At 41.2% G+C, this 114,784-nt stretch overlaps 2 protein-coding genes and 1 non-coding gene across 3 annotated transcripts; 1 reads left to right on the top strand and 2 right to left on the bottom strand.

The window, feature by feature from the left end:
• Positions 1–37,801: 37,801 nt before the first annotated feature.
• On the bottom strand, positions 37,802–39,316 carry BEX1 (brain expressed X-linked 1). The gene is made up of 3 exons (XM_040999862.1): positions 39,225–39,316; positions 38,799–38,868; positions 37,802–38,423 (listed from the first exon to the last, which is right to left on the bottom strand). Exon 3 carries the CDS (start codon positions 38,416–38,418, stop codon positions 38,041–38,043), a length of 378 nt encoding a protein of 125 aa, XP_040855796.1. The 5' UTR covers positions 38,419–38,423; positions 38,799–38,868; positions 39,225–39,316; the 3' UTR covers positions 37,802–38,040.
• LOC121169073 (nuclear RNA export factor 1-like) lies at positions 39,288–113,384 on the bottom strand. Its single transcript, XM_040999541.1, has 35 exons — positions 113,348–113,384; positions 112,316–112,499; positions 111,941–112,094; positions 111,587–111,670; positions 111,379–111,483; positions 111,193–111,273; positions 110,990–111,059; positions 110,745–110,833; positions 110,518–110,625; positions 110,237–110,346; positions 108,637–108,673; positions 108,329–108,394; positions 108,174–108,229; positions 107,950–108,057; positions 107,773–107,831; positions 107,555–107,670; positions 107,413–107,455; positions 86,809–87,004; positions 69,876–69,885; positions 57,332–57,415; positions 57,123–57,227; positions 56,902–56,982; positions 56,688–56,772; positions 56,460–56,548; positions 55,993–56,102; positions 54,217–54,253; positions 53,861–53,929; positions 53,722–53,777; positions 53,477–53,584; positions 53,300–53,358; positions 53,077–53,192; positions 52,938–52,980; positions 52,346–52,412; positions 50,451–50,633; positions 39,288–39,501 (listed from the first exon to the last, which is right to left on the bottom strand). The coding sequence occupies exons 1-35, from the start codon at positions 113,382–113,384 to the stop codon at positions 39,288–39,290; spliced, it is 3,219 nt and encodes a 1,072-aa protein (XP_040855475.1).
• Positions 47,365–47,542, top strand: LOC121169596. Its single transcript, XR_005885892.1, has one exon. It is a non-coding gene; the product is annotated as a small nucleolar RNA SNORA81 (small nucleolar RNA).
• Positions 113,385–114,784: the final 1,400 nt, after the last annotated feature.

Raw genomic sequence — 114,784 nt, 5'->3', positions numbered from 1 at the left:
ATACGAGTCGGCATTCATATGGGATCCTGGCACATGCAAGACGATGGTTTAGCCATTAGGCTATTGTTCTGGGCTCCCCCTACAAGTGGTTCTATAGCCATATGTTTTCATTCCTCTTGGATAACTATGAGCGGAATGGCTCGGTCATATGGTAGGTATACGCTTGATTTTTACATTCTCCAATATTTTAAAGATTTATTTATTTTTATCAGAAAGGCAGATATACAGAGAGAAGGAGAGACAGAGGGGAAAATCTTCCATTTGATGATTCAATCCCCAAGTGACCACAACGGTGAGAGCTGAGCTGATCTGAAGGCAGGAGCCAGGAGCTAGTCTGGGTCTCCCACGTGGGTGCAGGATCCCAAGGCTTTGGGCTGTCCTCGACTGCTTTCCCAGGTCACAAGCAGGGAGCTGGATGGGAAGCAGGGCAACCGGGATTAGAACCAGCGCCCATATGGGATCCCGGCACATTTAAGGCGAGGACTTTAGCCACTAGGCTATCATGCCGGGCCCGATACTTTAAGACCTTTGAGTTCATGCCAGTCTGGAAGAAATTTCCAAGCCTCTCTCATCCCTTTGTTATTAGACACCTTCCCCTTTCTACCAGGCACAAGCAGCCAGTCATTTCTGTAAATTTATATTTTCATAACGGATGAAAGGAACACTAGCTTCAGACATCTGCTTCCAAACTGTAAACCTCACCTGAGGCAAGGGGAAGGGACAGTAAGGCATACTATTATGAATTTCAGATGTTCTTATGCCTGTCACACATTTCGAATGTAAGTGAAAGTACGTTTTCTCTACATTCCACTAGAAGCAAGGATTGACACATTTTGTCTCTATTGCCATTCTGATGGCTGATTTTCCCCAATTGGGAAATTTTCCTCGTTGTCTAATTGGGAGAATCTTTTCAGGTGGTTATGTATCAATTAAGGTTGTCTAGAGACACAGAGCTTGTGGGACATGCATATACGTATATAAGAGAGAATTTACTAAGGGGTTTGACTCATAGTATCATGACAGCTGAGATGTCCCATGATGAGTCATTTGCAGGCTACAGAACTTGGGCTGCCAGTAGTATGACATAGTTCAATCCTGAGGACTTCAATATTAGACAACTTGACAATGAGAATCTCAGTTCAGGGCTGTAAAGGAGAGTGCTAACAATAGGACTGCACGTGTACTCCTGGAATCCAAAGGGCAGCAGCTGATATCTGAAATGAGAATTAAAAATATCCCATCTTTCCAGGAGAACCCTAAACCTTCCCATTTCGTTTCTCCAGAACCCAAGCTCATTGATGATATCTGTCCAAAATGAGTCCAGGTTTTTCCATCTAGTTTGCGGAGACTCACATGCTAATCATATTTGGAAATGTGCTCACAAGACACATCCAAAATATTGATTCTCCAGGTTTTTAGGTACTTACTAATTGAGTCAAGCTTATGCCATAATCAATCATCAAACTTGTTACTTTTAAAAGACACACAGTTCTTGTTTATACATAGCGTCTTGCATTTTAAGAGCTAAGAAGGAAAACATGCTTCTGTGATATAAACTTGTAGGAAAAGTGAGAGGACAAGAATAGCTAATAAAATGGAAATGGATGGATGATTTTGTTCCCAACTGTAGGACGTGGCAAAATGATAGTATGCCCTGTTATTAAAAAGAAAAGAGAGAAAATAATTATGAACTGGAGATGACAGCCCCAATGTAGGCTCCTGATTTTGCCTTTATTTCTCCTACTGCATAAAATATATATTTTTAAAGATTTATTTATTTCTATTGCAAAGTCAGATATACAGAGAGGAGGAGAGGCAGAGAGGAAGATCTGTCTTCCAACCATTCACTCCCCAAGTGACCGCAACGGCCAGTGCTGCACTGATCCAAAGCTAGGAGCCAGGAACTTCCTCCAGGTCTCCCACATGGGTGCAGGGTCCCAAGACTTTGGGCTGTCCTCGACTGCTTTCCCAGGCCACAAGCAGGGAGCTGGATGGGGAGTGAAGCTGTCGGGATTAGAACTGGCTCCCATATGGGATGCCGGCATGTTCAAGGCGAGGACTTTAGTCACTAGGCCACGGCACCAGGCCCTCCATAAAATATTTATCTTGCATTTATGCAACTGGTGATGTGTGATTTCTAGGAAGTAGAGTGAGGGCATTCTGGGGAGCTATCAGCTCTTACAAAAGCTCTAGGAGGAAGAGAATTTGATGTAAATAGTTAGTGAAAATCATTGTCCCAAATGGGGATAATCAGTGATAAATATGCTGCTTAGCAATTGCCATGGCTGTGTCCTGTTTGTTTATCTTGGAAACTGGTTCTTGACTTTGTAAGCAGTGTGAATTAATGAGGTTGGATTTGGAGGTGATTTTGGGGAAGAAATGACCCCATTGAAAAAGACAGGTAATCAAACCTACCCAATTCCTTACTAACAGGTGACGGAGCAGCTAATTCCAGCTAAAATCAGGGCTTCAGAGACAGCTTAGTGCATATTAGTGTCTCTTATAGCAAGAACCACACACACTGGCAACCGAGACCCTGGGGCATCAACTCTGATCAGTTGATATGCTGGCTTGAGAGACATACATATTTTACTTTAAAGATATTTATTTGTTTTCAATTCTTTTATTTGGAGGGAGGGGTATAGGAAAGGAAGGCAAGAGAGAAAGAGAGAGAGAGAAAGATAGAAAGAGAAGGAGAGAGGGAGAGAGGGAGAGAATATCTTCCATCTGCTGATATACTCCCCAAATGTCTACAACAGTCTGGACCAGGATGAAGCCACCCTCCAAGAATTCCACCCAGCTCTCCCATATAGATGACAGAGACTCATGCATTGATCCATGACCTGTTGCCTCCCAGGGCACACATTAGCAGAAAGTTGGACCCAGGCACGATGATGGGGGATGTGGGCCTCGCAACCATTGGCATAAGCACATGCCACAGTGCATGCCCCAACCTGGGGAGTTTAGAACATTTTCAAGCTTTCATAAACTGGCACTAGAACCCAGGCCTGATGAACACCAGCTCTGTGTGCTCCTCATGAGTTACTCAAGCTGCCTTTTCAAAAAGAAGGAAGGAAGGCAGGCAGGCCTGATGCCTAGGGAGGAGCTGACACCATCTTATCACAGGGGTCCTGAGGGTGGAATGCTACCTATGTGAGTGGATCACACATTCCTTGTCCAGAACCCCTTCCTGTTCCTGAGGCCCTGGGAGGATTGCAAACTGGAGATGTGAGGCAAAGGTGTAGCTTGTGCAGACCACAGAGTGCTTGGCTATTGGAGCCGAAACTGGATAAGCTGGGTAGGCTGGGCCCACATGGTGGGGGTTCACTGAGGGAAGATGAGGTGGGCTGCGTTGGAGGGTGTTTTTCAGATAGGATTTCTATTAGCTTTGCCAATAACACTGTCATTACCTGGGACTCAATGTTCCATCCAGGGGCTATCTTTGGCTCTGGGCCTTGGTTGCCAAGCAACAGCCTGCCTCTGAGCTCAGAGCGTGATTCAGGGGAAAGTGGTCTGGGCAGCTGTGTCCATAGCAACCTGGAGAGGGGATGGCAGAGTGTGTGGGAGGAAGTCTGGGAAGCCTTGCTAGAGTGTGGACCTAGGATCCTGCATGCCCTACTCACTGTGAGGGGCATTCTGCTTTGTGGACATGTTAACAAGCTCTGATGAGGAAAAAAGGAAATGAAGATCAATGAGCAAAATGTAGATTGCAATCAGCATTATATGAAGGTCATGTATAGTCTTTTAATGTAAATAAGGGTTTCCCAACATAGTTGATTGCTTAATGAATTATTCTGAAGAAAAAAAATCTGTTTTATTATGTTGCTCAATTTTGGGATGGCAATGACCCAACTACTTGAGAGCTTACCTGTTACCTCTTAGAGTTTATATTGGTAAAAAGTTGGAATTGGGAACAGAGCCAGTACTTGAATCCAAAGACTCTTGGAATGTGGCAATCTTAACTCCTAGACCAAACTCTTGTACCTGCTCTGAGCTATAACAGAAACAATGCTTCTTCTCTTTACAACATCATTGTAATTTCCTTGAAAATATCACTCTAAATTAATGAGTGTCACTTCTGGGCTATACAATGTAATGTGCTTTGCACTCACATATATCTACAAACAAAGGCTGTTGTTGCCTCACTAGCAAAACTGCCGGTAGATTAATTCCACCCGCTAATGTGAAAAACCTGAAGCTGAGCCCCTCTAAAAACCCTGTCCCCTAAATAGTAGCTATCTTTTTCCCTGGAACAGGCAACTCAAGTGGCAACTTGGCCTGCCCTCTCAACCAGAGTCCTTCATCCAGGATGCACTTCAAAATCACCTTGATGACCCTTTTCTAAACCCTAATCACAAACTGTCTTGTTGATGGAAATAGGTTTTCTTCACAAAGTTCAAGTTATTAGTAAGTTGTAATAATACAGACCTCTGAAACAGATATATCCATCTGATTCTTAGGAGTGTCTATTTTCTTTTCCTTCTACCAACCAATATTTGACTTTGTTTACATCTTTTTGTCATATTGTTAAACTTTATTTTATTCCTCTTCTGGTCTTTTCCTTTTCTACAGATCTGTGCCATGAAATGATTCCTCCAAGACAGTTATTTATCTTAGTTACTCAGCAACACTCCTATAAGATTAATAGGTGTAGCAAGTATGGGGCCAGCATGGTGGAACTGCAAGCTAATCCTCCTCCTTCAGAAGCAGCATCTCTATGGGTGCTGGTTCATCCAGCCCTGGCTGCTCCACTCCCACCCAGTTCAGCTCCCTGCATATGAACTTGCAAGGTAATGGAGGATGACTCAAGCTCTTAGGCCCCTGCACCCATGTTGGAGACCCAGAAAAAAAATCCTGGTTCCTGACCCCAGATCAGCTTAGCCCAATTTGGTGAGTGAACCAGCAGATGAAAGGTTTTCTCTCTCTCTTTCTCTCTCTCTCTCTTTTTCTGTAGATCTGCCCTTATAATAAATATATAAATACATACACTTTCAGGTATAGTGAGTAGCAATACAGGATTCTCAGTTACAATTGAAATTCAAATAAAATTATATTGCAACACATATATTAAGATGTTATTTATCTGGAATTCAAATGTAACTGCTGTTTTATATTTCATTTGGCAACTCTATACATGGTAGGCTATATGTAGGAGTACCAAGGTGCTCCTGTAAGACAACTTGAGCTCGAAATGGAGGGAAGATCAAATTGTTATTCATGTTCAAGAGCTCTTTAGGATGTCTCAGCCAAGTAGAGCCTTCATATGACTTAAGGTGACACCATATGGCAAGGCCTTCATATGTGATAGTCAGACTGGGGTGACAGACACAACATGAAGCAGAAAAGCACACAGCTGAACCTAGTCAATATGCACACACATCTCCAGGCCTGCAGAGCATGCCGCTGGGTGGCCTGAGGGCTTCACCCTGCGCCACTGCAGGCAGGGCCTCCCGAGAGCTGCCTGACCCTGGCAGGGGATCTCCCCCACCTGGCATGGTGACCGGAGACTGCCCAAGTAGTTGCCTGACCAGGGCAGGGTATCTTCCTCCGACTGGCATGGCAGCCAGACTCCCCTGTGTTATTCCTTTTGTAAAGTGTTTTTCAAATGAGGTGTCTCACCTAAGGATCTAAGACACTCTAATATCGCCTTTTAAAGGAATATAGTCAATATATAGTTCTCCTTATTCTCCTGTCATGTTTCCCGATTTGTTGTGATTTAAAATAGTTTATGCTTGGGTATCTTCCCATTAACCAACCATCTTGAATCAATACAATAGGAATTGGTATTGATGTTGATATTGAGGATATTGATAATAGGATAATATGGTATTGAGGATATTGACAATAGGATATTGAAATTTTATAAAAATAAATGAAAGACCTGTTGGCCTGTTGTAAGATCCACACCTGAGAGGCAGAACAAAACAGATACTCCATAAGTACAGGTTACTGTCAAGAATTTAGAAAATAGAGAGTCTGGGTTATTTATTCCATTTAGCTCTTTCTAAACTCACCAGTGACATAAATTAATTCTGAAATATAGAAGTGAGTATACTTAGCATGGAATTGATTTGATCATGAGTGAAAATAATTCCACATGGAAGGAAACATCAAGAATGAGGGATAATGAATCTCCAAAATATCACAATATATAGTTTATGGCCAAAATTTCTGCCTATTTTCTGAGCCTATTTCCTTGAATCAATATTGAAATTTCACAGAAGACATTTTTGTGTTCCTAGATAGTTCAGTTACATGATTATAGTTGATGCCTTGGTTTTATGCCAGATAACTAACTGCTTAATATTTAGTGTCTGATTTTACATTCTCCATTCTTTCCATGCCAAAGGACCTAGAGAAACTAGTACACTCTTTGGGTCTCTGTATTGTAATCTTCCCCTACATCATTTTTAAAGCAAAACAGATTCCTGACAGCAATGGCATTCTTTATTCTCACAACCTGTATAGAGTTCTGTAAGACCTGTAACCCAGCCTAATGCCCAGAATTATTAGCAAGCATCCTCAGGTGGTAATCTAAGCAGTGAGAAGCAACACAGTGGAGGATCATACACAAAGCACATTGTATGTGGGAGAACAGTGGGTCCATTGCAGTTGCCACAGTAACCTGATGTGATCATGGGGACTATGCTGACCATGATGACTTTTCAGAGAGTGATTTGGTGTAGTAAGAAGAGCAGGTTCTTACCTTTAGGTGTTTGAGATTCCATTAAGAGCGTGTCTACCTATAGTGGGGACTGAACTTCCCTGGAGTTCATGAGGACATTAAGGGATTCTCGTTCCAAGTGGGCTCATATCCAGTTTGGAACTCAGTCTCTGCCTGTTTTATGAGGGAAAGGGGACTGGGATCCTCCTGGTCTGCAAGACTGGGATGTCCTGTTCCCTGGTATCCCGGAGCTGCTTTACAGGTAAAGACAAGGCATAAAAGGATCAGACAGGAAATTACTTTCTTTGAGCTGAGTTCACTCTGTAAAATAAGGCAAGTATGTTTACCACAGGATTGCTAGAGCAATCATGGATAACACCTTGCAAGTTCACAGACATGAAGTTATTACGGACTTATGAATGTCTATTTGAATTCAGGCACCTTCATATTCCTCTTAAAGCTCGTTTACAGGGTATTGATGAAGGAAGAAGAAGTCCTGGTGATAAACCCATTGTAGCCTCAAGTTTTTACAAAAACTATCCAGTTATATCAGTATCCTTGGTCATTGACCCTGTGTCCTGCATGGTCCTGAGTACATAGTTACGACGTAAAGCACTTATCTTTGGGCAATTTTTTGTGCTGATGACGCAGCTCCTTTCAGGTATCTGAAGGAGATGGAATCTGAGAATCTGCGTCATGATGGCTGCTGGTGTTTTTACTCCAAATTCAAAGGAAACTTGTCCTCTAGAGACCCTTCTGGCACTTCTGCTCCTCCTGGATATGATATCTTTCTCAAGTGAGGCCATACATATGAATAAAAGTGTATTGATCATTCTTATCTGTGACATTCACAAAATGTTCTGGTGGTAAAGTTACTTTTATATCACTGGAATAGGGGTTTAGCAGATAGAATTTCATTCTGTAAGTAGCTGCATGCTCTATAGTGGCCTTTGAGGTTCATTTTGGAAACATTTTCTTTGTTGGAAAGCAATAAATTGTCAAGCTTGAGGAACACACTTAATGGTCAATACGTATTTTCAATAAGTTTGCCTCTGTTTTGACTATAAAGATCAGTGTCTCCCTTCAACATTGTCAACTCTGTGCTTAAATATGTAGTTGATACTAAGTTATTGTGATATTATATAAAACATGCCTTCTTCTCTGCAAGCAACAGTATTATACATTCTATAGTGAAATTTGGTTGAAGCTATGAAATTGTAAGTGTTATTTCTAAATGTCAGCTAAAAATTAACCTTTTGCAAAGTATTGATTACCCTACAATTTGACTTATTATAATATACAGATGTATTATTTAAAGCAAGCTGATGCTCTTAAATATCACCATAATAACTTTATCAGGTCGTAACATTTTCAATTCTGTATCTCAGAAGGAAATGTGTATCACTTTTTCTTAAGGTTTGGTAGAAATCTGTCAGTGATACCATCTGATCCTGGGCTTTTTATTGTTAAGAGGGTTTTCAGTACTGATTGAATCTTCATCTTGGCTATTGGTCTATTTAGATTTTTTATTTCTTTATGACTCAGTTGTAGCACATTGTATGTGTCCAGAAATCTATCCATTTCTCCCAAATTTTCCAATTTATTGGTATTTGGCTATTTATAGTAATTCCTTGTGATTTTGTCTCAGTTGTTGGTGGCACTGATCTTTTCTGAACCTGTTGAACGTTAGGTCTGGGTGCCACATGGACCTATTTTGACCTGTACGATGCCATATGGGTACTGGTTGTAGTGCCAGGTGCTCCACGTCTTCCTGGAAAATCAGCACAAGATGACCTGAATGCTTGAGCACCCACGTGGGAGGACCTGGAAGAAGCCCCTGGCTCCTGTTGGCTTTGGATTGGCACAGCTCTAGCTGTTGTGGCCATTTGGGGAATGAACCAGCAGATGGAAGTCCTCTCTCTGTCTCTCCTTATCTGTCTGTAATTCTGCTTTTCCAATAAAAGTAAATTATTCTTCAGAAATTAATGTCCTTGTGATGTATGATACCGTTTGATCTAGCAGCAGAGGAAAAGATGGCGTGATTACAGCCTGTGATTGGGACGCTCAGGAGTTAGGCATTGAATAAAGATTTATTTGTTTGAAAAGTAGAACTATAGAGAAATCAGGAGAGACAGTAAGAGAAAATGGTCGTCCGTTTATTGGTTCAATCACAAATGGCATCAATGACTGAGACTGAAGCAAGCTAAAAATAGGAACCTGAAACTCCATCTCGGTCTGCCACGAGTGACAGTAGTACATAGGCCATCTTCAGCTGCTTAACTAGGTGCATTAGCATAGAGCTGGATCAGAAGTAAAACAGCTGGATTAGAATCTAAATTCACATGGGATGCTGACATCAGAGGTGGCAGCTTAATCTGTCTGCAGCAGTGATGCCTGCCCCCAGGAATGTGACTTTGATTCTTAGAGAGTTACATTGGAGTGACATGATCTGATTCTTGTCAGAAGGTAACTCTGGCACTGTGTGTGGGATGGATGGGAGACCACATGGAAATTCATGGGGTTGTTTTTTTGAAACAATGTCAGTGTTGTTGGCTATGCCAATCCATAGAGGTCACAGTCAAAATTGTCAAAATTGCTGATTTAAAAAGGCACCAATTGATTGGTAGGATGAATTACAAGATTGCTGAAGACAAATGCAAGCTATGAACCTGTAAAAACTGAAAGTTACAGGGCCCAGTGTGATAGCCTAGTGGCTAAAGTCCTTGCTTTGTAAGCTCAGGATCACATATGGGCACCAGTTCGCATCCCAGTTGCTCCAATTCCCATCCAGCTCCCTGCTTGTGGCCTGAGGAAGCCTTGAGACCCTGCACCTACATGGGAGACCCAGAAGAAGCTCCTGGCTCCTGCGTTTGGATCGTTTCAGCTCAGGCTGTTGCGGTCACTTTGGGAGCGAGTCAGCAGATGTAAGATCCTCCTCTTTGTCTCTCCTCCTTTCTGTATATCTGACTTTCCAATAAATCTTAAAAAAAAAAAATGTTGGCCCGGCACAATAGTGTAGTGGTTAAAGTCCTCTCCTTGAACGTGCCAGGATCCCAGATGGGTATCAGTTCTAAACCCAGTGGACCCACTTCCCATCCAGCTCCCTGCCTGTGGCCTGGAAAAGCAGTTGAGGACAGCCCAAAGCTTTGGGACCCTGCACCCATGTGGGAGACCTGGAGGAAATTCCTGGCTCCTGGCTTCGGATTGGCTCAGTTCCAGCCATTGTAGCAGCTTAGGGAATGAACTATCAGATAGAAGATCTTCCTGTCTTGCCTCCTCTCTGTATATCTGCCTTTCCAATAAAAATAAAATAAATCTTTAAGAAAAAAAAAAATGTGACTCCTGATGGTTTATAAATCTACGAGACTGAAACAGAAGAATTTTTGTTTCAAAAATGTTTTGTCTTCAAAATATTTAGAAAAGAATATAAAAAAGCATAATGCACATGTTATGGCTTAGTCATTGCTTGAGTGTAACGTAAAGGAAAAGTTGAAAGTCATATAGTTTGTGAGAAGCAAGAATTTTCTTCCATCTTCCTGCAGAGCCTGAACTCCTAAGAAATACATTTAATAGAAAGAGAAAGACATTTGGTGAGCCATTGCAGCTCATGTCTTAGGCTACATAATCGTACTTCTTTAGATGGAAACCATGCTTCAAGATTAATTGTACCAGAGCCAGCGAGTGGCTCATAGCCTAATCATCTGCCTCTGGTGCAGGAATTGAATATGGGTGCCAGTTTGAGTCCCAGCTGCTCCAGCTTCCAATCCAGCTCCATATCAATTGCCTGGGAAAGCAGCAGAGGATGGCCCAAGCTGTTAGGCCTCTGCTCTCACATGGGAGACCTGGAAGAAGCTCCTGGCTCCTGGCTTCAGAGTGTTTTATTTCTGCAAAATGTGGTCATTTGGGGAGTGACTCAGTGTAATAACAGTAATAATGATTTATTGGGCTTTCATGGTGAAGTTCATTCCCTTTAGGAACTCAAGAGTGCTTTTCCAAATGGAATTTATTGTTGCAAGGCAGGGCTGGTCTGGAGTGAGTGGGTTAGTCTGGCACTGTGGCTCAGGTATGGCTGCTATATCTCACCCTGTGGCCTCTCCATCAGACAGCCTTCTTCCTTCATGTATTGAATCACTTCTCAAGGGCCCAAGTGATACATGCTTATCTGAAGTTAACTTGCAGGTAATGTAAGAAGACACTAAGTAACTTCAAATAAAGGAAATACATTGATTTTCCTTCTCTTTCTCAAGCTCTTTTGTGAGGTTAGAAGAAAAATTCTTGGAATTGAGGCAGGAATCCCGTAGTAGTGTGCTGATTTAAGTCCCGCGTACTCTGTATCTGATTCAGTTTCTTGCTAATGCACCTGCAAAGGCAATGGAAGGTTGCCCATGTACCTGGGTTGCTGCCATCCGTGTGGAAGATCAGGATGGAACTCAGGGACCCTGGCTTTTGCCTGGCCTATCCCTGGCTATTAGTCATGCAATGAGTCAACTAGCAGGTGAATACTCTCTCTCTCTCTCTCTCTCTGTCACTCTGCATTTCAAATAACTACATAAATAAATATTAAAAAGACAAGCTCCTGGAATCACACAATATGTGACCTTTCATGTATGGTTTCTTTCAGACAGAATAATAATGCGTGTGATTTATACTTTTCCTGTCCATCACTATAGAGTGTATATTCCTGTTCATGTTTGGTATTGCATTGTGTGGCTGTTTTGCAATTCATGTGTTTGCTATATTTATGTATTTTCTAGTTTCTGGCTTACTGTGGATTTTGTTGTAAATGTTCTTGTACATATCTTTGGAATAGATAATTCATTCTCTTTTCCCTTTTGTGTGTAGCAGGGAGTAGCATGTCTGAGTTGTAGATTATGTATGCATTCGGCTCAGTTGATGCTGGCAGTTTTTCAGATTTGGAGTTCAAATCTGATTTCCCATGAGCAGTGTGCAAGAGTTAAACTTGCTACACTTCTTTGTCAGTACTTGAAAGTTCCCATCTTTCATATGGTAATAATTCATTGTGGTTTATTTATTGACTTAATTTTGGGGGAAGGTTCTTTAAACGAAACAGAAACCCTGTTACCTTAGAAGATTAAACAGATAGGACCACCCTCCTAAGGGTAAGGCAGACTCAAAACAAATGCTGAAATTTACTGCTCTGACACGGCGAAAGGCATATAGAGTAAATCTTCTCTAGTCCATGAGGAGAATAAAAACTAAAATCACACAAAGCTTGTGTTGTCCTTCCCTCTCAGTGGGTGTGATACGATCAAGAGTTGTGAAGTAAGTACCCTATGTGCACTATACAAGAGGAGATAGGTACAAGGCACAAGATGTCTAAGTTTACAAAGTAACAGTCTTTTTTCTACTCAGTCCTATGATCCTATGTGGAGATGTTTGGTTTTCAGGTCTCGCAAAGTGTGAGCTGAATATATTTGTAATGGAGGCTGTTTAAACTATGAATTTTGAGTGAACAGTAACACCCTTGTGTTTCCTCCTATGTGTTTCTGGAGGTCAAAAGAACCGTGTGGAATGCAGGTATGGAGTTGGATAGACATAAAGCAAAATCCCAATACACATGAGCGACATGTCGTTTCAGAAATAAGTGGGGAGTTAAACTATGTGTATACTTTTTCAGGATTCTTGGAAAAATGTATGAGTGTTTTCTAAGTGTTGAATTACTCAGTGAACATCGTTTCATAATCTGCTTTAAGGAAAACAAAATCTCACAAAAATTACTGCTTTTCATTGCTAATAACCTGTGATGTTGAAAAATGGAGCTATCTGCCACCTGGTGATTGGAGTTAGAATTGCACCAGGGAAAGCCAGCTAAGAGATAGGCGGAGACGGCTGGAAGGAAATGACAGAAGTATGCAGATTCCACTATGTAGATCAAAGCTTTCTGGAAATTTCCATACCCTAGTGGAAATTCTGCTATTTTGATGCTGTTTTCTATTCCTAGGGTTGGAAGTCTCACTTCCAGTCATAAACACACACACTCAATTGAATTATTTTGGTATGTTTTTCTTTAATCCATGAAACAGTATGTTATAAAAATACTTAGGAAACAATGATTATTTTATTACAGTCAGTTTGAAAATTTTTATTTTATTTTTAATACTGTTTATATAGTTGAAAGGGATGCACACTCATATAGGTCTTCAATTAGGGTGGGGAGGGTCTAGGTATGAAGGTAGGTGGATGAGACACATGTTTTCTTTCTTTCTTCCTTTTTTTTTTTTTTTTTTTTTGCTTGTGTCCTCTTGTTGGAATGGGGAGTAGAAGGGTGCTTCTTGCTGTCAAACTACATCAACACACAGGGATGAGGGATGTTCATTTGATGATGCCTTAAAGACCCCAATGTGGGGAAGAATTTCAGAACATTGAACCTCAAAATTCTGGTGAGTATTTTTTACCAGAGGAAAAGACCCTTCTGTCTCTAGTGGAAGTGGCTTCTCCACTCCCAAGGAAGTTGCAATCTTCAAGCTCTGTGAAGCAAACTAACAATGTATTGCTCAAGGCAATCATTTCTTCTGAGGAAGTTGCCCTGCAAGACAATAGTGAGTCTTCTCAGGAAGTGGCATCCTTCTAAGCAAATAATCCTTGTGGCTTCCTGTAAATTAGATGCCACACCTGGGGGTAGTAGGCCCCTGTGAGCTCCTGGCACTGCCTCTACTTCTCTGCTCTGTAAATTATTTTCTGGGGGCTAAGATTTACTCATTCCTGGCTTTGAGGGCTCACTTTCTGGGAAGTAGAGAGCATGGGAAATGCTGAGGAGGCAACAACTAATAGGGAAGCCCTAGGAGGAAGGTAATCTCTGTGTAAGCAGTGAGTAAAATTCTTTGCCTGAACCAGGTATGTCAGTGACAAAAACAATTTCCTCTGATGAAGGTGGCACATTTCCTTGTCTCAGAGACAACAGAAAGCTTGTAAAGCTATGACACTACTATGGTTTTCACGCCTTGGAAACTGCTTCCTAACAAATCTAGCATCAGTGTTGCCCTGGGATGGGACAGGAGTGGGGTTGGGGTTAATAAAACAGAAAAGATACAGATAATCAGATTTACTTTCAACACCATGCTGATGGACAGAACAGCATCCTCCAACTGAGAGAAAGCCTGGAAAAACAGCTCAGTGAACAGCAGCTAATTCCTAAAGGAAGATTCACACATTGGCAAATAAAGCCCTGGAAGATCAACTCTGGCCAGCTCAGGTGCTAAGCATGGGGATTTATTTTTTAAATATGCATTCTTATTTCACAAAGAGGGTGAAGAGATGAAGAGAGGGAGATGAAGAGAAGGAGGGAGTAGAAAGGAAGAGAGAAAAAGATAGATAGAGAGAGAGAGTATCTTCCATCTGCTGATATACTCCCCAAATGTCCACAACAGTCTGGAACAGGATGAAGCCACCCTCCAAGAATTCCACCCAGCTCTCCCATATAGATGTCAGAGACTCATGCATTGATCCATGACCTGTTGCCTCCCAGGGCACACATTAGCAGAAAGTTGGACCCAGGCACGATGATGGGGGATGTGGGCCTCGCAACCATTGGCATAAGCACATGCCACAGTGCATGCCCCAACCTGGGGAGTTTAGAACATTTTCAAGCTTTCATAAACTGGCACTAGAACCCAGGCCTGATGAACACCAGCTCTGTATGCTCCTCATGAGTTACTCAAGCTGCCTTTTCATAAAGAAGGAAGGAAGGCAGGCAGGCCTGATGCCTAGGGAGGAGCTGACACCATCTTATCACAGAGGTCTTGAGGGTGGAATGCTACCTATGTGAGTGGATCACACATTCCTTGTCCAGAACCCCTTCCTGTTCCTGAGGCCCTGGGAGGATTGCAAACTGGAGATGTGAGGCAAAGGTGTAGCTTGTGCAGACCACAGAGTGCTTGGCTGTTGGAGCCGAAGCTGGATAAGCTAGGTAGGCTGGGTCCACATGGTGGGGGTTCACTGAGGGAAGATGAGGTGGGCTGCGTTGGAGGGTGTTTTTCAGATAGGATTTCTATTAGCTTTGCCAATAACACTGTCATTACCTGGGACTCAATGTTCCATCCAGGGGCTATCTTTGGCTCTGGGCCTTGGTTGCCAAGCAACAGCCTGCCTCTGAGCTCAGAGCGTGATTCAGGGGAAAGTGGTCTGGGCAGCTGTGTCCATAGCAACCTGGAGAGGGGATGACAGAGCAGGTTGGGAGGCAGTTTGGAAGCCCTGCAGGTCTGAGAATACAGGGTTTGAACGGGCTGCTCTTCAGTGTGGACGTGTCAGCCCACACTGCAGGGACATTTCAGCCCACACTGAAGGAACGTGTCAGCCCACACTGAAGAGAAAAGAGGGGATGAGGGGGAGGATCAGTCAACAAAATGTGGATGATCAAGATACGCATGCTAGGCATTTAGTGTAAATGGGAATTTTCCAGAGTTGAAAAACACTCCCCAAACTGTTTCATGAACTACTCTGAATAAAAACAGCTCTTTTCACATTTGAAAATTAGTTTTCTAGTTTTAGTAAAAAAAGAACCAGATACAAATTGGAGAAAGATGTTCCATTTCTGGCTGCATCAGGGTTACAGTTCAAGAATCCCCGATGAGGACCCTGCAAGAGTGGTAGGGAGGACACTGGGTCCTGGGCTTAATTATTTCGACACAGCCATCTGGAGTTTCCCACTCATTGTATCCCTCTAGTCAGCACTTCAGGCATCTCTAAGCCCCATACAGGAAGCCCAAGCCTGCTCTGAAATGGAGAGAAGGCTGCCCTTGTGGCATTTGTGTGTGTGTGTGTGTGTGTGTGTGTGTGTACAAATAAGTTTGTTGTGTTTCAGTCATAGAAATACAGACATATAAGACAATAACACACACATGCCTATGCCTGAGCAAGTATAGAAGCCCTCCACCTCAAACTGTCTATTTTCTACATACTTAAAAATCCAAGTGTTTGTGTGTATGACAAAGACTGCTTACCAGTTTTAGGCAAATCCTAATAACCCTTTTTATGATCAGTGTTTCCTTTTTCGACCCTGTCTTGGCCTCCTGAAGCCATTCTTAACATACACTCTTGCTGAAGAAACTTCCCCCACATTGGTATCTGATCATCCTTACTAACCGATCCAGTTCCTCAGCCCTAGCCTTTCATACTGATAACGGTTGCCTGCCTTGAGCAAAAATCCTGTTAAATCAACTTAGCAAGAATCCCTTTGCCTTTGTTTTTTCCTCTTAGTAGTTTTCTACCTACTGACACCCTCCGTCTAATCTGGCTAATTACAACAGCTATTGAACTCAGCTCAATTCTACATTTTCCTCTTATCGGCATAGTACTGAATGCAGTTAGTTTTTCTTGCATTTACTTATTAAAAACAAATGATTTTTATTTCAAAGGCCATACAGAGAGCCCCAGAGGCAACAAAACAGAGAATTCCTGCAGCTCTTTCGATCCCCAAATCCCCACAGTAGCCACTGCTACTGGCAGCATGCTATCCCTTAACATAAATTATTAATAAAATAATTAATTAGTAAAAAGATGGACAATGTCAGAATTGCTTGAAAGCTAATATGCTGCTGGAACCTCCAGCAATGCATGTCAAGTCCAGTTTTCAATTCCTAGCTGCATTGGCTCGGATCCAGCTCTCCATTCATGTGTCTGGGAAATCAGCAAAACATGGCTCAAATCCTAGGGGTCTCCACCCATCCACAAGACAGACACCTGTAAAGTTTTAGATTGTACATTGCGATTTGCAGTGACCTAACCTTTGAAGCCATTTAGAGTGTGAACCAGAGGATGAAAGATGTCTCTATTTCTCCTTGTGCTACTATGCTACCGAACAAGTGAAATATCTTTAACAAACAATGCGTAAAGGGCAGAGAGACAGTGGGAGATAGAGAGAAGAAAGATAAGCAGACCCACAGAAATCTTCTATCCTGATTTCTTTGCCAAATTGCTTAGAACTGCAGAATGAAGGCAGGAACCAGATAGTTAGTCCAGGTCTTCTCCATGTGGGACAAGGACAGGATTGATCTTGCCATTACCTATTGCCTTCTATAGAGTATATTGAAAAGAAATTGGAATCAGAGCAGTGCCATGGCTTGACAGGAGCCCCATCACTCTAATGAGGGATGTGATCATCACAAGAATTATCTGATCTGCTACATAAGTGCCCAGCCCCAGCTTTAAGCTTTTGAATTCTCATTTTGGGGTCTGTTTTTGGGACAGTAATTGTTAAACTTTATTCTGCAATGCCAACATATTAGATGGGTGTGTGTTTCAGTCTTGATTAGGCCATTTCTGATGCAGCACACTGCTAATCCACCCGGGGAGGCAGCAGAAAATGATTTCCCAAAGAGGTGGATCCTGCCACACTCAGAGGAGGCCAGCATGGGAATCTGGCCCCCAGGTTTTGACCTGGTCCAGCCCTATTCGCTGTGACCATGTGGATAGTGAGAACCCATGAAACAGCTTATTTCTCTATCTCTCCCTTACTCTGTATCATGCTACTTTCAAAGAAAGAAGCTAAATCTTGACGAAACAACACATAGAAGGCAGATATAGAGGTAGAGACAGACAGACAGAAATTTCCCATCTGATGTTTCCCTCTGAAATTTTCTCGAACCATTACTGCTGGACATGGTTGAAGCCAGGACTCACGAGCTTAATCCAGTCCTCCCAGACCTGAGGGAATATTGCAAGTGCTTCAGCTATCGCCTACTGACATACTTAGGATGTATTGGTAGGAAGCTGCAATTGCCAGAGAAGCCTGTTTATGTCTGTGTTGTGCATCCAAACAAATGTAATTGCTGCAACAAATGCTTGTCGCACAGCTTTACTTTCTAAAATATTTGTTTATTTTTATTGGAAAGGCAGATTTTTTTTTACAGAAAGGAGAGACAAAAAGATCTCTCTGCTTGTTCACTTTCTAAATGGTTGCAGTGGCTGGAACTGAGCCCACCTGAAGCTGGGAGCCAGGACCTTCTTCTGAGTCTCCTGCACATGGGTGCAGGATCCCAAGGACTTGAGCCATCCTCTGCTGCTTTCCCAGGCAATAAGCAGAGAGCTGGATCAGAAATGGAGCAACCAGAATACCAAATGGTGCCTATATGGGATGCTGGTGCCACAGGGCAAAGGGGTAGCCTGCTGCACCACCATGCCAGCCACAACTTTACATTTTAAAAACAAGTTTTTTTATTTCAAAGATTACATAGAGAGCTACACAGGGAGAACACAAGCAAGCATGAGAGCAATAGAGCCCTACTATGAGGTAGAGGGGACCCCAAAATCTTGTAGAAACCAATGCTGCAAATAACATGTTAATGCATAATGTAAATCATAATTTGTAAAATGTTAACTAAACTTAATTAACCAATAAAAAGTAGAGAAAACTAACCTGCTACTTGCAATCCATTGATGTATGTATGTCAGAGTCAAGTTTTGATCCCCAGGTGCTCTGGTTCAGATCCAGCTTTCTCCTAATGTGCCTGAGAAGGAAACACAACATGGCCCAATTCAGACATATGATACTATCCACAGGGCAGATGCACAGGGAGTTCTGTGATCTTGGCTTGGGAGTAGTCTTGACGAACCTTTAAGGCTATCTTGGGTATGAACTAGTGGGTGAAATATTTCTTTCTCTCCTTTATTCTCCTTTATTCTCTGCTACTGTGATATTACATGAATAAAATATATTGCCAAAAAAAACCACTCCCAAATGAAACAAAACAAGATAGTCAAAGTCAAAGGGACAGAGGGAGAAAGACTGAAAAACATGCAGAGTTACAAAAAATCTTCCATCTCCTGAGTCCCTCCCAAATTTCGGAAAATACTACTGCTGGTCCAAGCTGGTCTAAGCTGGTCCACAACTGCTGCGGGCTTAGTCCAGGTTTTTCACATGTGGGGTAGAAACAGGATTGGTATTGTAATTACCTCCTGCCTCCCACAGGGTATACAGACAGGAAATAGGATTGGGAACAAAGCCTAGACAGGAGCCAAGTCACTCCAGTGTGGGATGCGGGCATCACAGCAATGACCGGATTTGCACCAAGTACTCATCCCTAGCTTTTAATGTTCAGTTTTCGATTGGGGAAGTTTGTGCACTAGGTCACAAGTAAGTTGTAGCCTGAAATACCAGCATCACAGATATGCATGTGTTCCAGTACTGGATATGAATTCTGCTACAGCACCCTGCTAATGCATTGGAAATGTAGGCGAAGATGATGGCACAAACACTTTGTTCCCTGCCGCTCAAAGAGCAGACCAGGATGGAGATAATGGGAATCCAGGCTTTGGCCTGGTACAACTGTAACTGTTGGGACCATTTTGGGGGTGACCCAGCAGATGAATCATCTATGTCTCTTCACTATTCCCTGTCACCTTGCTGTCAGAGAAAGAGGCAAATCTTGAGAAAAAAATAACAAGCAGACAAAGAGGAACACACACACACAGACAAACTGCAGTTGATGGAAATTGCTTATCTGCTATTTCTCCCCAAAACTTGAGTCACTAGTGCTTGACCCAGCCAGAAGCCAAGGCTCATGAGCTTAATGCAGATCTCTCTGGTCTGTGAGAGGATCATGGGTGGTAGACCCATCACCTGTTGCCACCCTCAGAGAGCTGGAATTACCAACAATGCCTGAATTTAATCTAGGCTCTGGATTGTGGCATATGAGCATCCTAAAAACACCATAGCTGCTGCAGCAAATGCTCATCCCACAGCTTTACATTTTAAAAACAAATGTTATTTATTTCAAAGGCATCACAGTGAGCTACAGAGAGAGTGAGTGAAAGAGAGACTGATATCCTATTAACTGGATCGGTCTAAAACTCCCTGAAATAGCCAATGCTGCCAAGAGTATGTTAAAGCTTAAGGTAAATCATAATACATAAAATAGTCAATTAATTAGTGAAAGAAAAACCTGGGGAATAACAAAATTGTATTCCAGAAAGCTTAGCTGTTGCTTCCAACTCTAACTATGCATGGTAGAACCAGGTTTTGATTTTCAGCTGTTCTGGTTCAGATCCAGCTCCCTACTAATGTTCCTGGGAAGGCATCAGAAGGTGGCCCAAGTCGTAGGGCTCTTCCCAACCATACAGCTGATCTGGATGGAATTCAGGATTCACCCTTTTGAAATTGTTGTATTCCTGTATTGTATGTCATTTTAGAGTGTGAACCAGAGCAAGAAAAATGTCTTTCTTACTCTCTCTCCTTTCCATGATACTGTGCTGTCATACAAATAAAACACATTTGACAAACAGTACATAAAAAGCAGAGACCCTGAGGGGGAGAGACAGAAGGACAAACAGACTGTCAGAAATCTCTGATCTATTGATGCCATTGCCAAATTTCTGAGAACGTTATTGCTGGGCAGTTCAAGGAGTTTTATCTGGTCTCTCAGATAAACCAGAGATAAACTTGGTCTTGGTGCCACCTGCTGCCTCCCACAGTTATTCAGAGAAGTGGAAGGGGAACAGAGCTTGCGCTTGAACTCAGAAACTCCATTGTGGAATGTGGGCATGACAGGAAATATCCAAACTGTTGTACCAAAAGCTGTTCTTGTAGCTTCAGGTTTATTCATTTTGGGGGGCTGTTGTTGCATCATTCCTCCTGGTTGAGCCATAGCCCACAATGCCATATGAGCATGTGTTTCAGTCCTGGCTGCCTTAATTGTGTTTCAGCACCCCCTTGATCTTCTCAGAAGGGCAGCTGAAGATGACCCAAACACTTGAGTTCATTCTACCAACAGCAGAGACGAGGAAGGAGATTTAGGTTCCAGGATTTGGTCTGGTCCAGCCCTGTCTTTTGAAATAATGCGTGGAGTGACCCAATAGACAGAACATCTTTCTCTCCCCTCTCCCCTTTCTTGCTCTCTCGTTTCTCTCTTCCCTCCTTCCTGTTCCCTTATTCGGTCACTATGCTTTCAAATGGGGAAAATAAATCTCGGAAAAAAAAAAAAACACGTAACAGGCAGAAACACAGAGGAAGACACAGATAGAAAGGCAGGCAAATAGAGATGTCACACATGTTGTTTCCCTTCGAAATTTTATTGAACTACTAGTTCTGGGTCCAGCTGAAACCAGACGCCATGGGCTTCATCCAGTTTTCCCAGGTCTGTGAGAGGATTGCAAGTGGTTGAACCATCATTTGCGATCATTCTCAAATTATATTGCCCAGAAGCTGGAATCACTAGAGCCTGGACTCAAAGCCAGGATCCAGTCTGGCATATGGGCATCCCAAGAAATCTACCTGCTTTAGCAGATGCTCATTTTTTAAAATTTCAAAGGTCTCTCTATTTCTCTCTCTCTCACACACACACACGGTGAGAGAGAGGGAGATACAGAGACAGCCTATCATGTATTTGGATCCCCAAACCACCACAGGAACCACTACTGTTAATAGCATGTTAAAGCTGGATATAAACCATAATTCAAAATAGTTAATTAGTTAAGCAAAAAATATAAAAGCATGACAGACTTGCATCCCAGAAAACTAAATTGCTTGCTGGCATCTCTAGCAATGCATGTTAGAACCATGTTTTGATTCCCAGTTTCTCTGATTTGGGAATCATCACTTAGCTAATGTGTCTGGGAAGGCAGCACCAAGATAACTCAAGATCTTCCTCTCTGTCTCTTCTCTCTGTATATCTGATTTTCCAATAAAAATAAATAAATCTTTAAGAAAAAGAAAAAAATATTCGTAGTTTCTCGGCTTCTCCCACCTAGGCAGTAGTCCTGAATGGAGTACTGGGATCTTCATTTTAGAGTGGCCCTCATTTAGCCCTTGAGGCCTCTTGAACTGTTAACTTTCTCTCTGTCTCACCTTCTTTCTGTGTTACTATGTTTTCAAGAAAATAAAATATCTTAAAAATGCAGGAAAGGCAGAGAGAGAGTGTGTGTGTGTGGCGGGGGAGGGGGCATGGTAGCACACAGAAAGGCAAGATAGAAGTTTCCCAGGTGCTGCTTGCTTCCCAAAATTGATGAAAGTGCTAGTACTTGATCAGGCTGAATTCTTGCTAGGAGCTTAATCCAGGTGTCTCACATGGGGGTCATAGACAGTGTTTGAGTTGCCATTATCTGCTGCCTCCCACTTTGTGTATGGACTAGAAACTGGGATGAGATTAGAGCCTGGACTCAGACCCAGGAACTTGTCTTTGAGATGTTGACCTGTGGCATCAAATATGCATTTTTTAAAACCCAATTTTGCGAGCATGTTGTGGCACAAGGGATTATTGGTCTGCCTGCATTGTTGGCATCTTAAATAAGCATAGTTTGCTGTCCTGATTGTTCCACTTCTTATAATAGAGTTCGGTGCTAATGTTTCTGGGTAGGCAAAGGTACTTGGACCCCTGCCACCCAGGTGGGAAACCTAGATGGTGTTCCAAGCTCCTGGCTTGGGCTGTGCCCAACCAAGGCTGTTGGTACCATTTGGAGAGTGAACCAGTACATGGAAAGTGTCTCTCTTTTTCTTTCCCTTTTTAGCTGTAACTCTGCCTTTCAAATAAATAAATTTTTTAAAAATTAAATTAAGGTACAGAGAAGCCCCATTCAACATGTGATTGCATTTGTATGCATTTCACTCCATGTACAGGGACCCTACTCTTAAATCTGCACCATTCTGCTGACAACAGATGCCAGTGAGCAGAAAACTGAATTGAAAACAAGTCCTGAGAGTAGAAAATGGGCAAGTGGCAGAGTCAGATTAATTTTAATTTATGTGTGTATATATGTCTTTGTCTTCAGGAACAAGTTATATTGATTAAAATGTGAACAATGAGATACTCTAAAACATATTATAGTGGTATACATGAATATTGATTAATTTGAGAAAGTATTTATTAAATTTAATAATGAAATGAAAGGTAACAGTTGAATTCCCTCTTTCTCTGTGTTTCCTCAAGTGCTAGTACGCCAAATCTACATTCTCAGATGCAGTTTTATGTTCAATTCAGTTCACTTGGCATCAGTCTCAGTTTTAGATAGCCCAGAAAGCGATAGATTCAAAGATTGCTACTGCTTGGTGAATAACGCCAGGACATTGGCTGACATGTTTGGAATATATCAGCACTAACTCTGTCTCGCTTCTGTTTCTGTAGAATTTTTAGAGAATGTCAGAGCTATAATCATCTATATAATAGCATTCATCTCCATTTTTCCCCCTTCTGTAATAATCTATCTTACACAGAGTCCCACATGTCTTGAAGTGGTTTGTCTACTCTGATGACAGGTCTGTTTGGCACATGGACATGAAATGAGTTCTACTTGCTCTTGATCCCAAATCAATATCATATTCACTGATTTGCCCCTTCCCTTGTCTGTGAGTTGAGGTCTCCATACCACTCAGGTCTCTCCCAGAGGGCAGGATGTTCGCTCTCCAGTGTTCCGATCCCATACAGGCTTCCTAGATCTTTCTCCACTGCCTCTCAGTCACCCTTTAACATGGCAGTATGGATATAGGTTCCCAAGTCCCACCCAAGAGCTCATGTGCTCCCTGTCACTTTCTGCCCTGTGTGGTCCTATGCCAGTGCCACAGTGACAGTCGAGGCAGGGCAGTTTCTTGGTGTTTCATCTTATCAGTGCTTAGGAGGATAGAGACTTATTTTACATCTGTAAGGTTTTTTTTTTCGCATAGAATAATTTTTGTACTTAGGTTCACAGACTGGGTTTTTTAAGAGAGAGTGTTGCATCATTTTGCCCCTTGCATATTTTTTGTAGAGCTGTTTCATAATGGAGCTATGCTGCTGGTGACACCGTGTGACAGAAGCATGAACTGCAGCTAGAATTTCATAAAGTGGAAGGTGGGTGGGAGAGGCAGGGCTCAAGAAGAGACTTTAGGAAGTCCGAGTGGAAAGGGGGAAATTTCTAATGTTCAGGGAGTACTGATGGCCTCTAGATAGAAAGTTCAGTCTTTTACTGTGCTGAAGACAAAACTGTATATAACAGGAACAAAGAGATCATCTTTTATTTTTATGCTTGAAACCTCTGACTATAAATACCTAGAGACCCATATAAGCCAAAAATGTATGCAGATCACTTGTGACTTTCTAAACTACTTTTGCCTTTACCATAACTATATTTCCATGTAAAATTTTTTCCCATTATAACATTTTAAATTATTTTACAGCAATTTTCTCACAACACATTACTGGGTATTACATCCTATGAATGAATACCCTCAAGTTTATTTTGGCTGTATCTAAGTGATGAAATATCATTTCTTTTACAAAATGTAGCACTAAAGTTCTTGCTGATACATATGAAAATAACACTCTAAGCATTTTACTAATAACTATTATTAAATATAATATGTTGTTTTAAATAAGCTTTTATTATTCGCATAGTGATGTTATTTCAAAATTGTAAACTGTAAAATTTTGTTGGCATGACACACTCAATAAATTTGCATTTGTGTTTCTAATTTTGTAAATATTGGGCAGCAATTTCCACGTATCTCTCACATAAGCATTGAAATATGCAATTGGCTAAAATATCTTCATATCTTGTTGACAAAGTTGCTATGCACATGTGTGAATATATAACTTTTTATGGCAATATGTTTTCTTTCTCTAGGGCAAATAATAAAGACTGCAATAGGAAAAGCAAGGGTAGATTTAAGATTTACCATTGTAGAAAATTGCCAAACTGCTTCAAAAGTTGTTGCACTAGTGTATGAGATATTCATCCTCCACAACCTTGCCAGTGTTTGGTGTGGTCAGTGTCTAATTTTTATCATTCTCCTGATATGTAATAGCATCTTATTATTACATTCCATTAGCCAGGGAGATGCTAAGCTCTTTTCCATGTGCTTATTACATATATATGTATATACATGTAATTTTATGTATGTATCATATATATATTGAGCTCATTGGCTCATTAATTTACTGAAGTATGTGGGGATTTTTTTCTGATTTTTTCTGAGTGTTTCATTATTTTAGATATAAATCCCTTACTGAATATGTGATTTTTCAATATTTTCTTCCAGTCAGTTCTTGTCTTTTAATTTTCTCAATAATATCTTTGAAGAAGTGGAAGTTTTTAACTTTGAAGAACTCCAATTTGTTGATGTATTTACTTATGGATTGTAGTTTTGATATTTCATTTACGAAATCTTGTTTTAATGAAGATCACAAGAATTTTCTCCAGTATTTTACACTAAAATCATAAAACTTTTGGTCTTATGCTTGCATATGTATATATACGATCCATTTCAGTTCACTACTTAAAGATTTTTATTTATGAAAAAGGAACAAATTTTGTGTACTTCATGTATACAGTTTTAAGGGTGTGATGATACTTCTCACCTATGATCCCCACTCGTTCACTCCCACGCTCCCACCTTTCCTCTGCCTTTTCTGATTTTCCTTTTAATTTTGGCAATGAAATACTTCACTGTTCTTCAGAATTGAAAGTTTTACTCTCCACTAATGAGTACTGGCTTCTCTGCTTAAGTTCACTTTTATATATGATTTAAAACACAGTTAATATTTGCTGATATTGATAGTTATATTTTCCAGCATAATTTGTTGAAAAAATGAAAGCCCTTCTTCACTGAATTGCCTTTTCATCCTAGTGTGGTAACAGAGCAGCTTAGGTCCTCATCTTGCACATGCCGGGATCCCTTATGGGCGCCAGTTCTAATCCCAGCAACCCCGCTTTCCATTCAGTTCCCTGCTTGTGGAAAGCAGTCAAGGACGGGCCAAAGCCATGGGACCCTGCACCTGCGTGGGAGACCTTGAAGAGGTTCCTGGCTGCTGGCTTCAGATCAGCTCAGCTCTGGCCATTGCGGTCGCTTGGGGAATGAATCACTGGATGGAAGATCTTCCTCTCTGTATATCTGTCTTTCTAATAGAAATAAATATTTAAATTTTTTTAAAGAAATGAGTTTTACATTGATGCATGAGTTTACTTCTGTAATAATTGTTAAGTTTTTTTATCTTGTATTTTTGTGCCTTCATTCTAATGCTGCACTGTCTTGATCACTCTAGATTTATCAAGAATCTTGAAATTAGGGTGTGTTTGTCTTCTGTTGTTTGCAAAGTTCATTTTCACATGAACTTTAGACAACTTTAAAAAAAAATGCCTGTTGGGATTCATGTTGGGATCACAGTGCGTGGATCATATCATGAAGAATTGATATGGTATGCAATCTTTGCATTTCTATGAATTATTTCTGAATAGTTTTTTCTTCTTGCTATTATAAATGGCATTTAGAAAATCTAATTGCTAGTTGGGGCTGGCTTCATGCTCAACAGGCAAATCCTCCACCTTCAACCTCCGATTCCCACATGGGTACTGTGTCCCAGCTGTTGTTTTGCCAATACAGTTCCCTGGTTATGGTCTGAGAAAGCAGCATAGGATGGCTCAAAGCCTTGGGTCCCTGTACCCACATGGGAGACCCAAAAGAATCTAATGGCTTCTGTCTTCAAAATAGCTCAGTTCTGGCCATAAGAGGCTATTTGGGGACTGAACTAGCAGATGGAAGATCTTTCCATTTCTTTCTCTCTTTATATCTGTAAATCTGTCTTTTCAATAAAAATAAATAAATCTTTATATATGTATAATTGCTAATTAAGGTATTTTCTGAACTGTCATTGATAAAATATTTTGTAATAATAAGGCATATTTTTTGTTGGAATCACAGGATATTCTAGGATAGAAGAGTATTTGATGCATCATATGTCTGTGTTAGCTTTCAGAGAATATTGATGGTATTTTGAAACTGTATATGGAATTATTCCAGAAAAATTCCACAGATCACTGCCAGAACAAAAATCTATCGTCAAAAGAACATAGTTCAGTGGCTTCTAATTCTATATGTGTGGTCAGAGTTGAATCAGCTGCGTTTAGGGATTTTTTTCTTTTTATTCCCCAACAATATATGCAATGACAGTGACAGAGCATTTATGTAGGTGGGGATGCATCTACAGGTTTATGTACATAGGTATATGTTTCTGCAATTTCAGGAATATTTATGGTCAAGGATCTCTAACCTGATTGGAGGTAGTTGTTTCATCTACTTTCCCCCATTCTCAACCCTCCCCACCCTAAATTGGTTATCTGCATAGGCATGCACCGCTCTCAACTATATAAACATCATCAAAAATAAAATGAATTTATTGTTCAACAAAAGAATCGCTGAGCTTAATTGCTGTAATAGTGCCGGTCTTATTCAGTTCTTGGCATATATTAAGATAGAATTTATCAGTTGTTTGTTCCATGCTTTCCTTGGCTAGCCAGTTACCATGGTGACTCAGCAATTACTGTGGCGTTCAGCACACAGTGAACATCCATTTATGATTTTGCCTGAATTGTTTATTATCATGGCATCGTTGTGTACTGTTTTTTCAATTTAAGTGTTCCATCTGAAATCTTAAATTGGCATTTGATAGTAGTTTTATCTCTTCATTTATCATAGATTTTTAAAATATGTATCAGTATGATACAGGGATTTCTGTTTATTCCTCTGTTAATATCATTATACATTTTGGTGCTCTCACAGTCTCAGAACTGGCCAGTGGAAGGCCTTTCAAGTTGATGCTAGTGTCCATTTGACACCTACTTAGGGTACCTTGAATGTGCATATAGTTCTCTGAGCCTGAATATCTTATCATGTATATAAAGTAAATAAAGATTGTGTTATTTACAAGAGGACCTCAAAACATTTGTGGAAATTAGTCAACTACCCCAGAGAAGCATTCCACAAAATTTCTGGAGAAATGGAGACTCTGGGGTGGACTGTGTCAGCCAATGGACCTTGGAAGGATTTCCTCATCTTTGGATCTGTAAGATTGACAGCATGTCAGAACTACCGAAACCACTCGAACAGAACCATCAGAACATGCTCCACATCAGGTAACCTGTGTTAACATTGGGTGGCCATTCCCCATTCCTGAGTACTGAGGCTTTTGGGAGGCTGGGTGTGGCTTCCTCCTGTCACCCTCCCCCTAGATAAAGAAGATAAGGGAGATGTGGAAATAGTGATCTCACTTGCTTTTCCCTAGTCCTTAACCTGTTCCACCTTACCAACTGTGTAAACATTATCAAAAATAAACTAAAAAAAAGTGTTTGTGGAATTTAAAGATGCTGACTTTGATGCAAAAATGTTGAAATTTATGCAGTTTCTTCATAATATGTGTTTCCCATGAATTCTTTGAAGTCTTTTACTTGAGTTCTTTTTAGGGAAGGTTGAAAAACTTAAATTGTTTTGTTTTGTTTCCTTTTTCTGCTTACTCAAGTGAGACATTCCAAGGGTTCTTTTGGATGGCATATGTTTTACTGGAATAGCTCATGGTATTTCTGAGAAGTGCAGGAGAGAGACTGGTTACCTCTTTCCACCTTGCCCCTTCTTCCCCTTCACCTCTTGCGTCCTGTTTGTTGGTGCTGTTGGTCCAAACCTGCTCTGAATCTGGTTTCCACCTTCAACAGGGCATACACCAACTGATTTCCTTTCTTTCTCCTTTTCCTTCCTTGCTATGTAGTAATTCCCTTCCTTACTTGAAGAAATGAACTTGCCATGTAGCGACTTCTGGGAATTGTCATCTTGCACCAAGACTTTTTAAACAAATATGTAGATTAGAATCACACATAGACAACTTGCAAATCATTGTTAGAATGCCATTCTTCTGTTAATAATATCCCTCATTGTTAATTAACTTGATTTGACATATAAAAATTAGTGAAATTTATTTTCCCATTTGATTATTACTTTATAAAGTTACTTAGTACCTATTTGCAGTAGCATTGAATAGAACATGTCGAGAGCAGCTTTCAAGGGCAGGTACACAAATTGCTTCTCTGGGCCTGAAGTAATGGCTCAATTGGCTAATCCTCCCTTTGCAAGCACAAGGATCCCATATGCGTGCTGGTTTGTGTCCCAGCTATTCTCCACTTTCCACCTGTTCCCTGCTTGAAGCCTGGGAAAGTAGTGGAGTATGCCCAAAGACTTGGGACTTTGCTCTTACATGGGAGACCAGAAAAAGTTCCCAGCTCCTGGCTTTGGATCAACTCAGCTCTGGCGTTGCAGTCATTTGTGATATGAACCAGCAGGTGGAAGATCTTTCCCTTTTTCTCTACTTTTCTCTGTCTATCTGCCTTTCCAATAAAAATAAAATTGAACAGCAACAGCAACAACAACAAATTGCTCCTCTGGATACCTCAAGCAATATTTCAATAAAAGTTTCATTTGTTTATACTTGGAAGGATAGATCTAGGGTGAGAAGGAATGATAGAAAGATCTTCCATCCACTGGTTCATTCTCAAAATAGCCACAACTGGCCAACCTCAGCCAATCTAAAGCCAAGAGCCGGGAGCCTCCTCTGGATCTACCATGTGAGTGCAGAGTCCCAAGGACATGAACCATTGTCCACTGCCTTCCCAGGCCACAAGCAAAGAGCTTGAATGGAAAAGGCATAGTAGGGATACTAACTGACACCCATATGAGATGCTGGCACTAGAAGTTGGAGGATTAGTTTGCCTGCCGAGCTGTGGCGTCAGCCCCAACCTCAGGCAATTCTTACAATCATACAAGTTAGGGAAACCCTAACCTGGGACAGATATAAAAACGATTACTTGTTGGTCTGCCTAATAAACATTTTAAATACTTCATCATACACAGCATTTGTCTTAATATTATTTTATTGCTATTACCTTTATTAGTTGCTTTTAAATTTTCACTTATTTCTATGCTTTTGTTTGAAAGGGAGAGAGAGCTGAGACAATCTTATATCCATCTACTAGTTCTTTTCTCAAATGCCTGCAACAGCTAAGGCAGGGGCCAACCAAACCCAGGAGTTTGAAACCCATACTATCTCCAATGTCAGTTCCAGGGACTCAAATACTTCATCTGTCAACTATTGCTTACCAAGATGTGTGTTATCAGAAAGTTATATAAGGCAATGGAGCTGGGATTCAAACCTTGGCACTGTGACAACAGGATGCAGGTGTTTCCAGCAGTGAATTTTTAAAATATTTTATTTTTATTGGAAAGTCAAATATATAAAGAGGAGGAGAGACAGAGAAGCTCTTCCATCCATTGATTCACTCCCCAAGTGATGCAATGGCTGGTGCTGCACCAATCCAAAACCAGGATCCAGGAACCTCTTCCGGGTCTCCCATGCGGGTGCAGGGTCCCAAGGCTTTGGGCCGTCCTTGACTGCTTTCCCAGGTCACAAGCAGGGAGCTGGAAGGGAACTGGGGCTGCTGGGATTAGAACTGGCGCTCATATGGGATCTCAGCATGTGTGAGATGAGGACTTTAGCTCCTAGGCTACCATGCTGGGTCCTCAAGCAGTGCTTTAAACCTCTGCACCAAACATCCATCCCTCAGTTGATTAAATCCTCCATACCAATATCATAATGTAGGAAGTAGGACAGTTTATTGTGTGACTTTATTTTTCTATATGTATTTCAAAGCACACATATATTTTATATTTTAGTTAAATAACACAATTTGTGTTTTTCTTCACTTTTGTGATTTATATGTGTATATATACACATATGTTAATGCATATATATTTACATAAAATTCTTAGCTCAAGTAACAATTATTATTTCCTAACTTAATCACTTTTTGGGCTAGATCAATATTTCAGGGTCATAAAATAATTTTTATTTCAAATGAAAATAGTTTGAAGTAAAACAAAAGCATGTGAGAGATTTTTCTTAAGTCTTAAATACAGTGTTAGAGAATATTTCCCTTATTAACATCCCATCACTCATATTGCCACCCAAATTACATATGTATGTATATATACATACGTAAATAGAAGAATCTCATTCCTTTTAATGGCTTCATAGTCTTGGGGAAAGTCCTGCCAGAAGGCCCCCCGAGGCCACGGAGGGATGAGGTGACGGCATTCTTCAGTCACAGGAATCTCTCGGAATAGTCTGGTGGGCGATGTCCGTTTATTGTAAAGCAAGTACAAACTTATATAGGTTAGGCAAAAACGCAGTACCTGACAGTCCTCCCACCCAACAATGTCACTCAAATTTGCTAGAAGGTGCGTCTATCCATTTAGACCCTCCAGTCATGTCACATGTCATGTTCAGCATGCAAGGCTGGAAGCTGTGCCTCAGCTCATGGGCAGGCAAACCATGAGCCATGTCCACGAGGTAGCAGGCAGAGATCCAGGGGCAGTCTCCCACATCATCTTTTTTGCCATTTTCATCTTTTTCATAGAAGCAGCCTACACTCCTGCAACACTTGGTTATCCTAACTGTGAAGTTTACCCGTGCATACTGTCCTATACCGTACAATCACATTGCTATGCCTCCTGGAGAATTTTCCTTATCTATTAAGCCTCTACTTATCTTTTCTCAGCTTACATTCACCCACATGGGCGACCTGGAGGAGGTTTTTGGTTCCTGGCTTCGGATTGGCACCTGCCTTTGTGGTCACTTGGGGAGTGAATCATTCCTCTCTGTCTCTTCTCCTCTCAGTATATCTGACTTAGCAATAAAAATAAATAAATCTTAAAAAAATAAATAGAGTCTGTTTCTCCTCTTAAGTCCATTAATACTTGTTAGCTAGGTGCTCTGGCATTTGGTACATATACATGTATGCTTCTTGATGAATGTATACTTTGATAATTATGTGGTGTCCTTCATGTATTTTAATATTTTCACAGCAATGTCTATATTATTTGATATAACAATGGCTACACCAGCTCATTTCCTCTCCATTACCTTGGAAAATATTTTTCCATCCTTTCACTTTTAGTTTCTGCCTTTCTTTGTTGGGGAGATATTCCTCCAGTCTACTAATCTCTGCCCTTTGTTTGATGAGTTTACATTCAAGGTTAATATGAATAGGTGGTAATATGATCCTGTCATTTTAGCAATGGGTTGTTCATTGCCTGATTTAATCTTTTGTTTTGTTTTTCTGGAATGTTCGCCACATTTGCCTTTGGTTTTGATTGGTGTAATTCCTTTTCTCTGTCAAGAGAACATCTTTAAGTATCATTTGTAGAGCTGGTCTGGAAGAGGCAAATTCTTTGAGCTCTTCTTTACTGTGGAAGCATTTATTTCATTTTCAAAGTCAAGGAAAGCTTTGCTGGGTAAATTATTCTGGGCTGACGATTTTTTTTTTTCCTTCTAGAATCTGGAATATGTCACTCCATTCTCTTCTGACCTATAGAGTTTCCACTGAGAGGCCATCTGTGTGTCTGATTGGGGTTTCTCTATATGTCAATTGATTTTTTTTTTCACGTGAACATTTAAGGATCCTTTCCTTATGTTTAACTGAAGAGAGCTTGATTACAATCTGTTGTGGTGAAGATCACTTTTCATTAGCTTTATTGGGAGCTTACTTCTTAAACCATGTTTAGGGCTACAAAACAGATGCTTGCTTTTAGACTTAGTATCCAGATATGAATGAATTTACAAGTCTTAACTAATGTGCTCATGAAACTATGCCGAAGATGTAAGCCATTAACACCTAGAAACTTTTACTCCATTCATAATGTAAAAACCCTTCGTTAAACCCCGTATCTCTCAGATATTTGGTGTACTAGGGCTAAATACATCTTGAATGCATCAGCATTAGTTTTTATGAATGCAACTGCTGTGGTTTTTATATGATTTGGCATATGCCCCCAAAGATTTGTATGCAGTGTGGTGATGTTGAGAAGTAATAGAACCTTCAAGAGACTCGGGCTAGTAGAACGTGGTTAAATTATTGGATGAATTATTCTCCGAAGAGATCAGTGTATATCTCAGTGATCCCCAGTTTCTGCACCAGAGAGTCATTTTAAAAAATAAAAAAAGACTAAATTTGATCCCTGGATCTCTCTTGCTTCCCACCTTGGCGTGTGGTGACCCCTCTCCCTCTCACAGGTTTTCCCAATATGATGTCATCTCTCATTTCAGGATGTAGCCAGGGAGCTCCACCAGAAGCTGGACAGATGGATGGGTCCACACAGTGTTAGACATATAGACAAAAATGAGTTAAATAAAGGTGTTTACCCAGCTTCACCTTTTTTGTTATAGCCTAGGAATATCCATGTCTATGGAATCAGCATGTGTTGCTTTCTCCTTCGCTTTTGCTTTCCCACTGTCCCTCCCCCCTCTTCCTCTTTCTTCTCTCCCCTCTAGTCCCATTTACTTACAAAAGTACAGTATACAACTATACACTAAGATTGCCTGTTTTGGGGCTCTTTTTTCTTTCATCTTTCCTCCTTTATATCTCCTTTAGAACTTTTTTTCTTTATTTGATTTTATTTTATATTTTCCTTGCATGGTATTGTCCCTATTTCAATCATCATCTTGGGAGAAGTATCTAGTACAATGATGGAATCTCAACAGATGATTACACATGTCTCAGCTACAAATTGTGATATCATCTTGGAAACTGGAAATCAAGCTTAGTAACAACAGCTACACTGTGAAATAGGCTAACACAACAAGTAATTCACAGGGTACTAAATGATTAGACATTTACCAGGAAACAGCCATTTGGTGTACTGGTTAGGATGCCACTTGAAAATTATTCAAGAATGAAGTGCCTCATTTTGAATCCATGCTCCAATTCTGATCCAGCTTTCTACTAATTCAGATTCCTGGAAGCAACAGATAATCCCTCACAGAGACCTAGATTGAGTCCTTGACTCCTTGGCTTCACTTTGGATGTTTGTGGGACTTTGAAGTGTGAAACAAGCGTTCTTATCTATCTCTGTGTCATTCTCCTCTTCCCTCCCTCTCTTCCATTCAGATAAATACTATAAAACTTTTATTGGTGTACCACTTCTTTGTGACAGCTAAGGTATCAGGATTTTCTGTTAGAGGATAGTTGTAAATTGTTTAAAAGCTTGTCTTTATATTTGTTCTTCTGCATTTTCTTTTGGTGCTGTAAATATTTTATTTAAGAATGTAAGCTTTTATACTAACTCCTTCAGTAGATTACAGTGATCTATAATGTGTGTGATGAATACTACATTGACTTTCAGGAGATAATTTTATTTTCCATTTCTGTTAGAACACCTTACTACAAATTCCTTGCCCTAACTGAAAATTAGTTTTTATCTTTCTTTTTAAAACCTGTTATAGGGCCCGGTGTGGTGGCCTAATGGCTAGTGTCCTTGCCTTGCATGCGCTAGGATTCCATATGGGTGCTGGTTCTAATCCTGGCAGCCCCACTTCCCATCCAGCTCCCTGCTTGTGGCCTGGGAAATCAAAGATGGCGCAAAGCCTTGGGACCCTGCACCCACGGGGAGTGGGGGGAGACCTGGAAGAGGCTTCAGGTTCCTGGCTTCGGATCAGCTCAGCTCTGGCCGTTGTGGCCACTTGGGGAGTGAGTCAATGAGCAAAAGATCTTCCTCTTTGTTTCTCCTCCTGTCTGTATATCTGACTTTGCAATAAAAATAAACAAGTCTTTAATAAAAAAATAAAACCTGTTACAAAAGATTCAGTATTTGTGCATTAACACTGTTCTGAATATAGCTGAATGTGATGATCAGAACCCCTTCAGCTCATTCTGTACTGTTCTATGCTCTGTTTTTGCATTTTTCTGCTTATACCACTTTTTATCCCCAACCTGCTCTTCCCTGATACATTTTTAAATTTTGTTCCTGGTTTTCTATATCTGTTTTAACACCACGCCACTTAAGGGGTCTCTAAGACCCTTCTTCTGTGGGTGTATTATTAATATTTTTTTCTTCCTGGGGCAGTTTTATGACCCTGTCTTATTGAAATATCAAATGTTTTCAAACCTTTCAGTATTATATTCAGAGAATTTCTTGTCTTATTCACAGAGATAGAAAATTATGCCCATTGGCTTTTAGATTTACCAATTTATACTTGTGGAATATTCCTATTTCTGGTATTTGAGGAATTGAAGACCTGCATGTGTACTTATATTAACCCCCTAAATCTTGTGCTTCTGAAAAAAAATGGCTCCTTTTGTGACATATTCCGTGCCTTAGTGAATGAAACTGAATAATGCAATGGTTGCTTATGTCTGATGGTTCACCATGTTGTGTCAATCCCACATGTCCTCTAGTAGAATTGAAATGTGATTTCTCATTTCAGATATTTACTCAAACACAAGGATGATTGGTAATCTTACGATTTATGCCTGCATTTTCAAATTTGTTAGTATAGAAGCCACTTTTTCCAGTGGCTTTTTTTTTCTTATAAACAGGCTATTTTGACACACCTGATGAAGTGTAATTGTTTTTCTCAGAGTTCTGCAAAACAAATGTGTAAGAACACCAAATGACTGGTTTAGCGTACCCGGTTGTATATGTGATTTTTCTCCTTGAACTCAGCTTTAGACTTCATTTCATAGAACCACTTTTTCTGTGAGAGTTTGCTAGATTTTCAGAGTCTGTAGACATAGGCCTATGTAGCATCTGATGCTGTTTTTCAAATATGTACACTTCTGTCAGTTTCTCAGTCCAAAGTTTTGCACTAACCTGTTCCTGTCATTTGCAATTTTCAGGCAACTAATTTATGTTGTGTTAGCATATATAGTTTTTTTTCTTATTATTATTATCATTTTATGATATAGTTTAATAGGCCCTGCGATTTCCCTTACCTCCTCCCCAACACCCCCCTCACTGAGTTCCCCTATATTATTACAATAGTATAGTTCTTCATAAACAGTCACATGTCCATCATGGTGAGCATGGAAAATGGCAGAGAGTCCAGCATCCTATTGTCAAGATATAGTAAACAGTTTCATTGGGAGTCCATTTTTGGTCTGGAAGTAGAGATGCATACTGCATTGTATCTTCACATCTGGATATGATAGTCTCCATTACACAGTTACTATACACCCCCTTAAATGAAAAGCCACAAAACAAAATCAATAACAGGAAGGAAAAAAAGAAATAAACAATGCCATGATGTTAAATAACATGCTACTGAATGACTAATGTGTCACTTAAGAAATGAAAAAGAAAATTAAGAGCCTTCTTGAAGAAAATGATGCTACTGTATGATCTATGAGTCATTGAAAAATTTAATGAGAAAGGGTTTTGAAGAGATGAAACTTTTAAAAAGTCAAAATCCATGAGATACAGTTTCTATTGATCTATGTTGGTGAGATATGTCTATAGTTTAGGGTTGACATTATGACACAAAGGGGAATTTGAACACTGGACCTATCCATTTTTGATATAACAGTGCTGGGATTATGTTTTTAAAATGGCATTATCTTTTAGGGATACATATTGTGTTAGTTATCTATTGCTGTGTTACAAATTACTGCAAAACTCAGCAGCTTAAAACAATGCACATTTATTTTCCCAATGACTCAGAGGTGTAAGTGTGGGTTATCTGTACCTCAAGGTCTTTCACAAAGCTACATTTAAGATCCTTTTTAGGGCCAGGGTCTTTTTTGAAGACACTAACAGAGAAGGGTTTTTTTACAAATTCATTTTTGTGATTTGGCAGGATTCAGTTCCCCTGAAAGCAATTGGACTGAAGATTTAATTCCCACCAGCTGTTGTCTGGAAGACTCTCTCAGTTCCTTGCTGTATGGACCTCTTTAACAAGGTAGCTACTTTCATAACAGCTAGAAGAAATCAGTGACAGGATGAGGAGAAGGGGAGAGTGGGTGCTAAAGAGTTAAAAGTAGGAATTGCCTGCAACATCCCCTAACTTTCGCTGCCTTATGATGAGTAGCAGCAAGATTCAGTGGTTTTGCTTGCACTCTAGCAAGGTAATTACATCAGAGTCTGCACAACATATCCTAGGGTAACATGAAATAAATTAAACAAGGTTGAAATGTCTACATTGTGTTTAGAATCTGAGGGATTCCTTGGCTGGGGATCTGTTGCTAGCTTGCATTTCTCTTCTGCACAAACAATTAATTTTTAAAAGAAAGATGTGATTGAATACAAATGAGAAAATCACTCAATATCCCCAAAACCGTATCCACTTTTAACCCCTTAAGGTACACACTTTAAAATTTTGTGCATCAAACCTTAAGGTCTTTTTAGTGTTCTCATCCTGTAAACGTCAATGTCCTCACAACTGAAATCAGACATTCACCTTTATGGTCTTCTAGTTATTATGGCTCCTATTTAAGTACTGAGATAATTGTAAATACACGCTAGTAGCCCTTTAACATTAACGATTTCAGGATCACTATAAAGCTTGATAAAAATGAAAATTTGACAACCATATTAAGATTTAGCTTGAGATTCTGCCTGCATATGAATCCACATCTGCAAGGAAAGCCTCCGTGAATAGTGGCAGATTAGTATGCTTTAAAAAACACTGGGACATTAAAAATGAATCCAGTGTTCCTTTAAGAATTGAAAGCAATATTTTTAGGGAAATGAAGTGATACATACAAGTTTATTTAGTTGTTCAAGAACTGAGCTGAGACAAACACTCAAGGGTTTTCTGACTCAGTCATCCTCTTTACTTTTATTAAGGACCTGTCTCTGGTCAGGTAGAAAGCACAGCAGGATCACAGCAGTCTTAAGAGGAATGGTGAGGTTTGTGGGACTGGGGAAACCAAATTTGAGTATTTTTGAAAATATTTGAAGGAATAATCTGAAAATGGGTTCTAGAACTATAGGTGAGAATGGGAGAAAATATATACACATTACACACTTGTGTGAAACAGATGTCATCTGCAACTTATATTTTAAAAATCCCATTAATTCATCAGCCAAAATACTGAAATTCAGTAAACAAATATTGGTTTGTTTCTACTGCCTTCATGATGTAATTAAAAACTTTTTCTCAAGGCTAGTGCAGAGGCTTAACAGACTAATCTTGGGCTTTACAGTGCTGCCATTCTATATGGGTATCTTCGTGTCCCAAATGTTTCACTTCTGAACTGGCTCCCTGCTTATGGCCTGGGAAAGCAGTGGAGGACAACCCAAGACCTTGGCACCCTACGTCCACGTGGGAGACCTGGAAAAGCTTCTGGATTCAGAATGGTGCAGCTCTAGCTATTGTGGCCATTTGGGGAGTGAACCAGTGGATGAAAGATATTCTTTCAGTGTTAATCTGCTTTAAATAAAAAATCTTAAAAAAGTTTTTCTCAAACTACATAAAACCCATCAACTCATACACAGAAATGAGTCCCTGTACTGATATTTTGGTATATTTTATTTAATTTACAGTTCCTTTGTATTAATTTTAGCATTTTTAATCTATTAAATAGTAAGATTTTCAAAAAAGAAACAAACACAGTGGCTGCTTTTTTAAACTGCTTTATTAACTTCACAATATATAATGAACATCTTTCCATGCAATAGGCAAAATTCTTCTGCAAACAAAGTCTTACAGACTGGGTCAAAAATACACCATTCAATTTGAAGCTAAGAAGAGGGAATTAAAGGGAATGGGTAACTTCAAAACGTTTACATCAACAGTACATCACAAATGCGTAAAATTGGGAATCAGAGGTCTCCCTATGTACTTGAGGGAAAGCATCAGGTTTCAGGGCATAAGGCAGAATTCATCATGATGGTCATGGTGAGGGGGGTCAGTGCTAACAGCGCGCAGACTATGACTCAACTGCTTTTCCCTCAGTTTCTGCATTAGCTGCCTCATCTCCTCCCCAAACCTTTCGACATTTTCTTCTCTCACCCTTGCCTGTGGCTCTCCAAGCCTATGCATCATATCCCATCTATAGTGCACAATGGGCTGCCTTGCACGGAACCGTCTACGGTTTCCTCTAGGTGCCAGGTACTCTCCAGCTTCAAAAGGGAGGGCCACCGGCTCCTCTCTATTAGCAACTGGCGCCTTTTCTGCCTTTTCCTTCGGGACAAGCTCCATGTTGGTATTTTTGAATGTCTGTTCTTCTTTGGACTCCATAGCTCCTAGGAGACAAAAGACAAGAGAAAGGAATTGATTTTGGGATGATGGTTCAGCACCGAGGACAGAGGCACCAATTCTTCACCAACCAGCGTTCTGGGCATCGGCTTATTCTTCTTTTCCTAATTTCCGTTTTTTTTTTTTTCCAGTTGAAAAACCATGCGCCCTCTAGGGGGCCTGGATTCCGAGTCCCCCCCTCACCCCCGTAGGTCCTCTCTTCCGCCCCCTCAGGCCTACCATTTCCCCCACAGATTGCATTTCCAGATTTCTGCAGAAATAAAAATGGAAAATAGGGAATGGGGTGGGGAAGCTGGGAGGCGTCTCAGACTGGATGGGCACTCCCAACACCGCCGCCACCACCGACCGTGTGCCGCACCGACCTGGGCCTATCCTTGTCGTCTCCTCCTCCTCCGGATTCTCGCCGCCGCCGCAACACTCAGCACCTGGGACCTGCGGATGGCGAGACATGGGAGAGGGGGTTGCTCAACACCGCCACGCCGCCCCCTTCCCCGCCGGCCCCTTCCCCGCGACCTCTTCCCCGCGACCCCTTCCCCTCGGCCTCCCGGATGCTCCAGTCGCTCCCCCTCCCCCGTTTTCTCCCGCCGGCTTCACCGTTTTCCCGCAGCGACTAGGGGGAGTTTCCTTTAGGTCGTACTTGCTCTGCCCGCCAGCACCCCAGCCGCCCTGGGACCCCCACCCCAGGGGCCACTGCGCAAACCCGGGGCTGCGGTGTGGAGAGAGCCGCGGGTGCAGCTGCGCCGCTGTGCGCCCGCGAGCTGCTACCGCCCTGGCCGCCAGGCCCTCACCTGCTCTGCTTTCCCCGGGCCCGATGCCAGCCCGCCGTGCGCAGGACAGCGGGGAGCTGCTAGTCAGACGCGAGTGACGACTGCACCCGAGGCTGCGTCCCTCTGCAGCTCGGGGTCACGTGACGGCCGCGCGTCACCGCCGCGCTCGCCCCCCTCCCCGGCCCCGCTGGCCAGCAGACGGTCAACAGGATCCCCCTCCCCGCGCACCGCCGCCCCCGCTTCCGTCCGTGCCCCGGCGCCACGCACCGCCCTGTCACTCATCTGCAGCCTCTCCAATCTGAGGGCCCACAAGTGGCATCACCGCCTTGCGGTTGGAGTATGCCTTGCCCTGGTTACTAGGGAAGGTCTGTACCAGCTCCCCTCCCCTCTTCCTTTTCATCCAACATCTGCCTCCCCTGGTCTTAGCTTTGGTCTTTTCTGCTGCCCAATAAATCATCCTTTAGTTTTAAAAGCCAGCATGATTCAAGAAATTGAAAATTTTTGAAAGAGCAGATTCAATCTGGAGATGTAGATAAACAAGGCCAAAATCATTGTTTCTGTTCATCTGTACTAGAGAGAAAATGATTTCTTTGAACTCCTTACGCTATAATTTTTAGAGCTCTTGTTTTTCAGCCAGCCCAGGTAGAAGCTCCTCTGGAACCCTTTGGCTATCACCCACCTGGATTTGAACATGCAGATTGCTGGGATCTTTATTCCTAGATGGATGATCTCTCCTCCTGATCCCCTGTAGTTTTGCTACAGGATCATTATCTGCCAGTTCATTCCTACTCCAATTATCGTTAATTCCAGAACCTGAGAAACACTTCCCACTGATTCTCCAGGGTAAACATGGACTCCTTGGCTTGGATATCTGTGAATTCCCTTAAATGTAACTACAAATTAATTATATGTGTTTGGGATGGTAGCATATTTACATTTGTGTGGGGAGAGGGACCACACTTCTTAGTAGATTCTCCAAAGAGGCTGTAATTCCTTTCCCACTAAAGAAGTTTAAAAGTTTAAAATTTCCTGAGCATTGTATCGCCCCTGCCCCCGTTATTTATGCCTAGCTTAGACCCATTTCTTTTGGTTTGCTTACTACTTTAATATTTACACATTGGACATAGCAGAAATAGGGCTATCATTCCTAAGCCCATCTATTTTTTCTGTATATTCAATTAATAATCAATTCTGGTTAGATAGCTTTTTATATATACTTAGTTAAAAGCTTTGTAGTGATATACATGAGGTAAAATATTTGTCCATTTGAAGTGTACAATTTCGGGGCAAGTGTGTGGAACAGAAGTTAGGCCAATTAATGTCCTGTGATTTTCACAGTGCCTAACTAATCTAGGGGAAAAAATCTTACCCAATTCTAGTCACCTCTAGTTTTTCATGAAAAAAGAAGAGAAATACCCAACTTCAGCTTACTCTACATATAGCCCACCTATCGAGAAGAAAATAGAGAAAATTTATGAAGTTTACAGACTGTATAGACATGAACTCACAGCCTAAGCATACTGAAAGCAGCCACAGGTGATACTAGATGGTATGCATCTCCCAAAGCTGAAGTCCAAGATTCCACTTGATACTGGGGCAGGCCAAGAGGCTTGGTTCACAGCTACAGGACCAGGACTAGGGATGGGGACTATCAGACTCTGCCCAATGGAAGATCCTTTTCTTTCTTTCTTTCTTTCTTTCTTTCTTTCTTTCTTTCTTTCTTTCTTTCTTTCTTTCTTTCTTTCTTTCTTTCTTTCTTTCTTTCTTTCTTTCCTTCTTTCAGATTTATTTACTGTTATTGGAATGGCAGATCAGATTTACAGAGACAAGGAGACACAGAGGAAGATCTTCCATCCACTGCTTCATTCCTCAAGTGGCTGCAATGGCCAGAGCTGAGCCAATCCAAAGCTTCTTCTGGGGCTCTCACGTGGGTGCAGGGTCCCAAGGCTTTGGGTCATCCTCGACTACTTTCCCCAGGCCAGAAGCAGGGAGCTGGATGGAAAGTGCAGTAGCCCAGACACAAACCGGTGCTCAAATAGAATGCTGGCACTTGCAAAGGTGAAGATTTAGCCACTGAGCCATCACAAAGGGGCCCCCAACATAGGGGTTTCAAAAGATTGTTATTGCATCATGTTCACTAACAATTATTATTTTTTCCCAATTGGTGATGGGAACTTTATTTTTACTTTTTTACTATTTTATTTTGATAATCTTTACATAGTTGACTAGGGTACAAAGAGTCTATGGCTACAGGAATGTGGGTAAGACCGTTGATTCCACATTGTAATTTTTATTTCTACATCTGGAGTAATGGGAGAGATAAAAGGAGAAGCCCCACCCAGTCTACCACAAGTGGTTTTGATTGTTCAACAGTTCTGAGTTGCCGCCAGTCTTTCTATGCCAAGCACGATGAAATCTCTTCAGAATCCACTGGCTGACATAATTTACCTTAGAGTCTCCATTAGCCCATAGTTTCACTGCCAACACATGGCTGGAGTAGTTGATCCATTTGTTTTGTCCTGCGTCCACTGTTGTGGTACCAGGTGTCCTCTGCATGTTCCATGGACTGTCATATCTTCCATGTGCTGTCTACTGTTCCATCTGAGCCTCTGAGGAGGTTCAGCTTTGACACATGCACTCTGTGGTCAGACCACGGGACCTGCAATTCTCTTCATGGTAGGGGTTCTGAGATCAGCAGTTCAGTTGGAGGGATCCCCAAAGAACCTTCGTCTGAGGTGATCCTAGACCTGATTCTTGTGTGTGCATGCTAGTACAGGGTCTGGCACAGCCTGTCATCCCAATCAGCTTATGCATATGTTGTTGGTTGCAACTGCCTGGTCAGTTCTGTTTCAAGCCCTATCTTCCACATGAACTGATGGGTGTTGCAGTCCAGCCTGATTCTGCCCACCTCACACTAGGCCCTCACGCAAACCAGTTGGAGCTGCAACCTAGTCAGAACAACCCACAATGACCTCCCCAACCAGACCTGCCCTCCTGCCCTGGTTCCCATGATTGTTAGTATGTAAAGCTTACTAGTCCGGTCTGTTCCATATCCCATTCAGCTCTCTTACATGTCAATGGGTATTGAAGCCTATTTCAACCCAACCAACCCCACTATCCAGCCCATATACATGCTGGTGGGTGCCATTCTGTCCAGCCAGGTCTGCCCCAGAGCATGATTTTCATGCTCTCCAATGGGAGTGGTAACCCAAGAGGGAGGAGCCCACTATTTCCCTCCCAGGTCTCTCTCACTCCTGGATTATGGACTCTCCAGGTGGTTCTGTGGTTTGACTTGACAGAATTAGCCCCCAATGCCAGCCTCTGCCAGCTGATGCTACAGCAAAGCCCAACCAATCCTCACCCACTCTGATTTATGGTTGCACCAGTTGGAACAATCAGCCCAGCCTGACTTTTCCCTAATCTAGCTTACATGAGGCCCACTAACAATTATTTTTAACTGTAGGCACAGTAAGCATATATGTTAGCTTATTTGCCACTCCAGATCAATTTTAGAGGTTCAGTTCCAAGATCAGGTGTCCTCATTAATTTGGTGTCTAATGAGAGCAAAAGATAGCAATGGTGGAGAGCATTTACAGAAAGGATCACACAGTAAACCAGGATGCAGTTTTATAGGTATTTTTAGTTAGTTAAGGCAGTTCCCTTTCCAGTTTACTGATTTTTTTGTTATTAACGGATGTTAGATTTCATCAAATGCTTTTTATTCATTTAAAATTAATACATCTGAAGATAGGTCTAACAGAGTAAAGATCCGGTCAGTTAAAAGCCCCAACAAGGCCTCAGTATCAATATACAACATTATGGAATTAATTGACATAGTAATGGGTAGACAATATGTTAAAAATAATGCAAGTTCCATTCTTCGAAACATCTGGGTTGAGACAGTATCAATGACAGGTTCAAAAAAATAACCAACAATCAAACAAAAAATTACAGGTTAAATCAAGGCAAACATGTGGTATCTAATCTTTTGGGATTCACTCATTTCCCTTAGCATTATAGTTACTCTGTTAGACCTATCTTCAGACCATAGAAGGTCTCCCCAAGAGGCCACTGAACTTATCTGGACAATAAGACGCTGAACTTTATGCTAGGCATGTGTTTGCAAGCAATGAATCTCAACTGAACTTGAACTATGGTTATGCAACAAGGTGGAGGAATCCACCATGGGGGGAGGGGTATGGGAGGGGTGGGGGGGATCCCCAGCGCCTATAAAACTGTACTACATAATACAATGTAAGGAACAATAAAAAAAAAAATAAAAAAAAATAAAATTAATACATCTGGATATAGCTCGGAGTGGTGGGGCACATTTATACTGCTTGCTATTTGCTGAAATTCCTGGATCTGCAATATGGTGTGTAATGTTATCTCAAGGAAATTCTCAATGGTTAGCATTTCAGCTTCTTTATCTGTTCCTTTATGTCTTTTAATCATCCTGTTATTCCTATTATATGTATTTTTATCTTTAACTGTTGCTCTATACTTCGTGGATCTCTACGTTTTGTGGATATTCTGTTCTGTTTTTTTCTGTTTTCATTCTCCTGTTTTTCAGTTGGGAGGCCTGTATTATTGCATTCTCAAGATAAGAAATACATTTCCATGGCTCTTGAAACTTAATATGCCCATAAAATATTCTTTATTTCTGTGACAACATTAGCTTTTCTTTTACGACCTTTTTGAGAATGTTCATATTTATGCCTATGTTGCTCCCTCTGTCTTGAATGCTATTTGTCAATCAGAGCTCTTATGTAAGTCATTATGTTTTTTTATGTTAGTCATTATGTTATAAAAAATACCGTTCTATGTGCATCTACAACCAACTTATCTTTGACAAATGAGTTAAAATCATTCTCTGGAGAAAAGACAATTATTTCACAAATGGTGTTGGGAGAACTGGATTTCTACACCAGAAGTATGAAACAAGATTTTCTTATCTTTCATACTACACAAAAATCAAATCACAATGAATCAAGAATTTAAATCTGTGATCTGATATCATATTACTACAGGAAAGCATGGGAGAAACACTGGAAGACACTGGCATAGGCACCGGCTCCTTAAATAATATCCCACAAGCACATGCAGTAAAAGCAGAAATAGACAAAACGGATTATATCAAGTTAAGAAGCATCTGCACAACCAAGGAAACAGTCAGCAAACTGAAAAGGCAGTGGACAAAATGGGAGAGAATATTTGCAAAATGAATATCTGGTAAAGAGCTAATAATAACAATATTTTAGGAGCTCAAGAAACTCAACAACACCAAAAATCTAACTAATTTGTCACAAGATAAGGACAAGCATTTTCTCAAGGGATTAAGGGAAAATGGCTAAAAGGCACAAGAAAAATGCTCAGGATTACTAGATATCATGTACATTATGCGAACAAAAACCACAGTGAGGTTTAACACCGTTTAGAACAGTTACTGTCCAAAAATAATTTTAAAAATAACAAATGTTCATGAAGATATGTGGAATAAGGTCTCCAAACAAACTGTTGGTGGGAGCATAAACTAGTATAGCAATTATAGAGGACAGTATGGAAATTCGTCAGAAATCTGAAAACAGATCAACTGTATGATCTAGGCCTCCCACTCATAGGCATACATTCAAAGAAAATAAAATCAGATTATGAAAATGTTATCTGTATCTTCATGTTTACTGAACCCCAGCTCATAATAACTAAGGTATGGAATCAATCCAAATGCCTGTCAACAGATAATTTGGTAAAAAAAAAAAAAAAAAAAAAAGTGATATGTATACCCTGTGGAATACTACTCAGTCACAAAAAAGAAAGAAGTCCTATTTTTTCCAATAAAATGGTTGCAACTAGAGACCATTATGTTTAATGAAATAAGCCAGACATAAAAGATAAACATAGTATACTCTGTCTCTGATATTGTAACAAATATATAGAATACAAAAATGTGATGGAAATTAGATTATTTTTATTTGATTGTTTATATATTACTTATATATATTCCTGTGGAACAGTTTTCTTTCTACTTTTTAGTGTAGGATTCTTTATTTATGGTAGTATCAAGCCTGTCTTTATAAAGTAAACTGCAACTATGCTGTCACAAAGAATTCAAATAAAATAAAGGAAATAGGAGGTAGGGATAAAGTACCAATTCGATTCTTAGTTTTTTTTTTTCTATGAAGTGCATGAAATATTTTATCTTGTTATTGTCAAAAAGGTTTTTAAAATAAATGTGATAAAAGCAGCTCAAAAAGAAGTTTGCAATTCTTACATATGAATATATGTATGTAAAACTTCAAAAATATACCTTTAGTGACATGGTAACAAAGTGAGATAGGGAGAGTTGAGGCATCACCTCAATCATTGTGATTAAGTCAAAATTTTAAAAAAATTTCTTTTGGTTGACAGACCATAGAAGCATGGGTTTTAGTTGGAACCCCATATCCTATGATATAACCATGATCCGGCATTGTGGCTTTGGTGGTCACAGAACTAGGCATCAGAACCTATCCTGGTCTGAAGGAATACACCACCCTTTTGAATGCTTCCCAAGTTAATTCCTAACAGCACACCAACTGCAAACTTGGAACTATTCTGATTTTGGTCATCTCCTAGGGCCAAAACAGCATCAAGATGCCAATAGGGAACATGAGACAAAACTCAACTTATGACATTATGTAGTGTTAAATTAGCATAACAGTTCACAGAATTGTAATAGATAAGCAGACTTCTTAGAATTTTGGAATGAGTACTCACAAGTAAAGGCAGATGATGACAATAAGCTCAAGTTGACTATTTTCTCACAAATAAAAAACTGGAACTCACTGGAGTTATGTTGCTTGATTTTCTTAGAACAGAGAAATAAAAAGTATTGTCAAAGATTATTATGAACAGTTGTATGGCAAGAAAATTCACACACTATAAGAAATGAACAAATTCCTATAAATGTATACCTTACTCCTCTGAATCATGAAAAAATAAATCTCCTTCATAGACCAATGAGGAATAGTGAAATGGAATCAATAATGAAAGTCTCTCCTAAAAGCCTGGTATCAGGTAGTTTAAATACTAAGTTCAATCACACATTTAAATATAATTCATGACAATTATTCTTAAATTCTTCCAGGAAGTAAGAGATAATTCTTCCACACTGATTCTGCAAAGCCAGCAGTATCTTGATGCATAACCTAGACAAATATACAAGCAAAAGGAACATAGATTCCAAAACCTTCAACAAAATATTAGAAAATTGAATCCAGCAGCACATTGGAAAGATCATTCATCATAATCAAGTGGGATTCATCTAAGAGATATAAGAATGGTTAAATGTATGCAAATGAATAATTGTGATACACTACATTAACAGAATGATGCTCATCTTTACGAGTGCTTAAAAGGTATGTGATAACAGCCAACATTTCTTAATCAATAAGAGGCTGAATAAATTAAGCATAAAAGAAGAAAAGTCATATGTAATAAGTCAAGAGTTAATTAATTTCATACTGAATGGGAATAAGTTGAAGGCCTTCTAAGTTTTGGGACAAGAAACAATATCCAATTTCACCACTTTTATTCAATACAAAACTGAAAAATCTAAGTTATAACAACTAAGCAAGAGAAGAAATAAAGGTCATTGAAAAAAGCAAAAGGAGTGGAGGGTCAAATTGTCACTCTCTGTAGACGACATGAATTTATATATATGAATCCTCAAAGAGTCCATCAAAATTAAATAGAATAAGCAAGTTCAGCAAGGTTTTAGGTTGTAAAGTTAATATAAAAAATTGTTATATATTGAGCCTTCTGTATTGACTCAGTGGCTAAATCCTCACCTTACAAGCTCCCATATCAGCGCCAGTTCATATTCTGGTTGTTCCACTTCCCACCCAGCTCTCTGCTTGTGGCCTGGGAAAGCAGTAGAGGATGGCCCAAAGCCTTGGGACCCTGCACCTGGTACGTGTGATATAGAGAGGTTACTGGTTCCTGGTTCCTGGCTTTTGATCAGCTTAGCTCTGACCTTTACGACTATTTGGGGGAATGAACCAACAGATAGATTTTTCTCTCTGTCTCTCTTCTCTGTAAATCTGATCTGTGCTTTGAAGAAAAATAAATTAATATTTAAAAATCCAAAATTGTCATATACAACACAGAATTGTTATACATAGCCTTCTGGTTAGTACTGTGCTAAAACTGCAGAACCAGCACTGTTCTGGATTTTATGATAATGTTGTTTGGTAGAGTATACACAAGAAGTAGAGTAACTGCTGAAGACTGTGAATATTTGGGCAGACTTTTAAAAAATAAATCCAATGTATTTTGTCTTAAAATTTTGTGCAATATGTAAAAAAAAATGTTGTTATGCACTGGTAGTGAATTATATGAAAAAGAAAATGAAGTAAGCCTATTTTTATATGTACAAAGATATATAAAATATCTAAGAAGTTTTAATCTAAAATGTGAAAGATTTTTGAGAATGTAAAGTACAAAACATTGATGAAAGAAATTGAAGAAAACAAAAAAATTTAAAAACATGTTTTCATGCATCCGTATCATTACAGTGTGTATTCTCCAAGAAATCATATCAGTAAAACTTTTATCAAAACACCAATAATGTTTTTCACAAAACTAGAAATTTTTGTGGAAATACAAAAGATGCCCAAATAGCCAAAATAAAGGAGTAACATGGTTTTTAACATGTGTCATCCTTCAAGAGAAAGGAAGAAGGACAAGAACTTAGCTAGAGATACAAAGGCAGAGGCCAGAGAGAGCAGTTCTAAACTTACCTGGGACCAGTGACCCTTTTAATATTTTCATGTACTCCCTTTCATAATTGGATATCTTATGCCTATCCCATCAATGGTTTTTGATAAATGACACATTGTGCAATTAGAAATCCTAAGAGAAGTGTTGGGCCCATATGGATCATAATTAGAGTCTCACCTAATTATAGTGCAAGTAATTTAAATGATGAAATTTGAGCCTTTTCTCATTGTTAATATTAGATGGGATATTTGGTTTAGAGTAGATACTGGAAATCATTAGCTTTCAAAGTTGATGGAATGGGGAGAGTGTATTTTTTACATGCAATGAATGGGTAAACATTTTCTGGGACACAGAATAAAGAGCTGAAAAGACTATGATGTTATTTGAAATAAGACATTTGCACATTATAATGTAGGGATCTTGAGATGACATTTAGGTTAGGATGAACACTGCATTTGGTAATGGATTATATTGAAAAAGAAAAAGGAAAGACAAATGGCATGGGTAAAATTCTGTTAGGATGTAGACAGAAATTTAGTTATGCAGCCATGAGTCAAGAAAATCAGCAGCATCCTGAAGTTGGAAAATACTAGGAAGACTCATCCTCAGAGATTTTGGAAGGAACCTGGCCCTGTTGTGTTCCTTGGTTTCTATTTCAGACTTCTATACCTTTGAGAAAATGAACGTACGCAGACTTAAACCATCTAGCTTGAGGTGTTTTATTACGACAGCTTTAAGTAACTAATACATCAAAATAGAGGTACATATCTGCACACACACGTGCAGGCACATACAAATTAATTTTATCTTTTCTTAAAATAGTGATATTTAGTTTTCTAAATTAATAGCTTATCTCAACATTTGCAGTTAGGTTAGTAGCTTTTATAGCTAAATAAGTTTTCATAGACTTATGCATTACTCTTGCTTTTAAAAATAATTCAAGGCTAATATGAATTTCCATTCTCTACTGATTTTATCTATTGCTGATTTAATTATATGCAATTTTATGTATTAAGCATATTAATTATATGTCAGTCACATATGTGGACAGATTCTCTTCCCAGGTTTCCATACGTTCTTTAGTATTGTTTGTACCCCCCCCCCAACCACCAATGGGTTGTTTCCACGTTTAATTTTTTGTACTGTTCCCAGTACTAGATTTGAGTCTTGGTTGCACTCTTTCCTAGGAATCTTTTTTCTTCTGTGGAATAGAGATAAAATCTGTCTCCGGTGGATTTTTGCAGAAACTTATCAGGCAATCACTCTTTACTATGAAAAGAAACAAACAGCCTGGGAATGGAAGAGCAAATATGGAGGCAGTTTAAAAAGCTTGTGGAAATATAGAATTAAAATATGTTTGGAAGCAGAGCAGGCATCGTTACTCTGTGGCTTGTGATACTGGTTTTTCATATCAGAGCATTGGTTTAAGTTCCAGCTACTCTATTTGCAATCCATCTTCCCACAATATAAAATGACTGAAGTACTTCAATCCTTGCCCCTCATGTGGATGGAGTTTTGGCCTCTAGCTCTGGGCAGTAGTACATGGCCCAGTCAAAGTACTTAGGGCATTTCAAGAATGAACTAGCAGATGGAAGAGTCTCACTCTCTAGCTCTGTCACGCTTCCTTTCAAATAAGTAAACAACAAATTATTTTTTAAAAAATCTTGGCATTATATATATACGTTATGAGGTTTTCCACAAACTTTTTGAAGCACCCACATGCACAAGACAACTGGCCCTTTGAATGGATGAGGATCAGTTCTACAAGATAGTCTTTGGCTTCTTGGCCTCAACCAGACCTCTTGGTTCTATGACAGGCAAATATCTATGAGCACAGAAAAAACAAAGACAGAAGATGATGATGATGACACCCAGGTACTTCTTTGGGCTTTAATCTCAGGATCTTGGGTTGGTCTATTTGAAAGTCTTCGCTGGGATCTTGCCTCTTCCCTGGAAGAAATAAATATGAGAGATGGAAAATTATCAGGGCCAAGACCTTCAGGCCACTCTGACTTTGTTTCCTTCAATTACTGTACCTCACCTTGTGCAGGCTGAGAAACTGAACAGCTCTGTTATAGTCCCAGTTGTTATCCTGGAGACATCTGGAGTGAGGAAAAGACAAATGGCATCTGTTAGAACCCAGTGGAGACACTCCGCAAAAGCATTCCCATTTCTTAACCTATGTGATGGCAACATGCCTCCTGATTCATCTCAATGTACACAGTAGACTGAACCCTTGTAGCACAATGTGTTGTGACAAAAAATCCTAACAGACAGGTGATTCCCAATAAACAAATAGGTTTCAAGAAATTCATGAGGTCCCATATCCTTGTTCAAAATAACCAAGTAGTTCAATATGTACTGAGAAATGTTCAGTGAGATAATGAGTGAGATAAAGAAGCAAAACCATTTAGCTATGAAATCCCATTATTTATTCTCTCCACTCCTCTCAGCTTATATCCATTGTAGTGTGCACCCAGCACTCACTTCTGAGACCACTCGGAGTTCATCCCAAATTGAATGGACAAAGCGCGCACCATTTCTTGCTGTGCCGGAGAGAGGATAGGCATGGAGCTAGAGCAGGGAATGGGCACTGAGGTGGAAAAGGCGCTCTGAGTTCCCTGGATGCTGGTGTTCTGCACAAACAGCTTGTCATTCACGACGCACAGGCTGGAAGGCAGATGAGCTGTCAGACATTGAACAAATGGACAATCCCACACCTCCCAACATTGCTGACACCATTGTTCAATTGCCAGTCCCTTTCCATACCATTAATCTAATTCCCTGTCATATTTCTAACCCTAACCCTAATACTTCCTAACTAATCCCTAATAGGGTATATCTTTGGAAAGATTGTCTGTATGCTTCACTAGAATAACCTAGGGGTGTGTGTATACATTTAAATTCACCATTTACAACAATCCAAGGGCAAGAACAGAGTAATAATCATTTTCAGAGGAAAACACTGAGGTATAGAGGCCACATGACTTGGCCAGTCAAACACTGAGTACTGCATTATGAAAGAATTCATATTTATTCCAAAGCTCATGCTCCTAACCATTAATACAAGTTTCTTGTAAAAGAATTTGGCAAAGCAATCCAGAAAAACATCTGCTGAGACTTCTTATCTTGTTGACTAGGTCAATATGATTTCAGTAATGTGCACCATTGTACTTCATGTTAGCCACCTGCAACAATACTGAAAGATCCTTGATCCTTTATATGTACAGTTACTTTCATATCTATTCCCAGAAATATCCTTATTGAAATTTATTAGCAGCCTTCTTTCTAAGATACACGGTCCCTGAAAATGTTTGTAAAAAAGCATGCCCCAAAAGTATTGCCTATCCCTGACCTAAAAGAAATTTTCTCCCATTTAACTAAAGTCTTTCGCAAACCAAGTCAATTTATGCTTAAAATTAAACGACAAATGAAAAATCTACTGTTCTAAAGTGTATAGGCTTTGGGACCAGCACTGTGGCTCAATAGGCTAAATACCCAACTCCAAGCCCTGGGGTCCCATGTGGGTGCCGGTTCATGTCTCAACTGCTCTACTTCTTATTCAGACTCCTGCTTGTGGCCTGCAAAAGCAGAGGATGGACCCAGTCCTTGGGATCCTGCACACCTATGGAGGAGATCTGGAAGAGTCTCCTGGTTCCTGGCTTCGGACTGGCTCAGCTGCAGCCATTGCAGTTATTTAAGGGGTGAAACAGCCATTTGGATCAATCTTGCATTATTTATTCATTCCTTATCTATACATTCCTTTTAATATTAAAATTTTAATTAATTAATAATTCATTTAAAAATTTTAATGATTTTTTATTATTGTTTTGTGTTACAGCTTATTTGGTACTGGAGTCTCTCTTCCCCCTCCCCTCCAGTCTTACAATGGGTGTCTGACATGAATATTAATTCCCAGAAATGTCTTTCTTAAAAATAATGAGTAGTTTTCTTACTACATATCCTATCTCTAAAGAAGTTTGTAACCAATTATATGCCAAAAAAATAATAAAAACTATAAGGTATTTATCCCTCTTACCTAAAGCTTACTATATGTTACTTGCATAACAATAAAGGAAATGTTACTGTCACGGAATATATGAATTTCAAGTAAATTTTGACACATCTGGAAAATTTCCAGGATTCTTTCAAAGTTGTTGGATTTGCATCTCCTAGGCCAAAGTCACTCATATTCTTCCTTGAATAAACCTTACATTAGCCTTCTTGTAGAGCCTAATTATTTCTGTCAACAGCTACTAGCCTACACAGTTTGTTTTTGACTATACTAAGAATGCTGTTAGGGCTTGACTGCCATATGTCCACACTGATATGCTCAGACAAGAAAAGCTGTTCTGGTGTAGTACCCACAACACAGCACTTACCCAAAATTACTGGTAGGGATAGTGATGAAGGTCCTAGTGAAAGCACAAACCGATCCCTGAGGCTCTCCTATTCAAAAACAACAGATAATACCCGCTTACAGCTGTGCATGCTCTATCCACTCATACAGCATTCCTACTAAGGGTCTTACACTGAAGGGGTTCAGATTGAGGTGATTGTTTATTTGGCATCAGGACATCATGGCAGGAAAGGGGAGTGCAGCAATATGAATTCACTACTGGGGATAGAGCTCCCATGTGACAAACATCTGATAACTTCACTTGATCCCAAGAGATGGCTGGTGAAGGCCCATTTTGCATATGAAGAAAATGAAGGGAGAAACAACCCAGGAACACAGAGTAAACACCTGGGTTGTCCCATCAAACTCCACAACCTGTATCCTTGATGCACGAATTGTGCAGGAAAGTCAGGTATGAATTTAGGGTTGATAGGGATGTTCTATGAGTAGAAAAGTATGAGATGAAGACTGGAAAGAAGGGGAGCAGACTATAGAAGTCCGGGTGGGTTCTAAGGGGGAGCCCAGTCCAAGGAAGGGTGCAGTCAGGATTCTGAGATGACTCGGCAGACACTCACCTCCCTTGAACACCCCTTTGACAGAAAAGCCGAGCATCATTTCCTAAAAGGGAAGAACTCAGGTGCTCAAGAGCTTCCTTCACCTCCCACCCAGCCCCAGCTTCCTAAGGACTGCCTGTGGGAGGAAGCACGTGCTCACCGTGTGGACCCACACATCTACTGAGAAGGAGGTAAAGTCATGTTCAGTTTTAGGCAACCTGTTGAGGGTGTCCACAATGACACGGTTGGTGTGCTTCAGCAGTTGCCTCCTCAGGTCTGCTTGGGAGAGGGAGAGACAATCTGTGCTTCCACACCCAGGCCCTTGGACATTACAACCATCCCCGTTCTACACCCTCACCCAAACCTCCCCATCACATGCTTACGGAGATTCTTGATATGTTTCATATTCCTGTTGTTCTTGAAGTACTCACACAGGCCTTTCCTATGGGAAAATAAAGAACACTAAGCAGTGTTCTTGCAGTAGGGATGTTTGCAAGAGTTGATGTATACCTGCCTTGGAGGTACATGGCCCCAGACAAAGTCTGAATTGCAGTACTCACAGGACTGGGCTCACGGAGTTAACGGGGATGGTCAAGGAAAAACAGGCCTTATCATGGTAAGCACCAAGGAGATTCCGGCGATCCCCATAGTCATAGATCAGGTAATACCTGTAAGCGGAGCAATGAGATAGGCTACCTTTGTGGCAGGGTTCCAAATGAAAGATGAAAAACACCATCAGTATCTGTCCTTGAGTTGCCCAGCCTGTCCCAGGTCTCCTCTTCCTCATGATCCCAGAGGTACTTACTGCTGAAGAAAGTGCAGGATCACATTCTTCAACATCTCAGATCCAAAGAAGCTTCCCTGGAATAAAAAGAGTGTTCAGGACCAACCGTTGCTACCCCTCTCCCTGGCACCAGCTAAAGTCCTACCTGATCTTTCCTCACCTTGCAGGGTGGTAACATCTTGTGGGTTTCAGTACCACAGACAGTTGATATAGGAGGCTTTGGGTCGTGCTGGGGAATGTAAGAGGGAATCACAGTCCAGTATGAGTTCACAGGGCAGTGGTGGACATACTCTGGAACACTTCTGCTAGGGATGTCATGTAGATTCTTTGCGTGAAGAAACTATAGCTTTTGTCAAGTTGGCACAAGAGTCTGTTCTTGGCCTATGATCACTCACCTGTGTTTTAATAATCAAATCTAGAAACTTAATCCAGAAAATTAGCCCAAAACGTATTCTGGAAAATCGGAGGCAGCATTGTTGCCAATCAGAAGTATCAATATTCAAGTAACACACTCACCAGGCTCAGAATCTTGGGGAACAATTCTAGGATAGAGCTGCCAGAAATCAAAACAAGACAAAAGTAAGTAAAACTAGAGAATAACCCTGCCTCATTGGAGCAAGCACATCTATACCAGGGATGTAGCCAAGTGTGTTCCACCTAGATTCCACTGCCTCACTCAGGCAATGTCCTAAACTGCTCCCTGTGCACTGACCCAAAGGCAAATCTTTCTCTCTCTCTCTCTCTCTCTCTCTCTCTCTCTCTCTCTCTCTCTGGTTTTCCCTATTCATCTGTGCCCCCCCCCCCCCGCTTTCCTACCCCTTGTGTATCTCTCACCTATACTTCCCTGAATCCCTTCTCCAGGGCCACAGGAAGTACGACTGGGAACCCAGGTTTCCTGTCCCTCCCCACCTCCATTACTTTTCTCCAAGTACCTTCAGAAGGCACCACAAGAAGTAGGGAATGGGATGGGAACCCCGGATTTGCTACTTTTCTGAATGTTCAGCATTCTGCCTGGCCTGAACACGACCAGCTCCTCCCCCAGGGAAGGCCCAGGAGAATGGGTCAGGGAGTGGAGTGAGGCAGGGCTCTGGTGGCAGGGAGAGAGAGGCATGGTGATGATGAGAGACAGGGTGTAAAGACAGACCAGGGAGAAGCAGGGGAGTCAAGGAGAGTAGAGCAAAGAAGGAGAGGAAATAAAAGGAAGGGGAAGAGACTGGGCCATGGTGGTGAGAGTCATGGTGGGAGAGCAAGAAGTGATTCCCCTGCTGCAGCCCTTTCCTTCAGGAGTCCTTGGCTGGGTCTGAGGCCCAAGGTAGGCAGGAAACAGCTACTATTGCGCTGGAGCACCTGGAGACAGAATGAGCCTTTGTCACCTGTTTGAGCTGTCTTGTTGAGCATGGCCACTGGAGCAGCCTCAGGGGCAGGAGACTTTCCTCACGATAAGGGAGGGGTCAGGCATCAGCTCAACATGAGGTTGAGGGTTTGGGACCCCTTTTAGGATCACCACATTCTCTCTTCAGAATCTCCCTGCAGCTGTGTCTATGAGTCATTAGTGTCTTACCTGAGGAATCAGACACATCACAGGCTCCCAGGGATCCTCTAAGAGATGTGGTGAGGAGGAAAGAACATGTGCTTCCCTTTACAGGACTGCCCCTCAATATCTTCACGCTCTTCCACCATTGCCCTTCCACTCTGCGTGGACAAGCCCTCTCTCACTGCAGGTAGCCAGCCTCTGACCCCTTGCCTCAGGGAACCTGGGTTTCTCCTGAAGGATGGCCTTCTTCCCAGCATTGTGGCTGAACAGACAGCATCATGGCAGCCACCCAGGACCTCAGCCCTCAGTGTCAGGGAGGAAAGCTCCCATGTTGTCCCGGGACTTAGGGGGCTCTTTCGGGTGCAATGGAAAGGGGCCCCTCTCAGAACAGGGACACGAAGAGGTGAATCAGCTGGAAACCCTGGGCTGGAAGACCCACTTCAGTCCTATCACCAGGAGCTGGGTCAAGACTGAACATTCTATCCCGGGTCAGAGCAGGGAGCGCTGCTTCCTGAAACACACCTATGGGAGGGTGTGCTGGAGGAGGCCAGTATAGGGAGGGAAGAAGCATATTTTCAAGCAGGTGGAAAAGGGAGAAGGTCAGAAGAAGGAAAAGAGACTTCTAAGTAGAGTTGAGGGGCAGAGAGAGGAGGGGGTGGAGTCATGGTCTTCCCAGAGGGCCTGGGCTGCTTCTTCCTGCAGGTGGCAGTGTCAGGGGCAGCTCAAGCAATCGGGTGAAGACAAGGGATGCAACTGACTTCATGCTGCTGGACTTATCCGGACAGGTGGCACCCTGAAGATTTCTGTTGGCACACATCTCTTCAAGTTCCAGCCCTTTCTCCTTGTCTGTCTCCCCCACAGATTTCACCTGTAGTTATGGAGAGAGATCACATGTGTGAGAAGATAAACAGGCAGTGGGCCCTGCACCCTCAGTACCCACTTCTCTGTCTCTTGTCACCATTCTGATGAGCCCCTCCTTTTCCCTCATAGGGTAATCTGAAAAAATCTCACCTTATTCTTTGAGAAATTTGGGTTTTCCATGTTTGTGGGCTTTTGTACAGTGCCAGGCGGGCCAACCAGCAGATAGGTTTGGCTGTCCAAATTCAACATCTATGATGAAAAATTAGAATGAAGTCCTCAAGATAGTTTTCTCAAGTCAAATCCAACTTTCCAACTAATTTTATGCATCATCACCCTCAATCTCGCTACCACATCAAAGCCTCACCTTGGGCATGTTCCCTTCGCAGGATCTCAGGCAGGGAGCCATACACTTTCTAGCATTTGGTGCCATTTTGATTTTATGGTCCATCACATCTCCAGAAAGAATAGAAAAGGGAGTCAAAAGACTAAGAAAGTCCCACGTGGTACACTGGCAGCGTTAAACACTCTCCAAGCTATCATCCTTAAGTTTCCCTCCCAAACAGACCACTCTGCTCATTTGCCCTGAACTCACTGCATTCAGCCATGCCTGTTTCAGTGTTGGGTCTTTTGACATCAGCCAATTGCTCAGAAGCATCACCTTGTTTGCTCACTTCTAGCTGCAGAGTCAGAATGCAGAGTTAGAGATTCAGTAGCTCTGAAGGTGAAGTGGCAAGGTGGGGGTAATGAGGTGGGGGGAAGAGGTTGGTCTGGCTGTGGGTGCACAGCTTGGCTTGAGTCTTCATTACCTTTATCTGTTCCGCTTTTCCCACCTTCAGCTCCTCCTGCACAGAGCGGGGTACATCAGAAGGAACGGCAAAGATTGATATCTGCAGGAAATACAAAGGGAACAGAGTATGAACCAGAAACCCTGCACCTCAAGATAAAGCAACGCCTTAATCAATCAACACCTTTCCATTGTCTTGCCCTCTTTTCCTTAACCAGTCCTATTCATACCCTTGGTGCATACCCTTTCATTATCCACATCACAGATCTTCCCACTGATACTCTTCAATGCAGAAGCAACACTAGCATTCTGGACAAAGAAGTGGGCTTGCATTTTATCATAGTGAAACTACAAAGAAAAGGGTAAAACAAATGGAACATGAGGCTGGAGTCACCGCTATATGGTCCTTTTGCATCCTATTTCATCTCATCTACCTCTCTGTTTTCTGTTACCTCAACTGGTGTGAATGGGATACCACACTGGCTCTGAAACAAATCCAACAGCCACTTTTCATCATATTTTATTCCAAATGGAATCTAGAAGCAAAAGAATGGGGAAAGACACAGATATAATGGAATTAAAGTTCAAAATGAGACTCAAACATTTATTTTAAGACTTCATACTAAATTCCAAACGTGACAACATTACAACATCATTATTTCTAATTTTCATGATATTACACATTGGTAGTTCCTAAATACCTTTTTAAAAATTCAATTTCCTTCAACTAATCAACTTCATATTTTTAGCATGAACTCACTATCATAAGAGATCTTACCCAAGGCAAATCTAGTGTGTTCTTTTTAGAGGGATCACAGATAATCTCCACTCCCCTTCCCCCACATACATACTCACAGTTTGAGCCAAAGTGAAGTATCAGCATTTTATTGCTTTTACTTTATCCCTTTCCATGATCCCTTCAGTCAGTCTGTTCTCTTTAAATCATCCTTCAAAATATGTCTAAGATATTAATTTGTGATAATAGCAATAAAAGATTACCAACTCATCTGCACCCAGGAAAGTTCCTTGTACCCAAGTCCAACACAACTCCTCCTACTTTCCCTTTTCTGAACATTTGATCCATTTTGCCAGCACACTCACTGTGATCTTGAACCAGTTGCTTGAAATCCTAGTCTGTGTATTCTCCACTCTTCTCTCTGGAGGATTTTGTTCTCTCTCCATCCTAATACGAGTTTGGAATTGTTGGTAAGTACCACCTCTCAGATGAGAATGATAATGATGATATGGAATGGCATAGGGAGAACTATGGGTAAGTGGAGAAAAGAAAGTATTCATATATGTTCAGAAAGTCTTCTACATACATATGTCCCACAGATTCCAGGGCTAAAATAAAATGTGCCCCATCATTAATGTGATTCTATTAGGCTCTTTCCAAGTTGGAGAGAAGAATGATGCATTTAACTACAGGCTTGTACATTTTACTCATGACCGCATTCCAATCACGCTGAGTAGTCACTTACTATCGTATTTGTGGGTCCACCTGGGCCTCACTTATTGCTGGATCTTCCTCTTGTTGCCGTTGGGGCGAAAGATACATGCCAGAGGGCTCAGACCAATTAGGTGATCTGCTGTGGTACATGTTCTCCCATCTTGGTCTTCTTTGGTGGGAATTGGCTTGGTTACTGTATCCTTAAATGAAGAATAATATATACCAAGTACCAGATGGTACATGGGTGCAATTAGACAACAGGGTAACATAATGTTCTATGGCACATTAAGGCAACTATAGTTGACAAAGATTTATATATTTCAAAGCAGCTGGTAGACGGTAGCACAATATTTTCAACACAAAGAGATGGCAGATACACTAATCAGCAGAATCTGATCATTACACGCTGTATACGTGTACTGAAACATCACAAAAGAATCTCGCAAACATTTATAATGATTATGTTTCATTTCAAATTGTTTTTAAAGATTTTTTTGTAGGGCCCAGCGGCATGGCCTAGCAGCTAAAATCCTCGCCTTGAACCCACCGGGGATCCCATATGGGCGCTGGTTCTAATCCCAGTGGCCCTGATTCCCATCCAGCTCCCTGCTTGTGGCCTGGGAAAGCAGTCGAGGGTGGCCCAAAGCTTTGGGACCCTGCACCCATGTGGGAGACCTGGAAGAAGTTCCTGGATCCTGGCTTCGGATCAGCATAGCATTGGCCGTTGCGCTCACTTGGGGAGTGAATCATTGGACGGAAGATCTTCCTCTCTGTCTCTCCTCTTCGCTGTATATCTGCCTTTCCAATAAATAAATAAATCTTTTAAAAAAATATTTTTTTTGTAAAGGCAGATTTACAGAGAGTAGGGGAAACAGAGAGAGAAAGATTGTCCATTTTCTGATTCACTTCCCAAATGGCCACAGTGCTTGGAGCTGTACTGTTCTGAAGCCAGGAGCCAAGAACTTCCTCCAGGTCTTCCACATGAGTGCGGGGTCTCAGTGCTTTAGGCCAGCCCCCACTACTTTTCCAGGCCATAATCAGGGAGCTGGATCAAGAGTGGAGCAGTCAGGACATGAACTGCAGGACACCAGCACTGCATGGTGAAGGATTAGCCAGTTGAGCCATCATATAGGCCCTTCTGTTCAAAATGTTTTAAAATGTGGAGTTGGCACTGTGGCGTAACAGTTTAAGCCATCACCTGTGAAGTTCACATCACCTGGTTGGTGTTACAGTGACTAAACTTCCAATTCAGCTCCTTTGATAGCCTTGAAAAGTAGCAGAAGATGACTTAAGACCCCTGCCATTTAGATGGGAGATCACGCTCCTTGCTCATGTCTTCACCCTGGTCATTGTAGCCATCTGAGTTGTGAACTAGTGGATGGAAATCTGCCTCCAAAGCCCTCTCTTTCTCACCCTGTTTTCAAATAAATAAGTAGATCTTAAAAAAAAATTTAAAATAGGCCTGGCGCAGTAGCCTAGTGGTTAAAGTCCTTGCCTTGGATGTGCCAGGATCCAATATGGGCCCTAGTTCTAATCCTAGCAGCCCCACTTCCCATCCAGCTCCATGCTTGTGGCCTGGGAAAGCAGTCAAGGACAGCCCAAGGCCTTGGGACCCTGCAGCTGCAGAGGGGGAGAGGGAGATCCGGAAGAGGCTCCTGGCTCCTGGCTTCAGATCAGCCCAGCTCCAGCCATTGTGACCACTGGGGGAGTGAACCATTGGATGTAAGATCTTCCTTTCTGTAACTCCTCCCCTCTGTATATCTGCCTTTCCAATAAAAATAAATAAATCTTTAAGAAAAAAAATTTAAATGAAATGTCAAAATACATACTATATACTATTAAGAGAAAAACACATTTTAAAGAAGAAATTGACTAATGAAGTCATAAAGATAAAATGTTCAACAAGAGACTAGAATAACAATTCTAAATTTGTGTATGTATTTTTAATATACATTCAAATATACAAAACCAAAATTTGTTTAAGTAAATGGAGAATTAGACAAATTCATAGTCACTGTGGAAAACATTAGTACAAATTCTGAGTAACAGGTAAAACTGACAGACACAACTCAGCTACATAGAGAAGATTTAAATATGCTAGTAACAAATTTACTTATAGAAGACTACAATTGGAAGATTCCAGAATAGGTCATTTGCTGAATCATAAAGCATGCCTGAAGTAATTTCTGTAGGAGTCATCAATCTATCCTCGATGGTTGGCATGAAGATTCAAGAATATTAGTGGCTTTGCACTCCCTGTCACATCTCAATTATGAATAAAACCCATTAATTTCTAACAACTCTTGCCCCAGGTAACCTCCCTGTACCTCAAACCCTGGATCTGAGAATTGCACATCATCCAGTTTTCTCTCCTCAACCAGGGGAAAAATTCCACCTGAATCACACCATAAGAGAAGATGTTTTCCATAAGCAATCATTACAGTCTAGAATCCCATTTGGCCTTTATCATGTAAGGAATGGAAAACAATCAGAATGGGATCTTACCATTCCCCACTGCCATCTCAAGAGAGCTAAGCTGTGTGTCCTGTGGCATTGGGTCTCCTGAATCTCTGCTGTATATCTTAGACCTGAGGCTAAAGTCTCATGTTAACCAACTTACCCATTGCGTGTCCTGAAGTCAGCGATCTGTCACCAACGTCCGCACAGGTTCTGTTGAGGAGACTGCGTGCTCTGGAGCTGAAGGTTTGGAGAAGCTTAAGAAACACTGCTGAGGAACCCGAGTGCAGGTTCCTAATCACTTTGTCAGCACCAGGCAAGCAAAATGGAGTTGTTACAGGAAATTCCGTCCCCAAGGACACAAGAGGAGAGTCTTTGGGAGGGCAAAGGAAATGTAACTTTTTGCTCTTACTCCTCCAAGTTTGCTACCATTCTAACACTGACAGCCCTTTGTAACTGAGCCACACCTGCAAAAGAAGTGAACTAGAAGGCTAGAAACCCAAATATTTGTTGCTACAAATATAGAAGGAACTTTGTGTCCCAGCATCTCTGTTGGTTATATTACATTGTATTTCTTCATTCTGTCAGCAAGAAGAACTCAGAATGCCTGCTGTGGTCCAGGTTCAATCCCTTTTACATTACATATTTTCTTCAATATTCCTCAGGGGGACTCACATTCCATGATTAACAGATACCTGAAGTCTCTGAGGTCTGAAGAGGTGTAGGGACTTGTCTGGAGTCAATGAGATGCTACCTGAAGAATTATGGGCACTGGAGTAATTACTTCATGCACAGCTTTACTAAAATATTGCAGCATGTGGTGTTTTCTCAGTTTAGGGCAAGGTGAAAGAATGTTCAAAAAATGGAATTTAACTCCAGCCCTCCCAGAGACAGAACAGAAAACCCAGACCTAGAAAATGTAAAAGAAATAGACAAAATGTTTTGGATCACTGATTTATGGGAGTAGGGAAAAACTCGCACATCCCTTTCATAAAAAAAGAACATTGCAAATACATGTCTCTACAGGTTAGAGTAAAAAATGTTGTGGCCAAAGTATCAGCACAGAGAGATCTACAAAACACAGAAAAATGAAATGTGCTTACTTTTTGCTTTTAAATTTCCTATACCCCAAATGCTTACATATTCTCATGTGCAAATTTCTTTTTGCTCACTCAGAAGGTAGATATCATTTACCAGGACATACAGACACTAGAATGGGTTCACAAGAACGATTAATTGGATTTTATATTATTTAACTGTGTTTCTGAAATTAACAAGTAATTCTTATGTGGTATTTATTATTTTTAAGGAAATCCATATCAATTTTAGAAAATTAGAAACCTTCCATATAAAGCAACCCCAAATTGGTCTCACTCACATGGATTAAGCCAATCATGGACACTGGCCTAGTGGAAATGTAAGTTACTGATAAGGGCAGAGAAGGGAATCTGACAACTATTGCTCAGTTTCTGAACTACCCCAGGAAGTAAAGGTAGTGAATCTTTTAGTTCAAAGTTGGAGATAAGCAGAGTGGATCAGCTCATGTGTGGGTTTCTGGTTGGTCCATAGTGTGCATATCCTTCCTTAGATTGATAAGTAATACAGGCTATCTTGTTTCCTTTAGAATGGCAAAAGGTAGGAAACCATCTGTCTGGGTCTATGGGTAGACTGAATATAACTTACTTTCATCAAGATATGAAGTTCCTAGAGTTTTTTTTTTCAGTTTAAATCTAATATTAAGATGTCCTGACATATAATGCTCTCTAGGATATTACACAATTTCCATCATAACATAATATTCTGGAAGCTTTGTAGCACTTTCCAGGGGTGGATGTATGACACAATTTGATGCCTTTTAGGATGCCCATATCCAATATCTATCTGAATGCCAGTGGTTAAGTGTTGGCTCTTCTGATTTCAGCTTTTACTGATGCACACAGGGACGCAGCAGCAGATGGCAAAGTAATTGACTGCCTTCATATGTATCAGAGACTTACACCGAGTTCTAAGCTCCTGTTTACAGCATGGCATACCCTGGCTATTGTGGACATTTTTTTTAAAGATTTATTTTTATTATTATTATTATTTTATTGGAAAGGTGAATATACAGAGAGGAGAGACAGAGAGGAAGATCTTCCGTCCGATGATTCACTGCCCAGGTGAGCGCAATGGCCGATGCTATGCCAATCCGAAGCCAGGAGCCTCTTCCGGGTCTCCCACACGGGTGCAGTGTCCCAAAGCTTTGGGTTGTACTTGACTGCCTTCCCGGGCCACAGGCAGGGAGCTGGAAGGGAAGCGGGGCTGCCAGGATAGAACCGGCGCCCATATGGGATCCTGGGCGTGCAAGGCGAGGACCTTAACCACTTGCCCCAACGCGCCGGGCCCTATTGTGGACATTTGATTATATTTTACTCCCTTCGTTTTTCTTACCCTCTTCTCTCTTCCTTCTTTCCTTCCTCTGTTTTTCTGTCTCTCTATATTTCAAAAACAGAGAAATACTTGAAACTATCAAATTCACTTGAATAAACCTTGGATAACAATTTAAATGAATAATATGAAAACAAAAAAAACAGGTTAAGATAAGTATGTGATTACAATTTAGATGAATGTGTGAATTTGTGAATGTGTATATGCAATTCAGTATTCTATCTGTGAATAAACACACTCAGAAAATATGCACCTATCTGCTGATAGAGGCACTCTCTGCTTCAGCAAGTGAAAATCACGATAACCAGGAATTACTTTCAATTGATAAGTACATGCCCATTATTGTTTAAATTGTTTTAAGTCAGAAAATTTTTCAAAATAATACTAAGGCTGGCAGGATGGTGGTATAGGGTGAGGAAAGGTTTAAAATGATGGAGAATAGTTATGGTAAAGCAAGGAGGAGAGGTTCAGGAAACAGGAGATGACAGGCTGATGGCAGAGAGGCACCTGGAGACCCGTGGACACAGAGAAGCAGCAAAGAGAATGGAATGGTGTTGCAGTGAGCAGATATCCCAGCAGTAGTCAGATGTCTGTGATCCATAATCAGAGCTCTACTGATGACCATGTGGGAAGGGGTGTTCACCAGAGGATGAGGAGGTGAACCAAAACAGAGAACTACCCATCCTGCTGATTTAGTTGATCTGACCACAAGCAGACACAAGACAGACTCCAAGCGGCAGGTGCAGTAACAGGGTGGATTTCACACCCCAGACACGCATTAGTGCCACATTGGGTGCCATTTCATGCACTGTGGCAATGGCTGTAGGGCCAGAGGTACAAAAATGAGCTCCACATCAGCTAAAGCCAAGAAGGAAACCAATTCTGGCTCAGCATACTGCATTGGTCCCACAGGGAAATTGGTACTGACTTGGCATCCTATTGATTCCAACAAAAATAGGTCTGGGTGGACCCAGAGCTTATGGCCAGCAGATCCAGCACCTGACCAGTATCACATCAAGCACCACCTTGTGCACTGTGGCAAAGGCTGAAGGACTGGAGGGAAAACAGTGAGCTGCGCATGTGGTAAACCAGGAATGCAATCAATTCTGGATTAGCACACTGCATTGGTCCCACAGAGTAATCATTGATTATTTGGCATCCTGTGAGTTCCAACCACAATAGGTCTGGGTGGCCCTCATACTTAAAGGCCAGCAGGTCCTGGCAAGACTAGGACCCAGTGATTTAGGATAGCTGGCATCTCCCTAAAATAGGGCATTGCTGGACCCAGGAGTGGGAAAAGGCTGTTCAGACAAGAGTGTGGCCACAGCACAGGATCACAGGGGCTGAAGAGTGCTGAGCTAGGAGCTGGGACCATGGAGACGGTGGTAGAAGCCTAGCACAATAGTCCAGACCTGAAATTCGCTGGGGGGGAGGTGGAGGGGAGTGGCACAAGTGACTAAAAATGAAGAACTGTGTACCAAACACAATCAATAAAAGTGCCCTGTAGACCAGTAGGCAACACAGCCTAGACACCTGACCTAAGGAGAAGAATCTGCTAACTGAATGCAATGACCAAGAGCAAAAGAAGAGACAGAGGCACAGTGAATATTACTGAGGAGTCTCCTGCAAAGGGGCAAAAACCTTTGTCAATCTCAGAGTTAACTGAGGAATACATCCAGGAAATGGGGAATGTGGAATTCAGAAAACTCATTATAACGGTTTTTTTCCAATCAACAAAGACAAGCACATACGAGACTTCAAGGAATTTAAGGAATATGTTGTAGGAAATAGCAACATTTAATCAAGGGAAAGCTGATTGTTAGAATTTAAGAATGTGGGCCTGGCACAGTAGTCTAGCAGCGAAAGTCCTCATCTTGGACGCGTCAGGATAATCAAGCTCTCTTTAATCAAGCATAAGGAAAAGATCCTTAACTATTCACATAAAAATCAATTAATATATAGAAGAACCTAATCAGACTCACAGCTGACCTCTCAAAGGAAGTCTACAGACAGGAAGAGAATGGAGTAACATTTCTAGACTCTAAAAGAAAAAGAAAATTGTCATCCCAGAATAACTTATCTAGCTAAGCTTTCCCTTGTCTTTGAAAACGAAATTCTTCCATAGTAAAGAAAAGCTCAAAGAATTTGCCTCTTGCAGACTTGCCCTACAAATGGGGTTTAAAATATATTCTTGACAGAGAAAAGAAACAACACCTACCAAGATCAAATGAAACGTGGAGAACTTTCCAGTAAATGGACAACACAATACCAAATCAAACGATGAACAACCCATTGCTAAAATGACAGGACCAAATAATTATCTATCCATATTAATCCTGAATGTAAATGGCTTAAACTCATCAATCAAGCATCATAGATTAGCAGATTGGATCAAAACACAAAACCCACCTATCTGTTGCCTACAAGAGATACATCTCACCAACAGAAATAGGTTAAAATAGAAAGTGAAGGGATGGAAACCGATATTCCAGCCTAATAGGAAAAATGAGCTGGTGTAGGCATCCTTATATAAGATTATAATATAGAGTTTGAAGTGAAAAACATTAAAATCAATGAGCAAAGACACCGCATAATAATCAGAAGGATCTATTTAGCCGGAAGGCATCACTGTAATAAAAGGATACACACTAAATGCCAGGGTACATAGCTACGTGAAACAAATATTAATGGATGTAAGAGGAGAAATATACTTCAATATAATAATGGTTGGGAACTCTAATATCCCATTAACATCAATGGACAGGTCAATTGCACAGAAATTTAGCAAGGAAAAAACAGAACTCAACCTGAACGCTAGAGCAAATGGACTTCATTGAAATCTACAGAATCTTTCATTGTACAGATCGAGAATGTATTTTTTTTCATCAGTACATGGAGCTTTCTCCAGGATTGACCACGTCATAGGTCACAAAATAAGCTTCAGCAAATTTTAAAATATATATATCAAAATTATACCATGTATTTTCTCAGATCATTATGAAGTGAAATTGAGGACCAACATATCAAAATATCCTAGAAGACATGTTAATACCTGGAGACTGAATAATGTGCTGCTAAATGGACTACATCAAACTGAGAGGCTGCTGTAGAGCAAAGAAGATGATCAGCAAAGTGAAGAAGCAACCAACGAAATGGGAGAAAAATTTTGCACACTACACAGCAGATGGTTTATATATCCTGGTAATAGTCAGGTTTTACAAAGAATTTCAGAATCTCAGCAAAAACAAAACAAAAAAACCCTGTAAAGAAATGGATGAAGGACATGAATGGATATTTTTCAAAAGAACAAATTCAACTGGCTAATAGACATATGAAAAAAAAATTCTCAGGCTCCATAGATGTCAGGGAAATACAGTGAAAACCACCTTGTGGTTCTACCTAACTCCAGTGGAATTGGCCTACATTCATAACTCTACCAACAGCATCTGCTGATGTGGATGTGGGGAGAAAGGTACCCTCTTTCATTATTGGTGGGGGTGTAGGCTATTGCCATATGACCAGCTGTCTCACATCTGGGTTTATATCCAAAGGAATTGTTTTTTGTCTACTCAATCGACAGTAATAGTACTGAACCTTCTACCATTTGCAACAAAATGATCTTGAAACAAGACCAGTGAATGTTCAGTGAAACAAGTCAAACTTAAAAGAAAAATATCATATTTTCTGTCTGGTATAAGGCAACCTTCATGCAATATATGAGATCATTAGCCTTTCAAATACTGTTTTTGCCACATCTCAGGTGGTTTAATATTTTTGTTTTTATTTTCATTCATTTAAAAAATTTTTGTTTTTTTCTTATTAATTTTCACATTGACTCATGAGTCATACAACAGCATCATTTGCTTTTGGAAGATCTTTCATTTTCTCAGCAGCACATTGGTCAATCAGTAGCATGTTATTTAACTTCATATTGTTTTAAATTTTCTATTTTCTCCCTGTTGGTTTTGCTTTATGACTTTTTTCTGGATCTATGGCAACTTGTAGAGATTGTAACATACAAATATGAAGATACAATGCAGTGTGCATCTCTAATTTCAAATCAAAGATGGGCTCCCAATGAAACTGTTGAATAAATCTTGACAATAGGATGCTGGGCTCTTTGCCAACGTCCATGCCTACAAAGTCAGGATACACTTAAATAGAGGAGTAATGGACTTATGACTGATTGTGAGGGAGTATACTATTGTAAAAATAGGGCAGAATTTGTGAGGGATGAGGATTCAGGGAGAAAGGAAGGGAAATCTGAGAGTCCATAGAATTATATCAAGGAATAGGAAAATAAAAAAATATTTTTAAAAAGAGAGAAAAAGTAATAATAAGGATAAAATAAATTTGCTAATGAATTGACAGAGAAATAAGCATGTGTCAGAGAGAAACAGAGCTAGGCACTAGTTAAAGGAAGGGAAAAATGGATTTCATTCAATGCTACTTTGCTGGTAGTGAAAAGACACTTCAGTATAGAAGTTCTGAATAAAACAAAGACAACTGTAGAAATTCAGTAAGGACAAAACAGAGGGTGTCAGTGGGTGGAAAACTTCTAAGAGAAAAAAAAAACAAAGGCAAAGGGATTCTTACTAAGTTGATTTAACAGGAGTTTTGCTCAAGGCAGGCAATGGTTCGCAGTATGAAGGATGAGGGCTGAGGAACTGAATCTGTTAGTATGGATAATCAGATATCAACGTGGGGGGAGTTTCCTCAGCAAGGGTGTGCGTTAAGAATGGCTTAAGGTGGGCCTTGCCCGATTGCCTAGTGCTATAGTCCTCACCTTGCATGTGCTGGGATCCTACCTCTGTCTCTTCTCTATGTATAAATGATTTTTCATATAAATGAAACACATCTTAAAAAAAGAGAACGGCTTAAGGATGCCAAAAAAGGGTCCAAAAAGGAAACACTGGTCATAAAGAGGGTTATTAGGATTTGCCTAAAACTGATCACCAACAATTTTTGTCACACACACAAACACACACAAACACTTGGAATTTTAAGTATTTAGAAAATACACAGTTTGGGGTGGAGGGCTTCTATACTTGCTCAGGCATAGGCATGTGTGTGTTATTGTCTTATATGTCTGTATTTCTATGACTGAAACACAACAAACTTATTTGTACACACACACACACACACACACACACACACACACACAAATGCCACAAGGGCAGCCTTCTCTCCATTTCAGGGCAGGCTTGGGCTTCCTGTATGGGGCTTAGAGATGCCTGAAGTGCTGACTAGAGGGATACAATGAGTGGGAAACTCCAGATGGCTGTGTCGAAATAATTAAGCCCAGGACCCAGTGTCCTCCCTACCACTCTTGCAGGGTCCTCATCGGGGATTCTTGAACTGTAACCCTGATGCAGCCAGAAATGGAACATCTTTCTCCAATTTGCTTCTGGTTCTTTTTTACTAAAACTAGAGAACTAATTTTCAAATGTGAAAAGAGCTGTTTTTATTCAGAGTAGTTCATGAAACAGTTTGGGGAGTGTTTTTCAACTCTGGAAAATTCCCATTTACACTAAATGCCTAGCATGCGTATCTTGATCATCCACATTTTGTTGACTGATCCTCCCCCTCATCCCCTCTTTTCTCTTCAGTGTGGGCTGACACGTTCCTTCAGTGTGGGCTGAAATGTCCCTGCAGTGTGGGCTGACACGTCCACACTGAAGAGCAGCCCGTTCAAACCCTGTATTCTCAGACCTGCAGGGCTTCCAAACTGCCTCCCAACCTGCTCTGTCATCCCCTCTCCAGGTTGCTATGGACACAGCTGCCCAGACCACTTTCCCCTGAATCACGCTCTGAGCTCAGAGGCAGGCTGTTGCTTGGCAACCAAGGCCCAGAGCCAAAGATAGCCCCTGGATGGAACATTGAGTCCCAGGTAATGGCAGTGTTATTGGCAAAGCTAATAGAAATCCTATCTGAAAAACACCCTCCAACGCGGCCCACCTCATCTTCCCTCAGTGAACCCCCACCATGTGGGCCCAGCCTACCCAGCTTATCCAGCTTCGGCTCCAACAGCCAAGCACTCTGTGGTCTGCACAAGCTACACCTTTGCCTCACATCTCCAGTTTGCAATCCTCCCAGGGCCTCAGGAACAGGAAGGGGTTCTAGACAAGGAATGTGTGATCCATTCACATAGGTAGCATTCCACCCTCAGGACCCCTGTGATAAGATGGTGTCAGCTCCTCCCTAGGCATCAGGCCTGCCTGCCTGCCTTCCTTCCTTCCTTCCTTCCTTCCTTCCTTCCTTCTTTCCTTCCTTTCTTCCTTTTGAAATGGCAGCTTGAGTAATTCATGAGGAGCACACAGAGCTGGTGTTCATCAGGCCTGGGTTCTAGTGCCAGTTTATGAAAGCTTGAAAATGTTCTAAACTCCCCAGGTTGGGGCATGCACTGTGGCATGTGCTTATGCCAGTGGTTGGGAGGCCCACATCCCCCATCACTGTGCCTAGGTTTGAATCCCTGTTCCACTTGCCATCCAAATTTTTGCTAATGTGTGCCCTGGGTGGCAACAGGTGATGATGGATCAATGCATGAGGCAACAAGTCAGTACGGATCCATACATGAGTCTCTGACATCTCTATGGGAGAGCTAGGTGGGATTCTGGGAAGGTGGCTTCATCCTGGTCCAACCTAGACTATATTTCACATACTTCTTGTGACCTAAAAAGAGAAAAAACAGAAAATGTATGAGCCATAATATATGAACCATAATGTTAAAATTACTATGGTTAACTTCCTGTATATTCTAACTCCATCATTTGCCGAAATGACCTGAACATTTATTTCTTGGATAACTTGGATCTGAAGAATCAGGAAATTACATATATATATATATATATATATATATATATAATATAACATATATATATATATAAAACACGTGTGTGTTCATGTGTTCATGCCTGATAAACTTTGGGCTTATTTTTGTCACCAATCTATAGATGATGAAAATGAGGAATCAAAGTACACTATTCATTCATTATTTTTTGTTTTATTTGAAATATTCTACCTACCACAAACATAATATTCAAAGTTCAGAATGTTTTTATCTGTAATACATCTTCCAGGTGTTTTCAGATACAAGTATTAATATACTCAGTATGTGTGTATTTATATATTGATACACAAGAACTGAGATTCCATAATTACACGTAGCATTGCCAGCTCCATATATCACTGTAGCAATTTGGATGGAATTATGCTACCCGAAAGGTATTTCTGAATCCTAACCTACCACCACTTAATTGTGAATGTGAACTTATTCAGAAATAAATTCTCTGAGAATTGTCTGATGACCACAATGAGTTACTCTATTGGTGCCAACTATCCCAGGGGCACACTGAGTGAGTTAACTGGCAAAGATGCTACTATAGTATTGTGATTAAAAAAAAATCATTAGAAGGTTCATTCATTCATTCATTCATTCATTCCTTTAAAAGGCAGAGTTAACGAGAAAAGAGAGAGGAGTGGGAGGGAAAGAGAAAGATTCTCCTCCGTTTGCTGGTTAACTCCCCAAATGGAACTTGGAGCTAGGTCAGGCTAAAAGCAGGAGCCTAGAATTCCATTCTGTTCTCCCAAGTGAGTGGCAGGGGACCATGTACTTGGGCCATCTTCCATTGCTTTCTTAGATGCATTAGTAGGGACCCTTTTAATATTAGACCAGCCAGAATTCAAACTGAATGCTCATTTGGGATGCTGATGTTACAGGTGTTAGATGAATTTATTGCACCAGTATTAATGCCCATTGATACTCATTGTGGGGAATTGAATTTGGTCTGCTTTGGTCGTATGAGCTATCAAGAAATTCAAAAGATAGAGAAGCTGTTGTGCAACATTTAACAGTAAAGGGCTATTTTTAAACTCATTTTTAAAATTTTTGTTTTTGTTTTTTCTACAATACATTTTTGTAAGTATAAGGATTCATCCCTCTCCTTATCCTTCCTTCCTCTCCATTTTCTCCTCCCACCATTTACTCTTATATTATCACAACAGAAACTGATCATGGGTAATTATCATGGGCTGATCATGCTCCATCAAATTTCACATGTTGAATCCCTAATACTTAAGTATTACATTTGGGTGTGGGGTCTTTCCTAGGTGATCAAGGTTAGATGTGACAATGATGTGCCAATGAATATAGAATACACAAAAAATGTATAGGCATGAAATGATCACTTTGGAATACGACTGTTGTTTTTAGCTCATGTTTATACTCCATTAGAGTGTGGTATACCTACCTTTTGCTTGTTGAATATTATGATTACTGATGAATTAACTCTTTGAATATAAAGCAGATTAAGAGGTTATTAGGGGAGTGGGTAAGTGAGAAGTGTAGGAATTGTGGTTGTCTTTTTGGGACTGTACCTATGGAATGTATAAAATCTTTTTCTGTTAGTAAAAAATTTAAAAGGAGTGATCATGAAGCTGAGAGTCTTAAGATGGGATTAATGCACTTCTAAGAAATTATACTAGAGAAGTTGACATGACTGCAAGAAAAGAAACCACATGTGTGCACAATGAGATGGTGGTTGCCTACATGCCAGGAGGAAAGCCCCCACCACAAAGTGCATATGCTGATACCCTAATAGAGACCTTCCATTCTCTGGAGCTGTGAGAAAGTTGATTTATGTTTTGCAAGCAACATGGTAGATGGTATTTAGTTATGGCTGTACTATATGATTAACATTTTATACTTAGCATTCCTATTTTTTGGTATTATATTTCTTTGAAAACTAAGCACCTTAAATCAACCATTGTTGCAACTCCCACTTCTAATTTTTCTCTCTAAAAGTCTAAAGGTTATCATTGTTACTGCACAGTAAAGGGCAAGTACTTCACTGTTTAGTAATATGCTTGTCTAAAACTGTGCATGCTCTTTAGTCATATATAGAAGATGATGTATATTTCACTTGTGTATAGTTGTGTGTGTATGTTTGCTCAGTTTTGTTCTTGCTTCTATTTATATGGATGTGTTGTCAAGGATATCTCTTGATTCTATGTTGTTTGATGGTCAATTTGGAATTGGTCGGACTTTTTACTTTGGTAACTCCAGACAGTAAGATACGTAGTATCTGTGTGTTTGGGGGCAATTCAAATTTTGGGGCTTTATACATGTTCATGCAACTTTAGTTCATGTTCATATTTCAATAAGAAATATGCTTACTAAGAAAAGTATTACACCTCCTTATTAACCTACTTTAGGGATAGTTTCACATACAATTCCCCAAATGAAGACCCTTTTGAGTGTCTGTAAAAAACCTCTTGTTTCTAACAGTATGCTCTTTCTAGTAGAATTTTGTATCCATAAAACTGGGGAATGGAGTACTACAGCATGGAGAACAGACTCCACTTAAATATCACAGAATCAAATTGTTCTTCCAAAAATACAGTAACTTTTAAAAGCACAAATATTGTGCTTTTATGGCATCAGCACATTTTGCTATTGAAGGTATACGTGGCATTACAATTGTTTGTGGGGTCAAGAATTGTCAGTCCCCTTGATGGCTATAAGCAGAAATTCTACCCTCTATTGTATATCCAACTTTTTTCCACTGTCTTAACACTGATGTCCTGGGTTCCCCTCTGAGCCAAGCTAGGAGGAAAAGCAGTTTGTGGTCTTGGCTTTGGAGGGTATATTTTCCAGTGCCATAGCTGCTGCCTACCCTCATTTCTTAGTGATGTCTCAGGGTGCAAATCCAGCAGTAGTAATAGCCATGTAGCTCTAGCATCCTACTGAACAAGAGTTAATTCAAGTCCTTATTGAACTACATGTGCTGTAGAAATGGAGGATTTATTGGTAAAATGAACATATCCCCACATCTTTGTTTTGAGTTCTATTAAGACTTATGACCCTGCCTAATTAACATGTTAGCTGGAGATCAAAATATAAAATAATCAGTGCACTGAAAATTAAGACTACAGCAAGAAAGATTACATTGTGTACACGGTCAGATTTCATACATAACTCTATTGATTTTTTATAAACGCAAGCATGATTTCTGTAGTTTTTGAACTACATTAAATGTGAGAAAATGTGACTTACTGTGCATATAAATGGGAATTATTTTCCATTGGTAAATATCACCATTTAAAATGGATACAATTTGGGGCTGGAGCCAAGGCACAGTAAGCTAGGCCTGCATCTTGAGCATCTCATGTGGGTGATGGCTTGTGTCCTCCTTGATCAGCTTTCAATCCAGTTCCCTGCCTATGGCTAGGAAAATCAGTGGAGGATAGCTCATGTCCTGTGTCCCTGAAGCCATGTGGGAGCCTGGAAGCAGGCTCCTCAGAAAAGGTATATCAGGTTGTGTAGAGAATGAATCAGAAGATGGAAGATCTATCTGTTCTCTCTGTTGCTCTGCCTTTCAAATAAAAAGAAATCTTTAAAATAAATGGTTACAATTTAAAGTGGAAACAGAGTGCTGCTCTGCTTTCAAGGACTCTTCCATTAGAACAATACGTCTATTTTTCTGACTGATATTAAATTATACACAATATTACATTATAACCAGTATCTGTTAGCTCTGGTTTTGATACGAGGATCTGTCTAAGGGAATAGTGGATATATTTTATCATCACTGCATTTTATATTCTCACTGAAATATTCAAACCCAAGGAAATACCAAATATTTTTCAAAATGAAATTATACAGCCATCTAAATGATGTAAGTGCTGTCTTTCTCCAAGGTGTTTCAGATATGTTCAACTTCATGGAAAATTGGTGCTGGCATATTGACAAGTGAGGAACATATCCCAAATACATAAATATTAGAGAGGCACAGATTTACTGGTATTGAAAAATAATACTGCACAAAGGTAGTTAGTGGTGTAATATCCTCATTGATGATATTAGGAAGTACAGGCATTCTCACAGCCACATCCATACTGAGAATCCTCAATAGTTTCTGTGATACACTGTCCACACATGATCAGTGGAAATTCTCTCATTGTCAGTATGTTTAACTGTAAGTTAAGTTCTTGTTTTCCAAAAAGTTTCCTACTATACAACATGAAGTATTAATCATCATGGAATTTTTATTGTAATATGATTCAATTTCATATACAATAACAAACAAACAATGACTAACATGTGAGCCTGTAGATTCTCCTAGTGTATGTCAACTCCAGGGCATTTGTGCGTGTGTGTGTGTGCTTTATTGTATGGCTTCTAGGAGTTCCTAACAACAATATGTATACCTAGAAGATAAAGAATTTCTCTCTGAGAGTGTTCAGCACAATTTCTTAAGTCCAATTTGAATTCACGTTTAGAGGGAATCCAGATATGCACCTTCTGGAAACTGTCAAGTAACACAGAGCTCAACTGCAACTTTGGTAGTGGATGGTATCCTGTCCCACTAATGGAAGCCAAGCTTCCTTGTGAACTTTCTGACTTGGGTCACGTGAATCCCGCAGGTGTGGCAGTCTGTGGAATCTACTTTTGAATATTGAAGTCATAAGTCCACCATCCTATTGTTAAGACATAATTAGCAGTTTCATTGGGAGACCATCTTTGATCTGGAAGTAGAGATGCATACTGCATTATATCTTGACATCCGGTTATGATAGACTCCATTGTGCAGTTACTATACAGCCCCTTAAATGAAAAGCCATAAAACAGAATCAATAGCAGAGAGAAAAATAGAAAATTTACACCACCATAAAGTTAAATAACATGCTACTGAATGACTAATGTTTCACTAAAGAAAGGAAAAAGAAAAATCAAGAACTTTCTTGAAGAAAATGATGCTGCTGTATGTTTTCTATCAGTCAGTGAAGAATTTATTTTGAGGAAAACACTTTTGAAGAAATGAAACTAAAAACAAAAAACATTAAAATTCATGAGACATAGTTTTTAGCTGGTCTTTGTTGGTGAGGTGTGTCTCCTGTAGGCAACAGATACATGGGTTTTATATTTTGATCCAGTCTAAATCTATGACTTTTGATTGGTGAGTTAAAGGTAATTATATTCAGAGTTAATACGAATGGGTGGTAACTTGGTCCTGTCATTTTAGCAATGGGTTGTTCATTGCTTGATTCAGTCTTCTGTTGCTTTCTTTCACTGAGATGTTCTTCGCATTTGCCTTTGGTTTTGGTAGGTGCTATTGCTTTTCTCTGTCAAAACTACATCTTTAGGTATCATTTGTAGGGAAGGTCTAAAAGAAGTGAATTCTTTGAGTTCTCTCTCTCCTTTTTTTTTTTTTTTTTTTTTTTTTTTTACTGTGGAAGAATTTCATTTCATTTTCAAATACAAGGAAAGCTTTGCTGGGTACGTTATTCTGTACTGACAATTTTTTTCCTCTTCAAATCTGGAGTATGTTGTTCCATTCTCTTCTGGCCTGTAGAGTTTCCTGTGAAAGATCAGCTGTGAATTATTGCCATTCCTCTATGTGTCTAATTTTTTTTCATATGCATATATAAGGATCTTTTCCTTATGTTTGACTGAAGAGAGCTTGATTATCACCACGTTGTGGTGAAGATTGTTTATGGACAACCCTGTTGGGAGTTCTTTGTCCCTCATGTATTCTGTCTCCCAATTCTTTCTCCAGATTAAGGATGTTTTCCTTTATTGCTTTGCTAAATATATTTTTTCAACACAGCTTCTCTTTTTGTGCCTTCTGGAACTCCTATGACTTTTATATTTGGCCTTTTATTAGTGTCCCTTTAATTCTTGAATACTTTTCTTGATTAGACTCAGTTCCTCTTCTAGCTTTTTGATTGTTTCAACGTTGCAGCAAGAAATATCTCCCAATTCTGAGATTCTTTCTTCTGCCTCATTCTTTCTATTATTGAGACTTTCACTGCATTTTTAATTTGCTCCCTTGCATTCTTAAATTCTAACAGTCAGCTTTCCTTTGATTCATTGCTGCTATTTCCTGTAATATAACCCTCAAATTTCTGGAATTCCTGTATGTGCTTCTTCTTGTTAATAAGAAACCTTACAATGAGTTCCTGAATTCTGTATTTCCCATTTCCTGGATGTATTCCTCAGTTAACTCTGAATTGGCAAGAATTTTTGCACCTTTGCAGGGGCATCTTAAGTAATATTCATGGTGTCTCTGTCTCTTCTTTTGCTCTTGGTCATTGTAGTTCTGGTAGGCAGATTCTTCTCCTTAGGGTAGGTTTCTAATCTGTGTCACCCACAGGTCTACAGTTCAATTTTACTTATTGCAATTGGTAATCGACTCTTTGCAGTCACTTGTGCCACTCCCTCCGGAGAGTTCCAGGTCTGGGCTCTTGTGTTAGATTTATACCATGGTCTCCGAAACCCCAGCTCCTGGTTAACCACTCTCTACCTCCTATGATCCTGTGTTGTGGCTGCACTGTGGTCTGTACAACCTTTCTTCCAGTTTGAGTTCGAGCAGTTCCCAGGATTAGGGAGACACCAGGTGTCCTAAATAACTAGGTTGTTGATGATGCTGGTCTTGCCAGAACCTGCTGGCTGTTAGGTCTAAGGGCCACATGGACCTATTTTGACCTGTAGGATTCCAAAGTTGGTATTATTTTCCCTGTGTGACCAGTGCAATACACTGAACAGGAAGTGAATTTGCTCCTAGTTCAGCACATGCTCAGTTCACTGTTGTCCCTCTAGTTTCACAGTCATTGCCACACTGTAAAAAATGATGGTTGATGTGCCACTGGTGGAGTCCCGGATTTGCTGGCCATTAGGTCTGGTGGCTACCCAGACCTATTCTGGGTGGAACTTGTAGGATGCCATATCAGTACAATGCACCAAGCCAGAAATGATTTAACTCTCAGCTTAGAGCATGCACAGTCCACTTCCACTTTCTTTGCCTCCTTACACAAAATGACATCTGATGTGGCCCAGGTGGGGATCTGGGCTGTGAAATTCATCCTGTTCCCTCACTACCTATTTGGGATCTGTTACTCTGTCTCTGCTTTTGGTTGAATCAAACAAATCAGCAGGATGGGATGATCTTTGGGTACACCTCCTGAGCTTCCCATGAACTCCTCTTCTCACCTGGCTGCTGGTGGAGCTCCAGCTGCCAGTGCAGCTCAGATTGCTGCTCACTGATTGCCACTGGGGTATCTGGTCACTGCAACACCGCGCTGTTGTCTCTGCTGCTTTTCTGTGTCCAACAGTCTCCAGGTGCACCTCTGCTGTCAGTCTGTCCTCTCCTATTGCCTGGAATGTGTCCTCTCTGCTTTACCCTGATCCTCCATCTGCTTAAATGTGTCCTTACCCTATTCTGCCATCTTGATTATTCAAATAATTTTCTATACTCAGTTAATATCCGTCTTGATCTCCTCCACCCCAGTCCTCATTCTTCACTTAATGGGGACTTTACAATGTTTGCACAACTCCATGACTTTACAAAAAATTTATCATATTCTATGTTTTTAGACTGTGTGAATGTTACTGGAATTTGGTCCGTAATTGTATCAAATGAACCTGTTTGCAATAGAATGTTGGTCCAAACTTCCGTTGTACCAGAATAATGAATTATTTCCATACAAAGATTTGATGCATGTATATTATATAAATATGAATTTATTTTAAAAAAACTAGCTACAGCACAGCCCTGCTCATTCTATATTCTGTGTAATTGCAAGTAATGATTTCCCTCACCAGATATTATTTAAGATTGTATTTATCAGGAAAATTAATTTACATCTTATCATTACCATGGTGTGACAATGGCTTGAGAGCAGATCCACTGGATGAAATTCTAAAAAGCATCAATCTGAGTTATAATGAAAATGATGAGCTATAATTTCCTGCCTGCGAGATTCACAACCATTCTTTTAAATTTTTTTATATTATTGTTTTATGATACAGTTCCATAGGCTCTGGGATTTCCTGTTCCCTTTCCCCAAGTTCCCTCCCTCCCCATTGATTTCCCCTCTAGTATTACAATGGGTGGTTCTTCATGAACAGTCGTCATAAGTCATTGCATGATGCCACTATTGAAGTGTTTCCCAAAATTGTGGGAATGAACAATGTTAGAGAATCCAGCATCCTAGTGTCAGGATGTAATCAACTATTTCACTGAGAGTCCATCTTTGGGTCTGAATGCAGAGAGACATATGTATAGTAGAAGTGTAGTGGAGACTGACATGTTCAGATGTGGAGACATAGTTTAGATATGTCTCTCAGCAATCATTTTTATTTTCTCTAATGTGTGGAGGAACAAGAACTTTTTAAATAAAATATTCTGGATGTAATATGTTAGTATAAAGTTTGATATTCAGCTGTTTCAAAACCAAAATCTTCTATGCCTATCTTGCTTAAGGTTTTTAGCATAAAGTGATGTTGAATTTTATCAAATGTCTTCTCTGCATCTATTAAAATGATCATATGATTTTTATTTATCAATTTGTTGATGTGATGTACATTATTGATTTGCAAAAGTTAAATCATCCCTACATTCCAGGGATGAATTGCTGCATGGATGTGGGGAGAAAGGCACCCTCCTTCACTGAGGGTGGGAGTATAGGCTAGTACAGCCACTGTAGAAGTGAGTATGGAGAATGCTTAGAGAACTGAAAATTGACCTGCTATATGTCCCAGCTATCCCACTGCTGGGAATATATCCACAGGAAATAAAATCAGCATATCAGAAACAGATCCTATATTTACAGCAGTACAATCTACAATAGCAAAGACATGGAAACAGCCCAAATGCCCATCAAAAGAGGAATGGATCAAGAAACTGTGGTGTATCTACTCCATGGAATACTACTCAGCCATTAAAAAGAATGAAATCATACTATTTGCAACAAAATGATCCCAACTAGAGACCATTATGCTCAGTGAAATGAGTCAATCCCAAAAGGACAAATACCATATATTCTCTCTGATATGACAATCTTAATGTAAATTATAAGATCAGTAACCATTTCAATATTGTTTTTGCTGCAACACATGGGTTTTGATCTTTTTGTTTTTATTTCTATTTCTTCAAAATAGCTTTTTTTCCTTTTTAAATTCTTCACCAACTCATAGATCACACAATATCATTTTCTCCAAGGAGTTTTGTGTTTCTTTTTCATTTCTTCATCAGCACAATGGTTATTCAGTAGCATATTACTTAACTCCATGGTGTTTATAAATTTTGTTTGACTTTATTCCTGTTGTTGATTTTTGTCTTATGACTTCTCATTTAAGGGAATGTATAGTAACTGTGTAATAGAGACTATCATATCCAGATGTGAAGATACAATGCAGTTTGCATCTTATGCATCTCTATATTCAAATCATAGATGGACTCCCAATGAAACTGTTGGATATATCTTCACAATAGGATGCTGGACTATCTGCCATTGTCTGTATCAGCAATGTCAGGACACATTTAAATTACATAATAATGGATTTGTGACTGCTTATGAAGGACTATACTATTGTAATAATATGGGGGAAATCTATGAGGGGGTTGGGGGGAAGAAGTAAGGGAAATCCCAGAGTCTATGGAATTGTACCATAAAATCAAAAATAAAATAAAAGGAAAGAAGAAAACCAAAATCTTAATTAATGTAGAAATTCTTACAATGGAGTTAAATATACTATTATTTTTAATAGAAGACACTAAAACAGCTGTATTTTAGTCATGACAATGATGAAAAAATTAAGAGCTCCCATAAAATAAAACAAGTTTGGCTTTAAAAAAATTTTTTTAAGATGTATTTATTTTCATTGGGCAGGCAAATTTACAGAGAGATTGAAAGACAAGAGATCTTCTATATACTGGTTCACTCCCCAGAAGGCCACAACAGCTGGAGCTAAGCTGATCTAAAGCCAGGAGCCAGGGGTTTCCTCCAGGTCTCTCATGTGGGTGCAGGATTCCAAGGCTTTGGGCAGAGTTCTACTGTATTTCCAGGCCACAGGCAAGGGGCTGGATGGGAAGTAGAGCAGAAGAGATACGTACTGGTGCCCAAAAGAGGGTTCTGGTGCTTTCAGGCAGAGAATTGGCTGGTTGAGCCATCACACTGGCTTCCAAAACTGAGGTACATTTTTAAATTGTTTGAAAGATTATGTATGGGGCCCGGCGGCGGCATGGCCTAGCGGCTAAACTCCTCACCTTGATCCCACATGGGCACCGGTTCTAATCTTGGCAGCTCCACTTCCCATCCAGCTCCCTGCTTGTGGCCCGCGAAAGCAGTTGAGGACGGCCCAAAGCCTTGGGACACGGCACCCATGTGGGAGACCTGGAAGAAGTTCCTGGATCCTGGCTTCAGATTGGCATAGCATCAGCCGTTGCGCTCACTTGGGGAGTGAATCATTGGGTGGAAGATCTTCCTCTCTGTCTCTCCTCCTCTCTGTATATCTGACTTTCCAATAAATAAATAAATCTTTAAAAAGAAAAAAAGAAAGATTATGTATGGACCAATATTGTGGTACAGTTGAGTTGGACCATTGCATCCCATATGAGCACGAGTTCTATTGCCAGCTGTTCCAGTTCCCATTCAGTTCACAGCTAATGATCCTGGGAAGACAGAAGAAAACTTGGGCCCCTGTCACCTGTGTGGCAAATCTGGATGGAACTTTGGCATCATTTAGTCTACCCCAAACCTGGCCATCTCAGCAATATGGGGAATGAACCAGGGGATGGACGATCTCTTTCTTTCACTCTCCCTCTCTTTCTGTAATTCTGCCTTCCAAATAAAATAAGTAAATATATTTTTTAAATAGACTTATTTGCATGGAAAGATAACAGTAAATGCAAATACAATATACAAGTCTCAATTGGCACAGATTAATTTTTGCTAAAATAGCTCTCTATTTAACCAGCAAACTCAAAAAGTCCTCTATAATACTTTTGTTTCTCTCACATAGGACTTTCTCAGCATAAGGAAAAGCTGCACCTCTTCTCTGGAGGCCATCTGTATCCCTGGACATTGAGATGCCTCCTTTTCATAGCAGACTTACAGAAAGCCATTGGGTGGATTTGGGCCACAGTGTCCTGCCACACACATCACTTCCTTCTTGAGGAATATTCATTCATCTTGCAGTTTATGCTTAGGACAAAAGTTAACACAGGAAGTAGCAGATGATTGAATTCCTTGATGGTATGTGCACAGATTCTGTTTCCAATAAGGCTGTATTCAAGTTACAGGGGCCTAAGGCTTGGATAGATTTTGTTTAGAGACCAAATTCAACCTAATTTGGTAATGAAAGCAATTGAAAATAATGAGATTAGTCTTGTGTAGACACATAAAAGCACATCTATAATGCATAAATGTTTGTATAGGAGAATTTGTGGAAGTGCTTAATACAGATGAAAGCATTACAAACAGTTCTCTTTGGACATTATGTTTGACTATTGCTATTATATTTCCTGTCTTTGTGTACATGTATTCTTCTCATAAATATACAAAATAATAAGGTCACCAAGAAGCAGAAACAGTATCAGCCTGGCCCGCAGGAGAGGCACCTATTTTGTAAGGGAAACATTCTGCGACACAGGAAGGGAGATACGAAGCAGGCAGTCCCTTCTACAATTTTACAGGAGACATTTCCACAAATCCCAAGCAGTAATGCTTTTTTCACCAATATTTTCAATCTCTGACTAACCAACTGGGAAAAATCATACTATTGCAGTTTCATTTCTTTTACTTTTCCTTGATGAGCAGTGAGGGTGAAGGCGATATTCTGAGAGGCTATGGCATACATGGGGAAGGTGTATCTCCTTACCAGTCAGGCAGCTGCATTGGTGGCATTCAACCTTTGCCACTTACCAGCCCTAACCCCACTACACCATAGTTCCCCTATTGGTAATCAAGTCACAGTATCTTCTCACATGTTACAGAGGATTAAGTGGGCACGAGGAAATCGCTGTAAGCATTAGCCATTTTGCCATTACTTTGTCTCTTTTTAAAAAAAATGATTTATTTTTATTGGAAAGTTAGAAGGAGAGACAAAGAGAAAGATCTTCCATCCACTGGTTCACTCCCCATATAACTTCAATTGCCAGAGCTGAACCAATCTGAAGTCAGGATCCAAGAGATTCTTCTGGGTTTCTCATGTGGATGCAGGGTCTTGAGGTGTTGGACCATCCTCTACTGCTTTCCCAGATCACAGACAGTGAGCTGAATAGGACCTGGAGCAGCTGGGATATGATCCAGTGCCCATATGGGATCCTGGTAGTTGCAAGATGAGGATTTAGCCACTAGGCTATTGTGCTGGGCCCTTATCATTACTTTCATACCTAAGTTGACTATTACTGTTTCTACTGATATTTTTGTAATTATAAAGGTTCCCATTAGTTGGTATTTATTAATCTTTATAATATTATTATTGAAAAAATTTACAAAACTGTAATTAAGATACCATCTCATTGCTCATAACTTTTGAAAATATTCAGCTGTTAATAGCATTTACCCATGAGTATTACACTTTTAATAGTTTATGACATTTTCCTATCCCTCATCTTCCATTTTTTTCTACAATTATAGTGTCTTGATATTGGGAGTGAAAAAATAGTATAAATAAATAAATATTTCCAGTCCTACCCACAGTAAGTGACTTAGTATATTAATGGAAACATCCCTAAGGCAAAGGAATTAGGTACTGGGGTGACTCAGCCCTAACTTAAAATTCTACTCACATGGAATCTCCAGTTTGTCAGCTTCTGGGGAATTGTACAGATGCCTAGGAGAGGAGCAAACACATCTCCTGAGTAAACCTGACATTCTGCAATCAAAACATATCTCCATCTCCCCGATAGTGGAAGGCTACAAAATGAGTGCAGTCTCACAGTATATTTCTCTCTATTCCCATCCACGTAAAGCCTGAGGTGACAGTAGGCTCTCTGCTTACCTACCTGCTCAGGGAAACAGCGAAGCCAAAGGGTAGGGAATAGCTGAGAGACTACATGAAATGGCCAGTGCTCAGTATGTCAGTTTCCAGAAAGAGAGAATCCTGATGTCGCAGCATGCAGAGTTTTCGAAACAGAGTCTCATTAAACAGAGGGCTCTAGGAATAATTAAATATGTTCAAAATGCAGGCTTTTGGCATAGTGCTTCAGACACAACTTGGAACATCCACATTCAGCATCGGAGTGCCTGCATTTGGTGGCTCTTCTTCCTGATTCCAGCTTTCTGTTGATGCACACCCTGAAAGTGGCAAACAATGGTTCAGTTACTTAGCCGGATTCCTGTCCCTTATGAGAGACACAAATTGAGTTGCTGGCTCCTACCTTTCAATGGATCCAATCCTGGCTGTTGAAGGGCATTTTGGGAGTGGGTATACTGGAGACTGGGCATTTCTCTCTCTGTCTCCCTCCTCCCCCACTTCCCTCTTTCTCTTTCTTCTTCACTTTAAAATAAATCATTGATTTTTGTAAAACATCATTGAAAGACCTTTGTGCAACTAGAAAATATTGAAAAGGGAAGGGAAGTATACAAACGCTTAGCATTTGCAATTCAATATCACATCGAGTTCTAAACAGGATGCATCCTTAATCCAACAAAGAGCTTTAGGAAATAGTTTGGATACATTAAAAAAAATTCCCAGAATACTGTTACTTTTCACTAGGATGTCCTAGATTAGTTTCTAGATGCACAGCTTAGTGCTAGAAGAGTTACTGTGTGAATGGAAGGAACTTACTTCCTGACATGTGAAAAAAATGTTTCACATTTAAGATAAACTGAGATATTATTTTGACTTAGTTTATCATGAGGGAAGTTACAAGATTAGAAACAAAGAAAGGTTCTCATAAAGTAACAGACAAAACACCTGCTTATTCAGTTACTCCTCCCTACAGCCTAGAATTTGGAAATGACTGGGTCCCTTTCAGAAGCACCAAAAAAGAATTTATAAAGCAGACATGTGTGGTGCTAAACTGTGTCTGTATCTCTTACTTCCTCCACATATACAAGAATATCGTATTTCACTTTAACATGTACAGCTTAAAGGGAATGCACACCTTAAAGGGAATGACTGTACCAAAATATAGCGGTTTCAAGAATTAAATATCTAAATGCTAGGCACTATTTACTGCTTAGTAAAAAGAGGTTAATACAAAAAGAGAAGCTTCAAAGTGAGTATCAAATGCGTATGTAATGGCTTACTTCCTACTATGGGTATATGGAACTTTGTTATTTTATGCATTTTAGAAGTTTTATCTGGATTGGTGTGATGGCTCAACTGGCTGATCCTCTGCCTGTAAGCACCAGCATTCCATCTGGGCTTTGGTTTATGTTCCAGCTGCTCCACTTTCCAGCCAGTTCCCTGCTTGTGGCCTGGGAAAGCAGTAGAGGATGGTCCAAAGCCTTGGGACCCTGCATCTCTATGGGATATCCAAAAGAAGCTCCTGGCTTCTGGCTTCAGATCAGCTCAGCTCTGGTATTTGAGGCTATTTGGGGAGTGAACTAGTGGATAAATGATCTTTCTCTCTGTTTCCCCTTCTCTTTGTAAATCTGCCTTTGCAGTAAAAAATAAATATATCTTTAAAAATTATGCATAACTGTTTTTTACTGTAGTTTCACAGTAAATCAATTTTTGAAATTAAAAAATAAGCTTTTTAAAAATGGATATAAATATTCATAAAAATAAAGGTGGTTTTCAGAATGAGTCACATGACAAAGTCCATTGTAGGCTCTAAATAAAAAACATACATATATCTACACAGTGAGATTTCAAAATTTTGGAAGTAAGTATATACCTGGGAAATACAAAGCCAAAGAAATCAGAGACAGATATATTAATATCATAAAATGGGGAAGGACATACATATCATTATATAAGGAGTAAAAATCAGTGAAAACAATATCTATAAATATATATATAGCTAATCGACATGACATTCATATTTTCATATACATTTATTTATTAAATTTCCACATATGAGAGAACATATGAGAGAATACATGTAGTATTTGTCATTTTGTATCTGGTTTATTTCACTTGGCATATTGATCTCCAATTCTGTCCTCTTTGTTGCAAATAAGAGGATTTCATTTTTTATAACTGATAAATAATCCATTATGTATTTTATTGTGTTTTCTTGTGGTAATTATTTCTGGACATCTAGGTTGATTCTGAATATTTTCCATCGTAAATAGTGCCACAACAAGCATGATAGTTCAGGCATACCTTTAATATTCTGACTTAATCTACTTAAAATATATTTCCAGAAGTGGAATAGTTTGGTCATAAGGTGGACTTATTTTTAGTGTTTTCAGTAACTTCCATACTGTTTCCCATAATGTCTGTACTAATTTGTATCCACACCAACAGTGTATAAGAGTTCCCTTTTCTCCATATCTTCTTCATTAGCATTTGTTTTATTCTTTTTGATAGTAGTCATTCTAAATTGAGTGAGACGCTAACTCCTTGTGATTTTTACTTATATTGCTCTGTGGTTAGTGATTGTGAATCATTTTAACTTGCTTGTCAGCCATTTGTATTTCTTCTTTTGAAAATGTTTATTCAGCGTCTTTGTCCATTTCTTAACTGGGTTGTTTGTTTTGCTCTCCTTGAAAGTTTTGAGTTCCTCAGATTGTTACTGAAAGCTTAGTCCCTGTCCCCAGTGCCAATCAAAATAATGAGGACAAGGTTTTCAGGAAAGGAAAGAACATTTAATCGGTAGACAGATAAGAGCATAAAAGACTTTCTATTCTCAAGAACTCTGCTGGATGAGGGTGTTTGGAAGTTTATAAAAGGGGCTACAGAAAGTAGGTGTTGTTATGGTGAAAACACAAAATAACTACTAATCTCTAATGTCCAGTGCCACAGCTTGTCATCACATGAACGACCATATGCATTCCTTCTCTATTTCATCATAATGGTCCTTGAAGTCTGCGTGTGGTGAGATTAGATGTCACCTAATCAGGTTCCTGTACTGTAGAAAAACAAAGTAATTTATATCTTAAGGTATGGGTAAGGACCACCGAAAATATCGTAGTTTTCTCATGAATTTAGCTGAGTTTCTTCTCAAAATTATTTGGCAGGACAAACAGAAACACTTATCAAGTAAACCTCGTAAGAGAAGTAATGGGATGGAGTGGCAGTCATTTCTAGCAGTTACTAAAATGTGACAACATATATGGATCTAAGAGTGTAGTACTGGTTCATTAATAGAAAGAATCATGAAAAACCATAGAAAATATTACATAAAGTTATATTTGGAAACGTAGAGTATAATTAAAGCAGTGAAATTTCACTGCATAAAAATTACAGTAAACAACTGAATAATGTAAAAGCATGCCATCTAAATTTGAAAAATCACTGAAAAGTACGTTGAACTACTCTAACAAAATGCTGATACTCTTTTTTTAAAAAACAAAACTTTTAATTTATATGCATATGAGGGGAATAAGGGGCAGCACCAGCCTGACTGGGAAAGGAGCAAGGAAGTGTCCCTTTTTCCCAGTGTCTACTTGGCACAGTTCTGAGATAACACACACAAGTGGGGATGGGCTGGGAAGCAGAGTAAGAGAGGACAGAGGCAAGGAGTAAGAGGCACGGGCTTGTAGGAGTGTCAGTCGGCATCCCCCAACACAGATTCATTCAGTGTGAAGTCCCAGCAATGTGCAGCACATGCTTTTTGATTTGCTCAGAAGCCATAGTTTCTGTAGGGCACTGTTTGAACTTCATCTCTCCAAACTTCTGGTCTTTGGCAGTACCCTCCCAGACTAGCACACAAGTTGTTGGTTTTCTTCACAGCTTCTTCATCAAATTCCTTATCATTATCTTCCTTTATGTTAGATGTCTGCTCATCCCACTTTATCCACTTCAGCATAAGACACTTAAATTTCTTCTGGGCCTTGGAGCCCTCTTCCACTACTACCACATTGACATCATTGTGCAGTGTCACCATCCCTGTCAGGTACAGTTGCCCAGCATTGGTCTCAGTCTTGAATTTCTTGGCTGGGTTGCTCAAATTAATTTCAAACCCCCACATACAGATATGTATATCCCCTGTGAAGTATCTTCTTTAAGAGTGCATCTGCTAAAACTACCATCTGTGAACTTATGGCATGCCTTGTTCACTGTCATGGTACAGTGCTTTTGATCAAGGAACTCACCTCACAGCAAATAAAATGTGGAATGTCAATGTGCTGGCTGGCTTGGTAAACCAACACCCGGAGGCTGGCATTGTGACACAGTAAGTCACAATTTTAAGTCACAGAATAAGTCTCCGTTTTTAATGCCAACATCTCATATCTGAGTGCAACAAATTTAAGTACGTGTTGCTCTGCTTCTGATTTAGCTCCCTGGTAACGCAACTGAGAAGGCAGCTGGAGGTATTCCAAGTGCTTGGCCCCTGCCCCCAAGTGAGAGAGTTAGATAAAGTTTCAGAATACTGGCTTTGAGTTGGCTGAGCATTGGATGTTGCATGTATTTGAGCAGTGAATCAAAAGATGGAAGATCTATTTCTCTCTCTCTTTTTCTCTCTCTCTGTCTCTCTGTTACTCTTTCAATTAAAAATTTAAAAAATTGTCTGTAATTCTGCTTTAAAAAATAAATGCTCAGTATAATTTTACACAAATTTAGAAGCTCCATGCTTCCATATGGTAAGAAACAATAATCCCATGGCAATTAGAAACCCTGGAATCCAGATTGATTTCGATAAAATCATTACCCACTAAAAGGAAATGAATATCCCCATGGAAAAATGGATAATTCCAGGTTTAGGGGAGGTTTTATTACAGATTATTCAGGAACGTATGAGACTCTAAAACATGTCAGAAGAATTCAGAAATCAAGTGGAAGTAGCTTCCAATAGGTAAACATGGGACAACAAGCATAAAATAAGACTACAATGGGTTAAAAGACATGGCACATACATCTATGAAGTGCAGATGAGTTTCTAAAGGAGAAACAAAACAAACTGGTCAATTTGGAATGTCCTTGGAAAACAAATCACTATTATGTAAAGTTAAAATACTGCAAAATAAGTAAACATTCACTTTATTTTTCCATAAATCATCCTGTTCTCAACATAACCTAATGAATGATGAAAGTTTTTTTCATAAAAGATTCTAGCTATTTAATAAGGAAGGAACTATTGGATCATAACATCAAATCTTTTGAAAACCTTAATGAAGTGCAGTTCTAGTAATGATCTGTGAAGAATGTAAGAAGCATGAGGGTGAGGGACATAGGAAATTTTAGTGAGTGATGAAGGTGCCAACACCTGAACTCAACATTGAGTCTCAGCAGAAACAGTAAGTCACGTTGTAACACCTGTAGCAAAGGAAGTACAGGTCTCTGACACTGGGTGAGCTTATCTGCAGGAGTGCTGGGACACCTCCCCACTCCCTCAATAACTAAAGCCAACCAGACTCCTGACAACAGGACATGCTTTGTCCTCACCACCTGGGCAGAGTTCCTCCAGTGGCCTGCCTCCCAGCCTGCTTTCTCTAATTACTTCCTCAGGTGGCCTAAGAGTGAAGCTGTTTGCTTTCACATAAAGGCCCTGCAGTCATTTCCGCTGTGCAGGACCAGACTGTGCCTCACGGTTGCCATGGAAACCTGACGTTGTGAGAAGCTTGTTGACCAGGATGGCGTTTCCTGCCTTTTCTGATGTGGTTTTAAAACATTTCAAATAATACAGGAAGGTATAAAGGGTTCAATAAGGTCACAGCAATGCGAAATTTTTAAATTTTTAACATTTTGACAAGTTCAATTCATAAGTCAAATAATGTATAAACACATACATACTACTATATTTCTTGGAAACAGGAATATTAATGTCACATCATGTGGAATGTGTGACAAGGTCATAAAATGAGGAAACAAGTTTAATTCATAATATATACCTATGAACCAAATAATGTGGCATCAGGAGTCCAGTTGGCTTTAGTTATTGAGGGAGTGGGAAGGTGTCCCAGCACTCCTGCAGATAAGCTCACCCAGTGTCAGAGACCTGTACTTCCTTTGCTACAGGTGTTACAACGTGACTTACTGTTTCTGCTGAGACTCAATGTTGAGTTCAGGTGTTGGCACCTTCATCGGCCAGATAGGAAATGAACCCATTTAAACTCAGATTTACATATTAATGTTGTAATAAAATATAGGTAGTTCTCATGGCAAAGTAAATGTGATGTGACTCCTTGGTGAGAGTGTATTCTCTGCTGTGTTAGGGACAGAATCAGTGGGATAAACCGTGAGAAATGAAAGAAGACTGTTAATAAGGGATGTATAAAACTCTTCTTTGTAGTTTTGCCTTTTAAAAGATCTAATTGTTCTTTGAAATGCAGAGTTATGGAGAAGGAGAGACAGAGGGGGTATTTTTCATCTACTGTTTCACTCCCCATAACAGTTGAAACCGGGAGCCGGTGGGGGGGAAGGCGGTTCATCTGGGTTTCCTCTGTGTCTGTGCAGCTTCTAAACATTTGAGCTGTCCTTTGTTGCTTGCCCAGACATATTAACAAGGAAGTGGATTGGAAGAGGGATCAGCCAGGATTTGAACTGCTGCCCTTCTGAGATGTTGGCAAAAAACAGGCAGAGGCTTAATCTGATATGCCACAACACTAGTCCCTCTAATGTTTTCCTTTATGAGACAAGACAGGGACACAGAAAGAGCATGCTATACAGAGAGAAGTCCAAGGAATATGTGTATACATATTTAAATCTTCAATCTCTTGAAATTGGACAATATTCAAAGTTGGTATTAAGACTTCATATCTTGAATTTGACGCTTGTACTTAGCCAGATGCTAATAACACTCATTATCCGTTTATTTCCACATTAGAGCAAATGAGACACCTCCCACTACTAATCATTTATCAGTACTGATAGCTACTGACAAACATAAAGATGATTAATTCAGTGTCAGTGAATGCTGGTAATGTTTGGATTTTGGCCTTTCCACTGGCATCAGGTTGCTGAAATGGTGTGATGTGGCCACAGTGCATGAACCAAGGACCCAGCACTGAAAATTGCATTGAACAATGTAGGTGTTGTCCCTGAGGACACTGCCCTGGCTTCTCTGGAAATCATAGAGCTCACCAGGTGAGTTCACACTTACAAGGAGAGATATAGGTATATAAACACACACACACACACACACACACACGTACACACACACATCTGTGATCCCAGCCCTGGGCCCTGGATTTGGGTTTGTTACAGGTGAGAGGGTAAACAGACATTGTGAGATTAGGAAATATCCAACAATGTGGATACCTTCCCGTCTTTTAAACTTTGCACCCAGGGCCCATCACTGAGGTGTTTGCCTCCCTCACCCAACACGTGTGCTCCCATCAGGGAAATGGAGAGAAAGGACTCCCTCAGTGCCTGCCTTTGTCCTGGGCTCAGACAGCCCCTCCTGCTGTGCCTCACATGTGAAAGAACAGGAGAAGCCCCACTCCATGCCCTGTGCTCTGCCCAGGTTCCTCCCTTAGGCCTGGAACAGCTCTGTCAGACTGTGAGTTCAGTTCCACTTCACAGATGACCTGGCTCAGGCTCACAGCACCTTGGTCTCCCATGCAGGCAGGTGGATGCAGGAGTGGAATGAGGTTCATCCTCCACCCTCCCCAGAGGCCCCTGAGCAGCCTCCCTTTGAGAAGAAGAGGCTTGAGATGTGCTCAGAGGACTCACCCTGCTAGCGTGGCCCCACCCTTCCCCGCACAGCCCTCTGGGTGATGGATGATGGAGGAGGGGCATCCCTACCAGCTGGGTTCCTAATGATCTATACTTCCTGGGGCTCCTCCATCACCCCGGGACATTCGGTTATTACAATATGATCTGTGAGTATAAAATAATCTGTAAATATGTTACCACACACATTGATAGGAAGGAAGGAAGGAGGAGGGAGGGACAGTGAGAGGAACGGGCATGGGGAGAATGGAAGAGTCGTTGCATTCCTCGCATTAAGTCTTTGAAATTCATGAAATCTGTTCTCTGTGTATCAATAAAGTAAAACGCTATGGTCAGAAAGTATGATCTTTGAGGTTTTTTTACACACAAAATACCAAAAAAAAAAAAAAAAGAAAAAGAAAAATTCCAACTTAAAACCTAACACTAAGGTCGATGAAAATTTTGGAGAAAACATTAGAAAACTACACCTCAGATAGTTGGCTAAATTCTGTGATTTATGAAATATAATAAAATAAAGAAATTAAAAGATGATTTCAAATGAGAACTAGCATAAATATACTCAAAGAATAACCATGTTAAATATGTTAAAGTTATAAAAAGTAATGAAATTCAAGTGTATAAAAGCTTGAGAATTTACGCTAGATAGAAAAGACATTTTTCCATTTACATATGTTTTACAAAACTTTTAAACAGAGTAGGTAAATTGTTAAGGAAGATTAGTATGGCAATCACATTTTTGAAAAAGGTTGTGAGTGAGTGTGTGCGTGTGTGTGTGTTTGCTTGTATGCCATCACCTACTGGGACCCATCCAGGGATGGAGTCAGGGCAGGGAGAGATACAGATTAATTTCCAATCCACAAATATGCAGTTGTGTCTTGTTTGAATGTTTATATTTGTGAAAAAGTATGTAGCTAAAGTAATTAAAAGAGAAAATACTTGGGAATTGATTGAAAGAGTAAGCTACTTGGACTGGTGGCTTTGTAGGTTAATCTTCCACCTGTGGCAGCAGCAGCTCATATGGGTGCCAGTTCTAGTCCCCACTGCTCTGCTTCGGATCAACTCCAGGATTGTGGCCTGGGAAAGCAGCAGAGGAAAGCCCAAACCCTGGGGCCCCTGCACCCAGGTGGGAGGCCAAAGGATGCTCTAGCCTGCTGGATTTGGATCTGCTCAGCTTGGGCTATTACAGGCATTTGGGAAATAAACTGGCAGATAGAAGATTTGTTTCTGTGTGTCTTTCTTCCTACTCTCCACTTGGTGTGAGTGGGGGCTGGAGCAAGGCATAAAGCAAGTTATGAAAAATGAGTTGAGTGTGTTTCTGTCTCCTCTGGCTGAACCTCAAGTACTGGACACAGTTGCCCCCTTGTGGTTGCCTCAGGCCACGCCTGGACTTGCAATCTTCCCTTTAGAGATCCTGCAGAAATACTGTTTATTTATTCATAACCAGAATATGGTGAGATACCCGCTATTGCATCAGGTATATGTAAAATCCCAGAAACTATGGTTGATCCATTGAGCCAAGTTTCCAAACACCGTGGGCCCCTCCCCTGAGCTGTGATCCTGGCTCTGGCTACCAGCTAGCATCACAGTCATTTCTATGTTCATTTAAATAAAAATTAAGGACTGAAACACATGTTGCAAGACATAACAAATAGTCTTGACGGGTCTATTTGCTGCGATGCCCGTTCTGGTGAGAAAATCCCTATGCATAGTGCATGGTGCTTTTTGCTGTTGATCCTAATCTAAAACGCATTCAGTGCTTTATGTCTTCTCTCTTTCTGGAGACTGAGGTGTCCACTAGAGAGTGTTGGCGCCTAGAGAGCAGGGGTGCACCCTGTTACCTTTGCAGGCTTCGCAGACCTTCTCCCATCTGCCCTCAGTCGTGTCTCCGCAGGACACCGTGGACACAGCTGTCCAGACCCAAGAGTGCCCCAGTCTTCCTTCCCTCACTGCCATATGGCTGCCTGCGACAGCCATACACGACAGAGCTGTGTTGTAGTGTATGGAGGACTTGGAACACAGGCTTTTACATTGTTCTTACAGCTGTCGTCCACATCCAACCCGCCCCGCCCCTTTCCTCGCACCATAAGAGTAGTCAAAGAATCTAGAACCGGGTTTCGTTTTTTTTCACTTTTTAAATTATTATCATTTTATAATACAGTTCCATAGGCCCTGGCATTTCCCTTATCCCTTCCCCAATTCAACCCCACCCCCCAGTTCCTCTATATCGTTACTAAAGTATAGTTCTTCATACACAGTCATATGTCCATCATTGAGAGCATGGACAATGGCAGAAAGTCCAGCATCCTATTGTCAAGATATAGTAAACAGCTTCATTGGGAGTCCATGTTTCGTCTAGAAGTAAAAATGCATATCGACTTGTATCCTTACGTCTGGATATGAACCGGGTTTTCAGAGCTTTTATTCTCTCCTTCCAGGCGTCATTTTGAGAAGTATGACAACAATGGTTTCTTGGTGCCATCTGGCGGTAGGCCTCTGAATTACAGTTTGAACGTCACTGAGTTGGACGGTAGAAACTAGATACACTCAGAACACAGTATACTGAGCTGGTGGTGTTTAGGAAAAAGGGTTCCGCCTCCTTCTATGCTATATGAGTACAGGAAAAGGATTACTCTTACGCTATGAGAGCTCTGGATGAACTGTTAGCAACCTGAATAAGCATAAATGATGGAGTAAAAATCTATGACATTTACGATAGTTCTCATTTTCTCATGATCACATTTCTTTATTTTTTATTTTTTTAAAGATTTATTTTTATTATTTTTTTATTGGAAAGGCGGATATACAGAGGAGAGACAGAGAAGAAGATTTTCAGTCCAATGATTCACTCCCCAAGTGAGCGCAACAGCCGATGCTATGCCGATCCGGAGCCAGGAGCCTCTTCCGGGTCTCCCACGCGGGTGCAGGTTCCCAAGGCTTTGGGACCCTGCACCCACGTGGGAGATCCAGAAAAAGCTCCTGGTTCCTGGGTTTGGGTCAGTCAACTCCACCTGTTGCAGCCATTTTGGAAGTGAACCAGTGTATAGAATATCTATCTATCTATCTATCATCACCATTATCATTATCCTGATGAATTCCTGGATTTGGGGTGTGAGAAAGAAGGAAAGGGCATGTTTTTGTGGAGGCATGGAGATGTATACAATTGAAGCATTGAGCAGTGTTTGTTGTGAAAAATAAGGTTAATTACTGTTCATTTTCAGTCATATTCAGGACCCAACACATATAGTAAGAGTATTTGATATTTTTGACTTTCTGTGGTCAACATGGTTACCATAGTGATTCAGTAAGTGCTATGAGATTTGACACACACAGAGTCGTTCATTTATAATTCTTCCTTTATGTACTTATTTTTTTGAATATTTATTTTTTATTGGAAAGTCAGATATACAAAGAAGAGGGGAGACAGAGAGGAAGATCTTCCCTCCATCGATTCACTCCCTAAGAGGTACAATCGCCAAAGCTGAGCCTATCCAAATCCAGGAGCCGGGAGTTTCTGGGTTTCCTACGCAGGTGTAGGGTCCCAAGGCTTTGGGCTGTCCTCAAGTGCTTTCCCAGGGCACAAGCAGGGACTTGGATGGGAAGCAGGGCCACTGGGTTTAGAACTGGCTCCCTTATGGAATCCTGATGCGTGCAGGGTGAGGACTTTAACCGCTACGCTACCACACCAGGCCCTGAGATGCTTATTAATGCCAAGGTTTTTCAAAATTCTGTCATTCTTTCTGGATTTTTTTAAACATCTCTTTTGTTTTATGAAAAACAGAGTTACAGAGTGAGAGGGAGAGAGATAAAGAGACAGAGAGAGGTAGTTCTTCTACCTACTAGTTCACTCCCCAAATGAAGGCAATAGCTGGGGCTGAGACTGCCACAGGACCCAACCACCTGGGCAATCCCCCACTGCTTTCCCAGACATATTAGCAGGGAGTTAGATAGGAAGTGAAGCACCAGGTTTCAAAGAGGCACCCATGTTGGGCGTGGATGCTGCCAGCAGCAGCTTAATTTGCTAATCCACAGCACCATTTACACTTCCGGGTTAATTGATATTTGTTGGCTGGGGTTACATGATTCATAGGTTTCTATTCTACTCAAATTTTTTTTCCAGATCTAGCTATTTTGTCTTTATACTATAATTTTTAAAAAAGATTTATTTTTATTTGAAAGGCAGATTTACAGAGAGAAGGAGAGACAGAGAGAAAAAGCTTCCATCCTCTGGTTCACTCCCCAAATTGACGCAATGACCGGAACTTATCTGATCCACAGCCAGGAACCTGGATTTTCCTCTGGGTCTCTCACATGGGTACAGGGTCCCAGGTACTTGGGCCTTCCTGTGATGCTTTCCTAGACCATAAATAGGGATCTGGATGGGAAGTGGGACAGATGATATATGAACTGGCTCCCATATGTGATCTCAGTGCTTATGAGGAGAGGGTCAGCTAACTGAGCCATTGCACCAGGCCCTGCTATTTGATTTACTTGATTCTCAAGCAATCCCAGGATTGGCCTCTGGAAGGTCCTGCAGATAGTCTTCAGTGTCCATTTGACATCTTCCCAGAATTCACTGAGCCTGTGCTTTGTTCCCTGAGCCTGAACAGCGTCCTGTCTGTACAACAGAAGTAATGGTGTGCAGTTTACTTCTGCAAACAGCAACCTACATGTAACATTGGGTAGGTCCTCAACAAATGTTAGTTCTCGTTTCCAGGGTTGCTTCTTCATTCTGTTGTTGCCAGTGCTTCTGCCATGAACTTGTTAGCATGGCTATCAGACAGAATCTTTGGACAAGATTATTGAGCTTTATTTTCAACAAAGTTAGTTCACAAATGAAGGCTGCACATGTTCAAATTCTACAGTGTGATGATGATTTGACATGTTTACACTGTGACGTATATCAGATCAACAGAACTTGTTCATCTTATAACTGGAAACCTGTTTCCTGTGATCAAGATTCCCCTCTTCCCCTCACCCATCAACCCCGGGCATCCACCATTCTACTCTGTACTCTGCCATGGTTTTTTTTTTTTCCTCTTCAACTTGATTACTTCTTTTTTTTTTGAGAAAACAAACTTATTTTCAACATAAAATCTAACTTTTTAACGACAAGTTATTTTATTTTGAGATATCTTAATGGCTCTGCAAAATAAAGATTCAACTGATACAAAGGAAAAGGTAGAAAAATTGGCCAGAACAACAAACAATAATCATATGGAAAGATGTTATATTTTATTCACGTGAGGTAAATTTTGAAAGACAAAAAAAGCATTAAAATTATAGTGGTATATAAAAGGAGAAAAAGTTTGTGGCAGTGGGGAATTCTTAATTTCAAATACTATCTTTCAAGGATAAACTCTGCTCCACTTTTATGAATTCATTTAAAATTTATTTATTTTATATTCTAAGACAGATTTAAGCCGAGAGGGGGAGAGATGTTCTATTCACTCCTCCACAATGACCACAATGGCCAGAGTTGAGCCGATACAAAGCTAGGTGCCAGGGTTTTTTTCCTGTTTCCCCCAGGGTGCAGAAGCCCAAGGATGAGAGCTATCCTTCACTGTTTTGCCAATCATAGACTGGAAGGTGAATGGGAAATGGAGAAGCAGGGATGAGAACTGGTGCCCATAGGAGATACTGGCACTGCAGGTAGAGGCTTAGCTTGTTATGTCAAGGCATCAGCGCTGTTTTCACAAGTTTGAAATTTTTTGATTGCACATGTAAGATCATGCAGTGGTTTTTTGTTTTTGTTTTTGTTTTTTCCTATGCCTGCCTTATATGATTTACTACAATGAACCTCCAGGTTCGTCAATGTTGGGTATGGAATTACTTTTTCTATGTTTTCATGGCAGTCTTTAAGTATTTTTGGTAGGGTGTTTGTGTGTGTGTGTGTGCAGAATATAGATGGATCCTGTTTTTTTAAATCCATCTAGCCAGTTTTTATTTATTCTTTGGAGAATTCAGGGTATTTAGTTTCAGGGTTCCTACTGATAGGTAACATCATCCTCCCCATTTCCGTTCCTGTACCCATTGTTTGCTTTGGATTTCCTTTGTACTTTTACTAGGAGATATTTTGTCATTAATTTCTTTCATTATGTTAATTTTTATTCTTGGCTTCTGTTTGTAGCACGTCAGTATGTATCTTGTTTGCACACGGAGTGTGATGATGGGCAATCTTTCAGCTTCTGTTTTGGAAACGCTTTATTTCACATCCATGTGTAAATGAGTGTTCTGCTGCGTCCTATTCTGCTTTGGCAGTTTCATTCTTTAGGACCTGGATTGTGCATCTTCATGCTGTCCACAGGGTTTCTGATGAGAAATCAGCTTAGTCTACTTAAGGAATCCTGTGAAAACATGAAGTGATGTTTCTCAAGTGTACTCTTACAATACCTGCTGTTTTCTTTTTGAAACATGCAGTCTCGTGTGTTGTGGTGACAATCACTTCTGATCATGCTATTAATGTGAGGAGTGGCTTGAATATAGCTCCACAGATTGATGAGACCCCTGCCTTTGAACCCGGCCCCACGTTCCTCCTTCTCCTCCCCGTGGCTCGAAAATTTCGTGTCATTTCAGCTGCCCACCAATCCTCCGCACCTGAAATGACACGCACCTGAAAGCCCCACCCACCAACCTCTACGGCCCCTCCCCCTAATCACACCTATTAATCCCTTGTGGGTCCAACAAGCATATCCACCAAAACCTCACAGCCCCATGCAGCCGCTCTCAGTCACAAAACGGCGAGCTGCAGAGTGCCTCCCTCCTTCTTCCTCTTGTACTGGCCCTTTCCCTGCCCAGCTCTACCCCAGTCCTTCGTCATCGCGCCCCACCTTCCATTTTCATTGAAGCTTCTTCCTGCTACCATGGCAGGAGATGTCCGCTTTTTTCTCTGCCTCCACTCCAGCCCCCATCTTGCTGGAATAAAGGACCTCCTAGCTACCACCTCACTACGTCTAGTATTTTGGCTTATTGCTGCAAACTTACAATTTATTTTTTCTAAGATTTATTTTTTATTATTTTTTATTGGAAAGTCAGATATACAGAGAGGAGAGACAGAGAGGAAGATCTTCCTTCTGCTGGTTCTCTCATCAAGCGGCCGCAATGCCAGGAGCTGAGCCGATCAGAACCATGAGCCAGGTGCTTCATCTGGGTCTGCCACATGGGTGCAGGGTCCCAAGGCTTTAGGGCATCTTCCACTCCATTCCTACGCCATGAACAGGGAGCTGGATGGGAAGTGGGGCTGCCATGATTAAAGCCAGTGACCATATGGGCTCCCGACGTGTGCAAGGCAAGGACTTCAGCCACTAGGCTATAGCGCAGGGCCAAACATTGGAGTTCTACGTGCTTCCTGTGCACAGATGTTCCTTTTGTTATGCCTATTTGGTTAGGTTTTGATATATTTTTTTTCTGTGACTCAGGCTGGGAATCCACTGTCTGCTAACTATAGAATTTTCAGGGCACAATTCTCTGTACACTTCCTGGTGAATACACTTCCACCACTTTTCTCTTTCTAGCTTCCTCTGATAAAAATCAGCATGTCCCCTTCCTGCTTATCTGTGTTAGAATAGACAAAGAAATATTCTTAAATAGTTTCTCTCTTTTTCATTGTGATGTACAGTTTGATCCTTAGACCTTCTTATAGATATGACTGAACTTTTTCTGTAATAGTACTTGCACACATATATTAGAACACAATCACGTATCCAAAAATTGAGAACTTAAGTATTAAATGACTTGATGCCTAGATTCCTGCTACACAGTCAGTGGACAGAAATCCCCTTTTAAAAGCATTTGAAATGTAGACATTGAAAGTTTACTGCTTACCTTAAAATGTAAATACAGTTGCATAAAGTGGACATATTTGATCTCTGAATTGACATATCCTCCCGAAGTCACTGTGTTAGGCACTGGTAAGAAGTGTCAAAACACACCTGTGACTGTTGACTGCTAGCACAGATCACCAAGGATTAGAGAGGAGACTCATATCTGCTTGGCAGACAGCTTAGAGGCTGTCTTTGTGGTCTATTTCTCCAGAGATGAAGAGGATGAGAAGCAAGTGAGATAGCGGGAACAATGTAAGCAATGTTGACATGTTTCACATCGTGATCTCTTGTTATAGTCCCAACAAGGTCATTTACCCCAAAAGGCACTAGCTCTTGATGTGGAAAGCCAGGAGTTCCAAAGAGACCTGCCAGCTCGTTCAAGTACAGGCCCAGTGGAAGGGCAGCTACCCTGGGGCCAAAGGACCCTCAGGTCCTTATTGATCCTGAACTGAAAACACACTTCACTCTGCCCAGCTTCCAACAGGACCAGTGCTACTGAGGGGAAAGCCTGGGGTCAGTGATGCTGCAGGTAGGTCTGTAAACTTCTGCACAGCAAAGGAAACAATCAACAAAATAAAACAAACAAACAAACAAACAAAAAAAGAACAGATTTCGGAGAAAATCTTTGCAAACTACACAATGGACAGGGAGCTAATATCCAGGATATGCAAAAAATTTCTGAAAAACTGTAAAAACAAAACAGACAAACCAATTAAGTTACTGGTGAAGGAAATGAGCACTTTCTAAAGGAACAAATCATAATGGCTCACAGACATATGAAAAAATGCTCAAGCTACCTTCAGTAAGGGAAGTTCAAACAAAAACCACACATAGGCTCCACTTAACTACAATGAGAATGGCCTACATACAGAAAAATATCAGCAACACCTAGTGGTGAAGATAGGTGGGGAAAAGGTATTCTACTCCAACTCCACTGCTGGTGGGATCACAGGATGGTGCAGCCACTATGGAAGTCAGTATAGATAATACTTAGGCAACTGAAAATTCACCTATCCCATGACCCAGCAATCCCACTCGTGGGTATATATCCAAAAGATCTGATACATACACATGAGAAAGCAATGTGCATCTCTGTATTCATTGCAGCACAATCAACAATTGCAAAAATTTGGAAACAATCTAGATGCCCATTCAAAAAGAATTGAATAAAGAAGCTTTGGTACTTCAACTCTACGGAATTCTACTCAGCTATTAAATTCTTCGGTTGCATCGAAATGGGCCCAACTGGAGACCATTATACTTGTGAAACTGGCCAATCCCCAAAGGACAAATATCATATGTTCACTCTTAGATAAGACACCCTCATTGAAAATTCGATACAACAAAACAAAGGTGAATAATCTCACACGTGTAACCTCACAAATGTAGAAATGAATGGAGACTAAAATACCAAGAATAAAAAAAAATCAACAGAATGCCTCTCTAATGTGGAATGAAGGCAGATTCTCAATAAAACTTCTAAAAACACTTAGTCAACAAAAATTTAGAATTTTTACTCTTGCCTATGCTAACAGTGTCAGGATCCACGTAAGGAGCATAAAGTTGCAGTCATTTCTCTTTCATCTCTAATTTTTTTTAAAATTTTTTCTGTGCTTTTTAAAAATTAATTACATTGCATTATGTGACACTGTTTCATAGGCTCTGGGATTCCTCTAACCCCTCCCCATACCCTCCCCCCATGGTGGATTCCTCCACCTTGGTGCAGTATTACAGTTCAAATGCAGTAAAGATTCTTTCATTGCAAGCACAGACTCCAGCATCTTATTATCCAGATAAATTCAACTGTTTCTTGGGGAAACCATCTCTGGTCTGAAGGCAGAGCTGGGAGAATATCATCCCAATCAATTAAAATCCACAACATAACATCAACAACAATTTAAAACGTTATGGAGCTAATTGACATGGTATTGAGTAACAAAGATGTTTAAAAAATGCAAGTTCTTAACCACATCCTGTGACTGCTTCATTGACATTTCCATTTTAGTTTACATGCAACCGGCTTCTATCCACCTTAAGATGGCTATAGGGTACTATTCAGCTGTCTCGTGTCTATTTCATTTTAGTATTTAGCAGTTTATAGTTTTGAAGCATAGTTTTGCCAAACGTGGCAGACTTTAGGATAGTCTAAACAGGCTTATAACTCTAACAAGGCATATGTCAACAGTTGAAGTGCAGAACAGTTTCATCTCTAATTTTAGGTAGTTGTTCCCTCATGGTGCTCTTTGTTAATCTGGCTGAGGGGTTATTTTGCTCATCTTCTTAGTGAATAGCTCTTTTTTCTTTCAAGTTATAGCTTTTTGGAGTTCAAATCCTTTTTGTTGCTGTTTTTGTTATGAATATTGTCTTTCTACACTTCTTGTTTCTTAATAGAATATTCATGAGACATTTTGATTGTTTCTAAGAACCGGTTCTTTTAAATATCCCTTTTGATATTGTTTTAGCTACATATCATGGGCATTGAAACTTGTTAAATTGCAATTTCTTTAAAATTTTTTCTTCTTTTGAATTAATTTCTTCAGTGCTACAGGGGTCATGCAGTAGCATCATTTCCTTTAAGAATGTTTTTATTTTGTTTTTCATCACTTTAGCAATGTGGTGGTCATTCTGTTACATGTTGTTTAACTTCCTGTTGATGTAAATTGTCTGGGGGGTGGGGGTTTCCATCTCATGGACTGTGTTTTCTGGCTCTGTATTTAAGGGGCTGTATAATAGATGTGTAGCACAGACCGACAAGTTCAGATGTGCAGACATAGTGCAGTATGCATCTTTGTATGCAGATTAAGGATGGACTCCTGGTGAAATTGTTGAATATATTCTGATAATGGGATGCTGGACTCTTGATAGTGTTCATGCTTAATGTGTCAGGAAACACTTCAATAGTGGAATGATGCAATTATGTTTGTTCATGAAAAACTATCTATTATAATACTAAACAGGAAATCAGTGGAGAGCAGGGCATTAAGTAAGGGTGATGAAAAATTCCAGAGCTATGAAAATATAAAATAATAATAATAATAATGATGATGATGATGATAGTAGAAGAAAATAATGTAAAAAATGAAGTGAAGTATGCAGGACTTGAACAGACACCAACATGAGGAGCATGCTCCTTGTAATGACATGTGAGAGAGGACAACTTCATCCCTTCCCCAGGATTACACAAGCTCATACTTGAGGATCCCACTCACTGTGAATCTCCAGCATCCAGCTCAAGGTTGAACATCTGTTACTCTGGTCAGGATGTTAAAACCTGCTTCCAGGTACACACCTATGAGGTCACACCTGAGGACGAGTGTAGACAGGGGGAACTCACTTTTTTCCCTCAGTCTAGACTTCTGCTAATGCCCACACTGGGAGGCAGCAGGTGATGTATCAAATAATGTGCTCCCTGCCCAGAAATGAAAGGTCTGGATTGTGTTCAGACTGTTGACTTTTGTTTGACCAACTTTCACCTCCTGTGAGCCACAGAGGTGGTGATAATGCTGGAAAAACTGTAGGAGAGATCCTCAGCTATAGGCAAATGCCACTGTTGCCCTGTACCTAGAAAAGAGTTCACAAATGTAGGAGAGATCCTCAGCTATAGGCAAATGCCACTGTTGCCCTGTACCTAGAAAAGAGTTCACACTGCTGGGAGAAAAGGAGCCAATAGCTGGCAGTCATTCTGGGCTTGGTTAACGTTCCATTTGTGTTAATATACTGATGTGCCAGCATAGTTGTCTATTCTGACTTTTTACAGATGCAGGGAAGACAGTGAATGCCAAGTGAGGACATGCCAGCTGGCCACTAGAAGCAGGTGCTATAGATTTCCCAGGGAAGGGAGTCCATAGATGCTTTGGAGTGGGAGTGGCCAAGAGTATGCCTGACATGGGCCAAATGATTTCTGAGTGCTTCCACAGACTAGGATACTTCACTCAAAGGTCGATGAGGGAGCTGAGATGGGGTAGCTTAGAGGGAGAAATTGAAGGTCATGTGTAGGTCAGAGGAAGGCAACTTCCTAAGTGTGAGATCTGTGATGGATTTAGTAACATGACCCACCACCCACCAGCATCTTCAGAAGCTAGGGGCTGGTTGGCATGTCTGGCTGGGCTAGACCACAGTACCCAACCTGTGCGCTTTGGAGTAGCCAGTAATGAACATAGGCTGGATTGCAGCACCCAGTGGTTCTCAGAAGAATCAGTTCTGAGGGCAGAGAGTTGATTGCTCACCTTTGAGGGACTTCAGAAATGCTGGTTTGCACTAGAGCAGGTTTGGTGATAGGTTGAGTCAGGCTGCACTGAGGAACTCCCTGACAGGAACTCACCTGAAACTTTCAGGTACCAGGTCTGGGAGGAGGTCCAGGTTTGCCAGGATGCAACACTCACAGTATATGCAAAGGCCGGGACTGAGGGCAGATTATGCCAAGCAAGACTGTGGCACTCTCCAACAGGCATGAGAGCCAAGGCTTGGAGTAGCCTTGGGAGGAGAACTTGGAGAATTCTCCTACTAGGCTATAGATCCTGCTGAGGAATACAGGAGCGAGCTGTGAGGGCAGGAGAGGCTAACTGTCAGGTTTGTGTGTTCCAGGTCTGAGAGAAGGCAGGGCTGAGCCAGTCTGCAGCACCTGCTGGCATGCACAAGAGCCAGAACAGGGTTTGGACCACACTTAACTGGGGTAAACTGCAACACTGACCAGCAAGAGCTGAGACTGCAGGCAGGCCATGCCAGGCAGAGTCATAGCCCCCATCAGCACATGGCAGATCCAGGGATGGGCAAAGGCCTAGTAGGAGAAGTGTTTGGACTGCCCTACTAAGCAGCAGGTCCTGCTGGTGAGTGTGAGAGGCTGGGCTGTGGTCAGACCACACCAGTAATTTCTAAAGCATCCTTCAGGATACCTGAGGTCTTGGACAGAGGGCAGGACTGACTGACCAAGGCTTCTCTGCCTGTTGACACTACCGAGAGCCCAAATGAGTATGGGAAAGGCTGTGATAGGCCATGGCATTATGCTGGTCAGTTGAGACCGAGGATGGAGTTGTGCCAGTTGGGCTGGGCCAAAGCACCCACCAATGTTATCCGGGATGCAAGCAGGCCAAATCAGGCTAGACTGCAGTACCCATTGCTAAGTGCTAGAACTGGGGACTTGACATATGAGGCTGGTGTGCAACATTTGGGAGGCACTTATGAGATCTGGGCCTGGGTGTGGGCCTTATGGCAGAACTTGGAGAACTCTCCTGCTAAGTTTCAGGTTCCACTTGTGAGTGGGAGAGTAGGAGCTGGGTATAGGCCAGGCATGGTCTTGAGAGGGCCACAACACTCATGAGACACATGTTTGCCATTCGGGTTCAGGGTTGAGGGAGGGAGCAAGAATGGGCCAGTATACCAACATCCAATTGCAGGAGCATGGGTAAGGATCAGTTTAGGCCAGACCACATTGGATTGCAAGACCTGCCAGTTCACTTGAGGCCTGGGTTGTGAGTGAGCAGGCTGGGCTACGTTATTGAATCCACTGGACAATGCTGGGAAGGGGCAGGTCAGGCTGAGCCAGGCTGCAACAACTGCAGCTGAATCCTACAACATGGTGCAGGCCATCTCTAATTGGGCTACAACACTTACTGGCCTACACATCTCATCCTGGTCCTGCTTACACATAGCTTGGACTGAAGAAGAAGTATAGAGAACACACAACATGCACATGCCATGTCATGCCATCCCACACCATGCTTTTATATTAATTGAAACAGCAATGTTTAGGGAGGGATAAGAAAGACTATTCAACCTATTATAGTGTGGTAATTACCGCATCTACAAGAAATGATGTTTCAGAAGCCCAGGTCTACAAACCCAATAATGAACAACACCTGATATTCGGCAAAAGAGAAAGACATGGCTAACATGCCGAGCAGAGCTTGAGATTCTTTCAGGTGCTTTTCTTGAACGCCTCCTTTGGAATGACACCCTGGTCCTGGAGGGAAGGAATCAGGACATCAGAAGAGCCAGGGGTCCTGAGTTCAACCCCCAAGCTAACCCCTTCCATAATGCTGAAGGCCCAGACACACCCGTCTTTACCCACTTGCTTCCCAGGCCTCACCTGGAGCGTGTAGAAGGCCTGCACCGCACTGGTAAAGTTCCACTCATTGTCCTCAAGGCATCTGCGTTGGGAGAAGAACACGTGACCTCCACAGAGCACACACACACCAATCGCTTCAGGCTTCAGGCCACCCCATCACTGGTGCCACTCATCCTCTGGTACACGTATGCCAAAATGATTATTGCTCTGACCATGAATGAAAGCTTTTCAACAGCCACAATGTCTTTCCCTAACATTCACACCCTGGATGCCACAGCAGAGAAACAGTGATGCTCAAAAAAAGAGCAGGGGGATCTTGTACATAATACTGCTTTACAAGGGTATGTTGGAGCCTGACAAAAGCAGTGGATAATACCAGCGATTTTGCTGCTGGCGTCTCATATGGGCACCAGTTCCATACCGGGCTTCTACACATGTGACCACATCCCTGCTGAGGGGCTGGGGAAAGCAGCAGGAGATACCCAGTGCTTGAGGCCCTGCTGTTCATGTGGGAGACCTGAGAGAAGTTCAAGATCCTGTCTACAACATGACCCAGAGCAGATCATTGTGGACATCCTGGCAGTGTTCCATCATGTGATGAACTCTCTTCTTTCTGTGTGTGTGTGTGTGTGTGTGTGTGTGTCCTCTCTGGAACTTTTACTTTGAAATTTAAAAAAAAGGACTTCATTATGTTAAATCAATAGAACATTGAGAAATTTTACATATAAATTCAAATGACTTCCAAGCATTGTAAAATTGGGGTATCAGCCAAGTAATGCAGAAAATACCCTCGCAAGTGTATAATTCATGATTTGCTAGTGTTCTCACAAGGCTATGCAACTATCCCAACTAAGGCTAAGGTCATATTCTTGTTTAGAAAAGAAACTCCATAACGGTTAGTGATGATTTTTCACTCTAGCTCTTTCTCCCAGTCCCAGGCAAGCATGTCTCTGCTCACAGTCTCCATGGATTTCCCAGTCCTAGGTGTCTGTTACAAGCAGAATCACATGGCATGTGACGCTTTGTGACAGCCTATGTCAGAATTATGATGCTTAGGAGAGCAGGATGTGGGTAGCCATACTTAGTGATCTACTTTTCAGCTAAGGGGAAATGGAGTTGCTTCCACTTGAGGCTAGTATGGAAAATGCTGCTACGAATACTCCTGTGCTAGTCTTTCAAAGAGCACACATTTTCGCTTCTCTAGATGGTCACCTAGGAAACAGCTGGGACTTGAACCAGCACTTGTATGTGCACTGTGTGTATTGCAGGCAGTAAAATAAATGTGCATCAAATACCACCTGAAAAACAAGTTGAAAAAAATCTCTATATGCATCCCTATTAAAGCTTCTCTCTTTCATATGCACAATATTTTCATACAGAAGCAAAGTACTCAGAGACCCTTCTCCACATCACATGCATTTTCATGTGCCACACTCTTGTTGTCCTACTGCCCCCATTCCCATGGTCAACCAGCACTCACTTTTGGCTCCATGAAAGTTTCATCCCAGACTGCAGAGAGAATGCATGCACCATTTCTTCCTGCAGCAGGGAGAGGGTGGGTGGACAGTGGGAGCACGGTATGGCCCCCACAATCGAAAAGCTGTTCCGGACCTTTACAGGGTTGGTGTTGCTCACAAAGAGATGGTCATTCAGGATGCACACACTGTCGGGGAAATGGGTCCTCAGCCAGCTGCACAGAGAACAGTCCCAGCTCCCAACAGGCTCTTCCATAACCACTACCACACACCTACCAGATTCTCACATGTTCCCCCTTCTCTTGCCTCCCAAGGTTCATAACTGTGTCCTCTAACCCTACCTTGAGCTCATGCTGGAGAAGACTGTCTCATATTTTAAGTCAGTCTGTGCACTTCACCTTCTGCACTTTTCCTGTGTGACAGTGCAAAGGAGTGGACACAGTTATCCCCACCTTCAGTGAGGGCAGTGAATCATGGTGTCATAAAGTAATGTGACCAACTTCCCATACGTACAAAGTGGTGGGATCAGCAGGAGGAACCACGAACTGGCTCCAGAAACATCTCTTTTAATCTCCAGGACACATTGTCCCTCAGCTCTACCTACGGCTAGTCCCAGTAACAGAGCATGTCCTGAGTACCTCACCACATTCCCTTACCAGTGGTCCTGGGCAGCAATGGGTGTTACACCAACAGCACAGCACTTACTCTGAAGTGTCAGTCAGGAACCCAACGAATGTCCGGATAAAACCAAGCAACGAATTTTCAGATGTACTCTCTGTTTCAAGGACAAAACACAGTACCACTTGGACTTACACATTCTTTACCCACTCACACTGCTTTCTCAGTCCGGGTCTAATAGTGGAGAGGATCAGACTGGTCAAATTGTCCACTTGGGTTCAGGACAGCCTGGTGCCAATGAGGATGATAACAATAGGAACAATCCACTATTGGCAAGAGGACTCCAATGTGACAAATCACCTCCTAATTTTAATTCTTAGGGGCCAAGACAAGGATGCTGGTGCTGTACATTGCACTGGTCAGAGGTGAGGAGTGAAAAGATGGGCCTACATCACAAGAAAGCATATATGTGGGCTGCAAGCCAACTGCACAGCCTGTGTCCCAGGTGCTGAAATATATGCAGTAGACAGGCATGGGCCAATAGGGATGAAGAAACAGTTTGGACAGACAAGGACAAGAACACCAGAGGAATAAGCAGAAGGAAGGAAACAGATTTGGGAAAAGCTGGGAGAGTTCTGAGGGATATGCCAGGGAGAAGAAGGGTGTGGTGGGGGCTCTGAGGGGGTGACTATGGAGAGCACTCACCTCCCTTGAAAATCCCCTTGACAGTGGCAGTGAAGGACTTCTCCTGAAAGGGAAGAAGAACTTGGGTTCTCAGGATGCCCCTGCACCTCTGGTCTAGCTCTAATTACTTCAAGCCTGCCAGAGGGAGGAAGCAGGTGCTCACTGTGTAGAAGCAGGTGTCTATTGAGAAGGAGCTGAAGTAATGTCGAGTTTTAGGCAACGTGTTGAGGGTGTCCACGATGGCATGGTTTGTGTGCTTCAGCAGTTGCCTCCTCAGGTCTATGTGAGAGAGGAAGAGACCTGTGCTGCCACACCCATCCCTTGGATCTTAAACTGTCTCTTTTCTTCAACCTCACCCGGACTGCCCCATCAAATGCTTACTTGCTTCTGTGATGTTCTTGATATTCCTGCTGATCTTGGCGTATTCATACAATTCGGTCCTAGGGGACAACAAAGAACAGTAAGCAGTGTTCCAGGCAGAAGAGCTGATTGCAGGAGCTGACCTGTGTCTGCCTGGGAACTACCTGGCCCCAGATGAGATGTGAATACAGTACTTACGGGACCGGGTCTGTGGAGTTGAAGACAGTGCTCAGAGAGAAATAAGCCTTCTCGTGGTAAACATTAATAAGAGTATGGCGATCTCCATAGTCATAGATGAAGTAATAGCTGTGGGGAAGCGATGAAGATGGGCTATGTCTGTGCCCAGACACAACTGACACTTGAAAACTCCTGTGAGCAGGCCTATGCACATTTGCCTTCCTCATAGTCCCTGGCATACTTACTGGTGAAGGAAATTGAGGATCAAATTTTTTATCATTTCGATTTCTTGAGACCTTTTCTGGAATGAAAAGAGAACCATTTTAGATGTAAATGATGTAGCCCCTGTCCCCACCCCAAGCTGCTACACCATCCTAAATTCTCCTTAGTTCCTCCTCACCTCACTTGGTTTTGTTGTCTTCTGTCCATGCATTTCAGCAACTGGTGGGGATAAGTCTTTGCCATCCTTGGGAAGAGAGCAGCACAATGAACACGTGGTTTGTGCAAGGTCGTGTACAACCACATGTCTGTGTGTGTACTTAAGGATATGTTTTGCACTGGGAATATGCATGGCCTTCATTAGAAGTCATCTCTCTAGTGAAAGATTTTGCGATGCCAACTTGTTACCCAAATCCACCCAAATGCTGTGAGCAGTTATTGAGATGGTGTACGTCCAAAGAAGAGAGAGTGATGAGTACAGGTACTCACCAGGCGTGACAAATTGGGGAAGCAATCCAAAATCCCTCTGTTGGATTAAAAAGAGAGAGAGTGAGTGATAGATAGTAGTGGTTGACATTTGGGATTGCACACCATTTTTTCTCTTTTGCATTTGTTCTTCCTCTAAACTCCTTTCCTGTTTCTTCTGCATCACATGTTCTGTCCTCGCTAACTACTCCAGGACCAGCAAAAGCCCCAATGGCATCCCAGACCTCAGCCAGCTCCCAATCACCCTCAGTTTTTGTGGTGTGATGTTGGGAATCTCCACATGCTACTGGGATGGGGTTGGAGACCAAGCCTGTGCTGCTTCTCAGACTATGAATCACTCTGCAGGCACCAGCTGGGAAAGACCAACTCAACCCCTTAGCAACGGCCAGGGTGGAAACGGGACAAACAGGAGAGTGATATGTGAATCCAGACACAGGGTAAAGTCAGTATGGCATGATGAGAGAAGGCAACTGGTGGTAGGCTACAGAGAGCTGAGGGAGAAAAAAGAGAGCACAAAGAAGGAATAGGAAACAAAAGGAAGGGGAAGAGACTCAACCACTGTGTTGAGATCAAGAAGGAAGGGGGCAGGAAGTGGGTATTCTGCTGCAACCCTTCTCATCAGGGGCCATTGGCCGGACCAGATGGACCCAGGGCAGTGTGAGAAGAGGCTGGACTTGTGAGAGGCAACGGGAGGCAGGTTGAGCCTTTGTCACCTGTGTGATGTTGGTTGAGTGAGGTTGGGCACTGAGCAGCCCCAGAGATGGGAGCAGTTTCCCTGAAGGAGCAATGGATCAAGGATTCTGGCCCCTGCTATCATCACTGTGTTCTCTTCTCCAGATCCACAGGCAGCAGTGCCTAGTTGTCAGAGCGTTAAGCAAGGAATCAGATGCATCAAGGGCCTTTGGGTCTCCTCTGGAGGATGTAGTTGAGGATGAATGGAGAAGTGGTGCCCATGAGAGGCATGCCCTTGTATCTCGCCCATCTCCTCTACCCTTGACCTTCCAGTCTTGGCTCAAGAATCCCTCTTTCTGACAGTTGCCAGCAGTTAGCCACATGAATCAGGGAACATGGGTTTCTCCTCAGGTAAGTCCCAGCTCCCGGAAATGAAACAAAGGGTTTGATGTCATGTTGGCAGGCATGCAGCTACCAGCTCTACAAAATGGGGCAGGAAAAGAACATTTAAACCTCAGGCAGGTTCTGGGAGCAGTTTGGAGCAGAGGAAGAGCTCCTCTCAGCATTGAGTCAGCCTGAGAAGGTGGGATGCAAGAGCTGTCTAAGTTGAGGGCAACACCATCTGGCTTGGGGCTAAACATTGCTGTCCCTTGTGAAGACACGGAACCTTGCTTCTTGGAGCAAACCTAATGGGAGGTCACGTGGGAGTCCAACACAGTGAGGAGGGATAACACTCTAATCATTTGGAAAGGAGATGATGTCAGAAGGAGGAAAGGAGACCGCAAAGAACAGCTGAAGGACAAAGTGGAGAGGCAGGGTCCAGGTGTTCCTAGAGGACCAGGGTTACATCCTCCTACAGGTGCCACTCAGGGCCAACTTGAGCCCCTGGCAGATGAATGTCCACAGACAGATCACAGGCACTACCACTGACCTTACATAGGCTGCGTGGTCAGGGAAGATCCTGCACAGTGGGTTCCCTTTCAGCCACAGCTCTTCCAGCTTCAGCTCTTTTACCTTCTCCAGTTCTTGCACTGTCTGGAGCTGAGACAAACAACAGGACAAGAGCAATATGACGTACAAGGAGACATGACCATGGCCCTGCACCCACAGTCCTGACCCTTACCCACAGGTATATCATCTGCATGTTGTCACCTGATATGCACCCACCCACTCATCCTCAACCCCACTTAACTTGTGGCTCCCCCTTCTCACCTCGTTATCACACAGGTTCAAGGTCCTGACTTTGGGGGCCTTGTCTAAAATGTCAGACAGGCCATCCAGATGGTACAGTTTGTTGTTGCACAAATTCAGAGCCGAGAGCTTTGGGGAAGGAGGGGTTGGAGTGATAGTTCATATCTGTGGCTTGGGAGATATGCTTGCTCTCCAGTCCACCCTGTGACACTCTGTCCCATATGGGAGTCCCAGTCCTAGGACCATACCTCAGGGAATTCTGTTCCAATGATCTGTAGGGTTGCAGCCATGCACTGTCTTTGATTCAGTATCATGTCAATATGATGGTGCATCAAGTCTAGAGGAAACCAGGAGAAGGGAAGCAGAAGGAGAAGGGTTGACAAGAGCCAACACCAACACCTTCCAAGTGGTCATCACTTTGTGTACTTCCAGGTTATTCTCACCCCCTACACCCTGCCTTCTCTCTCCATGCAACTGCAGCTCACAGCTATACCTGGGTCAAGGCGTAGACTTTGTAGGTCAAGGCGCTTTGTGTTGGCATCATACCGTTTGTACAAAGTGCGCTGTAAAGACACATATGGAGAGCAGGGCTCTGAGGCTCAGCCAGAGGGGCTGGTGACAGGGACATGTAGGAGTGCGGGGAGAAGAGGCAGGTGTGTGGAGTGTGCACTGCACAACATTCTTTAACCTCATTACCTTCAGCAGTTGCATTTCTTCTGGTTTCAGTTGGTTCTGCACAGAGTAGGGTGCAGCAGAGCGATGGACGAACACAGCTATCTGTGAAAGAAGGGGCAGCCTGAGCACCAGGATCTCTGCTCCCAAGCAGGAACACCACCAGCCCCTGGCCCTGGGAATCGGTTTTGCAGTGTCTTCTGCGCACACCTTTCGGTTGTCATCATCCCGAATCTTTCCACTCACATCCCTCAGGGCGGATGCTGCAATCTCATCTTGAATAAAGAAACAGGCCTGGTTCCTGATGTAATGGAACTATGGGGAAGCAACAGCAACAGTCTGACAGCTTATCTGTCCCTGCTGAGCCAGGCTCCTCTCTCCCCTCTCCCACCCCTCTGCCTTCACCATCCTGTCTTACGTCCACAGCAATGAAAGGAAGCGCGCAGTAACTTTGAATTGATTTCATCAGTTTTGTCTTGTTATACTTTCGTGCATGTGGAATCTAAGTGTAAAGAGGAAAACTCAATGATATGATCAGTAATACAGAATTCAGAGTGACAAACTCAGTGCTCCCCCTCAGACTTTCCAACTGGAATTGGTGTTTCCTGAAGAAAGAGTGCTCACAGAATTTCTTCTGTGCTCAATATTTGAGTTTTCAGAGCCCTGTTTTCTCTATTTTTCGCTCCCCCCGGAATCACCTGGGCTCACGCAGCCTTACTTCTATGAGATTTCAGAGTATTCTATCTCACGCAGATCTTAGCAAGACACTCACTGTGACCTTAAACCAGCATGATGCAGTTCCATCCTGTGTTTTTCCCCTCATGTCTTTTCTTGGATGTTTTCTATATCGGCACAAAGATATGTGGATTTGGCCATGATGTGAAGCTTTTACCATCCTCTTCTTGTACTGTGTAGTATAAGAAGTGCTTGGAAAGAAGTAAGAGCAGGTTTCTGTAAATGGTAGGACAACCTTCCCAACCCAGCTCCTTTTTCTGATGACTGGAGGTAGAAATTCCCAGCCACCCACCATTTCTAGCATGCTTTAGTTTTCCCATTACACACACAGAGAGAGAAAAGAAGACCCAGAAATGGAAGAGTCCCATGCTTCAATGGTTGCTTCGTTTAAACCCATAGTCAATTCACTTACCACTCTAACTCTATTTCTTCCTGGGTGTCTACCACTGCCTGGGCTCCATTTGCCTGTTGGTGGTGTGAAGGTGGAGGCTCAGACACACCATGTTCATACTGAAGGTTTTCCTGGCATAAACGGCGACGGAACAAAGCCCAGTCTTTCTTCATCCGTTCATGGTGGGTGGTACCATCATAGAATTCTGAAATTCAAAGCAAATATATTACGTTGAAGATACACAAGTTTCTGAGGTACTACCTTATGGTCTATAGCCATATTAATGCAAGAAATGTAATAACCTGCCCCCATGAAAACAATCCTAGGAAGCTTAGAAGGAGGACTCCAATCCCTGTCCAGATATCCTACTAGTAGAATCGTGGGAAAAGAAATCTTGAATGAAGAAGCACTTGTGCCAATTTTTTAAAGGGAGATTCAAATAAACAGAAATGTGTTCACCTGTAGTTTTCACTGGGCAATCTCACACACTAAGAAGCTGTTTCAATCTTGCCTTCTTCTCTCAGATTCTTTCGCAACAGCACCAATACCTGGGAGACAACCTCCTCCACACCCTCAAATCCTACCAGCCACCAGATTGATCATATGAAAACTTCCATTTTACAGGTAATTCAAGCTTTAAGGACAGGTGACACTGTGGCAGCACCTACCAAAAATGTCCCAATGTTCCCATCACTGCCCTCAATTATAATTTTCTGGAAATACCCAGAGCAAATATCTTGGCCCACTCTGACATGTTTTTAGTACCAGAGTCAACATTACATATATTCAACTCTTGTATAATGAATGTCTGAATGGAAAACAGGTATTTTGTTGTAATGTCATGCCCCACTTCTCATCACTCGGATTTTATTTGCCACGGCATGTGATTTAATATCACTGAGAATAAAAGTATAAATGTGAGCTCCCTGACAGCCACCTTACAACCCGAATGAAGACAATGAATCAGGACAGCACACAAGTGACTCAGAGCAGCAGGGAGACCAGAGGAACAGATGTTTCTTAAACAGAAGACATACTGGAGCGTTGACTTACTGGACTCTCGCTTCTCAGCACAGTCCTTGTTCTGCATTGGTCCTACAGGAATCAGGGGTGCGAGCAACAGGCTGAGAAAGCAGCCAGTGCTGCTCCTCTAAACTGCCTTAATGCTCCCTCAGGGTCAAGGATGCCTTGTTGATCCTGCCTCCTGGAGACTGTAGTGAGGGAGGATTCCTTATGACATCATCAGTGTGTGACCAGTACTTCCTGGTTCACTCTGGAATTCTGCCTACAGCACGGCCATGATGCTGGGTGTATGGTAGTGAAAGCATGGAAAGAGTTAGGAAAGAGGGACCAATCTTTCCCATTCCCAGTACCATCCAGCATTGGCTCAGGGTTGGGAACACTGCCTGGGATTCTGTAGCCTTCCTCACAGAAATCTCATGGGAACTGAATCCACACAACATTTTCAGATTACAAAAGTTTGAGTCCACACAAATCACGTGCATGTCCTGGGCTGTTTCATCCAACAATGTAGCAGAACTGAAGTTGGGATCTCACATTTTACACACTGAAAGTGGTTTTTGAGTTTAATTTTAGTCCTTTTTGCCTAATATTGTTTTATTTGTTAGTTTCTAATGGGTTTGGTTAGTATTAGTTTCTTACGAATTCAAGTTGGTCTGTAGAAATAATTTTAATAATGTTCCGAATACCGTTCCTCCCTCCCTCCTTTTTGTCCCTTTCAACCTTCATCTCTCTTCCTTTCCCCTTTCTCTCCTTCACTGATGAGATCATTTATCTGTTATTCACATGACAATTAACAGCTTTATATTCAGGTAAGTAAAGTGTTCCTTAGGAAAAATGGCTGCCTTTGTCACTTTGTGCAGCCTCGTCCATGATGTCTTGGGTAGTAAATGTCTGCTACTGGGAAGGTTGCACTCCTGAAGCTTCCCTGAGCCCATGAAAGCTGAGGTCCAGTCCAGACATTGTGCAGGCCTGGACAGAGGTCTAGCTTCCTCTCAGACTCAACTTGCACTGGCTCCATGCTTCTAAACTGTTCCCACTCCCCTCTTCTTCTGCAAAGATATGCTTCCACATTTCATATACAGGGAGATTTTAGATTCTTTATTGTAGTGGTGCATTTATCATTAGTGAAATATTATTTATTGCAGAATCATAATTGCAAACTAGAAAGGATGTAAAATGTTTGTATTTTTTTACGTAGCTCTCCACTAAGATTACTCAGGAGAGCCACTTAGAAAAGAAATTGCACGTATCATACTCAGCCAGGGAAAATAGGGAACTTTGAAGAGCACCAGGGAACCACATTTTTCTTCACCTCTTCATGTGAATACTGTCTGCACCCAAGGTTGTAAACCATTTTGATAGAGCCTCTACTTCGGTTTCTGCTTCCTAGAATTCTGCTTCCCAGTCATTGCAATGACTGCCACATTTTTTGCTGACTATTTCAGCTTTATTTGCATGTTTGTACAT

This window comes from Ochotona curzoniae, unplaced genomic scaffold, assembly GCF_017591425.1.
Source record: "Ochotona curzoniae isolate NIBS_2020 unplaced genomic scaffold, NIBS_Ocur_1.0 scaffold_1852, whole genome shotgun sequence".
NCBI classification, from domain to species: Eukaryota; Metazoa; Chordata; class Mammalia; order Lagomorpha; family Ochotonidae; genus Ochotona; species Ochotona curzoniae.
The sequence above is the reverse complement of the archived record's forward strand: the minus strand, read 5'-3'. Positions and strand labels throughout refer to the sequence as shown.

Bases quoted from the DNA above. Each gene is read 5' to 3' on its own strand.
- BEX1 (XM_040999862.1), bottom strand. From the start codon at position 38,418: ATGGAGTCCAAAGAAGAACAGACATTCAAAAATACCAACATGGAGCTT.
- LOC121169073 (XM_040999541.1), bottom strand. From the start codon at position 113,384: ATGCAGAACAAGGACTGTGCTGAGAAGCGAGAGTCCA. The intron at 111,671-111,940 runs GTGAGTGTCTTG...CTTTACACTTAG, and splicing joins CATGCTGGTTTAAGGTCACA to ATTCCACATGCACGAAAGTA. The intron at 108,395-108,636 runs GTGAGTACCTGT...TCTCTTCCCAAG, and splicing joins TCCCCAATTTGTCACGCCTG to GATGGCAAAGACTTATCCCC.